Source organism: Cervus elaphus, chromosome 28 (assembly GCF_910594005.1).
Source record: "Cervus elaphus chromosome 28, mCerEla1.1, whole genome shotgun sequence".
Taxonomy (NCBI): Eukaryota; Metazoa; Chordata; class Mammalia; order Artiodactyla; family Cervidae; genus Cervus; species Cervus elaphus.
The window spans coordinates 10088422-10232600 of record NC_057842.1 but is presented as its reverse complement, the minus strand read 5'-3'; positions in this window follow the sequence as shown (position 1 = coordinate 10232600).

The window sequence follows — 144179 nt, the reverse complement described above, 5'->3', positions numbered from 1 at the left end:
GGTGCATAAGTGTAGTGTTTTTGTATTTATCTTGCTTGGTGTTCTGGGTTTCCTTCCTAAGTCTGAGTTTGTTGTCTAACATGAACTTGGGGAAAATTCTTAGTCATCACTGCTTCAAATATTTTCTCTTTCCCCTTTCACTTTGATTTCTTCTGGCATTTCAATTACATGCAAGTTACCCCACCATCCATGGGCATTCTGTTCTTTTTTTTCAATCTGTTATGTTTGCTTTTTGGTTTTCAAGGATTCTGGCTATATGTTGCATAGCTCAGATAAACTTCCCTTATTTGTGTCTAGTCTAATTAGCCCATCAAAGGAATTTTTCATTTCTGTTAGAGTGTTTTTTTTTTTTTTTAATCTCCAGCATTAGTTTTGGTTCTTTCCTAGGATTTTCATCTCTCTGCTTACATGGACCATCTGTTCTCACATGCTGTCTACTTTATCCATAATTCATATTTGTTTTAAATTCCTGGGCTGATAATTCCAAAAGCCCTGCCATATCTGGTTCTAATGCTTACACTGTCTTTTCATTTTTATTATTATTATTTTTTAAATTTAACTACAAGGCATTCCCCCAAAAGAATTTTGTCTTTTTAAAAATTCTTTTTTTGGGAATGTCTTGTTGTTTTTTCCATGATAGCCAGAAATGTTATACTGGATGAAAGAAGCTGCTATAAATAGGCCTTTAGTGGTGTCCTTCTGAGATGTAGGGGAGTTTAAGTGTTATGTGTTACAGCATTGGCCTTTTATCTAGTCTTTTCCTGTGGTTTGTAAATGTCACAAGTGTTTCTCAGTTTTTTCTCCCCTCTTCAATGGGAGAAGATGGCTAGAGTTGGCTAAAGTTGGGTATTTCCTTCCTAGGTAAGCTAGGATAATACCCCAGGAGATTAGACTCTGGTTAATTAGTTTTCCTGAGAGCAGACTTTGTAAGAACAAAGTGCTCTGGATATTTCAAAATGGTTTCTTTCCCCCCGCCTTCTAAAGGAAGTATGAGGGAATTTTTCTCTGATATTTACTGTGGGAATCCGGCTGAGCTCCTAGAGGTAAATCTCACCAATTTGTGGCTACCCTTCCACCCCCTTCCCTTTACTGGGATACCCTGGAGTTGTCTACACTCATGCTTCAGTGATTTATCAATTAAAAATCCATTTTCCTGCCCCAACACTGGTTCCACAGCAGTTTCTGCCCATGAATCTCTGCCTTGGTAAGCTATGACCTTCCGTATTTGCTCGTCTGTCTCTCCAATCTTGGGAGCAATGGTTTGCCTTGTGTGCCCCCTCTGTCTTATGAATACAAGAGGAGGGGCTGGTCTTTCAATCTGTTTGGCTTTTCATTTGTAATTAGAATGAAGTGGCAACTTCTGAACTCCATACATGTGGAGCCAGATTGTTTTTTTACTTATTTTTTTTAATTGGCACCTTAACTTTCTTGAGTTTCCCAAGCTTAAAGGAAAGTTTCAGAAAAAAATCTGTAAACTCTCCTTAGGCAACCAGTTAGAAAAGTATTTTCTATGCATTCATTGCCAAACTACTTGAATGGGCCAACTACATTCACTTCTTCATTTTCCATCATTCAGTACAATCTACTACCCCACTACTTTATGAAGACAGCATTTGTTAGTATCAGCAATAACCTACTAACTGCCAAATCAGTGGTATGTTTTCAGCATGATCTTATTTAACCTTTCCAAATCATGAGGTAATGCTGCCCCTCTCTTCTTGAAATTCTACTCTCTTCCATTTAGTGACATATTGCCTCTAATTCACACATTTTTTCTGGTTTTCATATTCAAGATATCAACTTTCCACTAGCCCTTTACCTGAAAGCCCCACAACACTTAAAACTCAACATAATCCCAAAATGACTGTATGGTGACCTGCTCCCATCCTTACTCCCCAACTTATACCTGGCTCTCCTTTATTCTTCCTGCATTTAATGATGGAGATTGTCAGCTTCTCTTGTTAGAACTGGGTGTGCTGTCTCCCAGGTGAAGATTTTCCCACATGCCCCTTTGTCAACTAGTTCTAATTAAGGCAAGGAAACTATCAATAGTCTCAGAGATGTATTCAGGAAGAGTTATACTCTCAAATCTGGGACTTAGTGGTGCAGTCATCCTTTTACCTAAGGTTTTTCTACTAAACCCTCTGGGTTATCTCATCCATAGAAGTGAGAACCTATTTCTGTCCTTCTTCCTAGGCTTTTCCAGGCTCTTTTCCCAAAACTTCTCCCACTCTATTCTTCCTTTCTCATTTCATTCTCCATGGAAACTTTCTAAATCATAAATTCTGCCACATTATTTTTTTCTTTAAATTCTTTTTCCACATAGATTATTATAGAATATTGAGTGTAGTTCTCTGTGCTATACAGGAGGCCATTGCTGGTTATCTACTTTAAATATAGCATTATTCATCTGTTTAAAAACCTTATATAATTCCCTTTAGCTTATAATCATGTATGATTAAGAAGCTTAACATTTTTAAACAGTTATAATCTTATTTTTTTAATTTTCTTTTATTTGTTTGTTTTTGGCTTTTCTGGGTCTTCCTTGCTGCCCATGGACTTTCTCTGGCTGTGGGAAGTGGAAGCTATTCTCTAGTAGTGGTGGGTGGGCTCCTCATTGCAGTGGCTTCTCTTATTGCAGAGCATGGGCTCTAGGCATGTGGGCTTCAGTAGTTGCAACTTCCAGGCTCCAGAGCACAGGCTCTGTAGTTGTGACACATGGGTTTAGTTGCTCCGCGTCATGTGGAATCTTCCCAGACCAGGGATCAAACCTGTGTTCCTTGCATTGGCAGACGGAGGCTTTACCACTGGACCATCAGGGAAACCTTATCTTAATATTTTAATAGCCATGTGGCCAAGCACTAGTGTCATTCCCTAAAACAACTCCCCAGATGCCTAATACACAGTATTCACTTTCCATATTTTATTGGTATGGGTGCTGGTAATCCCTATAGTAGGCATTTCTGGGTAAATAATAGAATTAAAAAGCTATTGTTTCCCAGTCAAAGTTTCTGATACAGTAGGTAGAGTTGGTGCATGCTCAACACTTCAATAACAGTTAAATTTGAAGCTATAGCAATTTACTGTCAGCCCTAGAAACACTCTCTCATTTAGGATCTTGCAGATCATATGATAGGACATGTCCTGGTAAATAGACATTGGGTTGGGATGTCATCAGCTCAATGGCAAGGAAGTTTAGATTGATGTGTAAGTACTGACATTTAACTTTATATAGTTAGAACATTTATATAATACATAGTATCTCCATGTCTAAACAGAGTTGACATCAGGAGGTCAGAGAACCAGGGATGAATCTGGGTCAGCCAGTGGAGGTAATATCACCCTAGCTATAGAGAGTAGAGAAGACATGGATCATGGGAAAGAGGTATAACTCACCAAGGCAATGCTGGATGTGATCCACATGTTAAAAACAGGGAGCACAGTGGAGACCTAACTAGTTGGGAAAGGCACTGTTATGACAGTACATGAGCAGAATATGCGGAGGCTCTGTGGGCTAGGGCCTCTGATTCAGCTTAACCTTTGCAAACCATTACATCTGTTGGGACAGGGAAGAAATCCGACAAAAACTGCTCTCGTCAGCTTTGTGGGAGATTAATGGCTAGAACCTAATACATAAAAATGAGCTAGTTCTAAACACTGCTTTTCCCTTGGAAGAATCCCAGCTTCTTGAAAAATAGTCAAATCTCTTCTAGTTTGTGAAATACAGTTTATAACGCTAAGGTTTTCATAGAATAAGCCTGCAATTCAAGGTGAATCCAACCATGTGCTAATGAATTTCTAAATACTATGGTATTGATGCAAACATTTCTATGTATTTAAAGCATACTCTTTATAAATCAAATTTGCAAGAGTATACTTCTCTCAGGGCTTCCCAGGTGGCACTAGTGGTGAAGAACCCACCTGTCAATTCAGAATATGGTAAGAGATGCAGGTTTGATTCCTGGGCTGGAAGATCCCCTGGAGGAGGGCATGGCAACTCACCCCAGTATTCTTGCCTGGGAAATCCCATGGGCAGAAGAGCCTGGCTACAGTCCATGGGGTTGCAAAGAGTTGGGCATGACTGAAGTGACCTGAAGTGAAAGTGAAAGCCACTCAGTTGTGTCCAAGTCTTTGCGACCCCCATGGACTATACAGTCCATGGAATTCTCCAGGCCAGAATACTGGAGTGGGTAGCCTTTCCCTTCTCCAGCGGATCTTCCTGACCCAACTTAACAAGCAGTTAAGTAACTGCATATTTCTCTTAAAACTGTAAAACTATGTCCTGGAATTTTTCATTTTACAATAATAATCTTGCTATGTGTTTTTCATTGCCAAAGAATAAAATATTGAAAGTGATCATATCTAAATAAACATGGTGAGTATTCTAGAAGAGTTAACCCAAGGGCGGCTTGAGGCAAAAGGGAAACTATTTAATTGAGAGAAATTTTATTGCACCTCTTACAAAACACTATACGTGTTATCCTTCCCAGAGACAGTTGTCAAATCTCCTTAGTATGGCTAAGAAGAGGAACTTTATCTCCTTATCACCCACTAGTGGTTCGTTACTTACAATAGCATATTCAAACTTCTTGAGGATACTCACGTGCTGAACACAACAGGGTAAAACATATTTACTAGGTTTAAAATAATATCACATAGATAAGTGAATAATGTGTTTATGGCCTCCAAATACATGTATTTATGGCCATTAAATCCACAGATTTTATTTTATTTTATTTATTTATTTATTTTTAATCCACAGATTTTAAAACTCATAGATTGAGGTATACATATGCAATATACATATGTATCATGACAAGACAGCTGTTTAATGAGAAATGTAATTTTCTCTAGATAAAAAATTTAACCCATGATCTACTACACATCCAGCATAAAAGAAAAGCAAGCTTAAAGGCAAATGTAAGTTACAAATGGACAAAAGAGTTTGACAATACAGAATACTATATTCAACATTTTCCAGATTTCCTCTGTATTATCTGAAGACTTAAAGTCCTATTGCATGAGAGAGTGGTTCAAGGTTTAAAACAAAAACATTTCTGTAGAAAGAATTGCTTCAGACCTTCTAGCAGGCTTTACAAAGGTAATATTGAATATTTTGCATCAACTAAAATAAAGCCCACATATATTTTAATAGGCCAGGTTTTTAAAAATTAATTTGATGATCATAATGTATATCAATTCATTCATTAATTAATGGTTATGAACATCAAAATACTAAAAATTACTGAAAATAAGATAACATCATGAAGACTTTTTCATAAAGTCCAGTTTTAATATACTTTATAGCTATTTGTATACAATGATTACATTGTATGATTACATGTATACATGTGATACAATGATTACATATATACAATGACTACAACTAGCTTTTTATTAATACTGCCTTATAGCACACAAAGTATTTTCATATATATTCCTTCATTTATATCTATATTCAAATTTGTAATTGAAATAAAAGCTTAGTTCAGTGCAATCTTTTCTGTTCTGGCTTTAGAAGACATCCTAAGGGAAGGACTTGTGCACACTATTAGTTTCATTTCAACATTACTCTTTAAAGAAATATAAAAAAAGAGAAAGATATAAATAATCAGAGGGAAACCAGACAAGTATGAATTATGTGACCATGAGTTCTTCACTACATATCATTGTATGTCATTCTGTCAAATGCAGGCAACCAAAGACATGGCCGAATGTAATATACCTTGATATTCAACCTACCTTGAAATCACTTAAGAATTGATGAAGGTAAGGACAAAGGATGTGCACATAATTAATGGATCATAGTGCTAAAAGTTTAAAAAATTGTTTTGGAATAATAAATGAATGCTATCCATGGGTGAAAATAACAAAAAGTGGATAACATTCATTCATTATTCCAAAACAATAGGCCTCGTTAAGCCCAGCAGTTGCATTAGTCCAGTAGGTCTCCAATAGTTCACTCCCATCACACTGTTTAGGAAATTTCAGCACTTCTTTTTCCAGACTTTAGATATGCAGTAGAAATGTGTAATCTGCTAAGATGAAAATGTACACAGATTCATACACATATCTGCTATTTAGTGTTTATATGACAGAACAATTAAAATATCTAGTTACTGGATGAGAAGGGATAACACAATACTATCTTCTGCATAACTACTGGTAACTTTGAAGGAAATAAGAATCAGTTAATAAAATAATGCAAATAGTAGCCATAGATGTAATCAGCCAGCTTCTCCTCCATGGCCTGTAAATTCTCCAACAAACCAGAAAATTCTTAAAGAGATGGGAATACCAGACACCCTTACCTGTATACAGGTTTCCTGAGAAGCCTGTATGCAGGTCACAAAGCAACAGTTAAACCAGACAATGGACTGGTTTAAAAATTGGGAAAGGAATATATCAAGCCTGTATATTGTCACCCTGCTTATTTAACCTGTATGCTGAGTACATGATGGAAAATGCCAGGCCGGGTGAATCACAAGCTGGAATCAAGATTGCTGGAAAATATCAATAACCTCAGATATATAGATGACACCACCCTAATGGCAGAAAGTGAAGAGGAATTAAAGAGCCTCTTGATGAAGTGAAAGAGCAGAGTGCAAAGCTGGCTTAAAACTCCACATTCAAAAAACTAAGATTATGGCATCTTTTCCCATCACTTCAATGCAAATAGATGAGGAAAAAGTCGAAGCTGTGACAAATTCTGTTGCCTTGGGCTCCAAAATCACTGTGGATGGTGATTGCAGCCACAAAATTAGAAGACCCTTGCTCTGTGAAAGAAAAGCCATGACAAACCTAGACAGAATATTAAAAAGCAGAGACATCACTTTGCCAACAAAGGTCCATAGAGTAAAATATATGGTTTTTCCAGTAGTCATGTACAGATGTGAGATTTAGACCATAAAGAAGGCTGAGCGCTGAAGAATTGATGATTTCCAATTGTGGTGCTGGAGAAGACTCTTGAGCTGCCCTGGACTGCAGAAGATCAAACCAGTCAATCCTAAAGGAAATCAACTCTGAATATTCATTGGAAGGACTGATGCTGAAGCTGAAGCTTCAAAACTTTGGCCACCAGATCCAAAGAGCCGAATCACTGGAAAAGACCCCGATGATGGGAAACCCTGAGGGCAAGAGGAGAAGGGGGAGACTGAGGATGAGATGGTTGGATGGCATCACTGACTCAATAGACCTGAGTCGAAGCAAACTCTGGGAGATAATGAAGAACAGGGAAGCCTGGCGTGCTGCAGTTCATGGGGTTCCAGAGTCAGATATGACTTGGCAAATGAAAAATAACCAAGTATATTAGTTTCCTGGAGCTTCTGTAACAAAGTACCACAAACTGGGTAACTTAAAAGTATAAATATTTAATCTCTTGTGGTTATGAAAGCTGGAAACATGAATGGAAGGTGTTGACAGGGCCAGGCTTGTTCTGAGGCTTTAGGGTCAGATCTTTGCATTGTCCCAGCTTCTGGTGGTTGCAGGCAATTCTTGCTCTTCCTTGACTTGTAGCTGCATCATCTAAACTCTGCCTCCTTCACATGACTGTATTTTCCCCCTCCTCATAAGAATGGGGAATACATGTAACTCCATGGCTGATTCATGTCAATGTATGACAAAACCCACTGCAATGTTGTGAAGTAATTAGTCTCCAACTAATAAAAATAAATGAAAAAAAAAAAAAAGAATGTATTGCATAACTACCCTACTCCAGTAAAAGCTTGTATTAACTGAGTCAATTACAGTTGAAATGATTTACTTTCAAATAAGGTCTAATCCTGAGGTTCTAGAAAAGACATGAAGTTTTGGCTGATAATCTTCAACCTAGTACACTGAGCAATCTATATCATCTTTTTGTAATGTTTGTCATTGGTTAAAAAAAAAGACCTTGAATTGAAGACCATGTAGTTAAATATCATGAAATGTCACTTCTACTTTTAGGTTACAGTAAGTCTATACGTTGAAAATTTATTGAAATCTTGAGAAAGTATTTTATTCAATATGGGCTGAAGAGTATATAAAATTACTGATATAAATGAACATATCCATTTATTGAAATTGCCTTTATATGTTTGATAAAAGAGAAATAAAATTTGGGCCAAAAAATGGAAGAAGTGTTAATGGGATTAATAAGTCTGTGGATGGGAATAGTAGCTGAAGAACAACAGCTGAAAGCAATAAGCCTGTATAAGAAGGTATTTGAAAAAAATCATTTTCAAGTATTTGCATAAGATATTTTTAAGAAATTCAGGTGTATCTCAAGGTAACTCTCCTTATTCAATCATTGTTTAATAAGTACTTATTAAATATAAACTGTATGTATAGCTTTACTTAGGTACTGTGAAGTACAGAGAGAAGTATAAATGTGTTTTTTGTTTCTTTTCCCAAATGTTAGAAAACTTTTACATCCTAGAATCTACAGTGATAACAACCTGAATTATGAAGGAATGAAGACGTCTCCATAGTCCTTTGACTTAAAAATCAATTTTAATAGTTGCATATAAAAATCTAAATTATGAAAAGGCAGTGGGAAGTAGTATGCTATTAAATCTCACAACTTTTAATTATGCCTGGTGTTCAAAAGCAGAACAAATTTATAGATGTCTAATAACTTCATATTGAACTAGTATAGAATTTTAAAGTGAATTGTGCTGTGTTCTACTGTCTTCCTTTTTTCCTAATGTACTTGTCAGAACACAGAACAATTTTTCATTGTCATCAAAACATACTTATTTTCCAATAGTTCTTGCTGAGGGAATTTATATTTCAGCAGAATATTTGTATGAAGTAAGTGCTCATATGATTGTTTAAGGGGTCAGGAAATTTAGTTATATTTTAGGCTACTTCCTTCAGTTAGTAAAAACTTTTTTGCAAGTTTATGGATCATTTCAAGTTCTTACTTCAATATTTTAACCTGAAAGAATTACCATTTTGAAAATGTGGTGCATTTTAGAAAAATTTAAAGAGAATTGGGTTCCAAATGATTGAAAAATATAAAGGTGAATTTGTTTTCGTCTACCTACGTGATTTGAAGAGGCATTCATGGGAATGATGTGGTGTTGAGTAACAGGATTATGTATTTTGAATATAGACTAACTGAAACAATAGCAAAATTAATTTCTTACAAGTTCATAGTCAAGAAAATATTGTCAGATCCTGCATTTTTTGTGTTACTTAATTCAAGTGAGAATAAATGAGAGAGAATATGGATTAACTTTAATGTTAATTAATTTATCTTTTAAGTCAGTCATTCAATAAGTTTGTATCGAATGTGTATTCTGAAGCAGCCATTGTTCTGCATACTTGGGATATATCAGGAAGAAAAACATTTTCTTACTCAAGGAGCTTACTTTCCAGTATCAAGGAGACAATGAAAAATAAAAATAATAAGCAAAATTATATAGTTTATAAAAGGATTATAAGTACTAAGGAAAAATTAAAAATAGATTAGGGTAAGGAGAAGAGAGTATGACATGTGGGGGTGTTTGCTTTATTTTACTAAATAGAATCATGTGGACAGACTGCACTGAGAGTTTGAAATTCGAGCACAAACTTGGAAATCTACGCAGGAGAAGAGTATTCAAGTGAAAGAGTGTAGTAATCACTCTAAGGCAGGGTGTCTGAGGTCAGCCAGGAGGCCAGCATGACTGGAAAAGCGTGGGTGAAGGATGGAAGGGTGGAGACCAGGTCAGAAAAGGGAGGGGAGAGCCGGGCTAAGCAGGGCCTGCCAGGTAGGCCATGGAGAGACACTGCATTTGCTCTGAGTTTACAGAGAATCACTCTAGTCAGATGTGACCTCAGTTTTAACTTTTTGAAAATTTTAATTGGAAGATAACTGCTTTACAATGTTGTGTTGGTTTCTGCCATACTGAATGTGTATATAATCAATGTGAATATATACACTGCCATGTGTAAAATAGATAGTGGAAAGCTGCTATACAGCATGGGAGCCCAGCCCAGGGGTCTGTGGTGACCTAGAAGTGTTGGATGGTGAAGGGAGGGAGGCTCACAAGGGAAGCGATATACATATATGCATATATATACATATGTATGTATACCTAAGGTGTGACTGGATCTTATCCATGTGCTACTGGGTAACTAGGGAAGAGCAGGGTAGAAGGGGGGAGCTATGGGTATTTAATCCCAGTGAGAGACAGTAGTGACTTGAACTCAGTTAGTAGTGGTAGTAGATATGATAATATGTGGTCAGATTCTGGGCATTCTGAAGGTAGAGATAACATGATCCCCTTACATATTGCATATTGGTGGTGAAGAGAAAAGAAGAGTTTTTGATGCTGATGAGAATTTTTGCAATCAGAGAGACAGATTTGGTATCAAGTGAGGTGGGAAAGCTGAGCATAGGACAGGCTTTGAGGGAAAGATGTTCAACTTTGGAAATACTGAAATTTTCCAAGGGAAGATAGCATGTTGATAACTGAATTTCATGACTTAAATTCAGAAGAGAAGACAAGAAAGAAGATTTTAAATCAGCAATGACATAACAACTAAACAGAAATAATTTCTGAATATGCTCCTGCTGCCACCGCTGCTGCTAAGTCGCTTCAGTTGTGTCCCACTCTCTGCGACCCCACAGACGGCAGCCCACCAGGCTCCCCCATTCTCCAGGCAAGAACACTGGAGTGGGTTGCCATTTCCTTCTCCAATGCATGAAAGTGAAACGTGAAAGTGAAGTTGCTCAGTCGTGTCCGACTCTTAGCGACCCCATGGACTGCAGCCTACCAGGCTCCTCCGTCCATGGGATTCTCCAGGCAAGAGGACTGGAGTGGGTTGCCATTGCCTTCTCCGTCTGAATATGAAGTGTATTTAAATACTTGGGAATGAGTAACACAATTCTATGAGTTTCCTGTGGCTGCGGTAGCAAAGTATCACAAACTTGATGGCTCGAAATAACAGAAAACCATTCTCACTGTTCTGGAGCCCAGAAGTCCAAAATCAGTTTCTCTGAGACAAAATCAGGGTGTCATCAGCCTGCTCGCCCTTTGGAGGCTCTGGATACTCTCTTTCTCGCTTCTTTCAGCTTCTATTTTCATGGCATGGCACCACACTGCCTCATCCTCTTCTTTCTCTGTTAAATCTCCTCCTGACTCCCTCATAGTTGGGTATATGTGAGTGCATAAGGAGCCACAAGGGAAATTCAATAGCTCTTCCCATATCATGGCACTTGAGCACATATGCAGAGACCTCTGTCCCCAAATAAATTAACAGTCCCAGGTTCCAAGGATTAGGGCCTAGTATCTTTTAAGGGTTATTCAGTTTACTATGATCACCAAGGGAAGGAATGTAGATAGATAAGGCCCAAATAATGAGCATTCATTGCCTCTTTTATTGCTTATATTTTTATGGAGGTATAATTGATAGATAACAAACCTTATTCATTGTGTATCATTTGATGAGTTTTTACATTAATGTTCAAACTAAACAATGATTTGCTTTACATCATTAGAGCTTACAGGTTCCCCTGGTAGCTCAGTTGGTAAAGACTTGCCTATAATGCAGGAGACTGCCTGCAATGCAGGAGACCTGGAATCGATCCCTGGGTCAGAAATATCTCCTGGAGAAGGAAACGGAGACCCACTTCAGTATTCGTGCCTGGGAAATCCCATTTACAGAGGAGACTGGTGGGGTATAGTCCATGGGGTCACATGAGCTGGACGCAACTAAACCACCACCACCACCATTATAGCTTACTTTGAATTTTCTAGAATTCTAAATAAATAGAATTATGAAGATCATACAAAGAGGCCATTAAAAAATAAGACTGATATTAAAAAAAGACAAAAAGACATGAACAGAGATGAGTGAATCATGAGACCTCAAGAACTGTTCTTTCCAGGTAGCAGGCTATGGCAACTGTAGGTCTCATTTTATTTGTTTCCCTTCTCTCAAGGATCGTTTTCCTATGCTGCCTGTCCAATATCTGAAAGCTGTTGCTTCATATACTTTGGCCAGTTTATTACTGTCGAAGAAATGTAAATGTAAATCTGGTTGTTTACTATATCATGGCCAGGAGTGGAAATTCAGAACATATTGATTCTGATCAGAGTTCTTACTATTTGGCTTTTACTTCATTTCCTTTGATCAAGCCCCTGACGCATCCTTCAGCTAGTTTTCACTTATATTCCCTCACGTCAGAGTTCCTAATTGGTACTCTAGATATTTCAAAGATAGGAGTACTGCTTTTGATCTTACTTATGATGCTAGACTATATTTTGTTTTTTTTTTCCCATTTCTCTAAGTAAGTCTTGCTAACTCCTTCCAGAATGCTCTGAAAACAATATGCCTTCTTAAACTTTTCTAACATATGCTGTCTTCCTGGCAACGATCCTTTTTGCATTAGCTCATGGACCTAATTATCTCAGTCTCTGAGTTTCCCTCATCTCCTCCTCCAAGCCCAAATTGTGTGAGATCTGTCTTCCGGCATAAAATCCTCTGGTCCTTGCCAAAAGTCACTCAGTTGTGTCCGACTCTTTGTGACCCCATGGACTGTCCACAGAATTCTCCAGGCCAGAATACTGGAGTGGGTAACCCTTCCCTTCTCCAGGGCATCTTCCTAACCTGGGGATTGAACTCAGGTCTCCTGCATTGCAGGCGGATTCTTTACCAGCTGAGCCACAAGGGAAACCCAATTTGCCCACAAAGATACCTATTTTCTAAGATACTTGCCATTTAGGGGATATCATATTCTCTGAATTTGGGGATTTTGGGTCTTTGTATAAATCCTGTTTGGAGATCTAGAGAGCAGTACATAATTAGGACTTGACTTTAGAACAGATGAAATATGGTGCTTGGTTTTCTGAATACTGAGAAGGTTCTTGTGCCAAAATTGTTTCCTCAAATCTTAGAACTACAAAGGGAAAATGTACATTAATTTGAAAGAAATATGCTTTAGTCTTAAAAATCATTTTACTCACACATTGCAAAGTAGAAAATGAACTCTGAAAGGGATAGGAACATAAACCTTATCAACTATCACGTTGGCAGGAATTAGTTTCTTGCTTTGTGTGGTCTTCTCAGGTGGCTCAGTGGTAAAGAATTTGCCTGCCAATGCAGGAGATAAGGATTTGATCCCTGGGTCAGGAAGATCCCATGGAGGAGGAAATGGCAACCTGCTCCAGTATTCTTGCCTGGAAAATCCCATGGATAGAGGAGCCTGGCAGGCTACAGTCCATAGGGTTGCAGAGTCAGACACGACTGAGCATGCCTGCATGCACAGTTTCTTGGTTTAATTGTTGGTAGTTACTGAAAATTATGAGTAAGATTATATAGTAAAGGAATAGAAAAATCTTCAGGAATGACTGAAGTGAATAGGGAAGCCCTGATGTGAATATGGGCTAAAGATAAATTGCCTATTTTATAATTTTGTCATAAATTGTTCCTTAATCTAAGAAAAACACCTGAAGTTTATGTGGTTTTCAGTAACTGTGTTGCTGAATGAATCCACAATGATCATCATAGGAACCACTAATAAATACCATACAAAAAACCCTTTTCCACCTAGTTAGCTACATTACTACCTGTTCTTGAGAAAGAAGGAGCAAGTTTATCTAAAAGTAAACAGATTTTAAAGATGTGTTCTGCCTGGCAGCTTTTAATTCAGTTTCTATCTCAGCTGTGGCTAGTTATTTTAACAGATGTCTTCAGTTCCTTAAAAATGCACACAATAAGGAAACTTTTGTCTAGGAAACAACCACATATCAAGATGCTTTGTTTTACATGGTCAAAGGACCTCAAGGAAGAAGTGAGACATCTGAGTAAGGAAGGTATTTTGGTCTCAACTAACTTCTTATTCTTGAAAGGTGTTGGGGAAGGAAAGGAGGCTAAAACAATAGTAGAATCCACCTACTCTGAATGGCTGTCCTATTTTAGTAGCAGACCCAGATTGCCCTGGCAGGACTACTCAGGGAAGCATATGCTTACTTGAATCGATTCACGTACAAGATACATGGATTTCTTGATGACACATGTGGCTGCTAGAGTCACAAAATTAAAATGTCTACTTTCTTTTTTGTGCAAAAAAAAAACAACTTTTTTTTTTAAAATTCAAATACAGTTGACATACAATATTATGTTATTTTCTGGTGTACAACATAAAGATTTGACAAATACATATATTGAATTTCAGAGAGAGAGGGAACCTTAAAGACACCACCAAAAACCTATTACTACCAATAAATGAATTCATTGAGGTTGTAGGATATAAAAAATAATACTTAGAAATCTGTTGCATGTCTAATCACTAATAATGAACTATCAAGAAGACAAATTAAGAAATCAATCCCATTTACAATTGTACCAAATAATTAAAAAAAAAAACTATGACTAAATCTAACCAAAGAGGTTACAAAGACTTGCACTCTGAAAACTAAGACATTGATGAAAGAAATTGAAGACAATCAAGATAAATGCGAAGCTATAATGTGTTTATGAATTGGAAGAATTAATATCATTGAAATAACCATATTCCCCAAAGCAATCTGTAGATTCAATGCAATCTCTATCAAAATAACAGAGACATTCTTCACAGAACTGAAAAAAAAAACTAAAATTTGTAGGAAATACAAAAGAGCTCCAAATATCTCAAGCAGTCTTTCTTTTTATGATTTGAACCTCTCATCTTATTTTATTCTATTTATTTTTTGGCCACACTCTGTGGTTTGTGGGGTCCCCACTTTCCCAACCAGAATCGAGCCCAGGATCGCAGCAGTGAAAGCACAGAATCGTAACCACTTGTCTTCCAGGAGGTTCCCAAGTAACCTTCAGAAAAAGGTATCATGCTTCCTGATTTCAAAATATACTATAAAGCTGCAGTAGGCAAAACCCTATGGTACTGGCATGAGACCAGACACAGAGATCAATTACATAGTTGACTAATCTTTGACAAAGGAGACAAGATTATACAATGGAGAAAAAGACAGAATCTTTAGTAAACAGTGTTGGGAGAACTGGACAGCTACACACAAGTGAATCAGACTGGAATACTGTCTCACACTATATTAAAAAACAAAAAAAAGAACACAAAATGGATTCAAGACTTAAATGTAAGACTTGAAATCGTAAAGCTCCTGGAAGAAGACAAGCCTACCCAAAGGACGGTGAAGTGGAAGCTGCTCTGTCTCACTCTGTGTGACCCCAGGACTGCGTAGTCCATGGGATTCTCCAGGCCAGACCACTGTAGTGGATGGCCATCCCCTTCTCCCGGGGTGTTCCCAACCTGGGGACTGAACCCTGCTCTCCTGAATCACAGGCAGATTCTTTACCATTTGAGCCACACGGAAGTCCTTTTTATTCACACATAAAGCCAAATTTGAAGTACTTGTATTACTTGTTGTCAAGATTTACCAAAATCTATAATAGTCAATTTAAACATGGTTTTGGTATAAGAATACCAAAATTGATCAATTGAACAGTAATCAGAGTTCAGAAATAAACCAACATATATCATAAAAATAATTAAAAATAAGGTCATGTAGTTTTTTGCATATTTTGAGATTACCTTGGCAAATGTATCGGGGTAATAAAAATTAAGGGAAATCCACTCTTGCTTTATATGAAATGTGTACTAAATACAGGTTTACTGTTTCCAACACAGACACTTCAATGTAAGTATTTAAATTTTTCCCTTTGATATTCTATCTGTAAAGATTTTTAAAAGCACAAAGATAGGCGAATTCCTATAAGATCACCATAAATAGAAAGAATCCAAATTAAATTTCCAGTTTTCTAGTTATTTCTGACAAATTGAGGGCACATAGAATAAAATTTAAGTATAGTATAGAGGAAAATTTCAGAAATTCTTTCTTACAAGAAGTATGGTGTCATGTTAGGTAAAGAAAAACAGTTCTGTCAGAATCGCATCATGGATCTTAAGAGGAACAGTTAAGTTACTATAGATGACAGAAATTATAGATGATAGAAATGATGATGATAAAGAGATGGACAGCTCTTCACTTGAACTGAATTCAATGCTACAGAAGTTGAACTGAATTTCACTGACGTGGGACAAATTCAAAATTAATAATCTTGGTTTATTAAGACCGAGTATAGACAGACAAACAGAACATAAGCTACATATTATAATTTTTAAAAGACATGGCAAAATAAGAGAACTGTAAGAAGTCTCGAAATTACAGTTGAAAATGACTCATGACATGCCAGCTAAAAATTAGTCATATTGGGGACATTTGTTTTATAATGGTAAAAATAGCATCTTATAAATCATCAGGCAGAAAAGCAATAGTTTACCATGAAGGAAGGAATGACTTTAGATTTTAGTCTGTAATATAAACATCAGAAGATAATGAGTCAAGCTGTGTTTCAATTATTTGATACCTCAAAAATCTGTCTTTTTATATCACTTCAAAGAAAGCAATCTCCAGACATGTGAGAATAAATTCTGTGGTACTAGGGGATGTTGCTGGTCATTATATTATCACATATGGGCAATATTTTACTGGCATCAACCGAGTCTACAAGATGAGAATTTAGTCTGGAGCAGCCAATTGTAAAGCAAAGATTAAAGGAGGGTTATGGGAAATTCCCAGGAAAGATGCCCAAGGGAGCCAACTCAACTGAAAAGATCACCATTTGCGCCTTTGCTTTTTTTGTCAGTCCTGCAGACTTTTCATGTGATGGCTAGAGTCTCAGTAACCATCTTGGATTATTTGGAGCTTTAGAGTAAAGGCATGCCTTGGCAATAGAACAGAGGATAATTATCTTAGTTACTGATAGCCTTGTAGAGACTTCCTTGAACTGCTTCCTTCTGGTCTCCTTTATGTAGTAGAGAGGTAAACTATAATATCTTTAACTCCTTATTTGTCCTTCCTTTTTTTTTTTTTTAACTATATGCAATCAGATCATTTCTAACTTGTAAAACTGGGTGTAATAAATAAGGAAACACGATTTTATCCAGGTATATATTTACTGACCTCAAAGGAAATTTTCACAATTTAGCTATGTGAATTTCTATGCAAATCATTGCTTATTGGAAGATCAAAGTGTCCTGTATTTTTACTGATTACAACACTAACGCTTGTCACTAGGGAACTATGTACTAAACCCCTGCGTTGTAGAACACTGATCCAAGAATCTAATTCTTTACATGAATTTTGATGTACTTTGTCTTTTCTAGGTAATAGTAATTTCTGGGTAATCAAAGCATTTAAAATTAAATGTTAAAAGCACCATCCATAAACACTGTAAGACGCTGCCAGCAAATTTACTGTGCAATTCAAAATGTTTCCTTCCAACTGTGAGGAAATGAGTCATATTAGCTGAGAGCAAGCTTTTTGACTTACAGTGGTAGGAAGGGTCTGGCCCCAAACTAGCACTGAAACAGGTTAGAAATACTACTTTCAGTCGTTCATTTAAAAAGTGTGTTTTCCTGTTTATAAATATCTTACTGAGGAGTTGTTTATGGACAAAAATTGTTGAAATATTTATTTTCATGGAAATATTTTTCAAAACTCTCTGTTATACTGGGGAAATTTGGGGGAAGCCCATTGGAAAATTGATATTTGCTAGAGTGATCTGTTAATGTCAACTACTAGTGTTTGCAATATTGATTATTCTTACAATTGCTATTACTTCTTCATAAAAATACTTAATATGGGAGAATTATGTTTGAGATGATTGGGTAAAGATATATTAAGGATAAAAACCAATTCTAGGTGTAGGAGAATAAATTAATGAATATTAAAGTCAATCCTAAAGGAAATCAGTCCTGAATATTCATTGGAAGGACTAATGCTGAAGCTGAAACTCTAATACCTTGGCCACCTGATGTGAAGAGCCGACTCATTGGAAAAGACCCTGATGCTGGGAAAGATTGAAGGCAGGAGGAGAAGGGGGTGACAGAGGATGAAATGGTTGGATGGAATCACTGACTAAATGGACGAGTCTGAGCAAGCTCCCGGGGTTGGTGCTGGTGTACTGCAGTCCATGGGGTTGCAAAAAAATCAGACACAACTGAGCAACTGAACTGAACTGAAATGAAAGTTGATAATTTGTCTCTGCTAGACCTGAATTTAATGGAAAGTTAGATATATAAAATTGGAATTTCATTCATGCAATTTATGCAAGATTTTAAGGTCTTAGAACATTAGTTTTAAAAATACAGTTGAAAGTTTGATTTTAGTTTATATAAGATCAAGATTGGAAAAGATGATGGAAATGACTCACAAGGCATTTATTTAAACCTATGGAAATATTATGCTTTAAATTAAAATCAGAAAACATTTTGAGAAAATGAAAATACTTTGAATTTTACATACATTTAGAAAAGAAGTAATTTTTCCATAAATATCAGATATATTAATATGATCTTTATATTGTTAGCATATATTATTGCATCTTCTTACATTCTAAAAACAATATAGATATGTAATATATCCCTAAAAGCATATTGCTGCTAAAGAGTCTTCTAAATTTGTTCTTTGTCAATATTTCTCTCTATTTTAAGCTCTTTGCATTTCAATAATAATCTTAGAATCAGTTATGCATTATATAACAAAAAAGCTTCCTGGTAATAGATTTGAAATTGCTTCAAACCTACACCTTAATTTGAGAAGAACTGAATGCCTCAAAATGTTGTCTTCCAGTTCATGAGTGTGGTGTATCACTCAGGTAGATCTTTTTACCTGAGTCTCTCATCAATAATATGGGGTTTTCATTGTGCTAATATTGTACTTTTTTGCTAAAATTATGTGCAATTATATTACTCTTTATGATGACTATTGAAGATGCATTCTTAAAGTTTTATTTTCAGATTGTTCATGTAATTAAACATTCTTATTGAATGCTTTCCTTGTTGTTGAGTTCTGGAAGTTCTTTGTGTATTATGGATGAAAATCCTTTAATAAATTGTTTTGCTTCTAAATTATGTCCAACTCTTTGTGACCTCATGGACTGTAGACCACCAGGCTCTGTCCATGGAATTCTCCAGGCAACAATACTAGAGTGGGTTGTCATTTCTTACTCCAGAGCCACCAGAGAAGTCCTATAATCAATTATGAATTTGCAAATAGATTCTCTCAGTGTATGACTTTTTTTTTTCATTCTCTGCAGTGTTATTCAAGAAGCAGAGTTCTTTATTCTGGTAAAATCAAACTTATCAATGTGTTCTTTTATGGCTTAGGATTTTGGTCCTTTTCAAGAAATTCTACTGAACTCAAAGTCACAAAGACATTTTCTTTTATTTTTTTTAAAAAAATATTTTTTGCCTTATTTTTCTTTTTTTAGGTTTGTGGTATATTTAAAGTTAATATTTGTGCATATTATAAGGGCTGAGTTCATTTTTCCACATTCATGGATAGCCAGTTATGTTCAATCATTTGATGACAAGACTGTCATTTTTCAATGAATTTCTTGGTTACTCATGACAGCAGTATACAAGAAAAGATGGATGTGAGCTTGTGGAGAGGACGGACAAACTGAAACTCAAAGCATGAGGTGGAGCCACTAGGATCAATTGAAACCCATATCAATTCCCTTACTATCTAATCTAGATGGTAGTTTTTATTTTTAATCTCTATTTTGGCTTATTACATGTTGGTGAATGATACATTTATCATTTACCCCATATGTTGCTTGACCATGTAAAACTATATTCACTTAGAAATTATCTCTATTTTTGCCTTAATTTTTCTGTGAACTCAAAAATGCTCTAAAAATAAAATCTATTTTTTTTTAAAGCACATTCAGAGCCTTAAAGGGATCAGAGGTATGAAAACTGGAAATGGATAAAGTTTTTACTTATAACTTTGGCTTGTGTTCCATGACTGTGTTGTTCTGTCACTAAGTCATGTCCAACTCTTTGTGATCCCATGGACTGCAGCAAACCAGGTTTCCATTTCCTAATAGGGGTGAAATACTCACAATATGATGTAATATATATAAATATATATTTTGGGGGGGGTTTGTCATTTTGGAGAAGGATGTACAGTAAGTCCCCTACATACAAATGAGTTTTGTTCTGAGAGTACATTCCTAAGCACAATTTGTAAGTCCAATAAAGTTAGCCTAGGCACCCTGTTAATACAATTGGCTATTAGGAAACGGTTAATCCAGTGAAGAAGCAAGGTAGTCTTTGGAGTATTTATATGTTGTGTCTGAGCTTTCTTCAGCCTCAGCTTTACTACCTGACAAATTTAAAAATTGAATGAGCTATACAGCTCTTCCTCTTTAGTGCTGACATTATTCTTTTATTTCTGAAATTAACCACAGACTACTAATATAACCTTTAGGCAACATAAAAATCTTTAGCAATCTGTCAATGATAATTCATCTGCACCGACTTTGACTCATGTGCAAAGTGAAGCATCCTGAAGTAAAGACACAAGCGAAAGAGGAATTATTGGAAATACAATTTCAAGTTTCCCCAAATATGCAATATGACATTTTGTGAATAGTAAGAGCTCAGTATATGTCTATTAAATGCAAGCAGAGACAGAAATGGGGGAAATGTATTCTACAGTGGAGAAAAACAGTATTAGATCACTATAACTTCTTTCAAATCATTTAAAATTATATGAGTTATGTATGAAATATTTGCTTTATCTTAAAATTTTCATTTTTTATTGAACTTAGCTGAAAAATGATTTTCAGGGCATGCATACTGTAGTCAAAACCAATAAATGACAATCTATAAGATCATGCTATCGATGGATTAAAGAGAAATTTAAAGTTCTTTATATTTGCTTTGTCTTTTACATGTCCCGAGAGGGATGGAAACATGAAAACGTGTAAATACTTTGTTTATTACAATTTTGGAAGAAAATATGTAAGTTAAATCTGTGCACTTTTATGATAACGGACCTCATTTCTTATGGTGCCTAGACACACAAAAAACACTATATAAATCACGATAACTAATGAGTTTTCTTTTCTGTTGCTAGGTTCCCTAAAAATATTAAACTTGGGAATGGGAAGGGACTTTGACAGTCTTCTTTGAAATTCATTTTAAGCCAGTACTCTTATAGCAGTTCCATTTCTCTAAGATATAGCTCAGCTGTGGTTTTGCAACATTCATTGGTATTCTTCAGAAAACTTTGGTGGTATTTAGACTACTTTGTATGAAACTCTAATGAATCTAGTCAGCTGGCTTCAATCAATCAAAATTTAGTTTTAATTTTAATTCAGTGAGAAAATAGATATAGATTTTTAGTTTATGATCAGAGTTTGTTATTAGAGACAAGTCTAATGTAATTTAGAAGTTTTATTTTTCTTGTGTATGACAGAAATGAATAGAATAAAGAAAAAGGGAAAAAATGGAAAATTATTTTTCTGGACTTATTAACTCTGTCTTGTAACAACTGTAAATTTGTTTATGTTACTTTCTACTCTCTTTAAGATGTTTTGTCTTTACCTTAAAATAAACTAGTTTTTGCTATTTAGTCACTAAGTTTTGTATGACTCTTTTGCAACCCCATGAACTGTAGCCCACCAGGCTCCTCTGTCCCTGGGATCTCTCAGGCAAGAATACTGGAATGGGTTGCCATTTCCTTCTCCAGGGGATCTTCCATACCCAGGGATTGAACCGTGTTTCCTGTATTGGCAGGCTGATTCTTTACCACTGAACCACCAGGGAAATCCAAAATAAATGCATACATGTATATAATCTAAAAACACACATATATGTCAGTATAAAGGTATATAGCGTTACACCTAGTTCTTTACCAAATCTCTATTTGTCAGCTTCTTTTACCCTTTTCATAATAATAATCCTGAGACACAGAGTCAGCAGAGATCAGAAAAAGGCATGTTAGAAATCTTAAAAATTACTCTGTGGACCCATGAACACCTCACTTTTTAAATATATAATATTGCATAAAAAACTAAGTGCAAAATTATTGGGAGAAGCCATAGCTATCAAAATATATCTTTGCCCTTTCTCTTTTCTTTCAATTCATTTATATATTTTTAATATGGACCATTTTTAAAGTTTTTATTGAATTCATTATAATATTGCTTCTGTTTTTTATTTTTATTAGTTGGAGGCTAATTACTTTACAATATTGTAGTGGTTTTTGCCCTACATTGACATGAATCAGCCATGGATTTACATGTGTTCCCCATCCCGGTCCCCCCTCCCGCCTCCCTCCCCATCCCATCCCTCTGGGTCTTCCCAGTGCACCAGCCCTGAGCACTTGGCTCATGCATCCAACCTGGGCTGGTGATCTGTTTCACCCTTGATAGTATAATTGTTTCAATGCTATTCTCTCTGAACATCCCACCCTTGCCTTCTCCCACAGAGTCCAAAATTCTGTTCTGCACATCTGTGTCTATTTTTCTGTTTCGCGTATAGGGTTATCATTACCATCTTTTTAAATTCCATATATATGCGTTAGTATATTCAATTCACTTTAAAGTTGAGTGCAGGCTTTGCAAGTATGGTAACAGTCATGATATTATTTCAAAGTTACATTATCAGCCACATACATACTCTATTTTAGCATTTACCCTTAAAATAAGTAATGCCCTTTAACATTATGATGTGCAATTTTACTCCATTGAAAATGTTAAGGAGACTCAATAAATTGTAAGAAATATAAAAAGAAGTTTAAAATCTAATTTTCATTTAAAAATATCTAAAAGCACTGCATAACTCCATTCACTTTTCACAGATAAGTAATGTCTTTTTGGGATACAAGAAAAGCTGGAGGAAGGTAAAGGAGCAATTAACAGAATGATAAAATGGTAAAAAGAAAAAAAAAGAGTTATGTAAGAGTATATTCACATTGTAATTTGAAAATATGATGGCAATTTCCTCACAGGATATTTCTCCCAGCCATAAAAATTAAAAGAAAGAACATAAAATTCAATCTGTATTAATGTAGAGTAGGAAACTCTAGGTTATAGAATTACTTTCAAGAGTAAAAAGTAGTTTTATGTGGAAAACAGAGAAGACCAGCAGACCTGCCTATTTTGCAGTTGGATTTCAGTTTTGGCTTTACATAAAACCTTTATGAACAGCTGTGTTTGGTTTTTCTGTAGACATATACCTTTATTTCTCTTAGGTAAATACCAAGGAGTAGAATGATTGAATCATGTAATAGTATATATTTAACATTTTAAGAAACTGACTTCCAAACTGTTTATAATATTGTACATCCCACCATCTTGTCAAAACATGGTGTGGCCTGTCTTAAAATTTAGCCAATCTGGTAAGTGTGTAGTGGTATCTCATGGTTGTTTTAATTTTTAGTTCTCTACTTAATGGTGTTTCTGGACATCTTTTCATTCAGCTATTTGTCATTTATAGTCTCTTTGGTGAAATGTCTCTTCAGAAATTCTGTCTGTTTAAAAAATTGGGTCATTTGATTTTTTTATTAATGACTTTGAAAGTCGTTTAAAAAAATTTTTTTAGACACAAGTCTTTTATCAGATATATGATTTTAAAATATTTTCACCTAGTCTGTGGTTTGTCAGTTCATTCTCCTAACAGTATCTTTTGAAGAATGTGCATGAGCGAGTACCCAGTCACTTCAGTCATATCCAACTCTTCGTGACCCCTTGGACTGCAGCCCGCCAGGCTCCTTTATCCATGGATGAGATTCTCCAGGCAAGAATACTGGTGTCAGTTGCCATGTCTTCTTCCAGGGGATCTCCCCAACCCAGGGAAGAAAACTATGTCTCCTGCAGGTCCTTCATTGAAGGCAGATTCTTTACCATTGAGCTGCCAGGGAAGCCCATCTTTTGAAGAAGAAAGCTTTTTAATTTGGGGGAAGTCAAATTTCTTCTTCTTCTTTTTTTTTTTTTTGTGGCATGTGACTTTTGTGTAATATCTAAATAATCTTTGCCTAATCAATTTCACAAAGATTTTCTTCCTTTTTCCTCTAAAATTTGTGTAGTTTTATGGGTTGTACAGTTAGGTCTATAAACTATTTTGAGCCAATTTTGATATGTGGTGATTTATTCATGCTTCTTGAATTTGGATATCCCATTGGTTCAGCAAAATTTGTTGAGAAGATGATCCTTTGCTCAATTGCATTTGTACCTTTGCCAAAAATAAATGAAGTGTGAAAGTGTTAGTCGCTCAGTCATGTCCGACTCTTTTTGACCCCATGTACTCTTCTCACCTGCCAGCCATAGCATTCTCTCCATGGAATTCTCCAGGCAAGACTTCTGGGAGTTGGTAACCATTTCCTTCTATAGGGGATCTTCCGTACCCAGGGATAGAACCAGGTCTCCTACATTGCAGGTGGATTCTTGACCACTGAGTCAACAGGGAAGTCCCCTTGTCAAAGATAAGTTGTCTATAAATATGGGTCTTTTCCTGGACTGTCTTTTATATTCTGCTGCTTTATTTATCAGTTTTTATGACAATACAACATTGTCTTGATTACTGTCAGCACGCTAACTTTGCTGTTATTTATCAAAGTTGTTTTGGCTATTTCAGATCCTTTCCATTTCTACATGGACATTGAAATGAACTTCTCAAGTTCAATCAATAAGTGTACTTGTATATTGATTGGGAATGCACTGAATCGACAAATCAATTTGAAAGAATTGCTGTTTTAGTGTTGAAACTTCTCATCTATAATACAGGTATGTCTCTACTTTTTAAGTCATCTTTAATATTTTCAGCAATACTTTGTAGTTCCATTGTACAGGCTCTCTAGAGTGAGCTTTGAATGTTTGTATTGTAAGAAATTTATTTATTCCAGTTATGTGGTTTAACTTGCAGGCATAGTTTTACTTACCATCCATTTGCCATATGCAAAATAGATAGTAATATCACTTCTATTTATGAAATGATAATTTGTATTTTCTCCTTTTTTGTTGTTCTGACATGGAAAGAGATTTATCAATTTTATTGTCCTTCACAAAGAACCAAATTTTAGCCTCAATACATAATTTTTTTAATATTTGTAATATTTTCCTTTTGATTGTTATTTTTCCTTTCTTTTGCTTATTTTAGGTTTAATTATCTCTTTTCCTAGAATCTTAACATAGAGACTGGTCTTTGGCTTTGATATTTGATGTTTTCCAAAAAGAATGATAAGTATTTCCCTAATACTGGTTTTCAATGATCTGTTTTTCAATATCTGATATATTGTGCTTCTAAATAAGTTCAACGTTAACTATAATTTGTAATTTTCATTTACTTTTGGCCCATGGTCATATGAAAATGTCATTTAGGTTAAAAAATATTTGTGAGTTTTTCAGATACATTTCTGTTATTGAGATTTAATTCAATTCCATTTGTTATGACTTGAATTATCTTGACCATATAAGGAATTGTTTTGTAGTTCAAAACATGGATTATGTTAGTAAAATGTTCTGCATGCACTTGACAATGGAATGTAATTGCTGTAGAAGGCAAAGTGTCCATAAGTGTCAATTAGGTTGTTCTATAGTTTTGCATAGGTCTTCCATATATTTATTTTATTTACCTTTTACTTACCATTTACTGTTTATTTATTTTTGAAGTTTTGCTTCATATATTTTGAGGCTCTTAGATGCATCCATTTAGAACTGTGATGTTATCTCGATTAATTGACAGCCTTTACTTTTTAATTGAAATATAGTTGATGTAAATATTACATTAGTTTCAGATACATTACATAATAATTTAATATTTGCATACATTATAAACTGATAGCCACAGTAAATCTAGGAACCATCTACCCCCATATAAAGTTATTAAAATATTGACTGCATTCTGTATGCTGTATATTGCATCCCTGTGACTTGTTTATTATATAACTGGAAATTTGTGGCTCTTAATCCCCTACTCTTATTTCACCCACACCTATCCGCCCATCCCTTCTGGGTACTATCCAGTTACATTCTGTAACTATAACTGTTTTTATTTTGTTTTATTAGTTTTTTGTTTTGTATTTTAATATCCACTTATCTACGAGATCATGTGATATTTGTCTTCTCTGACTTATTTCACTTAGTATAATACACTCATTACAACCATGCTGACCTCAAATGGCAAATTTTCACTTTTCTATGGCCAATACTCCATTATGTATATTTACCATATCTTCACTGTTCATTCATCAAACAATGGACACTCAGGATATTTCCATATATTGACTGTTATAAATAAGGCTCAATAAACGTTTGGGTGCATTTATCTTTTTGAATTGGTGTTTTTGTTTTCTTTGAGTAAATACCCAGAAATGAAATTGCTGGATCATATTGAAGTTTTATTTTTAATTTGCTGAGGAAACATCATACTGTTTTTCAACATGACTGCACAAATTTGCAATCCCACCAACAGTATACAAGAGTTCCCTTTTCTCCACATTTTTGCTGTAACTTGTTACTTGTTGCCTTTTTGATGACAGCCATTCTGACATGTAAGGTGGTAACTCATTATGGTTTTGATATGCATTTCTCTGATAGTTAGTGAAACTGGTTATCTTTTCCTGTACCTTCTGGCCATCTGTAAGTCTTATTTAGGTCCTCTGCTCATTTTTTAATTAGGCTGTTTGTGGAGTGCTTTTCTAAATGTTGAATTGTGTAAGCTCTTTGTATATTTTGGATATAAACACCTAACTTGATTTGTTGTTTGCAAATATGTTCTATCATTTATTTGGTTATTTTGTTGATAGTTTCCTTCATTGTGCAAAAGCTTTTTAGTTTGATATAGTCCTCTCATTTTTTAATTTTCTTTTGGTTCCCTTGCCTGAGGGTATGTTAAAAAAAAAAAACTGCTGAGAGTATCCTTCCTATTTTTACTTCTAAAAATTTTATGGTGTCAGGCCTTACATTTAATTATCTACTCCATTTTGTGTTTATTTTTATAAATGATGTGAGAAAGCTTACTTTGATTCTTTTGCATAGAGCTGTCCACTTTCAGTAAAAGTGTATTTTACTTCATTCTGTACTTTTGCCTCCTTGTCATAGAATAATTGATTATTTAAGCATGGATTTATTTCTAGGATCTTCATTCTGTTCCACTGATCTATGTGTCTGTTTTTGTACCTGTATCATGCTGTTTGATTACTGTAGCTTGATAGTATAGTTTCATATCCGGAAGTGTGATATTAATACCTCCAGCTTTGTTCTTCTTTCCTCAAGATTACTCTAGCTATTTGGGGTCTTTTGTGCTTACATATAAATTTTATAATTATTTGTTTTATTATGTGAAAAACACCTTTAATACATTTTTAGTTTTATTGGTGTATGGTTAACTTACAAAATTGTCTTAATTTCTGCTGTACAGCAAAGTGATTCAGTTATACATGCATATTCTTTCTCATATTTTCTATTGTGCTTTATCACAGGATATTGAATATTGTTCTTTGTTTTATACAGTAGGACATTGTTGTTTATCCATCCTATATATAATAGTTTGTATCTGCTAATCCCAAACTCTCAATTAGACCCTCCCCTACCCATTCTTCCTTGGCAAATCCAATTTTTTTTGTCTATGTCTGTGAGTTTCATAGATAAGTTTATTTGTGTGTATTTTAGATTCCACATATAAGTGATATCGTATGGTATTTGTCTTTCACTTTTGGACATACTATGTTTAGCGTGATAAACTCTAAGTCCATGCATGTTGTTGCAAAATGGAATTATTTCCTTCATTTTTATGGCTGAGTATTATTTCATTGTATATATGTACCACATCTTCTTTATTCATTTATCTGTCAAAATGTTCCCTTTTCTCTATGTAACCTCTAACACTTGTTATTTGTAGACTTTTAAGTGACAGCCATTTTGACTGGTATGAGATGTTACCTCACTGTAGCTTTGATTTGCTTTTCTTTAATAGTTAGTGATCTTGAGCATCTTTTCATGAGCCTCTTGTCCATCTATTTGTTTTCTTTGGAGAAATGTCTATTTATGCCTTCTGCCCAGTTTTTGATTGAGGTGTCTGTTTCTTTGTTATTTGAGTTGTATGAGCAGTTTGTATATTTTGGAAATGAAATTTTTGTTGATTGTATCATTAGCAAACATATCCCAGCCTGTAGGCTATCTTTACATTTTTTCTGGATTGCTATGCAAAAGCTTATAAGATTGGTTAGGTCCCATTTGCTTATTTTTGCTTTTATTTCTGTTGGTAGACTGACAAGAAAACTTTGATGCAATTTATATCAGAGAATGTTTTGCCTATGTTCTCTCCTAGGAGTTTGATATTAAAAGTTGAGTCTTTAAGCCATTTTAAGTTTATGTTTTGTGTGGTGTGATGATGTATTCTAACTTAATTGATTTGCATGCAGTTTTCCAAATTTTCCAACACCACTTGCTGAAGAGACTCTCTTTTCTCCTTTGTGCATTTTTGTCTCCTTTGTTAAAGATTAATTTGCCATAGGCATGTGGGTTTACATCTGAGTTCTATATTCTGTTCCACTGATCTGCATGTCTGTTTTTGTGCCAATAGCATACCATTTGATAACTGCTTTGGGTATTGTCTGAAATTTATGAGGGTTATGCCTCCTGCTTTGTTCTTTTTCCTCAGGATTTCTTTGGCAATTCTGGATCTTTTGTATAGTTTCATAACATTTTAAAAGTATTATTTGTTCTAGTTCTGTGAAAAATGTCAGGGATAACTTCATAGGGATCACATTAAATCTGTAAACTGCTCTGGGTGGTATGGCCATTTTAACAATATTAATTCCTCCAATCCAAGAGTGTGGGATATTGTTTCACTTCTTTGAATAATCTTCAGTTTCTTTTCTTTTATGTTTTGTAGTTCTCAACATATAAATCTTTCATCTCCTTGGTCAGGTTTTTTACTGAGTGCTTTTTTGGATGCCATTTAGAAAATAAATGTTTGTTTACATTCCCTTTCTGTTAGTGTCAAGAAATGCAACTGATTACTCTTTGTTAATCATGAATCCTTCTATTTTGCTGAATTTGCTTATCAGTTCTAGTAGTTTTTGTGTGGATTCTTTAGGGCTTTCTATATATATTATCATGTCATCTGCTTATAATGACAAGTTTACCACTTCCTTTCCAATTGAATATCTTTTATTTATTTTTCTTGTCTGCTTGCTGTGGCTAGGATTTCCAATAGTATGTTGAATAGAAGAGATGAGAGTGTGTCTTTGTCTTATTCCAGAATTTAACAGAAAAGATTTCAGTTTTTAAACATTAATTATTATATTGGCTGTGAGCTTGGCATAAATAGTTTTCATTATGTTGAAATATGTTCCTTACTCACTTTGGTAATAGTTTTTATCATGAATGAATGTTCAATTTTATCAACTGCTTTCCTGCATCTACTGAAATACTTATGCATTTTTTCTATTATCTTTTGTTGATGTGGTGTATCACATTGACTGATATGTGTATGTTGAACCATCCTTGTATCCTTAGGATAAACCCAATTTGGTTGTGATGCATAAAGTTTTTATGTTGGTGGATTAGGTTTGCTAATATTTTGTTGAGAACTTTTGTATCTCTATTCATCAAAGATATTAGCCTGTAATTTTATGTTCTAGTAGAACCTTTTCTGGTTTTGGTATCATGGTGATGGATGCCTCATAGGTTGTCTATTGAGATTTTTCTTGTTTCTTGATGAATGCCTTAGTGTCACTAAGAACTTTTCTCTAAGAATTTAATTTGTTGAATCCCAAAAGTTTTATATGGTTGCATTTTCATTGTCATTTGCCTCTTAAATTTTTTCTTTTACTTCAGTATTGACAAATGGTTTTTTAGTAGCATGTTTCATGTTGTTTAATCTTTTCTCTTGCTTTTTTTTCTGTGGTTGTTTTCTAGTTTTATGCCATTTTGGTTAGAAAAGATCCTTGAAATAAATGATACAATAGAACAGTTAGAATTAATTGATGTATTTCTGTAAGTTATATTCAAAAAAAAAAAAGAATACATATTCTTTTCAGGTGCACCTGGAACATGTGCTCAATCCCAGAGCATGTTCCATGTGCACCTTAAAAGAATATGTATATTTTATATATACATATATGTTTTTATGTAAGTTCATGAAATACATCAATTAAGTCTGACTGTTCTATTTTATCATTTAGGATCTCTGTTACATTAATAGTTTTCTGTCTCAAGGATCTGTCAATTAATATGAGTAAGGCATCGATTTTTCCTTTTATGTCTGTTATTATTTGTTTCATGTATCTGGGTGCTCTTACATTGGGTGCAATATATCGACGAGTATAATATCCTCTTATATAAACCCCTGGGCTTCCCAGGTGACACCAGTGGTAAAGAACTCACCTGCCAATGCAAGTAGATGTAAGAGATGTGAGTTTGATCCCTGGGTTGGGAAGATTCCTTGCAGGAGTTCCTAGAAACTCACTCCAGTATTCTTGCCTGAGAATCCCATGGACAGAGGAGCCTGGCAGGCTAAAGTCCATATGGTTGCAAAGAGTCAGACATGACTGAAGTGACTTAGCATGCACACATGCATATAAATCCTTTTATCATTACACACTCTTTCCTGATCTTTTCTTGTAACATTTCTTTTAAAGTTCATTTTGCTTGCTATGAGTATTCCAATCCCCACTTTCTTGTCCTTTCCATTTGCAGGAAATGTATTTTTCTGTCCCTTCACTCTGTATAATTTGTAAATAGAATAATATATATTATACATATTTATGATATGTGTTATATAATATATATGATCCATATACATTATCCTATTTACAAGTTTATAAGCTACAATTATAAGAAATTACTTTAGATTTAATGCAAAGAAAATGTTTGCCTATATTTAATTCAGAGACCATATAAAATATTGTCTATATTTGAACATATTGATAACATTTTTAAATCAGGAAATATACTTTTCAGAATGTATGAAAAAGACAATACAATATTTTAATGTTAAAGTGAAAGAATAGTATTTGATATAAATTTAGAAAATAAAAACATTATTCATGTCAATGTGTGGCAAAAACCACTACAATATTATAAAGTAATTAGCCTCCAACTAATAAAAATAAATGGAAACAATTTAAAAAAAAGAAAATAAAAAAATTAGTAATTTCATTACTTAAATGAAATAGAAAGAAAAAAATAAATATAGAGACAAATTAGAACTGCTTACTTGGATAAAGTTCTGTTTTATAAAAATACCATAACTATGGAATCATTTCTCAAAACAAAATCTTACTTGAAGTTCCCAATGTTAAGCAGGTAAAAATGGATCGGCTTTGATTGAAAATTTGAGGAGGAATCAGGGCTTCCTCCTTTCCACTATCCCTCTCATTCCCCAACCATGCATGCTGAATATTTCCTCATAATGTTTGGAAAAACAAAGATGAAGGCATTGACGCTTCAGGATCTCCTCTTGCTCAAAATACTCTTGTCTCCTTAAAAAACAAGTCATTGAGCCAAAGCACAACTCTACAGGTGAGGTACTAACCCAAGATAGATGAAGTCTCTAAATAATATAGATTGGAATGTTGAAAGTTTGATGAACTGGTTTGGAGTATAGCTCATAGCTCAGAAAATTTCTTTACTAAAGAGACTGCTCTGTCCTAGTGGTGTTGAGTATTAATATTAGCTGGGAGCCACAAGAGAATGGCAACAAAACTGAGATGAAGATGGAACAAAACATAACCTGTCACCATTTCAGAAAATGAAACTTCTTGAAATGAGTGTATTAATCTAGTCCAGGGATCTCCTACATTTGTGTGTCATGCATTCCTATCAGTTAATGTCTTTCAGCGGAGATGCTCTAAACATATGCATATTTGTGCATTATTTCAATGTATTATAGTATTAAAAGTTTCATGGTAGCTAAGATTATTTTAATATTAATCAGAAATCATCTTGTATAATTATTTAAACTCAAAGATATTTATATAGGATGACTGTGAATGAAAAGCAGTTTATAAATGTATGACACTAAAATCATAATCTATTTTTTTTTCATTTATTTTTATTAGTTGGAGGCTAATTACTTTACAATATTGTAGTGGGTTTTGTCATATGGCTGATTCATGTCAATGTATGCATAATGTATTTTTTGAGTGCTAAGTGATTAGGAGTTCTAAAAATTCAATATTTTTATTTATATTTGCCACGTATAATTCAGACAGAATTTTTCCAAATAAGTTGTTGCTCCTCGCTCTTATGGGTGATATTCTGTTGGAAGTAAGGGATGATTCATATCAACAGTGGACTGGAAAGTTTCTAAACTTTATTAAACAGCTCTCCCAAGTTCATTTGGTCACTGTGCCCTTGTTAACCTATTAGAGGCACTCTGTGGTAACATTGCAGGATTATAGTACGTACATGTGTGAGCAAACAGAACCACTGCAGATGGTGATTGCAGCCATGAAATTAAGATATGCTTGCTCCTTGGAAGAAAGTTATGATCAACCTAGACAGCATAATATAAAGCAGAGACATTACTTTACCAATAATGGTCTGTCTAGTCAAAGCTATGGTTTTTCCAGTAGTCATGTATGGATGTGAGATTTGGACTATGAAGAAAGTGGAGCACTGAAGAATTGATGCTTTTGAACTGTGGTGTTGGAGAAGATTCTTTTTTTTGGGGGGGTAATCAATATCTTTTATTTTATTTTATTTTCATTTATTTTTATTAGTTGGAGGCTAATTACTTTACAATATTGTAGTGGTTTTTGCCATACATTGACATGAATCAGCCATGGATTTACATGTGTTCCCCATCCCGATCCCCCCTCCCACCTCCCTCCCCATCCGATCCCTCTGGGTTTTCCCAGTGCACCAGCCCTGAGCAGTTGTCTCATGCATCCAACCTGGGCTGGTGATCTGTTTCACCCTTGATAGTATACTTGTTTCAATGCTATTCTCTCAAGCATATATATGGAATTTAAAAAGATGGTAACAACAACCCTATATGCAAAACAGAAAAAGAGACACAGATGTACAGAACAGACTTTGGGACTCTGTGGAAAAGATTCTTGAGAGTCCCTTGGACTGCAAGGAGATCCAACCAGTCAATCCTAAAGGAAATCAGTCCTGAATATTCATTGAAAGGACTGATGCTGAAGTTTAAACTCCAATACTTTGGCCACCTGATGTGAAGAGCTGACTCATTGGAAAAGACCCTGATGCTGGAAATGATTGAAGGCAGGAGGAGAAGCGGACGACAGAGGATGAGATGGTTGCATGCCATCACCGACTCAATGGACATGAGTTTGAGTAAACTCTGGGAGTTGGTGATGGACAGGGAAGCCTGGTGTGCAGCAGTCCATGGGGTCATGAAGAGTAGGACATGACTGAGAGACTGAACTGAACTGAAATGAAATGAAACAGTGTTTTGCCATATTTTTAAGGAAGAAAAAGTAAAATTTTTCACTTTTCTGTTAATGCATTTGTTATCTATCACTGTCAAAGCCGAATGTAAATTATTAGAAGTTGTTTTCCAAATAGTCAGGGTATACATGATCCTGCCTCTAAATTTGAATTGTAAACTATGTGTGAAGAAGAGAATTACACTCCCAGATTTAGGCTAAGATTTTTTTTTTCCAGAATAAAAAGGAAAGCAAACTGATAAACAATATAAAATACTTAGATTAATAGACTTGGGAAAGAAAAGGAAAATTTAATACAAATATACAGTTATTCTAGCTAAATTAATTTTTCTTTTTTATTGAAATATAATTGACATACAGCATTGTGTAAGTATAATGTGTACAATGTGATGATTTTGTGCACATACTTATAGTGAAATGTTTACCACAATAACCTAAGCACATCCTTCAACTCACATAATTGGTTGTTTTTTTATGGTGAGAATATTAAAATTCTGCTCTTGTAGCAACTTTGAAGTATGTCTGAAGTATACACTTCAGCACTGTTAACTATAGTCATTATGCTGTGCCTTAGATCCCCAGAGCTTATTCATTTTATAACAGAAAGTTCGTACCCTTTGACAAACATTTCCTATCTTCCTGACCCCTAATCCCGGGCAACCACCACTCTATCCTTGTTTCTATGAGTTTAATGATTTAGATTCCACATATAAATGAGATTGTGTAGTAAAGACACAGTTCATATTATTGTTTCACTTTATTGTCCTTCACAGATATTGCATTTTCCATGAATTGAAGGCCAGAAGCAACCCTGTGTCAAACAAGTTTATCATCAGCACCATTTTTACAAATGCATTTGCTCACTTTGTGTCACATTTTGGTAATTCTCACATTTCAAAATTTTTCCTTATATACTTATATATATATACTTACACATATATATATATATACTTATATACTTACTATAGTGATCTGAGATCAGTGATCTTTGATGTTACTTTCGCAAAGAGAATATGACTTGCTGAAGGCCTAGATGATAGTAAGCATTTTTACCAATAAAGTATTTTTTAATTAATTTACTTTTTATTGAAGGTTAATTGCTTTACAGAATTTTGCTGTTTTTTTGCCAAACCTCAACATGAATCAGTCATAGGTATACATATATCCCCTCCTTTTTAAAATTAAGACATTTACATTGTCATTTTAGACATAATGCTGTTGCATACTTAACAGTCTACAGTATAGTGGAAATATAATTTTTATGTTGACTGGGAAACCAAAAAATTAGTGTGACCCGTTCTATTGTAAAATTTGTTTTGTTATGATAGTTTGGAAGAAAACCCACAGTATCTCCCAGATATGACTGTGATTTGTCCTTTTTTGTCTGACTTATTTCACATGGCACAATACCCCAAAAGTCCATTTATAGTGTCATAAATGGAAGGATTTCCTTCTTTTGTATCAGTGAATGATATTCCACTGTATGTATAAGTTCTTTGGTATATTATTCATTTTCATAATCCTATACTTGGAAATTTATTTGGGTATGTATATTTCATGCATAAGAAAATGCGTGAGGGGATAACCAACATTTTAACCTCAAGATGATGGGTAGGATTTACTTTCTTTATACATTTATATGGTAATCAAATGTTTACAATGAGTATTTTTTACATGATGCTCATATAAAAATAATAATAAAAGTATTATTACTGTGGCAAAAAGCAGAATAAGCGACTTACATTAGTAACAAAATCTATAAGGAAACTAGGAACACAAAAGTTTAACAAGATCTTTGTTGTTGTTCAGTCATGGCGAGTTATTGGTAAATTATAGGAGAAACCATAGGACTAGGAAAAGAGCAGTGATAAGGAAGAGGCTTCCCTGGTGGCTCAGATGATAAAGTATCTGCCTACAATGCAGGAGACCCGGGATCAATCCCTGGGTGGGGAAGATCCCCTGAAGAGGAGAATGGCAACCCACTCCAGTGTTCTTGCCTGGAAAATTCCATGGACAGAGGCGCTTGGTAGGCTACAGGCCACGGGGTTGCAAAGAGTCAGACATGACTGAGTGAATTCACTTTCACTTTTCACTTTCAAGGAAGGGAAGGAAGTCAGATAAAGAAATCTTTAAAAAAATAAAACTGGCACAACTTTGAAATAAAATGCATTAGATATGGATGATAAAGTATAAAAGCTAAAATAACAGATTTCTGGATTACACTATAAACTGCACATTTTAGCAAAGGAAACCTTGAAATTAATATAATGAAACTGTTAGCTTCATGAAAGTTTAGCTCACCAGCTATCTAGTATCTATTTCAGTAATATATTTCCTAGGGCCTGGCATTACACTTGCCATATAGAATTTCTGTAAATATTTGCTCAATAAATGAATGAATAGATTATGTTAAATTTGAAGTAATTGTGACTCCAAGCAAATAGATAAATGGGATGCTAAGGAACAAGTCTTGGAATGAATGTATGGATTTGGAAGTCACTAAAATCAAAGTAGTAGTTAAAACCAAGAAAGTGAACAGAATTGCAAAGGCAAGCATGTTTGCAGAGATAAGCAGCAGATTCTGACTGATGGAACACAGGGATACAGGCATTAAGGTGGTGTGGAAAGAACAGTACATATAGTACCCTTCATTCCCTTGATTTGGACGTCACTGTATTTAGAGTTTGTAACATTATCTCTTTCCCTCCTCCCCGCAACAACCCCTCTCTCTCACTCAACTGGTACTATTATGTTTTATAATCCTTGGAAACTAGCATGCATTTAAAAGAAAATTGTTTAGAGAGAACAGCATCAAAACACGTATACTATCAAGGGTGAAACAGATCACCAACCCAGGTTGGATGCATGAGACAAGTGCTTGGGGCTGGTGCACTGGGAAGACCCAGAGGGATCGGGTGGAGAGGGAGGAGGGAGAGGGGATCTGGATGGGGAATACATGTAAATCCATGGCTGATTCATGTCAATGTATGGCAAAAACCACTACAATATTGTAAAGTAATTAGTCTCCAACTAATTAAAAAAAAAAAAGAACACAGCCACATAATCACAATCCAAATCAAGATATTAACATTGATACACTAAAATCATCTAATCCACAGATTCCATTTAGACAAAATGAATTGTTCCAATAATGTCTTTTATAGCAAATATTCCAGTCTATGAAGATATGATATGTTTATTTGTCATGTCTCTTTCAAATGTGGGAAAAATTCCTCCTTTTCCCTTGACTTTCATGATCTTGACATTCTTTAATTCTAAAATAAAATATTTATTAAAAAATCATGAAATCTCACAAGTAGACCAATTAAGTGAAAATAAGCAAATATTCCCCCTCAACTGAAGAATGTCTTTTTTAGGGAAACAACCTAAAATGTTTCCAGATGTAGTGTTTGGGTGGGGCAGAGGTGGCCCTTCAGGGTTCTTTTCACTTGTGTTTGGAAATGTCTGTGCAAGAAAATGTTAAAAGAAATGCATGTCAATTATTTTATAGAAAGGTTCTCAATTTAGTTCTGTATGTAGTATTCTAAAAGTTAGATTCGGTTGGCCAGGCAACCTAAAAAATAACAGCTGTAGAAGATATTATTTTTAAAAAAATTTAGGTAAATTCATGGCATAAAACTATACATTTTGACGGGAACGATGTCTGTCTGCTTCTTGCTCCTTCTGGGAGTCCCATAATATTGATGCATATGTTGATTCATTTGGTGGTTCCTCACAGGCCCTTTAGTTCTGTTTCCCTTCTTTTTTCCGCCCAATGGCCTGAACTTCAAGTTCACTGATTTATCTTTTCTGCTTCCTCATATCTCCTGTTGAAGTTTTCTAGTGAATTTTTAAATTTCAGTTATTGTATGTTTCAGCTCTAAGATTTCTATGTTGTACCTTTTTTTTTTTTTTTTATAATTTCTACCTTTTAGATCGATATTTTTACTGATATCCATTTTCTTCAGAAATGCTTTCCCTAACCTTCTTTAGTTCGTTGTCCTTTTTTTTTTTTTAGCTTTTAGCAAAGCCTGTATTCTTTGTCAGCCACTGAAGTCACTGTGAATCAGCCAGTGACCTGACAGGAATTTACTTAAATGTCTTGAGCTAAAAGAGAGAGAGAAAAGTACTATTTTACCTGGCCTCAGCAATTTGGCCATAGGCTGGGAATTCCTTCAATGCCAAGCCAGTCTACCAACACTGTTTTCCTCTTCGTCAGGTTTTGCAGTGTTGACCTTTAGGTCCTCTTTGCATGGAGACCACACATGCGGAGGCGGGTGTACGACCTGAGCTGTGGGCCGTCTCGGGTCTTTCGTATCTGGACCTTGAAGCGTGCGTGGTGTTCTCTTGCCCAGGGTGTGTGGAGGCCCCATGAGCTCTTGCTTCCTCAGGAGAGCCCCTGCTCTGCCTTGTTCTGACCAGACTCTCGGGACTTTGTGCCCCTTTGTGGGCTTGGAGCAGAAGGGGCAGAAAGGCAGGCCAGCCTCCATGGGATATTACTCAGACATAAAAAACAATGAAAGGATCCCATTTGCAGCAATAGCATGGCCTGTCATACTCAGTGACACAAGTCACACAGACGTATCTTTGTGGAATCTAAAAAACAGGTGCAAAGGAACTCATTTACAAAACAGAAATAGAGTCATAGATGTAGAAACATTTATGGTTACTGGGAGGGCAGAGAGGAGGGATAAATTGGGAATTTGGGACTGACATATATACACTACCAAATATAAAATGGGTAACTAATAATGACCTATGGTATAGCTCAGGGAACTCTGTGTAGTACTCTATAATGGTCTATAGAGGAAAATAATCTAAAAAAAAGAGTGGATATATGTGTACATATAACTGATTTAATTTGATGTATACCTGAAAATAATACAACATTGTAAATCAACTATATTCTAATAAAAATTTTTAAAAAATATAACAATGGTGAGCTTCTGTGCTGATTCCTGATAAAAATACACGTGGTCAGTGTGAATTTGGAACCAGTAATCTGCCCCAAGAACACTGGCTACTATACGGTATTTACCACCACTATGTTGGGGAATGGGAGATGATGGATAAGTAAAAATACCACAGCAATCTCTTACTAACAACAAGATGCTCTTTTCTTCATTAAGCAGAACTTTACTTGCCGAAAGTTTTGAATTAGTTTCCAGATTAAAAAAAAAAAAAGTGTCAGTCTTTGTGAGTTTAATTTGTTTTAGTGGAGGGGGTGTTTTTCTTAAATGTTCTACCTTGTCAGATTCCATAATGTCACTCCTATAGAAAATATTCCCATCTATACGTGTTGTTTTTTGGTGCGTGGAGGGGTAGGGGACTTCCCTGGTGGCTGGCTCAGACTGTAAAAAACCTGCTTGCAATGCCGGGGACTCGGCTTCAATCCCTGGCTCAGGCAGGTCCACTGGAGAAGGGAATGGCTACGCATTCCAGTATTCTTCCCTAGAGAATTCCATGGACAGAGGAGCCTGGAGGGCTACAGTCCATGAAGTCTGCATGAGTTGGACACAACTGAGTGACTTTCACATGTGCATTTTATTGTTTACATATTTGGCATTTACCAAGAAATATTAAGCTCTAGGATTTAATAGAAATTTAATTATGATTCTATTTCTTTTTTTTTTGCACAAATGTTTATATTTTCCATTGATGAATATATTTGCCTTTTTGACATTAAATCTCTCATATTTATGCTTTACATAGTCAATTGTTTATTTCATTCCTTTTTGTTGATATTTATGTTTAGTGTCTTGGTGTAGAGTCCTAAGTGTGAGTCACTTCCACAATGCTCTACACTGTTGAAATCAGTATATACTAATTTTAGTCACCTACAAATATTCAAGCATTGTGGAAGTGGCATTGATACAATCTTGTGACCATTTGTATTACTCCAAGAATATTCTTGTATATTTATTTTTAACATTTTAACAAAATATGCTTTGGTAGATTTAAAATTTGGACTATGAATTTCTATATAACTGATTATGAGAATGCAATGAATTAACATACCCTAAATTATTGCATATAGGATTGGAGAAATCTTATTAACATTTATTTTTACCTTAATGAAGGTTGATATTTTTCCAAACTTCCTGATACAGTAGCTTAACATAGAAAAAATGTTTTTTAACTTTAATTCTGAATGAAATTGTTCAAATTAGAAAAGAATTGCATTTAGTTAATTTAATTGACCACAACCAACCATTACCTCAACCATGTGGTAACCAATAAAATACCCTGGAGGAATTAGTTCAAGCAATGATGCTTATTATTGTCTACATGCTATTGCTCACTTTAACATACACCTGGCCTGAGTAACCATATCATATAAGGATTCAATTTAGAGACTTAGATTCTAAATTATGTGCTGAGCTAATCAGAACAGACTCCCATTTTAATGGTAATAATAAATGAAGGGAGCTATAATTTCATTACAGAAGAACAGTTTTGGATTGATTGGATTGAGATATCAGTGTTTTCACTAAATTCTTGAAATCTATTTTTTCTTTTCATTTCTGCACAATTTTTACTTTATAACTGTACCTAACTCTATGATTTTCTTAAAACTAGCTGAAATATGACAATACTTTTTTTTGGCCTGCAAGGTGGACATGCTTTATAACTCCATCCTCTGCTGTTTCTTCCTGACAGCTGCCAGATGACAGAGAGCCGGCCCATTTGGCTCCCACACCAAGACTTGCTCCTTCTGTCCTCTGCTCTGCTGCACTGAGATCTTTTATTAACATCTAACTGCAGCAGCCTTACGTCTGTGGACTGCAAACAAGAATGACTCTGGGAGAGGCCTGGAATTTGTTCCATTATACACTGGAATAAGGCCAAAGGCTGACTACTTGATTTTGAGTCTAGTGACAGATTTAGTATCTGCTTTCTCAAGAAGCCAAGAGATTTGAAATATGTCCAAAGCCTGTCCTTATACCTAAGATCTGAGATGTTATAACTTGAAATCTCACCCATTATCTTCTGAATTTAACAATTGGTGGTAGTGAATGGAATGATTATGTTAGAATTCACAATGCACCTAAAAGAGATGGGAAACAAAAGATTCTTTTTTCCTTATTTGGTTTATTCAAAAAAAAAAAAAAAGAAAAGTCTTTAACCCCTAGAAGAGGACTTTCAGAAATTATAATTGAATTTTGTTGTGGGGTCAATATTAATATTTTCAGATCTCTGTTAAAGTGGGAAAATTATAAAGATAGAAACCCAGTGTTAAAAAAAACAGACTTTCTAGAGTTTCCTGTTCAAAATATACAATCAATACCTTTGCTACAAACTAAACACTGTACTAAGAATTTTATATATGTTAGTTAGTTTATATGCTAACTTTGTAAAGTAGGTTGTTTTCTTCCACATTTTGCACAGTGGGAAACTGAAGATGATAGATATTAGGGAACTTGGCCATACAACATTCCTCATGAACAATATGCTAATCAGGGTAGAGTAAAAGGTCATTGTCTTTTTGGTGTGAGTTTTCTATATCATAGTGTCTCTCATAGTAATACAAGGTGAGATCTGCATCTTCCTTTAGAGATAATGGAGCAAAAGATGAGGGAGTTCATGGAATTCAGTCATTTCCCTATAAACCAAGCCATTCTAGCCAGAAAATTGGGGAGCATGTCCATAAACATGGAGATAACTAAAGGCTTAGTGCATTGTTTGGATGCTTGCCAAACAAAAGCCCTGGGAAATTGGAGGTAGTGGTGTTGTCAATACAGAGAAGTCACTGGTAGGTGAGGAGGGGGCCCAAAGTTAGATAGTCAGCCCATTTCAATAACGACACCCACAGTCTGCCATATGCTCTTCTCTACAAGTATAAACCATAGTCTCAGATTTTCAATATTTCATAGCATGTTATATAAGCATATTGTTATGGTTAATTTGATGTATGAACATGATTGGGCTGTGGAATATCTACATATTTATTTAAATCTTATTCTGGATGTTTCTGGATGAGATTAACTTTTAAACAAGTGGACTAAGTTTGCTCTCCTTTATGTGTGTGGGTCTCAATCAACCAGATAAAAGCTTGGATAGAAAAAGAAAGCAAACCTGGTAATCTCTGAGTAGGAGGGGATTCCTTCTACTCGGCTGCCTTTGATCTGTGCTGGTTTTTCCTGCCTTTGAACTCAAGCATTGGTGGGTCTTCAGCCTGACCACCACTGGACTAGAACTACACCACTGGCTTTTCTAATTCTCAGGCCTTCAGACTTACACTGAAACAGTACCACTGGTTCTCCTGGGTTTCCAGTTTGACAATTTACCCTGTAGATCTTGGGGTGTGTGTATGTGTATGTATGAGTGTGCATGCACACAGAATTTCTTGGTTCTGTTTCTCTGGAGAATGCTAATACATGATTGCTTACTTTTTTCTAGTTTTCATATTCAGAATTTTATCTTCATTATTACTCTGATTTGAGAGAATATTCTATATGTTTAAATAAAATTTAATTCTAGTAAGAAAATATTATGAAAATGGCAACATTCCTGAAACATACTTTTTACATTAGGCTATATTGTAAATGTGAAGTCTAGTGTAATATGCTTTTATTTTTGGTGCTTGTAATCTATATTACTGCTATCTTTCAAGTTACCAGATATAATCATTAAGTATTATGACTTTATAAATTAACACTATTAATAAATGTTTTGTTTACAAAAAGTATAAAATACCAAAATTCTTCCTGTAGAAATGAACCAATCCGTCATCCAAAAAAAAAATAAATACCATTAGGAAAATACTTTGTAAATTTCATCCTTATCTAACCATTGGCCTTGCATAATGTTAACTATAATAAATATTTAATAGCATGACTTCAGTGTGATGGGCTTCCCTGATAGCTCAGTCAGTGAAGTATCTGCCTATAATGCAGGAGACCGGGTTTGATTCCTGGGTCAGAGAGATCCCCTGGAGAAGAAAATGGCAACCCACTCCAGTATTCTTGCCTGGAGAATCTTGTGAGCAAAGGAGCCTGCAGGCTACAGTTCATGGGTTCGCAAGAGTCAGACATAAGTTAGTGACAAAACTACCACTCAGTCTGTTATTTATGTATCCATATTTCAGGCTATACAATCTTATCTCAAAACAAACCATGTTATAAATAAGCAAACAAATTATGTACAAAACCAGAACATCCTACAGTTAACAAAGGTCGTAATTCTGACTGGTTCCCTGAAATTCCCCTTTGACTTAGTTGGAACATAAAACATAAAGAAATTCCAAATGCTTTACATAGTGATTATTATTAATAATAGAAAGTATATATACTTGAGAGGAATTTTCTGCAGGTCTGCTAATAACTACTACTATTAATTATGGGCATGTTATGTGCCAAGCATTTCACCAAGAACTTTGTTATAGGAAATTAGAGGTGGCATCCCTTCCTGGATTAGATGGCACACTGATCCTTTCAATGACTATTAAAATGGATTTCAGGACATCAGAGGAGAGGCTGCTCAAAGGATTTCAACAAATATTTTATTCCATAATAAGCAATTCTTAAGTAATATGGTGATATTCCCTCAATTTCTTATAGTCTTGTGGCTGATGATGAGAGGCTTCAATTTAAGACTCCAAAATCACTATAGACGTGACTGCAGATATGAAATTAAAAGATGCTTGCTTCTTGGAAGTCAAGCTATGACAAATCTAGACAGAGTATTGAAAAAGCAGAGACATCACTTTGCCAACAAAGGTCCAGTAGTCATGTATGGATGTGAGAGTTGGACCATAAAGAAAGCTGAGCACCAAAGAATTTATGCTTTTGAACTGTGGTGTTGGAGAAGATTCTTGAGCGTCCCTTGGCCAGAAAGGAGATCAAACCACTCATTCCTAAAGGAAATCAACCCTGAATATTCATCAGAAGGATTGAAACTGAAGCTGAAGCTCCAATACTTTGGCCACCTGATGTGAAGAGCCAACTGATTGTAAAAGGCCTTGATGCTGGGAAAAATTGAAGGCAGAATAAGCAGGTGACAGAGGATGAGATGGTTGGATGGCACCATGAAATCAATGGACATGAGCCTGAGCAAGTTCCAGAAGATAGTGAAGGACAGGAACGCCTGGCATACTGCAGTCCATGGGGTCACAAAGAGTTGGGCATGATTAAGTGACTGAACAACAAGTTCAGGACTGGTGACAAAGAAAGCCCTTACATTCTGGATCATGATTCTGAGCTCTGAATGAACTATAGAATCACCTGAACAATTTTTAGAAGACACTTATGCTCAGGCCCCATTTCTGGAATTTCTATTTAAATCGTCTGGTCTTTGCGATGGCAAAATAAGTATCCCATAATAGTATAACATGCAGGCAGAGTTTAGAGGTACTGGCTTAGAAGGAAGGGCAATGTGACCTCTGTTTTATTTCTTTTCGTAAATTTATTTTCAGCAGAAAAGTTAGTGTTCAACTCTCACCTTAGGCTCCCCAGGGCTTATTTCTAGCAATATTGTTTCAGCAAAGACGTATTATTTCTCATACTGTTGATGTTAAATAACCTTCAAGGCAAGAACAGGCCTCTTCCTAAATAGGAGAGCCAGATTCAAAAGGACAAACCAGCAAAATGCTTTAACTTTAGGAGCTTTAAGCATAGAATTTGCATCTGTTATTCATTATCCCTTAAGTGTATATATAGCTCTTGTTCCAAATAAGGAATGACAGAAATTACAGGATGCATTAACATTTGTCATACTTAGTTTAGGATCAAGTGTAATACTATTCATGCTCACAAGAAGATCATTATATGACAGGTGGATAAGAGAAGATGGCTTAGAACTGTGTAAACTTTTACTAAGAATCAAAAAGAATACAGAAAGCAGGAGTAACCTGACTGGGCAGTGAAATCCCTCTCAGGGTTAATTCAGCAGAACCTGTGCCCTGGTATAAACTGCATTAGTAGCAAAGATATGGTGCCTTTTCTTAACTGGTCTACCAGGATCAGAGGGAGTGTTTCTCCTTCCTAATGAGGCAGAAAAACATAAAGCTTAAGTTTTCTTAAACTATGGAATAGTTTCCTTACCATTTACTGGTCTTGTTACTTCGGACAAAATGGTTAACATTTCTGGGCCTGTTTCTCATCTGTAAAATGGGAAGAATAATAAGTACTGATTAGGTAGTTATAAGGATTGAATGAGTTATTATATTTGAAAGTGCTTAAAACCCATCAAAGACTTAATAAAATGTAAGGGCTTGTTAAACAATTTTTTTAGGAATTATTTTATTTTATTTTATTTTTATTTTTTTATTTATTTGTATTAATTGGAGGCTAATTACTTTACAATATTGTAGTGGTGATCTGAGAAAACAGCATTGAAACATGTATATTATCAAATGTGAAACAGATCGCCAGTCCAGGTTGGATGCATGAGACAAAAATTTTTAAAAAATGAATAACTCAGACCTTCCCAAGAGGAAACTGTTGGTCTTCTTCAAAAAGAGAGTACTATATGTGCACTTAGAGATCTCCCAACAATCTCTATTAGACAGTCACACAAACTATATATGGTACTTTTTTCATAATTTGGAAAATGGAGAAACTGAATCTAGAGAAATTTAGTAATCATATACTTAATAATTTGTAGACCTGGCAATTATTATCACCGAGATTTACCTTAAAGATTGTCCTGTTACCCTCAAAATGATTTATTTTATGAATCATGTATAATGACTTAGAAAGAATGGCAAATGACATAAAATCACTAGTAAATGATTTTTACTAGTGATAAATAACAAAAATGGCTATTTATAATTACAATTACTCTCCTAACACTTCTTATATTCTTTCTATACTTTTTCTCTTCTTAGCATACACTATTGTATAACTTGTTTTCTGAATTCCTTTTAGAATGAAAACTCCATGAGGTACATATTTGGGGTCCACTTCATTCATTGTCTGAGAGTTGGCAATCAACAAATGTTGACTGAAGGGATAATGTATGAACACTTCCTCAGCAAAGATGCAATTTTTGAGGAGCCATGAAAATATTTACTATTAACTAGAGCTTAAAAGTTCTAAATGGACAGATTCTAAAAATGGCCATGACATGATACTTTCAGTGGTTCATGACTTTCTAAATCTTTGAAATATAGTGAAGTTAAATCAGTTACTATTTGAAATATTTCACAAAATTATAATGGTTGTAATAGTTGTATACTCTTATGTGCCCATGATTATTCTAAATGCTTTATATTTATTAACTCATTGATCCTCACATCAACCTTATGATGTAGACAGTATTATACTCACCATTTTACAGCTTGAGACCTGAAGCACAGAGGTGGTCATTTATTTGACCCATTTCAGACTAGTAGGAAGTGGTGGAACCAGAATTGGAGCCATGGAATCTGACTCCAGAATCCATACTCTTAATCACTATCCTGTGCTATATATTGTATTGCTGTAAGTCAAAGTCAGATGTTTAGACTATCAGACATGAAGCAAAAAGTTCTTCGTTTTCAACTTTTAGAAACCTGACATTTTATCACTCAAGAAGAAGACCAGTCCACGTTAGTAGAAATAACTTTATTTTTTAAAAAATTTAAAATTAATTTTTATTGGGGTATAGTTGCTTTGCAATGTTGTGTAAGTTTATGGTGAATAGCAATGTGTATCAGCTATTAACATATTTCCTCTTTTCTGGATTTCCGTCCCATTTAGGTCACCACGGAGCATTCAGTAGACTTCTCTGTGCTATCCATATGTACATTTTATACATAGTGTCAATAGTGTATATATGTATGTACACATGTATAGTGTATGTCAAACCCAATCTGGCAATTCCTCTCACCAACCCGTCCCCTCTTGTTATCCATACATTTGTTCTCTCTGTTTGTGTCTTTATTTCTGCCTTGCAAGTAAGTTCACTTGTATGATTTTTCTAGACTCCACATATAAGTGATATTTATTTGTTTTTCTTTCTGACTTACTTCACTCTGTATGACTGTAGTCTCTAGGTCCATTGATGTCTCTGCAAATGGCACAATTTTGTTTCTTTTTATGGCTGAGTAGTAATCCATTGTATACCACATCTTTATTAATTCATCTCGTGATGGACATTTAGATTGATTCCATGTCCTGGCTATTGTAAATAGTGCTGCAGTGAATATTGGGGTGCTTGTATCTTTTGAATTATAGTTTTCTCTGGATATACTCTTAGAAGTCAGATTGTTGGGTCATATGATAGTCCTATTTTCAATTTTTTAAGGAATCTCCATACTGCTCTTCATAGCAGATGTATAAATTTACATTTCCACCAACAGTGTAAGAGGTTGGAGTTAACATTCTCCATTATATAGAAACTTTGAATGTTATCAAGCAATTCAGAAGTACTTGAGTGAGTTCTATAATTCTTTAACAAATAGTAAGAAAAGGTTGACTGCTATGACTTTCTAATTTTTAGAGCAAGTGTTAATTTATTATTTGTCCATAGTACAAATGCAGTAGCTTGCAAGCTTGCATTCTTTTTTTAATGAAGACCTTACTTATATTTACAAGGCTCCTTTAGTACACTTTACCTGTAAAGAATCTAAATTAATCTTTGGATGGTGGTTTTGGGTCATCAACATAAATCTCAGCACATACCTTTCAGTTACACAAGTTGTAGTTTGTTAGTCCCTATAATATGAAGGCTTGTCTTGCTTTTATTGAGACTAAAGTTATATACCTACAGTTATATCATGACTGTAGCCAAAAATTGCTAACTTAGCGTGGTCTCCTGTCTTCTCAGGTACTATGCAATATTTATAATAAGAAGATGATTCTGTACTCTCTGCCCTATAATATTAAGTAAAATTGCATTGAATCTCCACTTATATCTTTTATGGAAGTTCAAATCCTTTTGATTGATTTCTGCAAAAACTCAGGTTGTGGGGTCATCAAACATCTCCCTGGGCTTGGCTCTGAACTGCATTGATCCAAGAATAAAGTTTTGTGATATCAAAACAAATAAGACCATTATTTGTATACATGTATAAGTTTCCAAGAAGTATAATAGATAGTACTAAAGAAACTGGGTTGAAGAAAAGAGGTTATACCCTACATAGCACAATAAGTAATTTGTTAAGTGTTATTGTCCTGCAAGGTCCTTTTTGCTCTTCTACCCTTTTCCTTCCTTACTTTTCTCCATTACAACATTAATTTAATTTAAAGTGAATCAAACCAAATAGAGAAGTAAAATGAAAATAAATCTGATAAAGCTTCCATTTATTATAATGTCAGGGTTACTTGTACTTGAAAAATCAAATGGCAGACCACACTAGAGAAAGGACTAAGACCTCTAACTCTCTGAAGACACTGATAAGTAAACAAAAACAGACAGAAACTGGAGTGAATTCAACTCTTGAGAGAAGTGATGATCACTAGGTGAGGTCTTACTTTAACTGGCTTTTCTTGGAGGACATTCTGCAGTCTACTGGAATGGCAGGAGTATAATCAAACACAAACAAATGAAAACTATTTTTACATCAAGCTATCAGAAGCCAGAGTACAGGGCTGTCAGAATAGCTAGACGTTAAGAGGGAAAGTATACCTACAAAAGAGCTACACAACTTGGAGAGTCCCAATGTCTGCGTATAAACTATACTCAAATCCTTTGTGGCCCACTAAACTTCACAGGAGGAAGATTCAAGGAATCCTGTGAAAAATGGGCTTCTCCAGTGGCCCAGATGGTAAATAATCTGCTTGCAATGCAGGAGGCCTGGGTTGGATCCCTGAGTCAGGAAGATTCCCTAGAGAAGGGAATGGCTACCCACTCCGGTATTCTTGCCTGGAGAATTCCATGGACAGAGGATCCTGGTGGGCTACAGTCCACAGCGTCCCAAAGTCAGACATGACTGAGAAAGTAACATTTTCACTTTCCATGAAAAACAGTAGATGGTAGGCTCAAAAACAGAGAGGAGCTTTTTTCTTCTGTGCATCATGGGAAAACACTTCAGTATTTGAGCCCAGCAATGTAAAAGAGACTTTTTAACAGAGCAATATTCCTCCTTATTAAAAGATAAATCAATATATTTGAGAGTCTAGGGTTTCTACAATGTATAATCTACAATATTCAATTCAAAATAAATGCTTCGTAGATTAAGAAGCAAAAAAATGGGACCATCATCAAGAAATAGTTAAGAGAAATAGAACTGGGGTTATATGCTAGGATGAGCAGATAACACACTATAATGCATTTGTTTAAGAATTTAAGAAGAAACATAGTTAAAAGTGTTGAACAGAGAAAGAAAAAATAGAAACTATAAAGTAGAATTAAATAGAAATATTTTAACTAAATTGAAATACAGGAAATGAAAACTTTATGGCATGGGATTAACACCAAATTGGAGTTAACCAAAAGAATCAATGAAACATGCTTCTCAAGTACAGATGGAACATTCTCAGACAAGTCTTATCAAATTAAAAAAAAGACATATCAAGCATGTTTATGATGGTATGAAATTAGAAAATAATTGCAAATGAAAACTGGAAAATTCACAAATATTTGGAGGTTAAAGGCATGCTACTGAACAACCAATGATCAAAGAAAAAAATCAAAAAAGAAATTGAAAATACCTTGAGAGAAATGAAAATGGAACCAAAAATTGCAGGATGTGGCAAAAAATAGTACTAGGTGGAAAGAAAGTGAAAGTGAAAGTCACACAGTTGTGTCCAACTCTTTGCAACCCCATGGACTGTATAGTCAATGGAATTCTCCAGGCCAGAATACTGGAGTGGATAGCTGTTCCCTTCTTCAGGGGATCTTCCCAACCCAGGGATCGAACTGAGGTCTCCTGCATTGCAGGTGGATTCTTGACCAGCTGAGCCACAAGGGAAGCCCTCATTTAAACCATCTAACTTGACACCTAAATGAACTAGAAAAATAATAAATGAAACAGAAAGTTAGCAAAAAAAAAAAAAAAAAAGAAAGAAAAAAGAAAGAAAGAAATAACAAGGATCAAAGTGAAAATAAATAAGATAGAGATTAAAAGACAGTGTCAAAGATCACTGAAAACAAGAGCTGGTTCTTTGAAAAGATAAGCAAAACTGAAGCCTTTAACTAGACTCATTAAGAAAAGAAAAGGCATAATAAAATCAGAAAAGAAAGAGGAGACGTTACAACTGATAACAGAAAAACAGAGGATCAAAGTAGACTACTGTGAACAATAATACACTAAAAATTTGGACACCCAAGATAAAATGGATAATAACATAAAACTTACCAGGACTGAATCACAAAGACATATAAAATTTTAGCAGATTGATTACTAGTAAGGTGATTGGATCAATAATAACAAAAACCTCCCAAGAAACACAGCCCAGAACCAGAAGATTTCACTGGTGAATTCCACCAAACATTTAAACAAAGTTAATACAAATTTTTGCAATCTCTTCCAAAAATAGAAAAGGAGCAAAGTTCCAAACTCACCATACAAAACAGGGATGCCACAAGAGAAACATATCTGAGATCCCAGATTTCAAATTATATTATCTAGATATAGTATAGAGATGTTGTTGTTCAGTCGCTAGAGTGTGTCCAATTCTTTGCGACTCCATGGACTACAGTATGCCAGGCTTCCCTGTCCTTCACTGTCTCCCTGAGTTTGCTCAGATTCATGTCCATTGAGTTGGTAATGCTGTCTATCCAGCTCATCCTCTGCTGCCTTCTTCTCCTTTTGCCTTCAGTCTTTTCCAGCTTCAGGGTCTTTTCCAATGAGTTGGCTCTTCGCATCAGGTGGGCAAAGTACGGGAGCTTCAGCTTCAGCGTCAGTCCTTCCAATGAATATTCAGGACTGATTTCCTTTAGGATGGACTGATTTGACCTCCTTGCAGTCCCAGGGTCTGTCAAGGTATTGATTCTTCTGCACTCAGCCTTCTTTATTGTCCAACTCTCATACCATACATGGCTACTGGAAGAACCACAGTTTTGACTATACAGACCCTAGAAATATTGCAGATTCAGTTCCAGACTACCACAATACATTGAATATTGCAATGAATTTTGGTTTCCAAGGGCATATACAAGTTATGTGTACACTATATATATTCTATTATGTGCACAATAGCATTATATCTAATAAACTATAAATATCATCATATATATATATATATATATATATATATATATATGTATATGTATATATAATTTCTTTAAGGGCCCTAGAAATTTGGAGTGGGAAATGAGCATTGACTGCAACTTAAAATCACCAGCCACATTAGTCCTTAACAACAGAATGAGCTTGTCCTTTGATGCATTGAAGCTGAGCATTGACTTCTCTCTACCTATGAAAGTCTTAGATGGCATCTTCTTTCAATAGAAGACTTCTGTCTACACCAAAAACCTGCTGTTTAGAGTAACCACTTTTATGAATTATCTTAGTTAAACCTCTGGATGACTTGCTGCAGTTTCTACATCAGCATGTGCTGCTTTGCCTTGAACTTTTATGAGTATGGCTTCTTTCCTTAAACCTTATGAATTAAACTCTGCTAGTTTTAAATTTTCCTTTTGCAGTTTTTCTCACTTCTCTCAGCCTTCAAAAACTTGAAGGAAGTCAGGCCCTTGCTCTGGATTAGGCTTTGGTTTAGGAGAAAGTTGTGACTGGTCTGATGTTCTATCTAGTCCACTAAAACTTTCTCCTTGTCAGTAGGAAAGCTATTTCACTTTCTAATCAATTTTGCTTTCACTGGAGTAGAACATTTAATTTTCTTTAAGAACTTCTCCTTTGTAGTCCAGGTTGGCTAACTCGTGCAAGATGCTTAGCTTTTGGCATACATTGGTTTTTAACATGTTTAAAAACATACATGGTTTTTAACATTTAATTTTAACTAAATTAATTAGTCATTTCTTATTTTTGATTTAAAGTGAGAGATATATAATTCTTCCTTTCACTTGAATGCTTGGAAGCCATTGAGGGTTATTAATTGGCCAAATTTCAATGTTGTTGTGTCTCAGAGACTAGGACGGCTCCAGGAGAGAGCGGGCAAAGGGGATGGTTTGTTGGCGGAACAGTCAATCAGAACACTCACTGTCTTATAAAATTCACTGTCTTATAAGGGTGCAGTTTGTGCATCCCCCAAATAATTACAATGGGAACATCAGAAATCAATGATCACAGATCATAACAAATGTAATAATAAATTAAAAAGCTTGAAATGTTGTGAGAACTACTAAAATATGACACAGACATGAAGTAAGAAAATGACATCGGAAAAAATGGTGCAGACAGACTTGATTGAAACAAGGTTGCTGGGAACCTTCAATTTGCTAAGAAAAAAACCCCACAACATCTGCAAACACAGTGAAATGGGGAGAAAGAAAACAAGGTAGACATGTAATTTGGACAGTATGATATTGTCATAAACATGTACATGTAGATCGATGGATCAGAATAGAGAGCCCAGAAATCAATTTATGTATACATGATCATTTAATATATGACAAAGCAACCAAGAACATATACTGGGAAAAGGATGGTCTCTAAAATAAAAGATGCTGGGGAAGCTGGACAGGCACATGAAAAAGGATGAAACTGGACCACTCTATCACACGATACACAACATTTAGGTCAAAATAGGCTAAAGACTTGAATATAAGATCTGAAATCATAACATTCTTAAGAAAAAAGGCAGTAAAGTTCTCGACATTGATCCTGGTGATAATATTCTTGAATTTGACACCAAAAGCAAAGTCAACAAAAGCCTAGACAAGTAGACTACATCAAACTAAAAAGCTTCTGCACTGAAAACGAAACTGTGAAATAAATGAAAAGTCAACCTAGTTAATGGGGGAAAGTATTTTCAAATCATATATCTGATAAACTGCTAATATCCAAAATATATAAAGAACTCCTACAACTCAGTAGCAAAAACAAAGTCCAATTTAAAAAAAAATGTATATTCTGATCATACATTTCCCCAAATATGATGTCCAGTAGCTGCATGAAAAGGTACTCAGTACCACTAATCATCAGGGAAATGCAAATCAAAGCCACAATGAGATATCACCTCACGGCTATTAGAATGACTATCATCATAAGCACAAGATATGACAAGTGCAGGTAAAGATGTGGAGAAAGGGGTTTCTCTTGTCCTCTCTTTGTAGGAATGTAGATTGGTGCTGCCACTATGGAAAACAGAGTGGAGTTTCTCTTAAGATTGAAAGTAGAACTACCATAAGTGCTAAGTCACTTCAGGCATGCCTGACTCTGTGTGACCCTGTGGTCTCTAGCCCACCAGATTCCTCTGTCCATGGGATTCTCCAGACAAGAATACTGCAGTGCGTGGTCATGTCTTCCTCCAGGGGGTCCTCCCAACCCAGGGATCAAACCCTCTTCTCTTGTGTCTCTTGCACTGCTGGAAGGTTCTTTACCACTAGTGCCATCATACAATTCAGCAATTTTAATTTTGGGTGTTTACCTAAAAAATGAGAAAAAAAAAAAAGACTCAAAAAGATATATGCAACCCATATTCAGTACAGTGAGGTTTACTTTAGCAAAGAAAGTAAAAAACACCTAGGTATCCATTAATAGATGAATGGATGAAGAAAATAAAGTATATGTATAATGAAATATTGTTATGATAAAGAAGGTAGTATTGCAAGTTGTGACAACAAATGGGCTTTGAGGGCATTATGCTAAGTGAAATAAGTTAGAGAAGAACAAATACCATATGAACTCACTCATATGTGGAATCTAAACAGAACAGAAACAAAAGCAAAAGTTATAGATACAAAGAAGTGACTGACACTTATGGTGGTTGCCAGAGGTAGGAGTTTGGGCATGGGCAAAATGGATAAAGAAGATCAAAGCGTAAAAACTTTTAGTTACTAAAAAAATAAGTGAGGAGAATGTAATGTGAACATGTTACTAAAGTTTATAATACTATATTGCATATTTCATATTTGCTAAAATAGTATACCTTAAAAATTCTCATGACAAGAAAAATCTTGTAATTATGTAATGATGGATGTTAACCAGACTTATTAATCATCATTTTGCAATATATACAAATATTGAACTAGTATGTTGCACATGTGAAACTAATATAATAGTATATATAATATTACCTTGATATTATATGTCAATTAAATCCTCAATTAAAATTAAGTCAGAGCTGAGAACAAAATAAATGTGAAGTGACTTTTTTCACACCAGAGTTAGGTTTAGCTTTTGATTTGTAACTATTAAAGACATTACTGATGTCTCTGTTTCATAAATAGGCAGTCATTATTTTGTCTTTATCTAGATGTGTTCCTACATCATATATGTTTCATTCTACACTTGTGTGCACTCAGTCACTAAGTCATACCTAACTCTCTTGTGGCCCCATGGACTATATCCTGCCTGGCTCCTCTGTCCATGGGATTTCCCAGTTAAGAGTACTGGAAGTACGCTGCCATTTTCTTCTTAAGGGAATATTCCCAACCTAGGGATTGAACCTGCATCACCTGCACTGGCAGACAGACTCTTTACCACTGAGTCACCTTGGAAGCCCACACACTTGTGGAGGAAAGATGAAATGATGGTTTCATGTGCTTGGAACTATTCATCTCTTCCTCCCTACTTCCACTCCAGACTTTTGTTAGTAGAGTCTAGTAGTGCATGTGTTTTCATTAGGCAAATGTTGTTTCAAAAATGTTTCACTTTTAATTTTTAGGAAATTTATGATCTGTGAGCAGTTGTCCTCCATGAATTAATAATTAGTACACATTGATTCAAGTGATTATTTTAAGTCTCTTTTATATATAATAGTTCATCTCTCTCTCTCTCTCACACACACTAACATATATATGTGTATGTATGTAAACTACTCAAAGACCTCAGCTAACTGAGAATAAGCATGGTGATATCAAAGAGTAACTTTCAAGAACTTTGAAAAAATAAGTACTATGCAAATAAAGTATAAGTATACATGATAGATTTATTTAACTTATTATGAGGGAAGCAGGGTGGTAAATTTATTCAAAAGGAGGCTTAGGAAATGAGCATTAATTTTTTTTTTTAAAGATTTGTAGGATATGTAGAATCCTAAATAAAATCCTAAAGGGAGATAAATCCATTCCCTTTGGCTATAATTTCAGCCAGACAAATTATTTGCATCTCTACCAAAGTCTATAAGGTAACATGTAACATTGAATAGTTTGGTCTCTGATCAGTAATAAAAAGCATGTAAAAAGGTTCATTACACTGAAGATTACAATAATTCTTAGTGAGACTATTAAATAATTCTCCAAAGTGACATTGAAAGCACACAAAATCATTTTTCTATCTTATTTCCAAGTTTTTCATATTTTTCATAAAGGCAGTGATACCATGATATTATGAAGATTAAATAAATAATACATGTGAAATGCTTTATACTATAGAGCCTTATAAAAATGTAAAATGATTTTCTGTAGTTTACTACTAAAATACACAATATTCCAAAGGCAAGTCTGACATAAAGGAGTCAAGTTAGAGTTAATAGTTTTCTTCTGAGATCCTAAAATAGAGACATTGTTGCCTCCAATGCAGGATGATAATGAATTTCTGTCAACTGGGACATTATAAGCACAAAAGATTAGAGGAATCACAAATCCTTTTACTACCCCAGGCAGATACATTGCAAAATAAAATTTGGCTCATTTTCTTCCCAACAGCCTGAAAATGATGCTCAGCAACAACTGAGTTTCCTGCTTTATTAATTCAACAAATAATGTGTTGAGCACTACCAAGGTGCCCCTTGTGTCCTGTTGTGGGGAGCTAAAAGGAAATAAGATTTTCACTCTCTCCATAAGGATTCAGATTTAGAGACAACACAGAAATAGCCAATGAAATAAAAGATAGAGGATTAATTTTTTTTTAAATAAGGGCAACATGGAGCTTTGATTAATTCAAGTGTTTTAAAATTATTTATAAGTCAGTGGCAGTATTTCTTGTCTTTTACTAGATAAGTTCATACTGAACTACATGTGAAACTACCTATTTCTCTCTTCTAATATTTTGTTCCTTCTTTTTTATCATATATTTAAATATAAAGTAACTAAATAAGTAGTGATTAAAAATGATGTAACTTTAAAAAATTATTTAGTAAGATGAGGTTTATTGTCTGATAAAATGTTAGCTTATTTAATTGCCTGGTAATAAAAATAAGAAAATAGACTTGTGTTGGAAGAACCACACTGAAAAAAACAAAAAAGAAAGAAATTTAAAAGGTGAAAAAAGGGAACCATAAAAAATGAAAAGAAATCCCACAGAATGGGAGAAAATATTTATAAGCAAATCTATTGAGAAGGGATTAATCTTCAGTACATACAAATAGCTCATGTAGAAGAATATTAAAAAAACACAAAAAACAACCCAATCAGAAAATGAGCAGATGATCTGAATAGACATTTCTCTATAAATGGCATACAGACTGCCAAAAAGTACACAAAAAGATGCTCAACAGCACTTATTATTAGACAAATGCAGATCAAAACTACAGTGAGATATCAGCTCACACTGGTCACAATCATTTCAGTTCCGTCACTCAGTCGTGTCTGACTCTTTGTGACCCCATGGACTGCAGCACACCAGGCTTCCCTGTGCATCACCAACTCCCAGAGCTTGCTCAGACTCATGTCCATCGAGTTGGTGATGCCATCCAGCCATCTCATTCTTTGTCATCCCCTTCCCCTCCTACCTTCAATCTTTCCCAGCATCAAGGTCTTTTCCAATGAGTCAGCTCTTCGCATCAGGTGGCCAAAGTATTGGAGTTTCAGCTTCAGCGTCAGTCCTTCAAATGAACACCCAGGACTGATCTCCTCTAGGATGGACTGGTTGGATCTCCTTGCAGTCCAAGGGACTCTCATGAGTCGTCTCCAACACCACAGTTCAAAAGCATCAATTCTTCGGTGCTCAGCGTTTTCTATAGTCCAACTGTCACATCCATATATGATTACTGGAAAAACCATAGCCTTGACTAGACGGACCTTTGTTGGCAAAATAATGCCTCTGCTTTTTAATATGCTCTTTAGGTTGGTCATAGCTTTTTTTTCCCCAAGGAGCAAGCGTGTTTTAATTTCATCAGTGCAGTCACCATCTGCAGTGATTTGGGAGCCCAGAAAAATAAAAAGTCCTCACTGCTTCCATTGTTTCCCCATCTATTTGCCATGAAGTTATGGGACCAGATGCCATGATCTTAGTTTTCTGGGTGTTGAGTTTTTATCCAATTTTTTCACTCTCCTTTTTCACTTTCATCAAGAGACTCTTTAGTTCTTCTTTGCCTTCTGCCATAAGGGTGGTGGCAAGCATCAAATCTGGTCAGAATGGCAATTATCAAAAAGCTACAAACAGTAAATGCTGGCTAGAGTGTGGAGAAAAGAGAACCCTTTTATATTGGTGATGGTAATGTAAATTGTTACAGCTACTAAGGAAGACAGTATGGGAGTTTCTTACAAAACTAAAAATAGAACTACCATATGATCCAACCCAATCAAAAAATGGGCCAAAGAACTAAACAGACATTTCTCCAAAGAAGACATACAGATGGCTAACAAACACATGAAAAGATGCTCAACATCACTCATTATCAGAGAAATACAAATCAAAACCACAATGAGGTATCATTATACGCCAGTCAGGATGGCTGCTATCCAAAAGTCTACAAGCAATAAATGCTGGAGAGGGTGTAGAGAAAAGGGAACCCTCTTACACTGTTGGTGGGAATGCAAACTAGAATAGCCACTATGGAGAACAGTGTGGAGATTTCTTAAAAAACTGGAAATAGAACTGCCATATGACCCAGCAATCCCACTTCTGGGCATACACACTGAGGAAACCAGATCTGAAAGAGACACGTGCACCCCAATGTTCATCACAGCACTGTTTATAATAGCCAGGACATGGAAGCAACCTAGATGCCCATCAGCAGATGAATGGATAAGGAAGCTGTGGTACATATACACCATGGAATATTACTCAGCTATTAAAAAGAATTCATTTGAATCAGTTCCAATGAGATGGATGAAACTGGAGCCCATTATACAGAGTGAAGTAAGCCAGAAAGATAAAGACCAATACAGTATACTAACGCATGTATATGGAATTTAAAAAGATGGTAATGATAACCCTATATGCAAAACAGAAAAAGAGACACAGATGTACAGAACAGACTTTTGGACTCTGTGGGAGAAGGCAAGGGTGGGATGTTCTGAGAGAATAGCATTGAAACAAGTATACTATCAAGGGTGAAACAGACCACCAGCCCAGGTTGGATGCATGAGACAAGTGCTTAGGCCTGGTGCACTGGGAAGACCCGGAGGGATGGAATGGAGAGGGAGGCAGTAGCGGGGATCAGGATGGGGAACACATGTAAATCCATGGCTGATTCATGTCAATGTATGGGAAAAACCACTACAATATTGTAAAGTAATTAGCGTCCAGCTAATAAAAATAAATGAAAAAAAAAAAAAAAAGCCATATTGCAATAAGATACATGCAACCCAGTGTTCATTGCAGCATTATTTATAACATCTAAGACATGGAAGCATCCTAACTGTTCACTGACAGCATAATGAATGAAAAAATAAATTGGTACATGTAGGTAATGGAATATTTTTGTTGTTTTTTAATCACTAAGTTGTGCCTGACTCTATTGTGACCCCATGGACTGAAGCATGCCAGGCCCTTCTGTCCATGGGATTTCCTAGGTAAGAATACTTGAGTGGGTTGCCATTTCCTTTCTTTAGGGGAGAAGGAATTGACCCAGGGATCAAATACACATTGGCAGGCGGACTCTTTACCACTGTACCACGAGGGAAGCTCATATTGGAATATTACTGTCATTAAAAAGAATGGCATTTGCAGTAACATAGATGTACCTAGATTGTCATACTGAGTGAAGTAAGTCAGACAGAGAAGGAGAAATATTGTATGACATACCTTTAGATTCATATGTTAAATTTAAAAATAAATGATACCAAGAAAGATATGGTACATACATGCAATGGAATATTACTCAGTCATACAAGAGAATGAAATAATGCCATTTACAGCAACATGGATGGACCTAGAGATTATCATACTGAGTGAAGTAAGTCAGACAGAGAAAGATAAATATCATATGATATCATTACACATGGAATCTAAAAACTTGATACAAATGAACTTACTGTCAAGACAGAAATAGAATCACACTTATGGTTACCAAAGGAGAAAAATATGACCAGGGATAAATTAGGAGTTTTGTATTAACATACAGACACTATTATATATAAAGAAAGTAATCAACAAGAGCCTCTCAATATAGCATAGGGAACTCTACTCAATATTCTGTAATATCGTATATGGGAAGAGAGTCTGAAAAAGAATGGATATATGTGTAACTGAATCACTTTTCTATACACTTGAAAGCAACACTGTAGCTCTAGTGGAGAGCCTGTCCCTTCTCCAGAGGATCTTCCTGACCCAGGGATTCAACCAGGACAGGGTCTCCTGCATTGCAGGTGGATTCTTTACCAGCTGAACTACCAGGGAAGCCCTAAGTCAAATATACTTCAATATAAAATAAAAATTAGATTAAACATTTTTTAAAAGTTAAGGATATCACATTATTATAAAAATATTTTATTTATAGCAACCACGTTAATAAACTAAAGTGAATGGATAAAGGCCTTAATGAGAAGGTGTTTTATCAGATAAGATAGATAAGCATGACCAAAGCATACGTTATCTATGAGGTATAAAGGCAAGTATAAGTTGAAAGCACAAGTTTGTGATAAAGATGTCAGCCTTGGCCAACCCAACACGGAGGGGACAGAGATGGGGATATTTCACTCTCTACCACCCTCCTGCTCCTCCTGTCCACCCAGTTCTGTGTCTGTGTCTGAACTTTTGCAGACCATGCAGAAGAAACTGCAGCGTTAGTTACTTGCCTATATCTTGACCAACGGCTTGTAGTCCAAAGCCAGGCCAGTGTCATGCATTGCAATAATATGTAAACATAAGAAAGCTGATTAGCTATATTATTAGCAAATAAACTAGTCTTTATGAAAAGGAAGACTATCAGATATAAAGAGAGACAATTATAATGATAAAAGAGACAGTTTATCTCAAATACAAAATCACAAAACTGTACAAAACTAGTAACAGAAAATCCTAACTAATGAAACAAAACTGGACAGAAATAGATACATTTAGAAATCTACTATAGTAGGATATTTTCAAATCTCTCCCTGAGCAATGGAGATATAAACAAGAGAATAAGCTTTACTTAATTAATGTGTATAGGCTACACTTCCCTGGTGGCTCAGATGGTAAAGCATCTGCCTACAATGTGGGAGACCTGGGTTCAACCCCTGTGTCGGGAAGATCTTCTGGAGAAGGAAATGGCAACCCACTCCAGTATTCTTGCCTGGAAAATCCCATGGACAGAGGAACCTGGTAGGCTATAGTCAGTTCGTGGGGTCGCAAAGAGTCGGACAGACATGACTGAGCGACTTCACTTTCACTTTCAGGCTACTCTAGCCAACAAAATGTGGATACAACAATAAAGTTATTGCAAATTATGTATTGATCAAACAGTGTGTATCCCAGGAAAACATAATTTATCTAGTACTTAAAAAACAAACTGAGCAAATTTACAGCACTAATAGAAATTCCAAAATCAGATTAATTATACTCTTTTCAGCCAAAGATAGAGAAGCTCTATACATTCAACAGAAACAAGACAGGAAGCAGACTGTGGCTCAGATTATAAACTCCTTATTGCCAAATTCAGACTTAAATTGAAGAAAGTGGGGGAAACCACTTGACCATTCAGGCATAATTTAAATCAAATCCCTCATGACAATACAGTGGAAGTGAGAAATAGATTTAAGGGACTAGATGTGATAGGCAGAGTCCCCGATGAACTAAGGATGTAGGCTCATGACATTGTACAGGAGGCAGGGATCAAGACCATCCCCATGGAAAAGAAATGCAAAAAGGCAAAATGGTTGTCATAGGAGGCCTTACAAATGGCTGAGAAAAGAAGAGAAGCTAAAGACAAAAGAAAACAGGAAAGGTACATCCATTTGAATGCAGAGATCCAAAGAAGAGCAAGGAGAGAGAAAAAAGTGTTCCTCAGTGATCAATGCAATGAAATAGAGGAAAACAATATAATAGGAAACACTAGAGATCACTTAAAGAATATTAGAGATACCAAGGGAATATTTCAATAAAGGACAGAAAAAGGACCTAACAGAAGCAGAAGATATTAAGAAGGAGTGGCAAGAATACACAGAAGAACTATACAAAAAGATCTTCATGACCCAGATAATCATGATGGTGTGGTTACTCACCTAGAGCCAGACATCCTGGAATGTGAAGCCAAGTGGGCCTTAAAAGCTGGAGTTACAGATAAATAGCCTGGAGACAAAGATTGAAAAGATTCAAGAACTGTTTAATAAAGACCTAGAAGAAATAAAAAAGAGTCAATTAAAAATGAATAATGCAATGAATGAGATCAAAAACACTTTGGAGGGAACCAAGAGTAGAATAACGGAGGCAGAAGATAGGATAAGTGAGGTAGAAGATAAAATGGTGGAAATAAATGAAGCAGAGAGGAAAAAAGAAAAAAGGATCAAAAGAAATGAGGACAACCTCAGGGACCTCTGGGACACTGTGAAACGCCCCAACATTCGAATCATAGGAGTTCCAGAAGAAGAAGACAAAAAGAAAGGCCATGAGAAAATATTCGAGGAGATAATAGCTGAAAACTTCCCTAAAATGGGGAAGGAAATAGCCACTCAAGTCCAAGAAACCCAGAGAGTCCCAAACAGGATAAACCCAAGGCGAAACACCCCAAGACACATATTAATCAAACTAACAAAGATCAAACACAAAGAACAAATATTAAAAGCAGCAAGGGAAAAACAACAAATAACACACAAAGGGATTCCCATAAGGATAACAGCTGACCTATCAATAGAAACCCTCCAGGCCAGAAGGGAATGGCAGGACGTCCTGAAAGTAATGAAAGAGAATAACCTACAACCTAGATTACTGTATCCAGCAAGGATCTCATTCAGATATGAAGGAGAACTCAAAAGCTTTACAGATAAGCAAAAGCTGAGAGAATTCAGCACCACCAAACCAGCTCTTCAACAAATGCTAAAGGATCTTCTCTAGACAGGAAATGCAGAAAGGTTGTATAAACGTGAACCCAAAACAACAAAGTAAATGGCAATGGGACCACACCTATCAATAATTACCTTAAATGTAAATGGGTTGAATGCCCCAACCAAAAGACAAAGATTGGCTGAATGGATACAAAAACAAGACCCCCATATATGCTGTCTACAAGAGACCCACCTCAAAACAAGAGACACATACAGACTAAAAGTGAAGGGCTGGAAAAAAATATTTCATGCAAATGGAGACCAAAAGAAAGCAGGAGTCGCAATACTCATATCAGATAAAATAGACTTTCAAATAAAAGCTGTGAAAAGAGACAAAGAAGGACACTACATAATGATCAAAGGATCAATCCAAGCAGAAGATATAACAATTATAAATATATATGCACCCAACATAGGAGCACCGCAATATGTACGGCAAACACTAACGAGTATGAAAGAGGAAATTAATAGTAACACAATAATAGTGGGAGACTTTAATACCCCACTCACAACTATGGATAGGTCAACTAAACAGAAAATTAACAAGGAAACACAAACCTTAAATGACACAATGGACCAGCTAGACCTAATTGATATCTATAGGACATTTCACCCCCAAACAATCAACTTCACCTTTTTCTCAAGTGCACACGGAACCTTCTCCAGAATAGATCACATCCTGGGCCATAAATCTGGTCTTGGAAAATTCAAAAAAATTGAAATCATTCCAGTCATCTTTTCTGACCACAGTGCAGTAAGATTAGATCTCAATTACAGGAAAAAAATTGTTAAAACTTCAAACATATGGAGGCTAAATAACACGCTTCTGAATAACCAACAAATCATAGAAGAAATCAAAAAAGAAATCAAAATATGTATAGAAATGAATGAAAATGAAAACACAACAACCCAAAACCTATGGAACACTGTAAAAGCAGTGCTAAGGGGAAGGTTCATAGCATTACAGGCTTACATCAAGAAACAAGAAAAAAACCAAATAAATAACCTAACTCTACACCTAAAGCAATTAGAGAAGGAAGAAATGAAGAACCCCAGAGTTAGCAGAAGGAAAGAAATCTTAAAAATCAGGGCAGAAATAAATGCAAAAGAAACTAAAGAGACCATAGCAAAAATCAACAAAGCTAAAAGCTGGTTTTTTGAAAAAATAAACAAAATTGACAAACCATTAGCAAGACTCATTAAGAAACAAAGAGAGAAAAACCAAATTAACAAAATTAGAAATGAAAATGGAGAGATCACAACAGACAACACTGAAATACAAAGGATCATAAGAGACTACTACCAGCAGCTCTATGCCAATAAAATGGACAACTTGGATGAAATGGACAAATTCTTAGAAAAGTATAACTTTCCAAAACTGAACCAGGAAGAAATAGAAGATCTTAACAGACCCATCACAAGCAAGGAAATCGAAACTGTCATCAAAAATCTTCCAGCAAACAAAAGCCCAGGACCAGATGGCTTCACAGCTGAATTCTACCAAAAATTTAGAGAGGAGCTAACACCTATCTTACTCAAACTCTTCCAGAAAATTGCAGATGAAGGTAAGCTTCCAAACTCATTCTATGAGGCCACCATCACCCTAATTCCAAAACCAGACAAAGATGCCACAAAAAAAGAAAACTACAGGCCAATATCACTGATGAACATAGATGCAAAAATCCTTAACAAAATTCTAGCAAACAGAATCCAACAACATATTAAAAAAATCATACACCATGACCAAGTGGGCTTTATCCCAGGAATGCAAGGATTCTTTAATATCCGCAAATCAATCAATGTAATACACCACATTAACAAATTGAAAGATAAAAACCATATGATTATCTCAATAGATGCAGAGAAAGCCTTTGACAAAATTCAACACTCATTTATGATTAAAACTCTCCAAAAAGCAGGAATAGAAGGAACATACCTCAACATAATAAAAGCTATATATGACAAACCCACAGCAAGCATCACCCTCAATGGTGAAAAATTGAAGGCATTTCCCCTGAAATCAGGAACAAGACAAGGGTGCCCACTCTCACCACTACTGTTCAACATAGTGTTGGAAGTTCTGGCCACAGCAATCAGAGCAGAAAAAGAAATAAAAGGAATCCAGATAGGAAAAGAAGAAGTAAAACTCTCACTGTTTGCAGATGACATGATCCTCTATATAGAAAACCCTAAAGACTCTACCAGAAAATTACTAGAGCTAATCAACGAATATAGTAAAGTTGCAGGATATAAAATTAACACACAGAAATCCCTTGCATTCCTATATACTAACAATGAAAAAACAGAAAGAGAAATTAAGGAAACAATACCATTCACCATTGCAACAAAAAGAATAAAATACTTAGGAGTATATCTACCTAAAGAAACAAAGGACCTATACATAGAAAACTATAAAACACTGATGAAAGAAATCAAAGAGGACACAAACAGATGGAGAAACATACTGTGTTCATGGATTGGAAGAATCAATATTGTCAAAATGGCTATTCTACCCAAAGCAGTCTATAGATTCAATGCAATCCCTATCAAGCTACCAACGGTATTTTTCACAGAACTAGACCAAAGAATTTTACAATTTGTATGGAAATACAAAAAACCTCGAATAGCCAAAATAATCTTGAGAAAGAAGAATGGAACTGGAGGAATCAACCTGCCTGACTTCAGACTCTACTACAAAGCCACAGTCATCAAGACAGTATGGTACTGGCACAAAGACAGAAATATAGACCAATGGAACAGAATAGAAAGCCCAGAGATAAATCCACGAACCTATGGACACCTTATCTTTGACAAAGGAGGCAAGGATATACAATGGAAAAAAGACAACCTCTTTAACAAGTGGTGCTGGGAAAACTGGTCAACCACTTGTAAAAGAATGAAACTAGAACACTTTCTAACACCATACACAAAAATAAACTCAAAATGGATTAAAGATCTAAATGTAAGACCAGAAACTATAAAACTCTTAGAGGAGAACATAGGCAAAACACTCTCCGACATAAATCACAGCAAGATCCTCTATGACCCACCTCCCAAAATATTGGAAATAAAAGCAAAACTAAACAAATGGGACCTAATGAAACTTAAAAGTTTTTGCACTACAAAGGAAACTATAAGCAAGGTGAAAAGACAGCCCTCAGATTGGGAGAAAATAATAGCAAATGAAGCAACAGACAAAGGATTAATCTCAAAAATATACAAGCAACTCCTGCAGCTCAATTCCAGAAAAATAAATGACCCAATCAAAAAATGGGCCAGAGAACTAAACAGACATTTCTCCAAAGAAGACATACAGATGGCTAACAAACACATGAAAAGATGCTCAACATCACTCATTATCAGAGAAATGCAAATCAAAACCACAATGAGGTACCATTACACGCCAGTCAGGATGGCTGCTATCCAAAAGTCTACAAGCAATAAATGCTGGAGAGGGTGTGGAGAAAAGGGAACCCTCTTACACTGTTGGTGGGAATGCAAACTAGTACAGCCGCTATGGAAAACAGTGTGGAGATTTCTTAAAAAACTGGAAATAGAACTGCCATATGACCCAGCAATACCACTTCTGGGCATACACACTGAGGAAACCAGATCTGAAAGAGACACGTGCACCCCAATGTTCATCGCAGCACTGTTTATAATAGCCAGGACATGGAAGCAACCTAGATGCCCATCAGCAGATGAATGGATAAGGAAGCTGTGGTACATATACACCATGGAATATTACTCAGCCATTAAAAAGAATTCATTTGAACCAGTCCTAATGAGATGGATGAAGCTGGAGCCCATTATACAGAGTGAAGTAAGCCAGAAAGATAAAGAACATTACAGCATACTAACACATATATATGGAATTTAGAAAGGTGATAACGATAACCCTATATGCAAAACAGAAAAAGAGACACAGAAATACAGAACAGACTTTTGAACTTTGTGGGAGAATGTGAGGGTGGGATATTTCAAAAGAACAGCATGTATACTATCTATGGTGAAACAGATCACCAGCCCAGGTGGGATGCATGAGACAAGTGCTCCGGCCTGGTGCACTGGGAAGACCCAGAGGAATCGGGTGGAGAGGGAGGTGGGAGGGGGGATCGGGATTGGGAATACATGTAAATCCATGGCTGATTCATATCAATGTATGACAAAACCCACTGGAAAAAAAAAAAAAAAAAAAGCATCACTATGAACAAAGCTAGTGGAGGTGACAAAATTCCAGTTGAGCTCTTTCAAGTTCTAAAAGATGATCCTGTGCAAGTGCTGCACTCAATATGCCACAAATTTGGAAAACTAAACAGTGGCCACAGGACTGGAAAATGTCAGTTTTCATTCCAATCCCAAAGAAAGGCAATCCCAAAGAATGATCAAACTTCTGAGAGTGTAGATTCCTAGGCAGATTGATAAGAGGTACAGCGTCCCCAAAGAGGAGAAAGGGTCTGGGGCTCTTAAAGTGGAGATAGGAGTCTGGAATTCTCAAGGAGGAGGAAAGGACAAACTTTTTTTTGGTCTGCATTTCTTAATCAATTACTTAATCAATCAACTCAGTTTAAACTCTGTACTAGGGATTATACAACAACAATGTATCCTGCTTGAGGACAGTTTCTCCTTTCTGAAAACCTTCTGGCTAATCCTGTTATCTTAAAATGTAAATTATGGGAGTGGGTCTAGAAAGATCTTTACAACCTCCAAACATTCTTTTGATTCATTGTAATAACTAAGTAAAAAGTATATAACTCCCTTGCTAACACTAGAGGGGGGTCATTCTCCATCCCCCTTCTGATGTCTATGTCAGAAGCATTCTCTATTTCTTTTACACTTTAATAAAACTTTATTACACCAAAGCTCTCAGCAATCAAGCCTTGTCTCTGGCCCTGGATTGAATTCTTCTCCTCCAGAGGCGAAGAATCCCGGTGTCTTTTGTGGTTCAGCAACAACCTTTCACTACCACACCATTGCACTCATCTCACATGCTAGTAAAGTAATGCTCAAAATTCTCCAAGCCAGGCTTCAGTAGTACTTGAACAATGATCTTCCAGATGTTCAAGCTGGATTTAGAAAAGGCAGAGAAACCAGAGATCAAATTGCCAATACCCGTTGGATTATCAAAAAAGCAAGAGAGTCCAGAAAAACATCTATTTCTGCTTTATTGACTATGCCAAAGTCTTTGACTGTGTGGACCACAACAAATTGTGGAAAGTTCTTAAAGAGATGGGAATACCAGACCACCTGACCTGCCTCCTGAGAAATCTGTATGCAGATCAAGAAGCAACAGTTAGAACTGAACATGAGACAGCAGACTGGTTCCAAATAGGGAAAGGATTAAATCAAGTCTGTTTATTGTCACCATGCTTATTTAACTTATATGCAGAGTACATCATGGGAAATTCTGAGCTGGATAAAGCAAAAGTTGGAATCAATAAAGTCAGGAAAAATATCAATAACCTCAGATATTCAGGTGACACCACCCTTATAGCAGAAAGCGAAGAAAAACTAAAGAGCCTCTTGATGAAAGTGAAAGAGGAGGGTGAAAAAATAGGCTTACAACTCAGCATCCAGAAAACTAAGATCATGGCATCCGGTCCCATCACTTCATGGCAAATAGATAGGGAAACAATGGAAGCAGTGAGAGACTTTATTTTTCTAGGCTCCCAAATCACTGCAGATGGTGACTGCAGTGATGAAATTAAAACACACTTGCTCCTTGGACAAAAAGCCATGATAAACCTAGAAAGCATATGAAAAAGGAGAGATATTACTTTGCCAACAAAGGTCCATCTAGTCAAAGCTATGGTTTTTCCAGTGGTCATGTATAGATGTGAGAGTTGGACTATAGATAAAGCTGAGTGCCAAAGAATTGATGCTTTTGAGCTGTGGTGTTGGAGAAGACTCTTGAGAGTCCCTTGGACTGCAAGGAGATCCAACCAGTCAATCGTAAAGGAAATCAGTACTGAATATTCATTGGAAGTACTGATGCTGAAGCTGAAATTCCAACACTTTGACCACCTGATGTAAAGAACTGACTCCTTGGGAAAGACCCTGATGCTGGGAAAGATTGAAGCTGGGAGGAGAAGGGGATGACAAAGGATGAGATGGTTGGATGGCATCATCAACTCAATAGACATGAGTTTGAGTAAACTCTGGGAGTTGGTGATGGACAGGGAAGCCTGGCATCCTGCAGACCCCAAGTCCATGGGGTCTCAAAGAGTTGGACATGACTGAATGACTGAACTGAACTTTATTTTTTTTTCATTAATTAACTTATTTAATTTGAAGCTAATTACTTTGCAGTATTTTGGAGATTTTCACCATACACTGATATAAATCAGCCATGAGTGTACATGTGTCCCTCCATCCTGAAACTCCCCTCTCACTTCCTTCCACCTCATATCCCTCTGGGTTATCCCAGTGCATTGGCTTTGAGTGCCCTGTTTCATGCATCAAACTTGTAGTGGTCATCTATTTCACATATGGTAATATACATGTTTCAATGCTACCACCTCAAATAATCCCACCCTTGCCTTCTCCCACAGAGTCCAAAAGTCTTTATATATCCATGTCTCTTTTGCAGTCTTGCACATCGGGTCATCATTACTATCTTTTAAAATTCCATATACATGTGTTAATATACTGTATGGGTGTTTTTCTTTCTGACATACTTCACTCTGTATAATAGGCTTCAGTTTTGCCCACCTGTTTGGAACTGACTCAAGTGCATTCTTTTTAATACCTGAGTAATATTCCATTGTGTATATATACCACCACTTTCTGATCCATTCGTCTGCCAGTGGATATCTAAGTTACTTCCATGTCCTAGCTATTGTAAACAGTGCTTAGGTGGACATTGGGGTACATGTGTCTCTTTCAATTCTGGCTTCCTTGGTGTGTATGCACAGCAGTGGGATTGTTGGGTGTATGGCAGTTCTAGTTCCAGTTTTTTTTTTAAGAATCTCCACACTGTTCTCCATAGTGGCTATACCGTTTTGCATTGTCATCAACAGTTAAAGCATAAGAGGGTTCTCTTTCTCCACAGCCTCTCCAGCATTGATTGTTTGTAGACTTTTAGATAGCAGACTTTAATAGACTTTTTAAGATAGCAGCCATTCTGACCAGTGTGAGATGGTACCTCATTGTGGTTTTGATTTGCGTTTCTCTGATAACGAGTGATGTTGAACATCTTTTGATATGTTTGTTAGTCATCTGTATGTCTTCTTTGGAGAAATGTCTGTTAGTTTTTTGCCCATTTTTTTATTGGGTGTGTCGTTTATTTTTCTGGTATTGAGCTGCATGAGCTGCTTGTATATTTTGGAGATTCTTTGCCAGTTGCTTCGTTTGTTATTATTTTCTCCCATTCTAAAGGCTGTCTTTTCACCTTGCTTATAGTCTAAATCGCTGTGCAAAAGCTTTTAAGTTTAATTAGGTCCCATTTGTTTATTTTTGCTTTTTTGTCCATTACTCTGGGAGGTGGGTCAAAGAGAATCTTTGACCTCTGTGATTTATGTCAGAGAGTGTTCTGTCTATGTTTTCCTCTAGGAGTTTTATAGTTTCTGGTCTTACATTTGGATCTTTAAACCATTTTGAGTTTATTTCTGTTTATGGTGTTAGAACGTGTTCTAGTTTCATTCTGTTACAGGTGGTTGACGAGTTTCCCCAGCATCACTTGTAAAGAGACTGTCCTTTTTCCATTGTATATTTTTGCCTCCTTTGCCAAAGATAAGGTGTCCATCAGTGCGTGGATTTATTGCTGGACTTTCTCTCTCTCTCTCTCTCTGTCTTTCCCCCCCCCCATTGTTCTATACTTCTGTCTTTGTGCCTGTACCATACTGTCTCGATGACAGTAGCTTTGTAGCATAGTCTGAAGTCAGGCAAGTTAATTCCTCCAGTTCCATTCTTCTTTCTCAAGATTGCTTTGGCTATTTGAGTTTTTTTTGTGTTTCCACACAAATTGTGAAATTATGTGTTCTAGTTCTGTGAAAAATACCACTTTAGCTTGACAAAGATTGAATTGAATCTATAAATTGCTTTGGGTAGTATATTAATTTTCCTGATATTGATTCTTCCTATCCATGAACATGGTATATTTCTCCATATCTTTGTGTCATCTTTGATTTCTTTCATCAGTGATTTATAGTTTTCTATATATAGGTGTTTTGTTTCTTTAGGCAATTTATTCCTAAGTATTATATTCTCCTAGTTGGAATGGTGAATGGGCTTGTCTCCTTAATTTCTCTTTCTGTCTTCTCATTGTTTGTGTACAGGAAAGCAAAGGATTTCTGTGTATTAATTTTATACCCTGAAACTTTACTATTTTCATTGATTAGCTCTAATAATTTTCTGGTGATGTCTTTAGGGTTATCTATGTAGAGCATCATGTCATCTGCAAACAGTGAGAGTTTTACTTCTTCTTTTCCAGTCTGGATTCTTTTATTTGTTTTTCTTCTCTGACTGTTGTGGTTAAAACTTCCAAAACTATGTTGAATAGTAGTGGTGAGAGTGGGCACCATTGTCTTGTTCCTGACTTTAGGGGAAATGCTTTTGATTTTTTGCCATTGAGGATAATGTTTGCTCTAGATTTAATCATATATGGCATTTATTATGTTGAGGTATGTTCCTTCTATGCCTGCTTTCTGGAGAGATTTTGCCATAGATGGGTGTGGAGTTTTGTCAAAGGCTTTCTCTGCATCTATTGAGATGATAATTTTCTTTTTGTCTTTCAAGTTGTTAATGTGGTATATTACATTGAGTGATTTGCAAATATTGAAGAATCCTTGCATCTCTCAGATAAAGCCCACTTGGACTTGATGTATGATCTTTTTAATATGTTGTTGGATTCTGTTTGCTAGAATTTTGTTGAGGATTTTTGCATCTCTTTTCATCAGTGATATTGGCCTGTAGTTTTCTTTTTTTGTGGCATCTATGTCTGATTTTGGTATTAGGGTGATGGTGGCCTCCATCGAAAGAGTTTAGGAGTTTACCTTTCTCTGCAATTTTCTGGAAGAACTTGAGTAAGATAGGTGTTAGCTCCTCTCTAAATTTTTGGTAGACTTCAACTGTGAAGCCATCTGGTCCTGGGCTTTTGTTTGTTGGAAGACTTTTTATTACCCTTTTGATTTCTGTGCTTGTGTTGGGTCTGTTAAGATTTTCTATTTCTTCCTGGTTCAGTTTTGGAAGGTTATTCTTTTCTAAGAATTCATCCATTTCTTCCAAGTTGTCCATTTTATTGACATATAGTTACTGATAGTATTCTCTTATGATCCTTTGCATTTCTGTGTTGTCTGTTGTTATCTCTCCATTTTCATTTCTAATTTTGCTGAACTGAACTTAATGATGCATGATTCAATATCCATTCAGACTAAACATCTTTTGTTTTCTGAAAAATGCTGTTAAGAACACAGAATTAATATATATATATGTGTGTGTGTGAGAGTGTGTGTATTCAGTATTTATATCTGACAAAATATTTAAATCCTAAATATATAAATAATCATTACATATCAACAGTGGACAAAACATTTAAACATACACTTCAGAATAGAAAGCATGTGTGTGGCCCACAAGCATGTTAGAAGATGCTTGATACCACTGGTTACCAGAAAATTTCAAATAAAATCACAATGAGATAAAATTGCAGATTCTATAGAATGGCTAGATTTTTAAAGACTGGCAACACCAAATATGAGTGGCAACCTAAAGCATCTGAGGATCTTTTAGATCCCTTATGGTGCAACCACAATTTGGAAATGTTTTCAAAGGTAATTATACATATATTTTTTTTAAATTTGGCTTTATTTTATTGACAATTTCTGTTATGCTCTTAGGTGAGATTAGGTTCTCATTTCTTTTGCTACCTCTCCCCCCCCCCTTTTTTACACGTATCTTTTGACACACTCTTAGATGTCATTAACCCAATTTCAGTCTTTGTTATTTACTCAAAAGGAACTCGACTAAAATAGTTTAATGACAAAATAGAGAAGCAAAAATAAAGAATATTTGTATAGAAATACTTATAAAAACTTTAACAAAACTAGCCCCTAGTTGGAGACAAGTCAAATACATATGAATTGCAGAATGGGTAACCAAATTTCAATTTATTCATACAGTGGAATTCTCTATGAAAATATAAATAATGTATGATACACTCCACATATGATTAGAGCTCATACATAGTATACTGGGAGAAAAAATATTAGAAATCAAAGAGTAAACACTGTATTGTTCCTTTTATATGAACCTCTTGTTTACTCACTATTGTCATGTCTGGACTCTTTTGCAGCACCATGGACTGTAGCCTGCCAGGCTACTCTATCCATGGGATTTCTCATGCAAAAGTACTGGAGTGGGTTGCCATTTCTTTCTCCAGGGGATCTTCCTGACCCAGGGATTGAACACACATCTCCCGCATTGGCAGACATTCTTTACCACTGAGCCTCCAGGGAAGCCCATATGAACCTCTAGGGCAAGCAAAATGAATTCACAGTGGTAGAATTCAAAATAGTGATTGGTAACCTTTGTTGAGTAAGGATTGACTGGAACAGGAAACTTTCAATAGTGATGTTTTTAATATCTTGATTGAGGTAGTGGTTACTCTGGTTTATGTATTTATCGAGACTCATGGAATTGGGCCTTTACAATCAGTGCATTTTGCTGCACATTTTACTTCTAAAATGGAAAAAAAAAAAAGCTTTAAAAGGTTAGAAAAATCAGATGAAACTACTATGGTAGAAGGCAGCAGAAAAAGTTTAATGAGACCCTAGAAAAGCAGAACACCTAAATTAAAGTATATTTGCAAATTGAGAAATGTAAATAAATAATTTTTTGCAGTTGTTAAAATAAAAAACAAATAAGAACCAGCCTTAAAATTCCTTGGAGCAATGAAACCAGTTTAGTCATACAAACACAGCTTAATTTAGCTTATTTTGCAAGAATAACTTGACCAGGTCATTTCTTGTTTATGCCTATAGAAATCATAAGTAAAACTTAAACTGCTTCCCCAAATTAATATGAAATAACCACTAACCGATTCCCTGTAATTAATTTTTTTTTCTAATACTATAACCAACAGCTGTGAAAATAAACAGTGCCTGTGTTCTCACTATATAAACTACTTTATAACAATCGTCCCTAAGCTTCATTCCTCATTTCTTCCTTCTTTCATTTTGCTTCAAGTTCTCCTGGTTTGTGAACTGTCTTTTTGGTGTGTGCACAGTAAACTTTTAATTAATTTCTATGTTGGTGATTCATTGACTTTATTTTTGTCATTTCTGAAGATTTGACACAACTGAAAATCTGACAAAAAATTTTTTTTTTGGACCTAGTATAAAATACTTAATATCAGGCAGTTGGACCTTGCAAATAGAATTCTGGAACTGGATTTCAATTCCACTGCACTCAATCATATGGTCACAAGGATCTGTTGCCAATAGCAAGCAGAGGAGTAGTGATCCATGGTGAGCTATGATATCAGTATTCCTAAGATTTACACATATGTTAAATTTGGAAGATATCCAGGATGAGAGCAATTGTTTTATAAGAATTGAGGAATTGACTGGCTCTTGCTGTCACTGAGACTTGGAATCTCCTCTGTCTTGGAGACTTTCCTGGTGGTTCGGATGATAAAGCATCTGCTTGCAATGCAGGAGACCCGAGTTCAACCCCTGGGTTGGGAAGATCCCCTGGAGAGGGAAATGGCAACCCACTCCAGTACTCTCGCCTGGAAAATCCCATGGACAGAGGAGCCTGATAGGCTACAGTCCATGGGGTAGCAAAGAGTCGGACACGACTGAGCGACTTCACTTTCTTTCTTCCTTTGCTGTCCCTGAAATGCAGAAAAGAGAAAATAACATCATCAGATCAGCCATTCATCAACTCAAGATGAAACTCCTCTATATAAGCCAATGTATCCTGTTTTTGGAGTAGAAGTTTTTGCTTTAGTCTCCCAGATCTTTCTTGAGTTTCTAAGGGCTGGCTCAAGAGTTAATGATTAGGAAATGTGAAGATGTGAAACAAAGAATAGCTATTGGGTTGGGACACTGGTAACAATTTAGAACACAAACCATTCATATAGAAGAATCACCTAACTTGGAGTACACTGAAAGATAGAGATAAAGGCCTGACACACATTCCTAAGTTGTTCTTACAGGAAGCAGACCCCACCATAAGAAATTTCTGACTGCAAACACAGGAACCCTAGACTTGTTGAAACCAGATTGATGATGTTCAAAACTTCACCTTGATGCCAACCAACACAGGACCTGTGCATGACCTGATCACACACCCTGCAGCCCCCTCCTTCCCACTGCCTTTAAAACTCCTTCCCTGAAAGCCATCAGGAAGTTTGTGTCTTTTGAGCATGGGCTGCACTTTTTCCTTGCTTGATGCCCTGTATTAAACACTGTGTTTTTCCTTCACCACACAAAAAAGGAAATTTGGATTTCTTAGATGACAGGGAATTCATCATGTGGAATTAAAACATGTGTTGCTGTTGTTCACAAGAGAAAGTGAACAATAAAATCCACCTAAGTCTTCTTTCCTCTAAATAAAATTCTTCCCCCATTAAATTATGCAGAGCATTTCATTGTCTCCATCTTGTATTCTGAAACTTGTCATATGTATTAAGATCCTCAGTAGATAAGAGAAACTTTTACTTCATAGGAATTTTCCTACTTGAAAAAAGGAAAACTTACAGTTTCACAAGAATAAAGATAGCAATTTGTCTTTTTTGTATAGAAAGTATTCCATACAAAGAGTTTATAATATTTATAGCTTCAAACTTGTTTTGCATCCTTTCATATGCACATTAAGTTGTTTAGACAATGGAAAAGATGTTAAAGGACACTTTTTAAGTTATAGGAAATGAACGCATTTACCTCCATTTCTATAGATATGGTCGTCTACTCAAGTCTTAGGACTATAAATGACATACTTACAATTTAGTTAGATTAAGTGGCATAAAATAATTGTATAAATTGAAACTATCACTTCTCTAACTTTTCAACATTAAAATGGCAGACATGAATATGAGAAAATAGTTATCTTCCCTTAGCACTCTAAGTTATCTTTACAGGCAGAGGTATTGCATTTATAGAACATGTTTTTACATCGAAATTAAGCAGAAAGCTAAGAGATTTGCATTTAGGTGTGGAGCTTTCAGACCTGTTTGGAGAGCTCAGCTGTGTTAGTACACTTTTTTCTTCCATTCTTGTCTGAAATTATGAAAAATAAACTAAGCCAAGCAAACGAAGACAAAAAGAAATCAGGGAAAATAAAAAGGAAATAAAGTACCAAAATATACATTATCCATACAAAAATAAAGACTTTACAAAAGGCCTGACAAGGTTGAACCTCTAAATAAAAGTATTAAAAATGTAAGGGATGTAAACAATCATCCCTCACAATAGAAAATCTTAAAAATTAATATTAGGTTTCTTGAGGAATATAGACTACACAGTTTTTCCTGATATGAAACTTCAAAAGTGTGTTACATAGAACCATTTGTTAAACTATTATGACTCCTCCGTTTGTCTTGTTGCAGAAGATATATACGTATACACACACACACACACACACACACACATGATAGCTTGTGGTGAACAATGTTGCATTCATGATCTCTGAAGAATATTTAGCTTCGGGTCCAGGGAACAGACTTGATCACTCATTGCTTTTGTATAGCAGAGTTTTATTGAAGTATGAAAAGGGAGAAAGCCTCTGACATAGACATCAGAAGGGAGGTGGAGCGTGCCCCTTCCCCCCTAGTCTTATCAAGGCCTTATATACATTTATCAGACCCACCCCCACAACATACATCTTAAATTAACAAATTAGAGTTAACAATAGAAAGGTCTTACTAGACTCACTCCCACCATATAAATCTTAAGTTAACAAGGTTATTCAGAAGGTTCTTGTTAAGGAGAAACGTCCTAGAGCAAGATACACTGTTATATTGACAAGACAAAGCAATGTCCTTTGTCCTTTTCTCCTCCTCAAGAGCCCTAGACCCCTTTCTCCTTGAGAGACCCAGACTCCTTATCAACATACCTAAGGATTGGCTCTCTCATATGCTTGCTTCTTTCTTTTAACCATGTGCTTTACTCAACTTTCTTAAGGGTAAGAGGGTATGAATATGTTTTAATTTGTAAATGATAACTGCTGCTGCTAAGTCGCTTCAGTCGTGTCCAACTCTGTGTGGCCCCAGAGATGGCAGCCCACCAGGCGCCCCCATCCCTAGGATTCTCCAGGCAAGAACACTGAAGTATGATGCCATTTCCCTCTCCAATGCGTGAAAGTGAAGTCGCTCAGTCCTGTCCGACTCCCAGCGATTCCATGGACTGCAGCCCACCAGGCTTCTCCGTCCATGGGATTCTCCAGGAAAAAGTACTAGAGTGGGTTGCCCTTGTCTTCTCCTAAATGATAACTACTTACATTAAATATAAATAAGTAAATGACCAACCTGATGAGCTGCACTGGAAAGTAGAGGAGTGGAGGGGAAAAGTAGAGATGAAAACACAAGAGATGGAAGTAAGTATATTTTGTCATTTTTGATATGTTTACATAGTGAAGACAGTGTGGTTGCTTTCCTTTTAAAACTACACAAGAAGTGCTATTTACAGGTAATCTTATTTGAAAAGAGTTTTGAAATATCATAAGAATTTTGGTAATGCTGTTGTTTTATGTATATATTTATTGTTTTATTATTATGAAAATAAATATTTTTCATCCTATAGGAAGAAAAGTTCACAAACAGCATGTTTTTGCATTTTGTTTCAAAATACTGGGTAGTTTTCTTTAAATATTAGATAAGATTCATAATGTAGTAAATTTAGTCTGAAAAATATAATAACATTGTCTAGACACCTTGATTCTTTTTTTTTTTTTTGACACCTTGATTCTTTAAAGTCAATTTCTCTTTCCCTGTTTCCATGACATGAATAGAATTTACCTTTTGAGTTACACGTATTCCCCATCCCGATCCCCCCTCCCACCTCCCTCTCCATCCTATTCCTCTGGGTCTTCCCAGTGCATCAGGCCCGAGCACTTGTCTCATGCATCCCACCTGGGCTGGTGATCTGTTTCACCATAGATAATATGATGGTACTTCTTTGCTGAATTAAGCACATAGAAAACATTTTAAATGCCACTGTTAGGGCAAGTTCTACATAGAAACCAAGTTGTGTACTTGGGTTATTTCCTATAACAGCACATGTGCACCTTTGCCATGTTGTTGGTGTAGTTCAGTTGCTAAGCCATGCCCGATTCTTTATAGTCCCATAATTGCAGTTTTCATTCCAATCCCAAAGAATGTGCAAACTACCACACAATTGCACTCATCTCACACGCTAGTAAAGTAATGCTCAAAATTCTCCAAGACAGGCTTCAGCAATATGTGAACCATGAACTTCCAGATGTTCAAGCTGGTTTTAGAAAAGGCAGAGGAACCAGAGATCAATTTGCCAACATTCGCTGGATCACTGAAAAAGCAAGAGAGTTCCAGAAAAACATCTATTTTTGCTTTATTGACTATGCCAAAGCCTTTGACTGTGTGGATCACAATAAACTGTGGAAAATTCTGAAAGAGATGGGAATACCAGACCACCTGACCTGCCTCCTGAGAAACCTGTATGCAGATAAGGAAGTAACAGTTAGAACTGGACATGGACCAACAGACTGGTTGCAAATAGGAAAAGGAGTACATCAAGGCTGTATATTGTCACCCTGCTTATTTAACTTCTATGCAGAGTACATTATGAGAAATCCTGGGCTGGAAGAAACACAAGCTTGAATCAAGATTGCTGGGAGAAATATAAAAAACCTCAGATATGCAGATGACACCACCCTTATGGCAGAAAGTGAAGGGGAACTACAAAGCCTCTTGGCAAAAGTGAAAGAGGAGAGTGAAGAAGTTGGCCTAAAGCGCAACATTCAGAAAACTAAGATCATGGCATCTAGTCCTATCACTTCATGGGGAATAGATGGGGAAACAGTGGAAACCGTGTCAGACTTTATGTTTTGGGGGCTCCAAAATCACTGCAGATGGTGATTGCAGCCATGAAATTAAAAGACACTTACTCCTTGGATGGAAAGTCATGACCAACCTAGGCAGCCTATTAAAAAGCAGAGACATTACTTTGTCAGCCAAGGTCCGTCTAGTCAAGGCTATCATTTTTCCAGTGGTCATGTATGGATGTGAGAGTTGGACTGTAAAGAAAGCTGAGCGCCTAAGAATTGATGCTTTTGGACTGTGGTGTTGGAGACGACTCTTGAGAGTCCCTTGGACTGCAAGGAGATCCAACCAGTCCATCTTAAAGGAGATCAGTCCTGGGTGTTCACTGGAAGAACTGATGTTGAAGCGGAAACTCCAATAATTTGGCCACCTGATGCGAGTAGCCAACTCATTTGAAAAGACCCTGATGCTGGGAAAGATTGGCGGCGGGAGGAGAAGGGGACGACAGAAGGTGAGATGGTTGGATGGCATCACTGACTCAATTGACGTGAGTTTGGGTAAACTCTGGAGTTGCTGATGGACAGGGAGGCCTGGCGTGCTGTGATTCATGGGGTCACAAAGAGTCGGACACAACCGAGTGACTGATCTGAATTGAAACTGCAGTAGGCCAGGCTTCCCCGTCCTTCACTATCTCCTGAAGTTTGCTCAGATTCACGCACATTGAGTCGGTGATGCTATCTAACCATCTCATCCTCTGAGACACTCTTCTTCTTTTGCTTTCAATCTTTCCCAGAATCAGGGTCTTTTCCAAAGAACTGGCTCTTCACATGAGGTGGTCAAAGTATCAGAGTTTCAGCTTCAATCATCAGTCCTTCAAATGAACATTCAGGGTTGATTTCCTATAGGATTTACTGGTTTGATTTCCTTGCTGTCCAAGGGACTCCGAGTTTTCTTCTGCACCAAAATTCTAAAGCATGAATTCTTTGGCACTATTTGTGCTCCAACCTTCACATCTGTACCTGACTATTGGATAAAAAGTATAAAACAAGTATAGCTTTGACTATACGGACTTTTGTTGGCAAAGCAATGTCTCTGCTTTAATATGTTGTCTTGGTTTGTTATAGTTTTCCTTCCAAGGAAGAAACGTCTTTTAATTTCAAAGCTGCAGCCATTGTCAATAGTGATTTTGGTGCTCAAGAAAATAAAATATGTTATTGCTTCCATTATTTCCCTATCTATTTTCCTTGAAGTGATAGGAACAGATGCCATGATCTTAGTTTTTTGAATGTTAAGCTTTAAGCCAGCTTTTTCACTCTCCTTGTTCACTCTCAATAAGAAGTCTTTAATTACTCTTCCCTTTCTGCCATAGAGTGGTATTATCTGCACATCTGAGGTTGTTGACATTTTTCCCAGCAATCTTGATTCCATCCTGGCATTTTGCATGACGTAATCTGCATCATATGAGTTAAGTAAGCAGGGTGACAATATACAGGCTTGTTTTACTCCTTTCCCAATTTTGAACCAATCTGTTTTGTCATATTTGGTTCTAATTGCTGCTTCTTGACCCCCAACAGGTTTCTCAGGAGACAGATAAGGTGATCTAGTATTCCCATCTCTTTAAGAATTTCCCACTTTTGTCATGAGCCACACAGTCAAAGGCTTTAGCATAGTCAGTGAAGCAGAAGTAGATATTTTCCTGGAATTCTCTTGCTTTCTCTATGATCCAAGAAGTATTGGAAATTTGATCTCTGGTTCCTCTGCTTTTTCTAAATCTAGTTTGTACATCTGAGAGTTCTCAGCTCACCTATTGCTGAAGCCTGTCTTGAAGGATTTCCAGTATAACCTTTCTAACGTGAAATGAGTGCAACTGCACAGTAGATTGAACATTCTTTAGCATTGCCCTTCATTGGAATTGGAATGAAAACTGATCTTTTCCAGTCTTATGGTTTCTGCTGAGTTTTTCCAAAATGCTGTCATACTGAGTGCAACACTTTAACAGCATCATCTTTCAGAATTTGAAATAGCTCCACTGGAATTCCACCACCTCTACTAGCTTTATTTGTTGTGATGTTTCCTAAGACTCACTTGACTTCACTTTCAGGATGTCTGGTTCTTTCTTCCCTGGTGGTTCAACAGTAAAGTTATCCACTTGCAATGTAGGAGACTCAGGTTTGATCACTGGATCAGGAAGATCCCCTGGAGAAGGGAATGGCAACCCACTCCAGTATTCTTGCCTGGAGAATCCCATGGACAGAGGAACCTGGCAGGCTACAGTCCATAGTGTCACAAAGAATCATATAGAACTGCCTGACTATACATGCATGCATGTGAGTGACCACACCATTGAGGCTATTTGGGTCATTAAGTCTTTGTGCATAGTTCTGTGTACTCTTGTCACCTCTTCTTAATTTCTTCTGCTGCTCTTCAGTCCTTACCATTTCTGTCCTTTATCCTGCCCATCCTTGCTTGCCATGTTCCCTTGATGTCTCCAATTTTCTCAAAGAGATCTCTAGTTTTTCCCATTCTTTTGTTTTCCTCTACTTTCATTGTTCATTTAAGAAAGACTTCGTGTCTCTCCTTGCTATTCTTTAGAACTCTGCTTTCAGTTGAGTATATCTTTCATTTTTTTCCCTTGCCTTTTGCTTCTATTCTTTCCTCAGTTATTTGTAAAACCTCTCAGACAACCTTTTTTGCCTTCTTACATTTCTTCTTTTTGGGGATGATTTTGGTAACTGTCTCCTGTACAATGTTATGAACATTAATCCATAGTTCCTCAAACGCTCTGTTTACCAGATATAATCCCTTGAATCTATTAATCACTTCCACTGTGTAATCATAAGGAATTTGATTTAGATTATACCTGAATGGCCTAGTGGTTTTCCATACTTTCTTCAATTTAAGCTTGAATTTTGCAGTAAGTGTTAATGATCTGAGCCACAATCAGCTCAAAGTCTTGTTTTCTGCTGACTGTGTAGAGTTTCTTCATCTTCAGCTGCAAAGGGTATAATCAATTTGACTTCAGTGTTGACCATTTTGCATTAAAAAAAGGGGATATTTGGTTAGGTGATAAAGTAGCCTATGTGTCTGTTTCCTTGGCATTAGATGTATGGGGAAACAGAAATGGCACATGCTTTAATAAGTGGTACTCAGCTGCTTGATCTCTGGGAATGAATGATTAGAAATGCAAAAACCTATTTCGTTCTGATATTGCAATTTGAAATCCACATTAATCTCATCTCTTAAAACATAACAAAGGATCACACTGGTCAGAATGCCCATTGTACAAAAGTCTACAAACAGATGATGGGGAGGGTGTGAAGAAAAGTGAACCCTCTTGCATTGTTCATGGGAATATAAATTGATACAGCTACTATAGAGGACAATATGGAGATTCCTTAAGAAAAAGAAAGCTAGGAATAAAAGTATCATATGACGCAACAATCCCAGTACTGGGCATACACCCTGAGAAAACCAAAACTGAAAAATACACATGTACCCCAGTGTTCATTGCTGCGCTATTTACAATAACTTAGATGCGGAAGCAACTTAGCTGTCCATCAGCAGATAAGCAGCTACAGAAGCTGTGGTGTATATATACGATGGAATATTACTCAGCCATCAAAAGGAAAGCGTTTGAGTCAGTTTTAATGAGGTAGATGAACATAGAGCCAATTATACAAAGTGAGGTTAATCCGAAAGAGAAAAACAAATACATGCTAATGCATATATGAGGAATCTAGAAGGATGGTGCTGATGAGCCTGTGTGTGGTGTGGCAGTGGAGGCATAGACACAGAGAACAGATTTGCAGACATTAGGTTGTAGTGGGAAAAGGAGAGGGTGGGGTGGATGGAGAGAGTAGCATGGAAACATTTACACTCCTCCATGTGAAACAGATACCTGGTGGGAATTATGTGTATATATGTATATACATATATATATATATATATATATATATACACATATACACACATACCTATGGGTGATTCCTATTGATGTATGGCAGAAACCAGCACAATACTGTGAAGCAATTATCCTTCAATTAAAAATAAATAAATTAAAATGTTAAAAAGCATAATAACAGGATCAGAGAGAAATGGGGAGCATGAATTTGTCAATCAATAATGAAAGAGCAAGCATATCAGCTGACAAAAGTACTGTAAATATAGTACTTTGAAAATGTTGAGATCACCAGAGGAGCTCTCAAATTTCTTTTTTGTTTTCCTTATTATTTAAATCATTCAGGGTGATGCATTTCACTGTTCCATTGTGCTTAATTTTTCACAAGTCATTCTATTACCACATTTGTCTAAACTTCTGTAGATTAGGGTGAATATAAAAATATAATTATTCCCTTGAATTTTAATTGTAAAATTTTCTACTAAAACCTATACAATCACAAGCACTCTGCTGGAAAGAGCTTCTTTGATTCAATGGAACTTATTTTTAAGTTATTTAATTATTTTACTTACATATTATTTCCATGTAAGTTCATATATTCATCCTAACAAAACCATTTCAACTTTCTTTCATTAGTATTTTAAATCTTTAATACTGTTACCATTTTAATATTAACCACTCTTGTCTGAAGGAATCTGGTTTTTTTTTCTTTTATAATATAGGTTGTGTAATCCAGTAACTTGATACATTTCAGTAAATTTTTTTATATAGTGCTGTCAACAAATTGCTAAAGGGAAAAACAGAAACAATTATTTGAACATATTATTTGTGAATTATGCTGATGGTCACGATTGGTCATCTGTGAACAATTGTTCTTGCCTCTTGGCCCAGTATCTGGTCTCTAGCTGCTCTCTGTCTGGAAGTCATTAAGTTGAAGAACCAACATTTCCTTTGCTGTTGTTCAGTTGCTAAGTCCTGTCAGACTCTTTGTGGCCCATGAACTACAACATGCCAGGCTTCACTGTTCTTCACTATCTTCCAGAGTTTGCTCAAACTCATATGCATTGAGACAGTGATGCCATCCAATCATCTAATATTCTGCACCCCCGTCTCCTCCTGCCCTCAATCCTTCCCAGGATCAGTGCCTTTTCCAGTGAGTCGGCTCTTTGCATCAGGTGGAGGATTGGAGCTTCAACCTCAGCATCAGTCCTTTCAATGAATATTCAGGATTGATTTCCTTTAGGATTGACTGGTTTGATTTTCTTGTAGTCCAAGGGATGTTCAAGAGTGTTCTCCAACACCACAGTTCAAAAACATAAATTCTTTACTGCTCAGGCTTCTTTATGGTCCAACACTCACATCCATACATGACTACTGGAAAAACGATAGCTTTAACTAGACAGACCTTTATTGGCAAGTAATGTCTCTGCTTTTTAATGCACTATCTAGGTTTGCCATAGCTTTTCTTCCAAGGAGCAAGGGTCTTTTAATTTCATGGCTGCAGTTGCCATCTGCAGTGATTTTGGAGACCAAGAAATATAGTCTGTTACTGTTTCCATCGTTTCCCCATCTACTTGTCATGAAGTGACAGGACCAGATGCCAAGATCTTCACTTCCTGAATATTGAGTTTTGAGCCAGCTTTTTCACTCTCCTCTTTCACCATCATCAAGAAACACTTTACTTCGTGTTCACTTTCTGCTATAAGGGTGGTGCATATCTTATGCATATATGTGAGCATATCTTATGCATATCTGAGGTTATTGATATTTCTCCCAGCAATCTTAATTCCAGCTTGTGCTTCATCTAGCCTGGCATTTTGCATGATGTACACTGCATAGAAATTAAATAAGCAGGGTGACAGTATACACCCTTGACATACCCCTTTCCCAATTTGGAACCAATCCATTGTTCCATGTGAGAGGGTAACAGGCAGGAAGGTCAGGGGTCTCCAAATGGAGGAAATAGGCTGCAAGCGCCAGACATTTTTATCTCTCTTAAGCGGCAGGAGGAAACAAACCAGCGATATTTTTGTCTTCTCTATACAAATTTAAAAGGAGGTTTCTCTTAAAATGCTGTGTTGCCATGACACCTGGTTTCACCTGAAGCTAACTACTCTCAAACCTTGAGTTAACCAATACATTTCTTTTTCTTATGGAAATGTTGTCTTAAGCTATGTTAATGTACCCCAGACTCTGTCTTCAAGTTGGTTCCGCCAAATGGCCTAACCTACTTACTCAGGTATTGTTCCCCTAATCTATGTAAATGAAACTATTTGTTGGTAATCTGACCTTCTACAAGATTCAAGTCAATCATTTTATGGCCAGGGATGAATTATCTTGTGCCATTCTAAGTTTTATGACATCCTTTCTTTTCATTAACAGATTGTGAGTGACTATATAACAATAATGTATCCTGCCTGAGGACAGCTTTGGATTAAACCCTCTGGCTAATTCTGTTATCTTAAAACATAAATTATGGGAGTAGGTCTGGTCTTTACAAGGATGTATCCTGCCTGAGGACAATCTTTGGATTAAACCTTCTGGCCAACTCTGTTATCTTAAAATGTAAATTATGGGAGTAGGTCTGGTGAGGTCTTTACAACCTCCAGACATTCTTTAGATTCATTGGAGAGTGTATAACTCCATTGCTAACACTAGCAAAGGGGTACTCTTTTGCCCCCTTCTGATGCCTATGTCAGAAGCTTTCTCTATCTCCTTTCTACTTTAATAAAACTTTATTACACAAAAGCTCTGAGCGATCCAGCCTTATCTCTGGCCCTGGATTGAATTTATCTCCCCTAGAGGCCAAGAATCCTGGCGTCTTATCGTTCAGCAACAACCTTTCACATGTCTGGTTCTAACTGTTGTTTCTTGACCAGCATACAGGTTTCTCAGGAGGCAGGTAACGTGGTCTAGTATTCTCATCTCTTTTAGAATTTTCCACAGTTTGTTGTGATCCACACAGTCAAATTTTACTTCTCTGTTTAATAATTTTTCTATCATATATGACAAGTTCAAGTTTACTTTCCATTTCCAATAGGATAAAATAATAATTTCATGGTCACAAAATTAAAATGCCAGTTCTTTCACTCCAGGGGTTTGCTACATGTCTTTATAGGGGTCAATGAGAGGAAAATGTGGTACATGTCTTTACAGGGATCAATGAGAGGAAAATGCGGTTGTATGCATTACAAAGACAGAATTCATAAGAAATCTTAGTTATGTTCTTTCTTTTCTTTACCTTGTACTTTCATTTTTTTTCTTTTCTTTTTTACTGAAGGATAATTGCTTTACAGAATGTTGTCTTTTTCTGTCAAACCTCAACATGAATTAGCCACAGGTATACATATATCTCCTCCCTTTTGAAATTCCATCCCATTTCCCTCCCCATCCTACCCCTCTAGGTGGAAACAGAGCCCCTATTTGAGTTTCCTGAGCCATAAGCAAATTCCCATTGGCTATCTATTTTGCATATGGTAATTTGTTTCCATGTTACTCTTTCCATACATCTCAGCCTCTCCTCCCCTCTCCCCACATCCGTAAGTATATTCTCTGTCTGTTTCTTGATTGCTTCCCTGTAAATAAAATTCTTCAGTACCATTCTTCTAGATTCCGTATATATGTGTTTGGACACGATATTTATCTTTCTCTTTCTGACTCACTTCACTTGGTGTAATAGGTTCTAGGTTCATCCACCTCATCAGAACTGACTCAAATGCATTCCTTTTTGTGGCCGAGTAATATTCCATTGTGTATATGTACCACAACATCTTTATCCATTCATCTGTCAGTGGACATCTAGGTTGCTTCCATGTTCTAGCTATTGTAAATAGTGCTGCAAAGAACAATGGGATACATGTGTCTTTTTCCACTTTGCTTTCCTCAGGGTATATGCCTAGGAATGGGATGGCTGGGTCATATAGTGGTTTTATTCCTAGTTTTTTTTTTAAGGAATCTCCATGCCATCTTCCATAGTGGCTGTATCAATTTGCATTCCCACAAACACTGCAAGAATGTTCTGTTTTCTCCACACTCTCTACAGCATCTCCTGTTTGTAGACTATTTGATGATGGCCATTCTGACCAGTGTGAGGTGATGCCTCATTGTGGTTTTGATTCGCATTTCTCTAATAATGAGTGATGTTGAGCATCTTTTCATGTGTTTGTTAGCCATCTGTATGTCTTTGGAGAAATGTTTGTTTAGGTCTTTCCCCACTTTTTGATTGAGCTGTTTTTTAATTTAATTTTATTTTTTGGTATTGAGTTGTATGTGTTGCTTGCTTATTTTGGAAATTAATTCTTTGTCAGTTGTTTCATTTGCTATTATTTTCACCTATTTTGAGGGTTGTCTTTTCACCTTATAACTTCCTTTGCTGTACAAATGCTTTTAAGTTTAATTCAGGTCCCACTTGTTTACTTTTGTTTTTATTTCTGTTACTCTTGGAGATGGGTCATAGAGGATCTTGTTTTGATTTATGTCATAGCATGTTCTGCCTATGTTTTCCTCTAAGAGTTGATAGTTACTGGTCTTAAATTTAGGAGTTTAATTTATTTTGAGTTGATTTTTGAGTATGGTGTTAGGAAGTGTTCTAATTCCATTCTTTTACATGTAACTGTTGAATTTCCCCATCACCATTTATTGAAGAGGCAGTCTTTGCCCCATTGTATAATCTTGCCTCCTCTGTTAAAGATAAGGTACCCATAGGTGCATGGGTTTATTTCTTGGATTTCTATCTTGTTCCACTGTTCTATATTTCTGTTTTTGTTCTAGTATCATACTGTGTTGATGATTGTAGCTTTGTAGTATAATCTGAAGTCAAGAAGGTTGATTCCTCCAGCTCCATCCTTCTTTCTCAAGACTGCTTTGGCTATTTGGGGTCTTTTGTGTTTACACATGAATTTTGAAATTTTTTCTTCTAGTTCTGTGAAAAATGCCATTGGTAATTTTTTTAGGGATTGTATTGAATCTGTAGATTGCATTTGACAGTATAGTCATTTTCACAATATTGATTTTTCCTACTCAGAAACGTGGAATATCTCTCCATCTGTTTATGTTGTCTTTGATTTCTTTCATTAGTGTCTTATAATTTTCTGTGTACAGTTCTTTTGTCTCTTTAGGCAAATTTATTCCTAGATATTTAATTCTTTTTGTTGCAATGGTGAATAAGATTGACTCTTAATTCTCTTTCTGATTTTTCATTATTAGTATATAGAAATGCAAGTGATATCTGTGTTTTGATTTTGTATCCTGCAACTTTGCTAAATTCACTGACTAGCTCTAGTGATTTTCTGATACTATCTTTAAGGTTTTCTATATACAGTATCATGTCACCTGCAAACAGTGAAAGCTTTACTTCTTCTTTTCCAATCTGGATTCCGTTTATTTCTTTTTCTTCTCTAATTTCTGTAGCTAGGACTTCCAAAACTATGTTGAATAATAGTGGTGAAAGTGGGCACTGTTGTTGTGTTCTTGATCTTGGGGGAATGCTTTCTGTTTTTCATCATTGGGAATACTGTTTGCTGTAGTCTTATCATATATGGACTTTTTAATGTTGAGCTAGGTTCCTTCTATGTCCATTTTTTGAAGAGTTTTAATCATAAATGGTTACTGAATTTTGTCAAAGGCTTTCTCTGTATCTATTGAGATTATCATATGATTTTTATATTTCAATTTGTTAATATGGTATATCACATCAATTGATTTGTGTATATTTAAGAATCCTTGCAATCTTGGAATAAGCCCAGCTTGATCATGGTGTATGAGCTTTTTGATGTGTTGCTGAATTCTGTTTGCTAAAATTGTGTTGAGGATTTTTGCATCTATGTTCATCAGTGATATTGGCCTGTAGTTTTCTCTTTCTGTGTTGTCTTTGTTTGGTTTTGGTATTAGGGTGATGGTGGCCTCATAGAATGAATTTGGAGGTGTTCCTTCCTCTGCAATTTTTGGAAAGAGTTTTGAAAGGATAGGCATTAGCTCTTCTTTAAATGTTTGATAGAATTCTCCTGTGAAGCCATCTGGTCCTGGGCTTTTGTTTTTTGGGAGATTTTTGATCACAGCTTTGATTTCAGTGCTAATAATTGGGTTGCTCATAGTTTCTATTTCTTCCTGGTTCAGTCTTGGAAGATTGAAGTTTTCTAAGAATCTGTCCATTTCTTCCAGGTTATCCATTTTATTACCATATATTTGTTCATAATAGTCTCTTATAACCTTCTTTATTACTGAATTGCCTGGTGTAGGCTCTCCTTTTACATTTCTAATTTTGTTGTTTGATTCTTCTCTCTTTTTTCTTGAGTCTGGCTAAAAGCTTGACAATTTTGTTTATCTTCTCAAAGAATCAGCTTTTAGTTTTATCTTTATTGCTGCTTTTTTCATTTTGTTTTCATTTATTTCTGTTCAGATCTTTATGATTTATTTCCTTCTACCAATTTTTAAAAAAAATTTTGTTCTTTTCTTCCAGTTGTTTTAGGTGTAAAGTTCGGTTATCAATTCGACTTTTTCCTTGTTTATGGAGGTAGGAATGTATTGCTATAAACTTCCCTCTTAGAATTGCTTCTACTGCATCTCACAGGTTTTGAGTTGTCGTGTTTTCATTGTCATTTATTTCTAGAAATTCTCTGATTTTCGTTTTGATTTCTTCAGTAACCTGTTGGTCATTTAGAAACGTGTTGTTTAATCTCCATGAGTTTGTGTTTCTCACAGTTTTTTCCTTGTAATTCGTGTCTAGTCTCATAGCACTGTGAGATGATGCTTGATAAGATTTCAATTTTCTTAAATTTACTGAGGTTTGATTTGTGACTCAAGATCTGGTTTATCCTGGAGAATGTTTCATGTGCACTTGAGAAGAAGGTGTATTTTTCTGCGTTTGGGTGAAATGTCCTAAAGATATCAATGACATCTTTCTCATCTAATGTATTTTTTAAAACTTGTGTTTCCTCTTTAATTTTCTGTTTTGATGATCTGTCCATTGGTGTGATTGGGGTGTTAAAATCTCCTACTATTATTGTGTTACTGTCAATCTCTCCTTTTACGTCTGTTAGTGTTTGTCTTGGGCTTCCCTGGTGGCTCAGAGGTTAAAGCGTCTGCCTGCAGTGAGGGAGACCTGGGTTCGATTCCTGGATTGGGAACATCCCCTAGAGAAGGAAATGGCAACCCACTCTAGTATTCTTGCCTGGAGAATCCCACGGACGGAGGAGCCTGGTAGGTCCATGGGGTTGCAAAGAGTCTGAGACGACTGAGCGACTTTACTCACTCACTCACTCACTCACTCAGTGTTTGTCTTATGTGTTGAGGTGCTACTATGTTGGATGCCTAGATATTTACAATCGTTCTGTCTTCCCCTTGGATTGATCCCTTGATCATTATGTAGTGTCCTTCCTTATCTCGTAATCTTCTTTATTTTAAGGTCTATTTTGTCTGATATGAGGATTGTTACTCCAGCTTTCTTTTGCTTCCCATTTGCAAACAATATATTTTTCCATCCTCTCACTTTCAGTCTGTAACTGTCTTTAGGTCTGAAGTGGGTTTCTTGTAGACAGCATATATATGGGTCTTGTTTTTGTAACCATTCAGCCAGTCTGCGTCTTTTGGTTGGAGCATTTAATCCATCTACATTTAAAGTAATTATTGTTATATATGTTCCTATTGTCATTCTCTTAATTGTTTGGGATTGATTTTGGAGATCTTTTTTCTTTGCTTGTATTTCTCGACTATATAAGTCCATTTACCATTTGTTGTAAAGCTGGTTTGGTGGTACTGAATTCTCCTAACTTTTGCTTGTCTGAAAAGTTTTTTATTTCTCCATCAATTTTGAATGAGATCCTGGCTGGAAATTTTATATATTGAGATTTTATCCTTTTAGTACTTTAAATATATCCTGCCATTCCCTTCTGACCTGCAAAGTTTTTGCTGAAAGATCAGCTGTTAAGCGTATGGGGTTTCCCTTGTGTGTTACTTGTTGCTTCTCCTGCTGCTTTTTGCAGCAGCTTTTAATACTCTTTCTTTGTGTTTAGTCTTTGTTAGTTTGAATAGTCTGTGTGTTGGCATGTTTCTCCTTGGGTTTATCCTCTATGGGACAATTTGTGCCTCTTGGACTTCATTGACTATTTCCTTTTCCATGTTGGGAAAATTTTCAACTTTATCGCTTCAAAAATTTTCTCATACCCTTTCTTTTTCTCTTCTTCTTCTGGGACCCCTATAATTCGAATGTTGGTGCATTTGATATTGTCCCAGAGGTCTCTGAGACTATCCTCAGTTCTTTTCATTCTTTTTGCTTCATTCTGCTCTTCAGAATTTATTTCCACCATTTTGTCTTCCAGCTCACTGGTTTGTTCTTATGCTTCAGATATTCTCTATTGATTCCTTCTAGAATATTTTTAATTTCAGTAATTGTGTTGTTTGTCTCTGTATGTTTATTCTTTAATTCTTTTAGGTCTTTGTTAATAGATTCTTGCATTTTCTCCATTTTGTTTTCAAGGTTTTGGTCATTTTTACTATCATTATTCTGAATTATTTTTCAGGTGGTTTTGCCTATTTCCTCTTTATGTATTTGGACTTCTGTGTTCCTTCATTTGCATAGTATTTCTTTGCATTTTCATTATTATTTTTATTAACTTACTTTATTTGAGGCCTCCTTTTCCCAGGCTTCAAGGTTGAATTCTTTCTCCTTTTGGTTTCTGCCCTCATGGGGTTGGCCCTGTGGTTTTTGTAATCCAAATAGGATAAAATTTGTGCCAAGTTTTTGTTTGTTTGTTTTTCCTCTGATGGGCAAGACTGAGTGAGGTAGTAATATTATCTGCTGATGAATGGGTTTGTAGTTTTGTTTTATTTGTTGTTTATATGAGACATCCCACACAGGGTGCTACAGGTTGTTGGGTGATGCTGGGTCTTGTAGTCAAGCATTTTCCTTTGTGTGAGTTCTCACTATTTGATACTCCTTAGGGTTAGTTTGCTGGTAGTCTAGGGTCTTGGAGTCAGTGCTCCCACTCCAAAGACTCAGGGATTGATATCTGGTCAGGAACAAAAATTCCCCAAGTGGTTTCTTCCGGCATGAAGTGAGATGAAAATAAATATCCAAAAATGAGAAACTAAAGATGAACCCCAGACAAAAGGTAGTTGCAAAATCAGGCAAATAATAATTAAAACAATGGAATATACACATATATGTGCATACCCATGAGCAAAGTCAAAACAGTCCAACAGAAATAAAGTACAATAGATTGACCTGGCAAACAAAGGAAATAAAAAAATTCATTTACCAGTTAAGAACAAAACTAACTAAGGTACAAACTGGAAAATAAAACCAAAGCAAGGTGGCAAGTGGGGAATAAAGCAATGAAAACAAAACTAACAGATACGTTAAGAGGAAAGGAAAGAAAAAAAAGAAAGAATAGATATGCAAAGTTAAATAGAGGTAGATGAAGAAGATTTATATTCATTAAAAATTAACTGCAAGGGTGAAAGAACAGCAGGAAAGGCAAACAAAGGAATTAATGTAGAAAAATAATAATAGGCTTAAAAATTAAAAATGAAAAAAGAGAAAGCAAAAAAGAAAACAGAAGGAAAACAACACAGAACTACAAAAGCCCAATGTTTAGACAGAGGTTTATAACAACAATAAAAAATGTTACTGAGGATAAAACAGGTCAAAAGCTTAATCAGATTTCATAGTGCCAGTAAAATCAACAACTATAACAGAGGAGGGAAAAAAAGAAAAAAAGAAAGAAAGAAATGAAAAAAAAAAATCCAAAAGAATCTACGGGAAAAGTCAAAACATAAGAAAAATAAATGTTTTTCTTGAGTCACTGCTGTTAGAGTCCTTTCCCTCGCTAGGAGTCACAGTACACCTCACCTCCTTGGATGCCCTCCAACACCATGCTGATCTCTAGACCTGCTGTGGGGGCAGCTCAGATTCTAATCTGGTCCTACTCCTGTGTGTTCTTGTCTCCAAAGTCCACAGCTATCAGAGCACTGTGTTTGCTTTTGTGGGAACTCTCAATGACCTTTTATATATTCCATGGAAACTGAGTCTGCCTAGTTGATCATGTGGATTTAATCTGCAGCTTGTACAGCTGGTGGGAAGGTTTTGGGTCTTCTTCCTTAGACACACTGCCCCTGGGTTTCAACTGTCATTTTATTTCCACTTCTGCATGTCAGTTGTTCACTGGGGTTTGCTCCTGAGTTTGCCCTGGAGGACTTGCATTTGTCCATGTGAAGGCCAGGTGTGGAGGTGGTGCAACTGCTTGGGTCGCAGGGGTTCTGACAGCACCAAGTACTCAAGGGAGTTGGCAGCTAGGGCAGCAGGAAATATAGTGTTCTAGAAGAGTATGACAACCGTATTGGCCAATACACTCCAGTATTTTTGCCTGGAGAACCCCATCCCTGACAAAGAATTTGGCAGTCCACAATCTACAGGGTCGTAGAGTCAGACACTATCGGGGTGACCCTGTGCACATAGACACAAGAATTTTTTTGCCTGTGGCAGCTCTGCCCCATTGAGATTTGAGTGTGAATGTGTCTCAGCTGCTTGGCTTGCTGGTACCCTGTCAGCTCCAATTGTGCAGGGATATGGACTGCCTCTGCTGCAGGAGTTATGGCCCTATCAGAGTTCTTTTGTAGCTTATTGTAGCTGGCGATCAGAAGGCCTCTTTGGCCAGCCTTTCCCATAGCTCCACCCATGCAGGCACTTAGAGGGCTCCTTTGCCTGGGGTTCTTCTCTGTTGTTCAGTGCATCAGGCACATAGAGGCCCCCCCCCGCCCCGCCCCACCTCCCAACTGGGGTCCTACTCTGTAGATCAGAGCATCAGGCACTTAAAGGGGCACCCTGGGTGGAGTCCTACTCTATAGCTCAGTGCCTCAGGCGTTTGATGGGCCAGCCTCTCTATTGTTCAGCTGCCGATGCTGGCGTGTGGGGGGACAGAGGCTATGGTGATGGCTCCACCCGCTAACTGTGATTCAGCAGGATCTCTTTGCTTCCGTGGTTGCCTGGCTTTCCTCCACAGGCATTTCCTACCACAATCTCCTCCCTCACATCCCCCTCGATCTGTCTCTCTGCAGTCAACAGCAGCCCTCTCCCTGGGGTTGCTCCACAATCCCTAAACTCCAGCTCCCAGCCACTGCGCCTTCCAGGGAATCTGCATCCCTGTCTGGGTTATGTATGGCTGTGGCAAGGACGGTCTGATTCTCATTCCATTTAGGCTGCCACTGATCAGCTGTTTCACTCTCAGCCGTAAATGTTTCTCCTGTCACTCAGACAACTGCCCTAATGTGGCAATTGAGCCCCTGCTTCAGTTCCCCCACAGCCTGAGGTCAGGTCCAGTCCTACTAGCACTCCTGTTTCCCCCCCTAGTTCCTTCATCCTACCAAGGTTTGCATGGTTCTATATATTCTTTTCCACTGGTCACTCTGTCCACTTTCAGCTGGTGTTCTGCATGCACTTCTGTGTCTGAAGGTGTATTCCTGATGCATCCATGGAGAGAGATGTTCTCCATGTCCACCTACTCCTCCACCATCTTATTCTCTCTGTGTTCTTGGTTTTTTAACACTGATTCATTCTAGTGACCTTGAATAAAGGATGCATTGTATGTGATTAATTTTTTAAGTTATTAAGAAAATATTTCTGCTTCAAGGAGTAAATATGAAAAATAGTAACATGTGGTGAATTCCCCTGAACTCATACTTTATAAAGATTTCATTTATTATTAATTATAGTAATAAATGAGAAGGAAAAAAATATTCCACTGGGGCTTCTAGAAATAAGAATGTTACCTGAAATCATGCCCCGCCATTCTTCAGATTTTTTAAAGGTAAAAGAACTTGCATTTCTTATACTGGTTATCCACAAAACATTTGTTGGAAAAGAAATTTATATAGGCAGATGATAATCACTAATTATTATTTATTTTTATTCAAAAAGAATGATTTTCAAGTCTGAATATAGACCCCTGTTTTTCTAATTATTTTCTTTTTGTATTTTTTGCTGTGTGAAGACTTTCTCTATTTGCAGGGAGTTCAGTTCACTTCAGTTCAATTCAGTCGCTCAGTCGTGTCCGACTCTTTGCAACCCCATGAATCGCAGCAGGCCAGGCCTCCCTGTCCATCACCAGCTCCCAGAGTTTACCCAAACTTATGTCCATTGAGTCGGTGATGCCATCCAGTCACCTCATCCTCTGTCGTCCCCTTCTCCTCCTGCCCCCAATCCCTCCCAGCATCAGGGTCTTTCCCAACAAGTCAACTCTTTACATGAGGTGGCCAAAGTATTGGAGTTTCAGCTTCAGCATCAGTCCTTCCAAGGGGGCTACTATTTTTTGCAGTGTGCAGACTTCTTATTATAACCATTTCTGTTGTTGGGAAGCATAGGCTCTAGAGCATGCAAGCTCTGTAGCTATCACTTGCAGGCTTAGTTGCCCCACTGCATGTGGGATCTTCCAAGACCAGGGATTGAATCTATCTCCTTTGCATTGGCAAGTAAATTCTTATCCATTGTGAGAATTCTACCTGTGGTTGGGCTTCTATTATAATGAACTTAAAATAACTTTAAAACCTTTAGCACCTGGGTCTTTGAACTTAATGGCACAAAGATTGTGAAGGAGAATGTTTATTCTTAGACCTTATATACAAAGGCCTAAGATCTACAGAATTTTCATCTTAATGTAATAGTATTATACTACCAAAACTACAATAAAAATTAGATTGGTTCTTCTATTATGACATCCATTTTTCATAGATTAATGACACTGGGATAAAAATACCCTTTGGCAAATCGAAATGCATGTTAGGTCAAGTTAGAAGTTATAATCAAAGGTGGAATGACTTTATGAAATTATAGAGAAAAATGCAAGCAAACTTTTTTCTTTTTAAGTAGAGCTCAATATCAACTCCCTTACATATAGTTTTAAAAAAGTGTTTCCTGTTTTGTTCATTTGTTCCTGTTTTTTTCATTGTTCATTTGTTCATAAGAGTAGTCATATGTACTAATTTTTTCAAAAATTGCTTAATACAAACAAGGCATGATTGCTATGGAGGCTGTTAAGGTAAATTTAGACATTTTCTGGGAACTATGGCACTTCATAGAAGAATCCTCCCCTATACTCACCTACATAGTCTTTGATCTAACATTTTTGTGCCAAAAATCATTGACTATCCCACATGCACAAGTTCCCACCAGTTTTTATTGTAAATTAAATAGGCACAACATTAAAGCCTGTTCTAAAATATATTTCAGGAATACTTTGCTTTCTTGCTCCATTTTTACATCTCACACTAATGTTCCCCAAATGGCATTTAATGGTCCCTCTAGAATTACTACACCAACATCTGTGTATTTCAAATTGGGAATAATGACCAGTATTTACTCTAATTTGTTTATTTAATGTGGTTTCCTAATAATTCTTCCTGTTCCTGATTAATAGACCTATTTATATTAAATATGTAAGTCTGTAAATTATGTCAATTATCCATTTAAAAAGTTAAAGAAAATCATTTCAAAATGAAAGTTGTCCATATATCTGCCAGTGTTCCACTGTGACAGTAGCCTCCCTCAGCAGTGTGGTTTTGCAGGCTCTTTCTAACAGCACATATTTAGCTGCTTTGTGGTGAACTCTTAGACCTCGACCTGCCATTTTGAATTCCGTTTTAGAGCTTATCTAGCTTAATAATATAATTCCAGTAAGTCCCCCAGGGAGGATTTCCAATGATTTCAAACTACTTCTTGTTTTTCTCTCCCAGAAAAATATAAAACACTAGGACTCCCACTACGAGCCACCAGGGATTTGCCTCAATATCATATGGATACAGCAGTTTCACTTGCTCTTTTTCTTAAATTTTCTTCTCAGCTGAATAGTTTAATAAGGATCTAAAAGAAATTCTATATCAAGAACTGCACAAATGTTTAAAAACATAGCACTTTGTGTACATTGATTCACTCTTTGTGGTATTTGTTAAAGTATTTTATTTGCATTAACATAAAATTAAAAACATTAAACATCAAATTTGCAATAATTTAAACTATGCAAAATTTTTTTTAAAAATTAAAGGCATATAGAGACATACATAATTGATAGATTGATCCATATATTTGGACTGAAGTTTAAGGATTTTAATACATCTCCTCAATGAATAGACTATGTTACCCATGTTATGACACAAGTTGAAAATACATGTGCATATTCATTATAATTTTAATGTGGCTACCTTTATTTATGGTCTATATAAACTATATATTCTTTGAGAAACAAGTATTCTCTATATTCTTAATGAAATGGACTCACCCGTTCTTAAAAATGGTTTTAAAAAATGAGAAGGACTGTAAACATTATTTACCTTAATAATTTCTGCATCCATGCGCTGTGTTCTTTCGACAATGCTGCTTCCCCTTCACCCTGCCTCATCACTGTGCTATCAGGTCTTTAATCCACAGGCAGCTGCTAGATTGTTGAAAGTCCATTGAATAGAACATGGCACTTGTTTTTTGGAAAGAGAATGGAAGGAAAATCTCTTTTAAAAAATGGAGTATAGTTTCTTTACAATGTTGTGTTAGTTTTTGATGTACAACAAGTGAACCAGCCATATGGATACACATGTCCCCTCCTACTTAGACCTCCCTCCCACCCCATGCCAACCCTCTAGGGCATCACAGAGCACTGAGCTGAGCTCCTGTGCTATGCTGGAAGAAATGGACCAATTCTTAGAAAGGTACAAACTTCCAAGACTGAACCAGGAATCAATACAGATCAATCGCAAGTAATGAAACTGAAACTGCAATAAAAAATCTTCCGACAAAGAAAAGTCCAGGAAAAACTCTTAAAAAATGAGTTTGTGGCCCCCAAGATTTAAGCTGCTATGACAGTCAGAGGGATATAGATTCACAGCATATGCTGATAAAACAGTTGTTATACAGGACCCACAAGTATACCAATGAGACATTTAAAGATGATTTTGAGGCAGAAAAATATATTTCAGCATTGACTTTTCTCTATTTGGTAGCAAATTGCCTTTAACTCAGTACACTGCAAGCACGTTGGCCTTCCTGTCACAAGAACATGCTGACTTTGTTCATGCATTTGTGCCTTGCCCTTAACTCTTCCTCATGTGGCTTGTCTCTCTGGGCCTAAAAGTCACCTCCTCTGAAAGGACTACCCACCAGCCAACTGAAATAAACTTCTAACATACTTCTCTCCATTTAACCTATTCTTGTTTAATTTTCTTCATTGCTCATCGTTGTCTGAAATTACATGGTGAATCATTTCTTAAAATCTACTGCATCCTGCTAAATGATTAGGCTCTGCAACAGTAGGTATCTTGTCTTTGTCCCCATGGTACCCAATTGTTGATAAGGAAGCCTGAAGCAACTTAACAATCAACAGTATCTTGTTAAATGAATAAATTTACTAAAGTAAAGTTATGTGGAAAAACCAATATACTACCCTAAGTATGTAATGAACAACCTGACTCACTTGGAATTTGCAGGCTGCTAAATTTCAAATTCTAAGTGAATTTCCAAGTTCTTCTAAAGTGTAAGTATTCCTTTCCAGATACTATTTTTTTTTTTTTTTCTGTTTTCCTCTGGAGCCTGAAGAGAAGGTGGAGAGAAGCATGCAGTGGGGAAACCATCATGGTGGGAACAGAATTATGAAAACATCAGCCACCTTATTGTCTCTTCTTGGCCTCTCTAGATAGACTGTATTATCCAAGTTTTAATGAGCAATTATTTATAAAGCCATATATGACTTCTGTGGGCTTCCCTGGTGAGTCAGATGGTAAAGAATCCGCCTGCAATGTGGGAGACCTGGGTTCAATCCCTGGGTTGGGAAGATCCCCTGGAGGAGGGAAAGGCTACCCACTCCAGTATTTTGGCCTGAAGAATTCCACCGACTGTATAGTTCATGGGGTCACAAAGAGTCAGACACAACTGAAGCGACTTTCATTTCACTTTACTATGGCTGCTATGGCTATAGTTCTATGTGTAGGGTCTATGCAGTGACCCTCAAATTGGAAGAATAGCTAATAAATCTTGTAAGTAGCATAGGAAGTTTCAGTGATACTTTTCCTTGGGGGCATGCAGACTGCACAGTGTTATTCACACATATATGGTCTTTTGGTATGTAGAACAATAGGTTTTTAAATCTTAATGAAGTTTACTTGTGACTCATTCCTGAACCACACTAAAATGTTCACAAAATTTAAACTATAAATATGATGGTTATACAAGTACACTTTTGTGGTAGATTTAATACAAGACCTCAAAATCATATATAGCTTTTCTTATGCTAACAAAAGTCTTCTACTTTAACACATGCACATGTCTATGTATTTACTTTTATTCATATGCAAATGCTTTTCAGATAAATGTATATTATTAATACTATGATGGAGGCGGGCAATCACATCAATACTTGGTGTTCATTTAAAAGTACTATATTTTGAGAAAAGTTATGAGAAATACTTGCATATTTCTATCACCTAACTTCACTATGTATTAGAACTGCTTTTACTTAAGGTATTAAATTAAAATAACCTTAGAAGACAAAACATACAAATATCAAATCCATCATAGTAATGTAAATGAAGAACTTTAGAAAAGTCTCAGCAAATGATACTTAGGCTACATATGCAGAGAATTTCAGGTTGGCCAAGAAAACATGTTTCTTGATGAAAGTGTTAATGAAAAAGTACATTTTCTTTCTTCTTCCCAATGCTTCATCTAGGAAAAGTATTTGCAGATATAGTCTAGACGACTTTAATCCTCAGTGTAATGTATATATTTGCCATTATTTTTATCCTGTACTGTTCTTAAAACACACTTTAATTTTGTGATCAATCTTATATTCACTAGCATCTTATTTAGCATGCTTTACCACAATGATTCATACACTGATTCTGTCTTAGAATGATGGTCTTAAAGTTCTTTTTGTTTATTTAAGCTATGCAGAGCAAGGACTTCGGCTGTAGGTGTCACTTTACAGAACCCATCACTGAAAACCTATGGTGCAGTATCTGTTTGTACTGATACTTACTCTCTCTTTCTCTGCTTAGAAACAACATGATGCAACTGATTTCAGATTTTTTTTTTCAGTTGGAAGACCATAGTATTTTGTCCTTCAACTCAGTATTATTTCTCCTACCTTTATAGTTCAGTCTTTCCATTGCCTAATATTAATAACAAACAGCTTATGTGTCTAATCTGACATTTAAATTCTTATTTCAAATGCTCTGCCAGTCATAATTTTTCTCTCTTTTCATGGATGTTTATTTCTTCAACTTTAAAAATCTTCAGTAATTCCTCTAACAAAGTGGTACCTTTTACAAAAATAACCATTGATTAAAAAATAGTATAACTAATACTAACTCTGCTAAGTTATTGACTAAGATTACCATACTAATGAGTGTACACACATCATTGCTATTCTTTAACAAAATTAGTGTTCCTTCTCAGGCAATGAAGAAGCATATTATCAAGTGTTATTAACATCATTAATAAGGTTTAATACCAACATATTTAAATGAATATATAATTCTGAGATCATAGAGCATTAGTATACCATGTTAATGTTATTACTTCTGTTTAAAAATACTTGACTTTAAGTAATTCAAATGATGTATCACCAAATCAGTGTTTCACAAGGTACATCCTATTATTATTTTAGGAAAAGTATACTAGAATAGTACAAATTCTATTTTAAAGTAGGAAATGAAAACAAAGACATAAATAATTTAAAATAGAAGCTTTAGCTTTCTCCTCAGTCTAAAACTACCAACATTACTTAAAACACTGTTATATTGATCTTCTAAAAAAGTTTTCTTTTCTTCATTGTCTCTTGCCAATATTCCATATCTGATTCTTTTCTACCCCTGGATGCTTAGGCATCTCTGTCTTTTACTGTCTTTAATACATGGTTATGTACTGTGTCAGTTTCTATTGCCTGGCCTCAAGCTTTTCCATAAAAGCCCTTTTGTACACAGCAAGTATATTTTCACTCTTGTTTTTATCTAATAGTTTTCATATTTCAAAATGCCTATGAATATTCACCTCTGCACACCACTGTAAGATTAATTTTTAAAAAAATAACCAAAGAGGAGTGATGTCAGCATAATGGACATGTGAGTCTCTTCTCTTTTCTCTCTCCTTTGATTTAGAACAATTAGACATTCATAACTGAAAAAAGTGACTCTGCTCAGCAAACCACAATACCCAAGAGTCGATCCACCTGTACACTGGTAAGTGGGCGGACTGGACCACAGAGGAGGTGAGGAGGCAGTGGAGCAAGGGAAGTGATGGCAGAGCCAGCAGCAGCTGATAGGGTGGCAACTAGTCTGAGAGCAAGCCAGCAAGGCCTTTCTGGTAGAGGAGGTAGAGGGTGAAGGCACATGGAGGTCTGCCAAGCTCACACTGCAGCTAGAGGGATAAGCTGCTCATTCTGAAAAGAGGCTGCAATAACTGGAAGAGGGAAAGTAAACAGAATTAGGCAAAGAGAACTGAGGAAAATGTCTTCCTTTCTCTGTCCCAGGAGACGTGAAGATCACTCACAAACCTCTGGGATCCCCCTACTTCTGGATTCCTCTACTGTGCCGTGGGAACATGCACAGCTCCCAGTGAACACCACACTTCCTCTGCTGCTACAACTTTCCTCAGATATGAAGGAGACATAAAGACTTTCTCTGACAAACAAACCTTGAGGGACTTCACCACAACTATATCTGTTACAAGAATTGGTTAAAAGGAGATCTATCTGAAATTGTAAGACAAAAGTATGAAAAACTCTGATTAAGTTGATATGTACTCAGAATACTGTAACTAATTTTGAAAATAGTATGTTAAACTCTTAGCATAAAGATTAAATGAAAGGAGCATTAACCATAAACACAGCTACCACAATTTGGTAACAAAATTGCAGTATAAAGAGCAATAATTGTGACATCAAAAATATAAAAGAGGAAGAGAAAAATGATAGAACTTTCATAGGCTAATGGAGATAATTGCTAACAGCAGAAAAATGACTATTTATGAGATATTTTATGTAAATCATGATGACCACAAAATGCATATTTAAAGCCCGCATCCACACGCACACAGACAAAGAGGTTGGGAGAATAAGAAAATTATCAACTTAAAAATGTAGACAGAAAGAGAGCAGAGAGAAATATTGGTGGGATAAAATAACCAGAAGACAAAAGAAGAAGAAAGACAAAAGATAAAATAGTAGTAGTAAATCCTTACATATCATGAATCACCCTAAATATTAATGAATTGAACTTAGCAATTGAAAGGCACATAATGGCTGGATGGATCATAAAACAAGACATAACTATATGCTACTTATAGGATGTTTATTTCAGCTCTAAAATCACACTTAGGCTCACAATGAAAGGTTATATTAAAGATGATATTAAACAAATGAAAACAGAAAGAAGAAAGTTAACCACACGTAGACAAAATAGACTTCAAGCCTAAAAGGATAACAAGAGACAAAGAAGATCATTATATCATTAAGATCATTATATCATTAAGATAATCAATACATCAAGAAGATGTAATAGTCATAAACATATCTGCTTCCAACACTTAAGCACAAATATATTAAACAAGTCACAACTGATATTAAGGAAGTAATAGACAAAAATACTGGAGAAGGCAATGGCACCCCAATGCAGTACTCTTGCCTGGAAAATCCCATGGATGGAGGAATCTGGCAGGCTGTAGTCCATGGGGTCGCTAAGAGTCAGAAAGGACTGAGCGACTTCACTTTCATTTTTCACGTTCATGCACTGGAGAAGGAAATGGCAATCCACTCCTGTATTCTTGCCTGGAGAATCCCAGGGACGGTGGAGCCTGGTGGGCTGCCATCTATGGGGTCGCACAGAGTCGGACATGACTGAAGTGACTAAGCAGTAGCAGCAGCAGACAAAAATACAGCAATCGCATGGGACAAGAATACTCCCCATTAACAATGGGTAGATTGCCAGACAAAAAAATCAATAAGAAATTTTGGAACTGAACCAGATTTTAAAACAATTGGACTTAATGGACATATACAGAACATTCTATCCAACATATTTTCAAGTACATATTTCATATTTTCATATGAATTCATATTTTTAAGTACACATGGAATATTCTCCAGGATTGATTATATTTGTTATGAAGCATATCTTATAACATACAAGAAGATTGAAATCATATCAGCTATCTTCTCTTGATCACAATGATATGAAAGAAGAAATCAGCAACAAGAGGAAAATAAGATCTACAAATATTTGGAAGGTAGGCAATATACTTCTAAATAACCACTGAGTCATGGAGAAGGCAATGGCACCCTACTCCAGTACTCTTACCTGGAAAATCCCATGGATGGAGGAGCCTGGTAGGCTGCAGTCCATGAGGTCGCTAAGAGTCGGACATGACTGAGCGACTTCACTTTCACTTTTTACTTTCATGAATTGGAGAAGGAAATGGCAACCCACTCCAGTGTTCTTGCCTGGAGAATCCCAGGGACGGGGGAACCTGGTGGGCTGCTGTCTATGGGGTCACACAGAGTCAGACACGACTGAAGCAACTTAGCAGCAGCAGCAGCAACCACTGAGTCAAAGAAGAAATCAAAAGGGAAATAAATGACCTCCAAACAAATGAACATGAAAATAAATTAAACATTGTGGGATGCAGCAAGAAGCAGTTCTGAGAGGGAAGTTTATAGCAATACACACATACACTATTACTAAGATCTTAAATAAACAACATAACTTTAAATCTCAAGAAACTAGTAAACAGAACATATTAACTCCAAAGTTAGCAATAAGAAGAAAATAATAAGAATCAGAACATAAATAAATGAAACAGAGACCAGAAGAAGAATAGATATAATCAACAAAACAAAGAACTGGTTTTTCAAAAAGATAAGCAAGTTGCAAAAACCTTGGCTAGATTAAATGAGAAAAAAATAGAAAATACTCAAAGTCAGATGTGAAAGTGGAGACTTAACAGAAATATACAGAATTATGAGATGATATGAACAAATATATGCTAACAAATTATATAACCCAAAAGAAATGAATACATTTCTAGAAACACACAACCTACCAGACTAAATCAGAAATAAGGAGGAAATCCAAACAGACCAATAATGGATAAAGATTAAATCAGTAATAAAGCTAAAAAACAAAACACCCAGCACAGAAACACCAAGATCAGATGATTTCTCTAGAGAATTCTTAAAAAAAAAAAAAAAAAATTACCAATTCCTGTCAAAGTCTTCCAAAATATTGAGGAGGAGGGAATATTACCAAATGCATTTTATGAGGCCAGCAATACTTTGATACCTGCAACAGATATGATTACCACAATAAAATAATAAATAGACCAATATCCTTGATGAATATACATACAAATATTCTCAACAAAGCTTTAGGAAACTGAATTCAGGCAACAGGTTCAGTCAGTCAGACAGTTAAGTCACTCAGTCGTGTCGGACTCTTTGCAACCCCATGAACTGCAGCATGCCAGGCCTCCCTGCCCATCTCCAACTGCTGGAGCCCACCCAAACCCATGTCCATCGAGTCAGTGATGTCACCCAATCATCTTATCCTCTGTCGTCCCCTTTTCCTCCTGCCCTCAATTTTTCCCAGCATCAGGGTCTTTTTAAATGAGTCAATTCTTTTCATCAGGTGGCCAAAGTATTGGAATTTCAACTTCAAGATCAGTCCTTCCAATGAACACTCAGGACTGATCTCTTTTAGAATGGACTGGTTGGATCTCCTTGCAGTACAAGGGACTCTCAAGAGTCTTCTCCAACACCACAATTCCAAGCATCAATTCTTCTGTGCTCAGCTTTCTTCACAGTCCAACTCTCACACTCATACATGACCTCTGGAAAAACCATAGCCTTAAAGGGATTCAAGTTGAATTGAAGAATATATTAATGGATGATATATCACGATGGAGGAAGTTTTATTCCTGGAATTCAAGGATGGTTCAACATACATAAATCAAAATAGCATCAATGAAATGAAACAATAAAAATCACATGATCATATAATAGGTGTAGAAAAGGATTTGACAAAATACATAAACCTTCTGTGATAGGATATTTTGTCTATCAATCACTAAGTCATGTCCAAGTCTTGTGACCCCATGGACTGCAGTATGGTAGGCTTCCCTGTCCTTCACTATTTCCCATAATTTGTGCAAACTCATGACCATTGAGTTGGTGATGCCATTGAACCATCTCATCCTCTGATATCTCCTTCTCCTCCTGCCTTCAATCTTTCCCAGCATCAGGGTGTTTTCCAATGAGTCAGCTCTTTGCATCAGATGGCCAAAGTATTGGAGCTTCAGCTTCAACATCAGCCCTTCCAATGAATATTCAGGGTTGATTTCCTTTAGGATTGCCTGGTTTGATATCTTTGCTGTCCAAGGGACTCTCAAGAGTCTTCTGCAGCACCACAATTAAAAAGCATCAATTTTTCGGTGCTCAGCTTTCTTTATGGCCCAATCTCACATCCATATATGACTACTTGAAAAATCATAGCTTTGATTGAACAGTTGTTGGCAAAGTGATGTCTCTGGTTTTAATGTGCTATCTAGGTTTGCCATAGTTTTCTTCCAAATAGCGAATGTCTTTTAACTTCATGGCTGCAGTCACCATCCACAGTGATTATAGATCCCAAGAAAATAAAATCTGTCACTGTTTCCACTTTTCCCCTCATCTATTTGCCATGAAGTGATGGGAACAGATGCGGTGACTTAGCTTTTGAATGTTGAGTTTTAAGCCAGCGTTTTTCATTCCCCTTTTTCACCGTCATCAAGAGGCTCTTTAGTTCCTCTTTGCTTTCTGCCCTTAGGGTGGTATCATCTGCATATCCGAGGTTGCTGATACATCTCCTTGCAATCTTGATTCCAGCTTGTAACTCATCCAGCCCAGCATTTTGCATGATATGTTCTGCATGTAAGTTAGACAAACAGTATGACAATACTTCTTTCCCAATTTTGAACCACTCCTTTGTCCCATGTCTGGTTCTAGTGTTTCTTTTTGACCTGCATACAAGTTTCTCAGGAGGCAAGTAAGCTGGTGTGGAATTCTCATCTTTTTAAGAATTCCCCACATTTTCTTGTGATCCACACAGTCAAGGACTTTAGTCTAGTAAGTGAAGCAGAAGTAGATGTTTTTCTGCAACCCCCTTGCTTTTTCTATGATCCAACAGATGGTGACAATTTAATCTCTGGTTCCTCCGATTTTTCTAAACCCAACTTGTACATCTGGAAGTTCTTGGTTCATGTACTGTTTGAAACCCAGCTTGAAGGATTTTGAGCATTACCTAGCTAGCTTGTGAATTGAGTGCAATTCTATGGTAGTCTGGTCATTCTTTGGCGTTGCCCATCTTTGGGACTGGAATGAAATTTGAGTTTTTTCCAGTTCTGTGGCCACTGCTGAGTTTTCCAAATTTGCCAGCATATTGAGTGTAGCACTTTAACTGCATCATCTTTTAGGATTTTAAATATCTCAGTTGAAATTTCATTGCCTCCTCTAGCTCTGTTTGTAGTAATGCTTCCTAAGGCCCATTTGACTTTATAATCCAGGATGTCTGGCTCTAGGTGAATGACCACACCACCATGGTTATCTAGGTCATAAGAACCTTTTTTTGTACAGTTCTTCTGTACAAAGGATAGAGAAGAAATAATTCATAATAATAAAGGTAATATGTGATAAACCTACAGCTAACATTATATTCAATACTGTACTCTGCATTCCCCTTCTAATGTCTATGCCAGAATCTTTCTCGTCCTTTATTCCTGTAATAAAATTTCTGCCACACAAAATTTTGAGTGTTTGGTTCTTGGTCATGAAGCTAAATCTTCTTTGGAGATCATGAATCCGACATCATTCACCGTAAGCTATCAAATGCAGGTCACTCTTGTTAAACTAGAATTTCGTGGGAATGGTTTTGAAATGAACATGTTTAACCCTTCTATAATATGTTTTTGCCCCTTGAAATTGTGTATTTTTAAAGGCATTTTTTTTCTGCAATATATCGTCAAGATACAGAAACATATTCAGTTAGGATTTAGGATCTCATTGTCTGGAAGTCTGTGGCATCTATTTTTTGGTTTCATAGTTTTTTTTTCCTGAGTTTAAACCGAATGACATTTCTGTTACATAGCTTTCTTCTTTTATAACTTATTTCTTGACTGAATTCCAATACTGTGATATTAAAATAGGACATTAATTATCATAGTTCATCAGGTTACAATAGTACCTATGAAAGCAATATAAAATAAATGCTATGAAAAGAAATTGAAGTTTTGGTATCAGAGAATCTAAATGACTTCAGGATATATTTTCCGTCTATTTCAAGGATTCAAATATTTTAGTACTGTTATTTTGCAAGATTTTGTATATTATCTCTATCAGACAGAAATAGATTTTTCAATTAAAAAAAAGTAAATTACTATTTAACATCATGTATGTAAGTTTTCTTTCCCAGAGGGGGGAAAATGGAATTAAAAATATTCTAAACATATTAATCATTTTTCTTATTTTTAAAAAGGTTTTATTTATTTATTTTTTGCTGTGCTGTCCTTGTTGCTGTGTGCAGGCTTTGTGTCTAGTTGTGGTGAGTGGGGGCTATCCTGAGTTGTGGTGCATGGGCTTCTCACTGTGGTGACTTCCTTTGTTGCTAAAGCCATTGTGGCTCTCAGGCTCTAGAGCATGGGCTCAGTCATTATGGCACTGGGCTTAACTGCTCCATTGCATGTGGAAACTTCCCAAATCAGGGATAGAATCCATGTTCTTGCATTGGCAAGCAGATTCTTAACCACTGGACCCCCAGGGAAGCCCATATTAATATTTTCTACTGAAAAGGGGCAATAAAAGTCTGCATTCATTTACTAAATAAATATAGAATGAAGTTTATTTTCCTATTATTGTAAGATTTTTATATAAAAAGATTATCTAAAGATGAAAAGACAAGACTGTTCTATATTTTACCTATTTTTTATATTTACATAGAGGAGAACATTCACTTTCTCCTTATATTTCCCTTTTGAGATTTAATTGAAAAGAAATATTAATGTATCGACTCACTGAATGCATTCCAATTTGTATGTATACTTTTTTTTTTTTGCACCCACACACTAACAGTTTAGCCAAAGGAATATTAAAAAGAGAAATCTAAAGCATAAAAATAAATGTCTTTGTAGAAAATACACAGTCAATAAATGGAGTTAATAGGTTAAGTCTAAGGACACAGACATGCAAATTGCTTTTATCCCATTAAGAAAATAATAGGTGAAGTCAGAGAAAACTATGCTTATTTTGTAGTGTATTTGAGATGCTAAAAGACTATTCAATTTAGACATACTCAAAAGCTTAATAGTTTAATAATCATCCATAATTTCTATCAGAAATGTCTAAAACACCAACTTCTGAGCAATAATGTGCATCCAAAATCGACAAAAGAGTGTATAATCATATTATACTATCAACAAAATGATTATTTTAAGAAAACACTGCAAATGAAAATGATAATAAAAAGAATTTTCAGCAGTGAAAACAATCTCATGGATATACAAGGCACTGGATATAAAGGAAAACTGTAATTTCTCAGCAATTAAGTGTCATCCAAGGATATAGATTTTATATATCCAAGGCAATTGTTTGAATAAACCAATTGACTAGGCTGAAATGCTTAGACCTCTTATGCCTATTTCCATGAGGAAAACTAAATATTATATCAGTAAAAAAAAAAAAAAAAGAATTATTGCCTTACTCACATTGGAATCTTGCTCATTTAATGTATAAAGATACTGCTCTTAAATGAATAGCATGTTAGGAGATGTAAAGCAGAAAGAGTACTGGGCTATGAGGTAGAGAACATGGCATTTAATTGAATGTTATAGGATATATAAGGATTGTTTAAGAATATCTGGATTTCCAGGATTTTGAATTAAGGAAGGGAGGAAAGATAAATTAGTTTTAAGGCAATAATCCATTTTGATGTTATTTCTATGAGGAGGAGTCTAAAAGGCCAAGGAAATAAAAATTTAAATAGATATTTTATGGCAGTGTTGGCTGAATGGTCCCTATTCTTAGCAATCCTAATGACTGCATAAAATTATATATTTGCATAAAAATAAGTTTATGACAAAGCACTTTGGTACAGTTTAATAGATAGATGTGCCTGGGAGTGTGTATGTGGTAGGACGATAAAAGTTGCATATGGAATGGAGAGCAAGGGAGTGAAAGAAATAATCGGAAATGATTCAGCTCTCTTAAAGAATTCAATTTGGTTAAAAAGAGACACATATGCAGACAACAACAACAGCAGCAACGATGATGAATAATTACAGTGCAGTTCATCATGATATCAGTGCCAAAAGCAGGTATATTCAGCTGAGTTAGACCTATTCAAGAAAAGGAGAGGTTACTTATGGCTGTATGGCCCATATTTCTTAATGGAAGTTGTTAAATCTGAGCTTGGTGTAAATGATTGCTTGGAAATTTAATATGTAAAGGAAGTAGGGAGAAAATTCCAGCTGGAAAAGTAAGGGTAAAGAGGATAAAAGTGAGAGGAGATCAAGATAGAATAGGAAGATGTGGAGCTCACTTTTCCCTATGAATACATCGAAAATAAACCTACATGTCAAATAATTCTCACTGAAAACTAACCGGGGGTTGACAGACTCCTATACAACATCAGCTATAAGGAAGATTCACAGGGGAGTCAAGTAAGGAAGGAAGGGAAGTGAAGTTGTTTGGACCTGGTCCCCTGGGAAGAGAAAGGGCAGGGATTCCCCGTGGGAGTATGTGGTCCAGGCCCGTATTGGATGTCCTATCCCTGGGACCCATCACCACGGAAGATGAATCCTCTTGGTTGCTTGGAAAGCCTGGCGAGACAAAAGGAGGGCTCTGGGAAGTCTGGACTCTGCTTGTGAGGACGGTGCACCTTCCTTGTGAGGACTCTGCTTGGGTAGAGAGGGTGGGTTGAAACTGCATGGGGTGTCGGTCTGTTTCTCACAACCAACCAACCCAGCATACCTCAGCCTGAAAGGAGTGATCACTCTGACCCCACGTGCTTCAGGATACAGCTTCGCCCTGGCACAAAGTCTGCCGTGGTTAAGCGGAGAACTCAGCTGGAGGAACACAGGTGACGCAGACCCACAGCTTTCTGAGTCTTCCAGCAGCCAGGTAAGCCTGCTGTGAGGAGCAGCTGTGTGTCACATGGGCAGGGCATCAGAAACGGTCTGGGTCACCAGCTCCAGCCAGGACAGACACAGCCCATGCCAAGTGCCTTCACCAGTCCCTGTTGCTCCTGAACCGCTCTCCTCTGGGGTAAGATTGGGCAAAGGCAGTCTACAAAGGGGTCCTCCAACATAAAGACACCACTTCAATAACACAATAGGTTTTACTTAACTTCAAAATGTCAGGGAAACTTAAGGAAAAATGGTAGAGGGACTAGTCTCAGTTGAAAGAGCAAAAGAAACCCCCTGAAAGAAAGAATAATAAAACAGAAGCAAACAATTGCCCAGATAAAGAACTCAAAGCCTTAGTAATAATAATGCTAATTGAATTAAGGGAAAGAGTAGATTAATGTAGCAAGAATTTAAGAAGTAACTAGGATATATTTTAAAAAGAAAAGGAACTGAAAGATACAGCAGCTGAAATAAAAAAAAAAGCACATTATATCAAATGAACTGCAGTGATACAGAGCACATACTGAAGTTTTCATCTATTATCTCCTCAAGTATTTTCTCATGCCATTTCTTTTTGTCCTCTTCTTTGGGACACCTATGATTCGAATGTTGGGCATTTAACATTGTCCCAGAGGTTTCTTTAGACTGTATTCATTTCTTTTAATTCTTTTTTCTTCTCCATTTCATTTATTGTCACCATTCTATCTTCCACCTCACTTATCTTCTGCCTCAGTTATTCAACTGTTGGTTCCCTCCAGAGTGCTTTTAATCTTAGTTATTGCATTGTTCATTATTAATTGACTCTTTATTTCTTCTAGGTCCTTGTTAAACATTTCTTGAATCTTCTTAATCATTGTCTCTAGTGAGAGGGTTTCCTACTATGTGGAAACTTCTCCTTAATGACTCCCTCCCCAAGATGGGTCTCCGTCCCTAAATTTTTGTCTCTGTTATCTTCTTTTATATTTTCCCCTACCTCCTTTTGAAGAGATTGGGCTGCCTTTCTGGGTGCCTGGTGTCCTTCACCAGCATTCAGAAGTTGTTTTGTGGAAGTTGCTCAACATTCAAATGATTTTTGATGAATTTGTGGGGGATAAAGTGGTCTCCTCATCACATTCCTCTGCCATCTCGGGACCTTGTGAAGACAGAATAATGAAAGTCACACACTAAGAATAGCAAAAATACTAATTTCAAAAAATGAGAACAGCTTAAGGAACCCTGAGAAAACATCAAAAGAGGTCACAGAAGGAGAATAGAAAAGGGAGTAGGAAATATATTTGATAAAATTGTGGCTGAGAACTTCCCAATCCTGAGGGAAAATAAAGTGGTATAGAAAACACAGAGGAAACCAAGAAAGATAAACCAAAATAAATAGCATCAAGACATATCATAATTAATATGGCAAAAGACAAAGCTAAAGAGAGCATTCTGAGGGCAGCAAAGAGAACAAAAAAAAATGTCATATTTAAGGTAACCCACACAAAGCTATCTGCTGATAGCTTTATTTTTATTTTTTTATTTTTCTAAGGCTAATTACTTCACAACATTTCAGTGGGCCCTGTCACACATTGATGATAGCTTTATTTTTTAATAATTTTTTTAAATATAAATTTTTTCTACAAAATTTTGCAGCCAAAAGAGAGTGATACGTTCATATTGATGAAAGGAGAAAACCTGCAACCTAGAATATTCCACTCAGCAGAATTACCCATTTAGAATGGAAGGATACAGAACTTTTCAAAAGAGAAAATCTAGAAAGGTTCATCAGTAATAAAAAAAACTTTAAAATATTTAAAATGTACTTCTCCAAGTGGAATAAAATTTCACTAACAAGAAGTAAATATCTACAGAAAACAAAACAAAACAAAACACTAGTAAAGACAACTAAATACTAAAGGCTGTGGATCAACCTTTAGACTGAGGGTCAACATAAGCTTGTAGAAAGGTTAAAAGATTGAACATAAACTTGTAGAAAGATTAAATGACAAAATATGGTAAAATCAAATATAAATACAGTAATCAGAAAATAGATGAAGATTTAAAATATGAAATAAAAAACACAAAATATGAAGGAAGAAATTTAAAAATTTAGATATTGTAGAATGTGATTGAATTTAAAAGGTTATCTGTTTAAAACAAACAGATATAGTTACAAGCAAACATAGATGAACCCCAAGAAGACCATAAATCAAATCCTACAATAGATATTTAAAAATGAGAGAGAGAAATGAATGAAGCATATAACTTAAAAATTCATTCAAATACAAGGGAAAAAATTTAGAGAAAAAGTAAACCACAGAGAACTAGAGAATAACCCAGAAACAACTAAAAACACGGCAATAAGTATATATCTATCCATATTCACTTTATTTTTTAAAATTTATTTTAATTGGAGGCTAATTACTTTACAATATTGTATTGGTTTTGCCATACATTGACATGAATCCGCCATGGGTATACTTGTGTTCCCATCCTGAAGCCCCCTCCCTCCTCCCTCCCCATCCCATCCCTCAGGGTCATCCCAGTGCACCAGCCCAGAGCACCCTGTCTCATGCATCGAAACTAAACTAGTGATCTGTTTCACATATGATAATATACATGTTTCAATGCTATTCTGTCAGATCATCCCACCCTCGCCTTCTCCCACAGAGTCCAAAAGACTGTTCTATACATCAGTGTCTCGCATACAGCGTTATCGGTACCATCTTTCTAAATTCTATTTATATGCATTAGTATACTGTATTGGTATTTTTCTTTCTGACGTACTTCACTCTGTATAATAGGATACAGTTTCATCCACCTCATTAGAACTGATTCAAATGTATTCTTTTAAATGGCTGAGTAATATTCCATCGTGTATATGCACCACAGCTTTCTTATCCATTCCTCTGCCAATGGACATCTAGGTTGCTTCCATGTCCTGGCTATTCTAAACAGTGCTGCGATGAACACTGGGGTACACGTGTCTCTTTCAATTCTGGTTTCCTTGGTGTATATGCCCAGCAGTGGGTCTGCTGGGTCATATGGCAGTTCTATTTCCAGTTTTTTAAGGAATCTCCACACTGTTCTCCATAATGGGTGTACTAGTTTGCATTCCCACCAACAGTGCAAGATGGTTCCCTTTTCTCCACACCCTCTCCAGCATTTATTGTTTGTAGATTTTTGGATAGCAGCCATTCTGACTGGCGTGTAGTGGTACCTCATTGTGGTTTGGATTTGCATTTCTCTGATAATGAGTGATGTTGAGCGTCTTTTCATATGTTTGTTAGCCATCTGTATGTCTTCTTTGGAGAAACGTCTGTTTAGTTCTTTGGCCCACTTTTTAATTGGGTCGTTTATTTTTCTGGAATTGAGCTGCAGGAGTTCCCTGTATATTTTTGAGATTAATTCTTTGTCAGTTGCTTCTTTTGCTATTATTTTCTCCCATTCTGGAGCCTGCCTTTTAATCTTGCTTATAGTTTCCTTCTTTGTGCAAAATTTTTTTAAGTTTAATTAGGTTCCAGTTGTCTATTTTTACTTTTGTTTCCATTACTCTGGGAGGTGGATCATAGGGAATCTTGCTGTGATTTATGTCAGAGAGTGTTCTGCTTATGTTTTTCTCTAGGAGTTTTATAATTTCTAGTCTTATGTTTAGATCTTTAATCCATTTTGAGTTTATTTTTGTGTGTGGTATTAGAAAGTGCTCTAGTTTCATTCTTTTACAGCTGGTTCCAGATTTCCAAGCACCACTTGTTACAGAGATTGTCTTTTCTCCATTGTAAATTCTTGCCTCCATCATCAAGGATAAGGTGTCCATAGGTGTTTGGGTTTATCTCTGGGCTTTCTATTTTGTTCCATTGATATATATTTCTGTCTTTGTGCCAGTATCATACTGTCTTGATGACTGTAGCTTTGTAGTATCTTCTGAAGTCAGGCAGGTTGATTCCTTCAGCTCCATTCTTCTTTTTCAAGATTGCTTTGGCTAGTCTTTTTTTTTTTTTGTATTTCCATACATATAGTGAAATTATGTATTCTAGTTCTCTGAAAAATACTGCTGGTAGTTTGATAGAGATTGCATTGAATTTATAGATTACTTTGGGTAGTATACTTATTTTCACTATATTGATTCTTCAGATCCATGAACATGGTATATTTCTCCATCTATTTGTGTCATCTTTGATTTCTTTCATCAGTGCTTTATTTTTCTATATATAGGTCTTTTTTTTTAGGTGAATTTATTCCTAAGTATTTATTCTTTTCGTCACATTGGTGAATGGGGTTGTTTCCTTAATTTCTCTTTCTTTTTTCTCATTGTTAGTTTATAGGAGTGCAAGGGACTTCTGTGTATTAATTTTATATCCTGCAACTTTACTATATTTATTGATTATGTCTGGTAATATTATGGTGATGTCTTTAGTGTTTTCCATGTAGAGGATCAGGTCATTTGCAAACCATGAGAGTTTTACTCTTTCTTTTCCAATCTGGATTCCTCTTATTTCTTTTTATTTTCTGACTGCTGTGGCTAGAACTTCCAAAACTATGTTGAATAGTAGTGGTGAGAGTGGGCACCATTGTCTTGTTCCTGACTTTAAGGGAAATGCTTTCAATTTTTCATCATTCAGGATGTTTGCTGTGTGTTTCTCACAGATGGCTTTTATTATGTTGAGGTATGTTCCTTCTATGCCTGCTTTCTGGAGAGTTTTTTTTTTTTTTATCATAAATGGGTGTTAGATTTTGTCACAAGCTTTCTCTGCATGTATTGAGATAACCATATGTTTTTTGTGTTTAATTTGTTAATGTGGTGTATCACATTGATTAATTTGTGAATATTGAAGAATCTGTGCATCCCTGGGATAAAGTCCACTTGGTTATGATGCATGATCTTTTTAATATGCTGTTGGATTCTGTTTGCTAGAATTTTGTTGAAGACTTTTGCATCTATATTCATTGGTGATATTGGCCTGTAGCTTTCTTTTTTGTGGCATCTTTCTCTGATTTTGATATTAGGGGAATGGTGGCCTCATACAGTGAGTTTGGGTATTTACCTTCCTCTGCAATTTTCTAGAAGAGCTTGAGTAGGATAGGTGTTAGCTGTTCTCTAAATTTTTGGTAGAATTTACCTGTGAGACCATCTGGTCCTGGGCTTTTGTTTGTTGGAACATTTTTGATTAGAGTTTCAATTCCTGTTCTTGTGGTGGGTCTATTAAGATTTTCTATTTCTTCCTGGTTCAGTTTTGGAAGGTTACACTTTTCTAAAAATTTGTTGATTTCTTCCAAGTTGTCCATTTTTTTGGCATATAGTTGCTGATAATAGTCTCTTATGATCCTTTGTATTTCTTTTTTGTCTGTTGTGATTTCTCCATTTTCATTTCTAATTTTGTTGATTTGATTCTTTTCCCTTTTTTTTTCTTGATGAGTCTGGCTAATGGTTTGTCTATCTTATTTATCTTATCAAAGAACCAGCTTTTAGTTTTGCTGATTTTTGCTATAGTTTCCTTTGTTGCTTTTTCATTGATTTCTTCTCTGATTTTTATGATTTCTTTCCCTTTACTAATGTTGGGGTTCTTCATTTCTTCTTTTCCTATTTGCTTTAGGTGTAAAGTTCTGTTATTCATTTGATGTTTCTCTTGTTTCTTGAGGTAAGCTTGTATTGCTATGAACTTTCCTCTTGGCACTGCTTTTACTAAATCCCATAGGTTTTGGGTTGTTATGTTTTCATTTGTTTCTATGAATATTTTGATTTCCTTTTTGATTTCTCCCGTGATCTATTGGTTGTTCAGAAGCATGTTATTTGGCCTCCATATGTTTGTATTTTTAATAGTCTTTTTGTTTTCTCCTGTAGTTGACGTCTGACATTACTGCTGACAGCAAATCTAACTCGTGTCCATTGAGTTTGTAATGCTATTCAACCATCTCATCCTGTCACCCCTTCTTCTGCACTCAGCGTTTCTCAGGATCAGGGTCTTTCAGGTAGCCAAATTATTGGAGCTTCACCTTCAGCGTCAATCCTTCCAGTGAATATTCAGGGTTGATTTCCTTTAGTATGGACTGATTTGATCTTCCTGCAGTCTGTGGGGCTCCCAATGGTCTTCTCCAGCATTACAATTCTAAAGTATCAATTCTTCAACACTCAGCCTTCTTTATAGTCCAATTCTCATATTTGTACATGAGTACTGAACATAGCTTTGACTATATGGACCTTTTGGCAAACTGATGTCTTTGCTTTTAAATACTCTGTCTTAGTTTGTCATATCTTTCCTTCCAAGGAGTAAATGTCTCCTTATTATATGGCTATAATCAGTAACCAGTGATTTTGGAGCCCAAGAGAATAAAATCTATCACTGTTTCCACCCTTTCCCCTTCTATTTACCTTGAAGTGATGGGAATTGAGACAATGATCTTACTTTTTTAATGTTGACTTTTAAGCCTTTTTTTTTTTCTCATTCTTTCACCCTCATCAGGGGGCTCTTTAGTTTATCTTCATTCTTTGCCATCTGCATGTCTGAGATTGTTGATATTCCTCCCAGCAATCTTGATTCCAGCTTGTGTTTCATCCAGCCTCACATTTCTCATGATGTACTCTGCATGTAAGTTAAATAAACAGGATGACAATATATACCCTTATCATACTCCTTTCCCAATGTACAACCAGTACGTTGTTCCCAGTCCAGTTCTGACTTTTGCCTCTTGACCTGCATACAGATTTCTCAGGAGACAAGTGAGGTGCTCTGTTACTACCATCTCTTTAAGAATTGTCCACAATTTGTTGTGATCCACACAGTCAAAGACTTTTGGGTAGTCAATGAAGCAGAAGTAATTTTTTTTCCCTGGAATTCCCTTGCTTTTTCTATGATCCAACTGATGTTGACAATTTGATCTCTAGTTCCTCTGTCTTTTCTATACCCAACTTGTATATTTGAAGTTTCTTGGTTCAAGTACTGCTGAAGCCTAATTTGAAGGATTTTGAGCATTACATTGCTAGATGTGAAATGAGGGCAATTTTACAATAGGGTGAACATTCTTTGACATTGCCCTTCTTTGAGGTGAAATGAAGCTTGAGATTTTCCAGTCCTGTGGCCACTGCTGAGTTTTCCAAATGTGCTAACATATTTACTGCAGCACTTTAATAGCATGATATTTTAGGATTTTAAATAGCACAACTGGAATTTCATAACCTCCACTAGTTTTGTTTGTAATAATTCATCCTAAAGCCCACTTAACTTCATACTCCAAACTATTTGGTTCCTGGTGAGTGATCACACCATTGTAGTTATCTGTGCCATTAAGACTTTTTTTTTGATATTGTTGATCTGTATTTCTTTCTACCTCTTCAGTTTCTGTTAGACCCTTAATGTTTCTGTGCTTTATCGTGCCCATCCTTGAATGAAATATCCCCTTGTACTTCCAATTTTCTTAAAGTGATCGCTAATCTTTACCATTCTATTGTTTTCCTCTATTTCCCTGCATTGTTCACTTAATAAGGCTTTCTTATGTCTTCTTGCTATTTTCTGGAAAACTGTGTTTAGTTGGGTACATTGTTTCTTTTCTCACTTGCCTTTTGCTTCTCTTATTTTCTTAGCTATTTGTAAAGCCTCCTCAGACAACCACTTGGCCTTCTTGTATTTCTTTTTCTTTGGGATGATTTTAGTCACCATCTCCTGTGCAATGTTATGAACCTCTGCCCATAGTTCTTCACACACTCTGTCTACTGGATCTAATCCCTTGAATCTATTCATCACTTCCACTGTATAATCATAAGGGATTTTATGTAGGTCATTGCTGATTGGCCTAATGGGTTTCCCTATATTCTTCAATTTAAGCCTGAATTTTTCAATAAAGAGCTCATGATATGAGCCACAGTTAGCTCCTGGTCTTGTTTTTGCTGAATGTATAGAGCTTCTCTATCTACAGCTTCAAAGGATATAGTTAGTTAGTTAGTTAGTTTGTTACTCAGTTGTGTCTATCTCTTTGCAACCCCATGGGTTTCAGCATGTCAGGCCTCCCTGTCCATCACCAACTCCCAGAGTTTGCTCAAACTCATGTCCACTGAGTTGGTGATGCCATCCAATCATCTCATTTTATGTCGTCCCCTTCTCCTCCTGCCTTCAATCTTTCCCAGTATCAGGGTCTTTTACAAGGAGTCAGTTTTTTGCATCAGGTGGCCAAAGTATTGGAATTTCAACTTCAGCATCAGTTCTTCCAATGAATATTCAGGGCTGATTTCCTTTAGGATTGACTGGTTGGATCTCCTTGCAGTCCAAGGGACTCTCAGGAGTCTTCTCCATCACCACAGTTTAAAAGCATCAGTTCTTTGGCACTCAACTTTCTTTATAGTCTAACTCTCACATCCATAATGACTGCTGGAAAAACCATAGCTTTGACTAGACAGACCTTTGCCGGCAAAGTAATGTCTCTGCTTTTTAATGTGCTGTCTAGGTTGGTCATAGGATATAATCAATCTGATTTTAATATTGACCATCTGGTAATGTCCATGTGTAGAGTTGTGTCTTATGTTGTTAGAAGAGGGTGCTTGCTATGACCAGTGTGTTCTCTTGACAAAACTCTGTTAGCCTTTTCCCTACTTCATTTTGTACTCTAAGGGCAAATTTGCCTGTTAGTACAGGTATCTCTTGACTTCCTATTTTGAATTCCAATACCCTGTGATGAAATGACATCTTTTTTGGTGTTGGTTCTAGAAGGTCTTGTAGGTCTTCATAGAACAATTCAACACAGCTTCTTCAAGATTAGTGGTTGGGGCATTTGCTTGATCACTATGATGATGAATGGTTTGCCTTGGAAATGAACCAAGGTCATTCTGTTGTTTTTGAGAATGCACACAAATAGTGCATTTAAGGCTCTTTTGTTGACCAAGAAGGCTATTTTATTTCTTTTAAGATATTATTTTCTACAGTAGTAGATGTAATGATATTCTGAATTAGATTTGGCCCTTCCCATCCATTTTAGTTTACTGATTCCTAAGATGCCAAACTTCAATCTTGCCATCTCTTTTTTGACTACTCCAATTTACCTTGATTCATGGATCTAACATTCTAGGTACCTATGCAGTATTGTTCTTTACAGTGTCAGGCTTGCTTTCATGCATCACAGCCTTGTCATGGCAAAGAGGCTTGCATAACAAAATGAAGCTATGAGTCATGTTGTGCAGATCCACCCATTGATGGGTGAGTTATAGTGAATTCTGACCAAACTTGGTCCCATAGAGGAAGGAATGGCAAACAATTCCAATATTCTTGGCTTGAGAAGTCCATAAACATCATGAAAATGCAAAAAGACATAACACTGGAAGATGAACCTCTCAGGTTGGAAGGTGTCCAATATGCTACTGGGGAATAGCACAGAAATAGCACCAGAAATAATGAAAAGGCTGGGCCAAAGCAGAAATGACATTCAGTTTTGGATGTGTCTGGTTGTGAAATAAATTCCACGACATAGGGTGGTTGATTCAATAAAAAAGCCAAAACCCATCTATATACATCATATAAGAGACTCACTTCAGAGCTAAAGATACATACACACACTGAAAGCATGGGATCAAAGACAGTTTATGCAAATGAAACAATAGTAAAATGGGTCTAGTAAAGTCATATCAAGATTTAAAACAAATTTTGTAACAAAAAGCAAAGAAAGAAGATACACAATAATAAAGGGATCAAAATAAGAAAAGGATGTAACACTCATTAACATATATGCACGTAATACAAAAGACCTAAATATATAAAGCAAATATTAACAGAGAAAAGAGTGAAACTGACATTAATACAACGTTAGTATGGATGTTTAACATCATACTTACATCAATGGCCAGATGATCCAGACAGAAATCAATAAAGAAACATTGTTTTTCAATAACACATCAGATCACTTGGACTTAATTGGCCATTCCATTCAAGAACAGCATAACACACATTCTTTTCACATGCACATGGAACATCCTCAGGATAGATCACATGTAAGGCAAAAAAAAAAAAAAAACCTTAACAAATTTAAGTATGTGGAAATGGTATCAGGCAATTTTAACAAACAAAACACTGTGAAACTGGAAAATAATTAATGAAAAAAATGGGGAAAGTAAAAACACTTGGAGACTAAATGAAATGGTATCACAAAAATCAATGGATCAAAGAAGATATCAAAGAGCAAATCAGAAAATATTTCAAGTCAAAAGAAAATGGAAATATAACTTTTAAAAAATCTATGGGATATATAAAAGTGATTGATAAAGGAACTTTTATAGTAGTAGAGGCACAGCAGGAAGCAAAAAAGTAAAATAAAATAAAATAAAATAACCCAACCTACCATGTAAAGGAAATGGAAAAGAAGAAAAATTAAGTCCAAATGCAGCAGAACAAAGGAAACAACGATGATCATAGACGAAAAAAATAAAATTGAGGCAAAAAAACCCCACAATAAAAACAGATCAATGAAATAAAGATATTTTTTAAAAACATAAACATAATAGAAAAACTTTTAGTCGGTATCATCAAGAAAGATTTCAAACCAATAAAAATAAGAAATCAAAGAGAAATAGCAACCAATATGATAGAAATAGAAGAAAATTATCAGAGATTATTGCAACAGTTATATGCCAACAAGTTGAACATTAGAGAAGAAATGGACAGATTCTTAGAAATATGAAACCTTCTAAGACTGAATCCGGAAGAAATAGTTTAAGGAGATCAATCATTAATAGTGAAGTTGAATTCAGAATTTCAGAAAACCCAAGCAAAATTTTCTTTTCCAGTACCAGACGGCTTCACAGATGAGTTGTACCAAACAAACAAAGTAGAGTTAATACTTATCATTCTCAAACTATTTTTTAAAAATGAGAATGAAACACTCGCAAATTAATTCTATGAAACCACCATTATCCTGACATCAGGACCAAATAAATATACCACAAAAAACCAGTATCTCTGATGAATATAGGTAGAAAAATACTAAAGAAAATGTTAGAAGTTGAATTTAACAATATGTTTAGATCCCCAAAATATTACACACCATGATCAAGTTGGTTTTATTACAAGGATGCAAGTAGTTTGAATATCCACAAATCAATCAATGTGACACATCATATTAACAAATGAAAAGGATTAAGTTGAAATGATCATTTTAATAAAAACAGAAAAAACACTTAAGACAATTCAAAGTTCATTCATCACAAAAAGTCTAATCAACATTTATATAAACGAAATATATCTCATCATAATAAAGGGTATTTATGATACACAGTAATATTATACATAATGGTGAAAAACCAGAAAGCCTTTCCCCTAAAACCAAGAAGACAAGGATACCCACTCTAGCTACATCTACTTAATGAAGCATTGGAAGTCCTAGCCACAGCAATAAGACAAGAGGAAGATATAATCCATTCAAATTGGAAGGAAGAGATAAAATTCACTATTCGCAAGTGGCATGGTACTCAACATAGAAAATCCAAATGTCTCCATCAAAAAGCTATTGGAAATAACAAGTGAATTCAGTAAAGTTGCAGGATATAGATTAATATACAGAAATCTCTTTCTTTTCTATGTACTAATAATAAGCTGTCAGAAATAAAAAAGCAAAACCAATCCTATTGTATCAAAAATAATCAGTTCGGTTCAGTTGCTCAGTCGTGTCTGACTCTGAGCAACTCCATGGACTGCAGGACGCCAGGACTCCCTATCACCAACTCCCGGAGTTTACTCAAACTCCTGTCCAATATGCTGTCTATGTTGGTCATAATATTCCTTCCAAGGAGTAAGCCTCTTTTAATTTCATGGCTGCAATCACCATCTGCAGTGATTTTGGAGCCCCCCAAAATAAAATCTGACATTGTTTCCACTATTTCCTCATCTATTTCCCATGAGGTGATGGGACCAGATGCCAAGCTCTTAGTTTTCTGAATGTTGAGCATTAAGTCAACTTTTTCACTCTCTTCTTTCACTTTCATCAAAAGGCTCTTTAGTTCTTTTTCACTTTCTGCCATAAGGGTGGTGTCATCTGCATATCTGAGGTTTTTTATATTTCTTGCAGCAATCTTGATTCCAGCTTGTGCTTCTTCCAGCCCAGCATTTCCCATGATGTACTCTGCATAGAAGTTAAATAAGCAGGGTGACAATATACAGCCTTGACGTACTCCTTTTCCTATTTGGAACCAGTCTGTTGTTCCATGTCCAATTCTAACTGTTGCTTCCTTATCTGCATACAGGTTTCTCAAGAGGCAGGTCAGGTGGTCTGGTATTCCCATCTCCTTCAGAATTTTCCACAGTTTATTGTGATCCACACAGTCAAAGACTTTGGCATAGTCAATATGACTTTGGCATAGTCAATAAAGCAGAAAGAGATGTTTTTTTTTCTGGAACTCTCTTGCTTTTCTGATGATTCAGCGGATGTTGGAAATTTGATCTTTGGATCCTCTGCCTTTTCTAAAACCAGCTTGAGCATCTGGAAGTTCACAGTTCACGTATTGCTGAAGCCTGGCATGGAGAATTTTGAGCATTATTTTACTAGCGAGTGAGATGAGTGCAATTATGCGGTAGTTTGAATATTGTTTGGCATTGCCTTTCTTTAGGATTGGAATGAAAACTGACCTTTTCCAATCCTGTGGCTACCGCTGAGTTTTCCAAATTGCTGACATATTGAGTGCAGCACCTTCACAGCATCATCTTTTAGGATTTGCAATAGCTCAACTGGAATTCCATCACCTCCACTAGCTTTGTTCATAGTGATACTTTCTAAGGCCCACCTGACTTCACATTCCAGAATGTCTGGCTCTAGGTGAGTGATGACACCATCGTGATTATCTGGATCGTGAAGATTTTTTTGTACAGTTCTTCTGTGTATTCTTGCCACCTCTTCTTAATATCTTCTGCTTCTGTTAGGTCCCTACCATTTCTGTCCTTTATTGAGCCCATCTTTGCATGAAATATTCCCTTGGTATCTCTCATTTTCTTGAGGAGTTCTCTACTCTTTCCCATTCTATTGTTTTCCTCTATTACTTTGCATTGATCGCTGAGGAAGGCTTTCTTCTCTGTCCTTGCTATTCTTTGGAACTCTGCATTCAAATGGGTATATCTTGCCTTTTCTCCTTTGCTTTTTGCTTCTCTTCTTTTCACAGCTATTTGTAAGGCCTCCTCAGACAGCCATTTTGCTTTTTTGCATTTCTTTTTCTTGGGGATGATTTTGATTCCTGTCTCCTGTACAATGTCATGAAACTCCATCCATAGTTCATCAGGCACTCTGTATGTCAGATCTAGTCCCTTAAATCTATTTGTCACTTCCACTGTATATTCATAAGGGATTTGATTTAGGTCATAACTGAATGGTGTAGTGGTTTTCCCTACTTTCTTCAATTTAAGTCAGAATTTGGCAATAAGGAATTCATGATCTGAGTCACAGTCACCTCCCGGTCTTGCTTTTGCTGACCGTATAGAGCTTCTCCATCTTTGGCTGCAAAGAATATTATCAATATGATTTCAGTGTTGACCATCTGGTGATGTCCATGTGTAGAGTCTTCTCTTGTGTTGGAAGAGGGTGTTTGCTATGACCGGTGCATTCTGTTTGTGGAACTGTATTAGCCATTGCCCTGCTTCATTCTGTACTCCAAGGCCAAATTTGCCTGTTACTCCAGGTGTTTCCTTACTTCCTACTTTTGCATTCCAGCCCCCTATAATGAAAGGACATCTTTTGCGGGTGATAGTTCTAGAAGATCTTGTAAGTCTTCTTAGAACCGTTCAACTTCAGCTTCTTTAGCGTTACTGGTTGGGGCATAGACTTGGATTACCATGATATTAAATGATTTGCCCTGGAAACGAACAGAGATCATTCTGTCATTTTTGAGAAATGAAAGAAATGGAAGACATTACAAATAAATGAAAAGATATACTGTCCCCATAAGATTTTAAGAATATTATTAAAATATCTATACTGCTGAAAGCAATATACAGATGCAATCTAATCCTTCTAAGAATTCCAATGGTCTTTCCCCCACACCCCCACACAGAAATAGAACAAATAACTTGAGAATTCATATGGAAGCAGAAAAGATTGAGACCAAAAATAATATTGAAGGAAAAAAACAAAACAAAACAAAACAAAGCTGGAAGTATCATGCTTTTAAATTTTAAACTATATTTCAAAGATATAGTAATCAAAATAGAATGGTCCTGGCAAGAAAAACAGATGCATATTCTGTTCAATAGAAGAGAATAGAGTCAACAAGTAAATCCACACATATACTGTCAATTTACCTACAACAAAAGAGCCAAGAATATATCAGAGAAAGATAGACCTTTTAACAAATGATGTTACAAAAACTGGACAGCAATATGGAAAAAAAAATCACAGTAGACCATTTTCTTGTCCCACATACACATGTGAAGACATACATAAACATACTCACACACACACACTTTGAAATTGATTAAATAAATAAATTTGAAACATAAAATCATACAATCTTAGAAGTAAACATAGGCAATGAGCACTTTGGCATGCATCTTAGGAATATATATATATGTATGTATGTATATGTATGTACGTATTGGATCTGTCTCTTCGGGACAAGGGCTTCCCAGATGACTCAGTAGGTAAAGAATCTGCCTACAATGCAGTCGTAGGGTTGGGAATCCCTGGGTTGGGAAGGTCCCTGGAGGAAGGCATGGCAATCCACTCTAGTATTATTGCTTAGAGAATTCTAGGGATTGAGGAGCCTGGTGAGCTTCAGTCCATAGGGTTACAAAGAGTCAGACATGACTGAAGCAACTGATCCCATGCACCCCGGGACAACAAAACTAAACATCATTATGTAGTACATAATGATGAAACTTTTTAATGATAAAATTATGAATCTTTTGCATAGCAAAGGAAACCATGAACAAAATAAAATGCATTCTACTGAGTGGGAGAAGTACATTTGTTCAATGAGGGGTTAATATCCAAAATGTAGAAGAAAAAAAAACTCATACGATTCAACATAAAAAACAAGCAAACAACAAAACAAGAACAAGAACAACACCAACAAAAACACCTAATTAAAGAGTGGGCAGAGGACATGAACAGACATATTTCCAAATGAGACATATGGATGGCCAACGGACACATGAAAATATTCTCAACATCACTAATCATCAGGTGAAAGCAAACCAAAACAGGAAGGAGATATCATCTCACATCTGTTAAAATGGCTATTATCAAAAAGATAAGAAATAATGAGTATTCTGACATGGTGAAGAAAAGGGAATCTGTTTTTGGGAGTGTCAATGGGTGCAGCCACTTTGGGAAACAATCTGGAGATTCCTTAAAATACTGTGAATAGAACTACCAAACAATTCAGCAAGTCCACTTCTGTTGTTTTTTTTTTCCCCCCAAAGAAAACAAAAACACTAAATCAATAAGATACATACACTCCTATGTTCATAGCAGCATTATTTCCAGTAACCAAGATATGGAAGTAACATAAGTGTCCAACAGATGATTAGATAAGGAATATGTAATTTATATATACAATGGAATATTTCTTAACTGTAAAGGGAATGAAATGTTGCTATTTCAGACAACATGGATGGATCTAAGAGTATTATGCTAAATGATATAAAGCAAACAGAGAAAGATAAACAATATCTTTTATACTTATATGTGAAAACTGAAAAATAAGAGCACATGAACAAACATGACAAAACATAAAAAGACTCATAGATACAGAGAAAAATAGACCATTGCAACAAGGTGGTGGCAGCTGGGTGGAGGAAATAGGTGAAGGGGATTAAGAGGTACAGATTTCCAGTTATAAAATAAATAAGTCATGGGGACATAATGTACAGCACCGGGGATATAGTAAATAATATTGTAATAACTTAGGTGGCATGGCAACTATACTGTGCTGATGATTTCATAATATAAAATATATAGAGTCATGTGGAATGTCTGATACTAATATAACATTGTATTCCCACTAAATTTAAAAACAGAACAAATAAACTCACATTTCTCCAGTTTTCAAGTCTCTATTCTTTTTTACTACACCTTATGCCTATTGGGATCTAGATTGGAAAATGAACAGGACTTTCAGAAGAAGGAACTTTTTTTTTGGGGGGGGGGTTGGAGAAGACTCTTCTTTTCTTTTAAATTTCAATTGGAGGCTAATTACTGTACAATATTGTGGTCGTTTTTGCCATACATTCACATGAATCAGCCATGGGTGTACATGTGTTCCCCATCCTGAACCTCCCTCCCACCTCCCCCCATCCCATCCCTCAGAGTCATCCCAGTGCACCAGCCCTGAGCACCCTGTCTCATGCATTGAACCTAGACTGGAGATCTATTTCACAAATGATAATATACATGTTTCAATGCTATTCTCTCAAATCATCCCACCATCACCTTCTCCCACAGAGTCCAAAAGTCTGTTCTTTACATCTATGTCTCTTTTGCTGTCTCACATATAGGGTCATCATTACCATCTTTCTAAAGTCCATACATATTAGTTAATATGCTCTATTGGTGTTTTTCTTTCTGACTTTTTTCACTCTTTATAATAGACTCCAGTTTCATACACCTCATTAGGACTGATTCAAATGCATTCTTCTTAATAGCTGAGTAGTATTCCGTTGTGTATATATACCACAGCTTTCTTATCCATTCATCTGCCGAAGGACATGTAGGTTGCTTCTATGTCCTGGCTATTCTAAACAATACTGTGATAAACATTGGGGTACACGTGTCTATTTCAATTCTGGTTTCCTCAGTGTGTATGCCCAGCAGTGGGGTTGCTGGGTCATATGGCAGTTCTCTTTCCACTTTTTAAAGGAATCTCCACACTGTTCTCCAGAGTGGCTATACTAGTTTGTATTCCCACTGACGGTGTAAGAGGGTTCCTTTCTCTCCACACACTCTCCAGCATTTATTGTTTGTAGACTTTTTGATAGCAGCCATTCTGACTGCCATGAGATAATACCTCATTGTGGTTTTGATTTGCATTTCTCTGATCATGAGTGATGTTAAGCATCTTTTCATGTTTGTTAGCTATTTGTATGCCATCTTTGGAGAAATGTCTGCTTAGTTCTTTAGCCCATTTTTTGATTAGGTCATCTATTTTTCTGGAAATGAGCTACAGGAGTTGCTTGTATATTTTTGAGATTAATTCTTTGTCATTTGCTTCATTTGCTATTATTTTCTCCCATTCTGAAGGCTATATTTTCACCTTGCTTATAGTTTCCTTCATTGTGAAAAAGCTTTTAGGTTTAATTAGGCCCCATTTGTTTATTTTTTGCTTTTATTTCCCTTACTCTGGGAGGCGGATCATAGAGGATCCTGCTAGGATTTACATTAAAGAGTGTTTTGCCTATGTTTTCTTTTAGGAGTTTTATAGTTTTTGGTCTTACAGTTAGATCTTTAATTCATTTTGAGTTTATTTTTGTGCATGGTGTTAAACTGTTTTAGTTTCATTCTTTTACAAGTGGTTGACCCGTTTTCCCAGCACCACTTGTTACAGAGATTGTCTTTTCTCCATTGTATATTCTTGCCTCCTTTGTCAAAGATAAGGTGTCCATAGATGCGTGAATTTATTTCTGGGCTTTCTATTTTGTTCCATTGATCTATATTTCTGTCTTTGGTCCAGTACCATACTGTCTTGATGACTGTAGCTTTGTAGTATAGCCTGAAGTCAGGCAGGTCGATTCCTCCAGTTCCATTCTTCTTTCTCAAGATTGCTTTGGCTATTTGAGTTTTTTCCTATTTCCATACAAATTGTAAAATTATTTGTTCTAGTTCTCTGAAAAATACTGTTGGTAGCTTGATAGGGATTGCATTGAATCTATAGATTGCTTTGCGTAGCATACTCATTTTCACGATGTTGATTCTTCAGATCCATGAACATGGTATATTTATCCATCTATTTGTGTCATCTTTGATTTTTTTCATCAGTGTTTTATAGTTTTCTAAATATAGATCTTTTGTTTCTTTAGGTAAATTTATTCCTAAGTATTTTATTCTTTTCCTTGCAATGGTGAATAGAATTGTTTCCTTAATTTCTCTTTCTGTTTTCCCATTGTTATTGTATAGGAATACAAGGGATTTCTGTGTGCTAATTTTATATCCTGCACCTTTACTATATTCATTGATTAGCTCTAGTAATTTTCTGGTGGAGTCTTTAGGGTTTTCTACGTAGAGGATCATGTCATCTGCAAACAGTGAGAGTTTTACTTCTTCTTTTCCAATCTGGATTCCTTTTATTTCTTTTTCTTCTATGATTGATGTGGCTAAAACTTCCAAAAATATGTGGAATGGTAGTGGTGAGAGTGGGCACCTTTGTCTTGTTCCTGACTTTGGGGGAAATACTTTCAATTTTTCACCATTGAGGATAATGTTTGCTGTGGGTTTATCATATATGGATTTTATTATGTTGAGATATGTTCCTAGAATAAGGAACATGATTTATAGAGGTTTAGTTACACAGATGAATGGGAGAGTAAAGAATACAATTAGGGAATAGTGAAGCAACCCAGAGATTTAGCAAAATTAGGAAGTTGCTAGCCTGTAGGCTGGGTGACACGGGGATAAAATGGCATTGCATGTGTACAGGCAAAGTCGCTTCAGTTGTATCTGACTGTTTGTGACCTTATGGATTATAGCTCACCAGAGCTCTGTCCATGGGATTCCCCAGGCAAGAATACTGGAGTGGTTTCCCATGCCCCCCTCCAAAGGATCTTCCTGACCCAGGGATCAAATCCACATCTCTTAAAGTCTCCTGCTTTGGCAGGTGGGTTCTTTACCACTAGTGCCAAAGTATAGAAGCTTGGGCTGTCAGGCAGTGGAACTCTACCCCAGGATGAACTGCCCAAGGGAGAGCTTGGGCTAGGAAGGAAGGGGACCTTGACAGACAGTACAGTAAGCAGGGAAACCTTCTTTGCTCTCAAGCCAGTCTTTGAATATTGCTTCCCATTGCTCTAACCTATTAACAGCCAAGAGAGCCTGAGAGAGCAGGGCATGGGAACAATGGGGATGAGTCTGAGTCCAGGGCAAGCATCCTCTCTCTCTACCTGAAGTGAAAAGGACTATGAAATAAAATAGTATTTATTTGGGGGCTATAAAGAATGGCAGAAATATTAAGCAAGTTTAAAGAAAGAAAAGATTAACGATGACTGCAGCACCAAAGGAGAGACTTCTCAGTAAAGGTAAAGTGATTTGTAAAGAGAGGTAGAATTTCTAAAAGTAGAGTGTAGGCATTGCTGATATAAGGAACTAGTTCAGTACTTTCCTGCAGGTAAAGAATACTGTTCATTCTTTTAAAAAGTCTTTCTACCCAGCAATATCTATAACATATATTTACAATATAAAGAGCAAGAAAAAATATATACATGCTATCCAGGCTTAGGGGATAATACATCATTAAATACAACTTTTACAAATATTTTATGGATCAAAAATGTACATGCATATATGTATATGTGTGCATATAATAAAATTTGCCATTATAATTTTGCATGTGCAATTCAGTGGCATTAAATGCATTGAAAGTGTTCTCCAACCATCACCACTGTTTGTTCCTAAAACTTTTTCATCACCCCAAACAGAAGCTCTGTAGCCATAACTCTTAATTCCTTACTTTTCATAAGTCCTAGTAATTAATTTACATTAAAATGTATCAAAATCAAGATGGATTGATAGATTAGAGGAATGTCAATAAACAGATGGACATATGATAATAAAATGTTGAGATGAATAGATATGTATCATAAGATGCTAGTAGAAGATGTGGGTGGTGGCTTAAAATAATCAATCAATAAAAAGACAAGTAAATGATAGAATATGAGTTTAGTATACGTGGCTGATGTTAACTCTTCACTATTTCTTATGTCAGAAATAGTCTTTGTAAGTGGTTTGAGAGTAAGGGCTGTGTCTTATAATTGTTCTCTGTATGCTCCAGGGAACTTATCAGCGCAAACTGCAAATGGCTGGTACTGGATTTTTTACATTCTCAGAAGGAAGAATGTAAGGAAGAACACTGGAGTTTGTCTGAGTAGTAGTCCTGACAAACTGTTCTTGCATGTATGTCAATTCTGTAGTTTCTATTTCCTAAGTATTTGCTCCTTTTCTCTAACTTTCCCATAGATTCTAAGACTGCATCCATAGCTTTCAACAAATTTCTGTTTTATGTAAGTTAATGCCAGCTCCTGCATGTTAAAAAATGTCCTGTTGTACAGAGTGAAGTAAGTCAGAAAGAGAAAAACAAATATCATATACTAATGCATATATATGGAATCTAGAAAAATGATCCTGTGAAGCTATTTGCAAGGAAGGAATGGAAATGCAGATGTATAAGACAGACCTGTGGGCACAGGGGGGCAAGGAGAGGGTGGGACAAATTGAGAAAGTAGCATTGACATATATACATTATCATGTGTGAAATGCATAGCTAGTGGGAAGCTGCTATATAACACAGGGAACCTAGTCTGACACTCTGCGATGACCTGGAGGGGTGAGATGAAGGGAGGGGAAGGGTGCTAAAGAGGGAGGGCATATATATATATATATATAAAATTGTGACTGGCTAACATTGTTACATGGCAGAAACTAACATATATTGTAAAACAATTTTCCTTCAATTAAGCAATAAGTAGAAGAATAATTTAAACAATAATTTTCTTAAAAAATACAAAAAATGTGTGACTCAATATAAGTTACATTTATGTTTATGTGAGATATTTTGTTGTCTACGAGTTCTTTCCTGAAGAATTAGATTTATCACCCCTGTAATGTTTTCTAATACAGAAAACACTTAAAAATATGCAATTTAAAAAAATAAAATGAGGTTTAGAACACTAATGGTTTATCCTTATGTAATGGAGTCTGTACAAGTGGAGGTCAAGTTGATTAAGTTAGAAAAATATTTGTTTTTCTTATGTTCTTCACACAATGTAAGTTTTCCTACCATCAATAAATTATAATTGGTTTTATCAGTTTATCAGATTCAGAGTATAGAACTTATTTTCATATCATTGAACAAAGAATTCAGTAGGCAAATTCTGTAAATAATAACAATGGTTATGCAAATAAGTCCCTTTTCTCAACAAAGAAAATCTTGCTATTTTCTAAATTATCCCTTCAGTGTACAGTAATGTTTATTTGTAAATTTCATTAATATTTGTACCCTTGAGTTATTGCTATAATATATAAAACTCATAATACATTTCCTTTCATTGATAAGAACAATATCATAAAAAACCATGTAATTAAACTTTTTCCATTAATAGCTTAAAATATATCTTTCTTGAATGTTCCTTCTTAGAAAGTAAAAAGAATGAGATTGAATATACCATTAATATTCACAGGATGGGTAGAAATAAGCTGAATGAAATGTATTGCACAAATAACATGCTAAGCTGTGTGCTGGGGATTTTGTCCATTATTTAATCCTCAGAGCAGTTCTAAGCAAAGGTAGAAAGTCTTTGGAAGACACATATTTTAGATCAGTCATTATTTGAGGCAATCATTTATAGGTAATTTCATAAAAATGTATTTTGGTTATTGTTTGTTCTAATTTCAATGTGTTCAGCATACAAGGCTAAATAATGCCATGATTTTGGATTATTTGTGGAGTTTATGCATTATAAAAAATGTATCCACTTTACTACAAATAAGCAGTACAAGCCAAACTACTCTGACAGTTGAGTTTTCCCTTAATGAATTAAGTACTTCAGATAAGAAGCATTTGACTGCAAGCAACAGTAAGCCATAATTGAGAATTGGCTTTTAGTTCAAAAGGTGGTGCTACTTTCTCATTCTTCTGCCTCAAAACAGATGACAGGATGGTTGCAACAGTTTCCAAGCAGGTCATCTGGCCATAAACAGGAAAAGGAACTATCCTTTGATATCTTTACTGGGAAGAGAGTAGTTTTCCCATAGGTTCAACAGATCTCTCCTCTGATTTCAGAGGTCCCTCATTAGTATTCATGTACTATGTTTTGATTCAACACTGCGTATCCAAAACTTTCAGATTCTTCCAGTAGATGTTACATAATTTTGTAGGCAATAGAATCATTATAACTAGCTTGAATCAAGCAAAATTTACTCAGAACTGAATAGGAATCATGCTTTCATAAATAACATGGGAAAAAGACATCTTAAACTAGTCTCTACCAGGAAAGTAGACGAGGAATGGTAATCAATAGTCTGATATATTTCGTTTCTGCATTAAAGAGTAAATAAAAATTGCACCCAAATTTTATCCAATTCATGATTATTTATGCAACACCCATCAAACCTCATTCTGGGCCTTTCTTCCTTTTAATTTCCACAAAATCATTTTTAGAAAACATTTTATAGGAGTACAGTGTAAACTAATGACTGTGAGTGGGTAGGTTGTACCTTCAACAGGTCTGTCTGAATTCTTGCTGCATTTAAGCTTTATTCATTAACAACCTTACGTAAGATGATGGATTCACCCTACTATATTCAGTAGCTCACAATAGGGTAAAAAGGAATCAAACTAATCATAATTTTAGATGAATATTGCTCTTCAGTTGCTAAGTCGTGTCCAACCTAGTGGACTGCAGCATGCCAAGCTCCCCTGTCCTTCACTGTCTCCGGGATTTTGCTCAAATTCATATCCATTGAGTCAGTGATGCTAACTAATCACTCATTCTCTGCTGCCCCCTTCTCCTGTTACCTTCAGTCTTGTCCAGCATCAGGGTATTTTCCAATGAGTCAGCTCTTCACATCAGGTGGCCAAATTATTGGAGCTTCAGCATCAGTCCTTACAATAAATAGTCAGGGTTGATTTCTTTTAGGATTGACTGTGTTGATATCCTTGTGTTCCAAGGGACTCTCGAGAGTCTTCCTCAGCACCACAGTTCTAAACCGTCAATTCTTCAATGCTCAGCCTTGTTTATGGCCCAACCCTCATGTCTGTACATGACTACTGGAAAAACCATAGCTTTGACTATATGGACTTTTGTTGGCAAATTGATGTCTCTGCTTATTAATACACCATCTAGTTTTGTCATAGCTTTCTTTCCAAGGAACAGACACTGTTTAATTTCACAGCTGCGATCACTATCCACAGTGTTTTTGGAGCCCAAGAAGACAAAACCCATCACTGCTTCCATGTTTTCCCATTTCTATTTGCCATGAAGTGGTGACACTAGATGCTGTGCTCTTAACTTTTTCAGTGTTGAGGTTTAAGCCAGCTTTTTCACTCTCCTCTTTCACCTTCACCAAGAGGTTCTTTAGTTTCTCTTTACTTACTGTCATTAGAGTGGTATCATCTACATATCTGAGGTTGTTGATATTTCTTCCAGAAATCTTGATTCCAGCTTATGATTCATCCAACGTGAAATTTCATATACAAGTTTCTGCATATGAGTTAAAAATCAGGGTGAAGCCTTGTAGTACTACTTTTCCAGTCTGAAACCAGTCTATTTTTCCATATCCTGTTGCAAATGTTACTTTTTGACCTGCATATGATTCCTTAGGAGACTGCTAAGGTGATCTGGTACTCCCATCTCCTTACTAATTTTTCACAGCTTGTTGTGATCCACACAGTCAAAGGCTTTAGCATAGTTAATGAAGCAGAAGTAGAGGTTTTCCTGGAATTCCCTTGTTTTCTTTGTGATCCAACAAATGTTGGCAATTTGATCTCTGGCTTCTCTGCCTTCCCTGAACCCAGTTTGTACATCTAGAAGTTCTCAGTTCACGTACTGCTGAGGCCTAGCTTAAAGGATTTTGACCATAAAGTTGCTAGCATGTGAAATCTGCATAATTGTTTGGTACTTTGAACATTTTTGGTATTGCCTTTCTTTAGGATCGGAATGATAATTGACCTTTTTTAGTCTTGTAGCCACTGCTAAGTTTTCCAAATTTGCTGACCTATTGAGAGTAGCACTTTGACAACACCATCTTTTAAGATTTGAAATAGCTCAGCTGGAATTCTGTCACCTCCACTAGTTTTTATTTTCTTTCTTTCTTTCTTCTTCTTCTTCTTTTTTTTTTTTTTTTTTGTAGCAATGTTTCCTAAGTTCCACTTGACTTCACATTCCAGGATGTCAGACTCTACATGAGTGACCACACCACCATGATTATTTGGGTCACTAAGACTTTTTTGTATGGTTCTTTTCTGTATTCCTGCTACCTCTTCTTAATCTCTTCTGCTTTTGTTAGGTCCTTACCATTTCTGTCCTCTATCATGCCCATCCTTGCATAAAATGTTCCATTGATATCTCCACTTTTCTTGAAGAGATTTTTAGTCTTTCTCATTTTTGTTTTCCTTTAATTCTCTTCATTATTCATTTAAGAAGGCTTCTAAACTCTCCTTGCTATTCTCTGGAACTCTGTATTCAGTTGGGTAAATCTTTCCCATTCTCCCTTGCCTTTCAATTCTTTTCTTTTCTCAGATATTTGTAAAGCCTCATCAGATAACCACTTTTCTTTCATGCATTACTTTATCTTTGGGATGGTTTTATTCACTCAAGTATTCTTGTTTAGAGAATCCCATGGACAGAGAAGTTTGGTGGGCTGCAGTCCCAAAGAGCTGGACACAACCAAAGCGTCTTGGCATGCATGCATTGGCCTAATATTCCAGGTTCCTATGCAATATTGTTTTTTTTTTTTTTATAATACCAGGCTTTACTTTCACCACCAGACACATCCATACTCGCGCATCATTTCTGCTTTGGCCTAGTCACTTCATTCTTTCTGAAGCTATTAGTAATTGCCTTCTGGTCTTCTCCCATAGCATATTGGACATCTTCTGACTCTAGGGGGCTCATCTTTTGGTGTCACATCATTTTGCTGTTATACTGTTCATGGGCTCTCATGGCAAGAATGTTGGGGTGGGTTGCCATTTCCTGCCCCAGTGGACCACGTTTTATCAGAACTCTTCACTATGATCCGTCCATCTTGGGTGGCCCTGCATGACATGGCTCATAGCTTCACTGAGTTACAAAAGTCCCTTCAACACAGCAGGGCTGTGATCCATAAAGGGGATACACAATGGTATAATCATTTATTCATTCAACTTCTGATATAAATAAGATTTAAAAATAATTTTAAAGTTATTTTGGTATAAAGAGCTTTTTATTATTTAATAATTTTAGATTTACAGAAGGATGCAAAGAGGATGAAGAGAGTTCTTCCATATTCTTCACCCGGATTCCCCTAAAGCTATTATCCTGTAAGACCAGTTTATATTTTTTTCAAAACTAAGAAAACAAAATTGGCACAATACTATTAACTAAGCTATAGTTACTCAGATTTACAAAATTTCTCACTAATATTCTTTTTATGTTCCAGAATCCCATCCAGAAAGGCATATTGCATTTAGTCATCATTCACCTTAATTTTTCTAGTCTGTGATTTTTCTGTTTTTCCTTGTTTATCAAGACCTTTGTGCTTTTGAAGGGTACTGATCAAGTACTTTGCAGAATGTACCTCAACTTCCGATTGATGTTTTCTCATAATTAGACCAGGATTATGAATTGATGAATTCCACTGGTAACTCTTTACCACTAGGTGAGGTTTCTAAACAGTGCTGATAAGAATATCAAATAAGCTACAGATCTTGAATAGAAAGTATGGAGACACATTCAGAACAGATTTTTACAGGAAGTAAACCACTTCCAAGGTGTCAGCTTCTTTTGAAAGCTAAATCAATTCTTATAGAATGTGAGAATACATTTAGCATCAGAAGCATTACTTTGCTCCCATGGCCTTAAATTATTGTTTGAGGCAATATCAAAAAGTGTTTAATTTGCTTTCAGGTAGCAGCTTGCTCAGTGGCAGAATGAATACTTTCTATTTCAAGTATATTTTGTTGCACTAGGCCAACATTTTCCAAATTATATGTTACATTCACTTGATGTATAATATGTCAGTCAGTTAAATAGAAATGTTTCCATATATTTATATATTCATTCATCTATTGATATTTTCATTTACATATTTTTGGAAAAGTATAAACGAGTACAAAAGTAAATAAAGGAAAATCTTTTTATTGATATAGTATAAATTCTTAAAAAATTCATTAAAAAATATTTTTCACTTGCTTCCCTCATTTTCATCAGATGGACCTCCCAAACATACATATACACAAATAAATTTCCTATTTCTATTAGAGATTTTGGGCCAGTGCATGCATGCATGCTAAGTCACTTCAGTGTTTTCCGATTCTTTGCAACCCTATGGACCATGGTCCATCAGGCTTTTCCATCCATGGGATTCTCTAGACCAGAATGCTGAAGTGGGTTGCCATGCTCTCCTCCAGGGGATCTTCTAGACTCAGGGATCAAACTCGAGTCTCTTAAGTGTTCAGATTGGCAGGCGGGCTCTTTGCCAGTACTGCCATCTGGGAAGCCCCTTTTGGGTCACTACTACAAATATATTTGATGTAAGATTTGAAATCATTTTCACAAATTTGAATCAATTATCCATCAATTTTTTATTGATTCTTCTTTCAAAATAAGTCTTTATTTTAGCTTTTTTTTTTAATATTATTGACTTTGCCTTAGGTTAGGCCCTCATAGATGAACCATCAGAATATAATTTTTGCTAATATTATTTCTTCATTCTCTCCTTTCCTATCATTTATTTACTACTTTTTAATCATACAATATTCACGAACTTTCTATGGAATATATGCACTTGAGCTAACATTAATGTTTTTCCTCTCTTACAAAGTAATATTTCAGATATGTTACTTCCTTCCCCCATGTACATATACAAATTATAGTAGATACTTCTGAGTTGCCTCTAACTCATTTTCTCTTCCTTCCCTGTCCTCTTTTGAGAAATGCAATTCCCTTCATTCTAAACATTCTTCATTCTAGTACAACTCCATCTTTTTCAGAGATATTGCTATGATGATTGACCTGCCTACTTACTATGGTTAGAACTTCCAGTACAATAGGGAAAAGAAAAAGAAACCATATCTTTTTTCCTGATCTTAGAAGAAAGTTACTAATTTATACACAATGAGTATAATATTAGCCATGGGCTTTTAATTTATTCGGCTGTGCTGCATCTTAGTTTTGGCATGTGGAATCTTTGATCCTTGTTGTGGCATGATGGATTTTTTTTTGGTTGCAGTATGTGGGATTCTTCAATCTTTGTTTCAGCATGTGTGATCTTTAGTTGTGACATGCAGGATCTAGTTCCCTGACCAGGGATCAATCTCAGGCCACCTGAACTGGGAGTGCAGAGTCTTAGCCACTGTACCATCAGGGAAATCCCTATTCATGAGCTTTTAATAGATGTCTTTTATCACATTGAAGAAATTCCTTTCTATTTCTGGTTTGAGTGTTTTTATCATGAAAGAATATTAGATTTTGTCAAGTTCTTTTAATGTGTGTATCTAGATGATCATGTGGTTTTTGGCCTGTTTTCTCTTAACATGGCTTATGACATTAATTCATTTTTGGATGTTAAACCAAGCTTACATTTCTGAGATAAACCCTAACTGACTATGGTGTGTAATCCTTTTAATACATTGCTATATTCAGTTTAACAGTGTTTTGTTGACAATTTTTGTATCTATATTCAGAAGAGATATCAGCCTGCAGTTTTCTTGTGATGCTTGTTCTGGCTTCCATATTATCATAACACTGCCCTCATAGAATGAGTAAAAAGTGTTCCTTCTTATATGTCCTTGGGGCACTGTATTTAAAAAAATGACATCAGTCATTCTTTAAATTTTGGATATAACTGGCCAGTGACGCCATCTGACTTTGAACCTTTTCCTCCATTTGAAATTTAAAAAAACACTAATGGAATTTCTTTACTTGTTATAAGTCTAGTCAGATATTTTGTTTCTACTTCTGTTAGTTGTGGTGTAGCTTGAATCCTGCCAGGAATTTGTCCATTTTTTTCTGTTTCTAATTTGTTTCCAAACTTTCATTTATGGTACTTCTTTTATAAGACTTTTTAATTTTGTAAGGTTAGTAGTGATGCTTCCTTAATAGTGTTTTTTTTTTCTTAATAGTGTTTTAAAATAACATTTACCTTAACAATAACATGATTGAAATGTGGGGGCATGGAGTGTAGCATTTGGAAGTATTGCATAGCCACAAAATATATATACATACATTGAACTTCGAATTGTAAGACCACTGAGCTCACTATGGATTTTTCACTGGGCTAACAAAGCATGGAAGTTTTCCTGTTACTGCTGTATAAGTTTTAAAAATAATAAATGAATGATACTTGAGAGGAGATGGGCATACATCCTGGTATTTCCATGTAAATACATGGAATGGGTTTTCAAATCAAATGATAGTGTTTTTATGATACATGGGGGTCATTTTATCTTAAAAATACTTCTTAATAAGTGTGTCTATTCTAAACAGAAGTCCTCTAACTCTACATTTTTTTCATGTTGTTGTTAGGAAATTATTGTTCACATATTTTACATATATCTAGAGAGTAAGTATTGAAATAAACACAAACACCTTTTCAAATACCACCATGCACTTGACTGTTATTTTTATTGCTACTTTCTCTTTACCTTCTTACCATCCACTCTATGTGTTGGTCCTTCTTATTCCTCCCACAACTTGACTTTAAACTGCTCTTCATGACTCTTCGCAATTTGACCACAGTTCCTTCATGAATTATATAAAACATAGATTGCATAATATTATTTATAATATTTTAATTTATCCAGAATGGTGCTATTCTTAATTCTGATGCTTACTTTGGTCTGAAAAGCAGAGTAAATATGTTTGACAATATTATTAAATAAGAAGTTATTGTTTATAACTCCTTTGGGCTGTTGATAACTTCTAATAATTTACACAACAATACTCATCTTCCTCTTATGAACTCAAGTGACTCATCTAATTTTACTGTTATTTCATAGCTAGCACTATAAGCTGGCAAATGAAAAACATTAAAGAAAAATAATCTTAAAATTTTCATTCTGAAAATTTGGTCTTAAAAGCATTGTGATTATTAAATGTCATATTTTTAAAAACATTTCATCTTATTTCTTGACTATAGATATGGTAGGATCATATTTTGTCTATTTCACATCTCCTCAGCAAAGAAATAGAAACTTTGTTAGCATAATAAATCAGGAGTTTTATGACAGGAGAGGCAACTGAAGTTAGCAAAGGATACATTTTTTGTTATATATGATTCTTTCTGAAGATTATAATGGGTCTTATGCAGTATTCAAATTAGGATGTTGATAGTCCATTTTATGGACTTGGAAAGTAAATGGAATACATAGGAACTGATGAAAAGACCAAGTTATGGTTAACCAAATGGTTATATGTAGATATGAGAAAAGAAGAGGTGTATTGGAAAAATAATAGAAAATCTCAGTACTAGTTTGAAGTGTGCTTCAAATGGCCTCATAACTGACTTTATGATTAATAATTTAGAACACCGTAATACTCTTTACCTAATGGCAAACCTCATTCTCTTTATTTTTTTTTTTTTTTTTAATTTTTTTATTAGTTGGAGGCTAATTACTTCACAACATTTCAGTGGGTTTTGTCATACATTGATATGAATCAGCCATAGATTTACACTTATTCCCCATCCCGATCCCCCCGAAACTTAAAAGCTTTTGCACTACAAAAGAAACTATAAGTAAGGTGAAAAGACAGCCATCAGATTGGGAGAAAATAATAGCAAATGAAGAAACAGACAAAGGATTAATCTCAAAAATATACAAGCAACTCCTGCAGCTCAATTCCAGAAAAATAAATGACCCAATCAAAAAATGGGCCAGAGAACTAAACAGACATTTCTCCAAAGAAGACATACAGATGGCTAACAAACACATGAAAAGGTGCTCAACATCACTCATTATTAGAGAAATGCAAATCAAAACCACAATGAGGTACCATTACACACCTCATTCTCTTTTAAGGAACCATATCCTACTGTTTCCTTAAAGGATTTCATGAAGAATGGAAACTTTAGTGTGGAAAAATTTAATGGCAGTCTTATTCTTTCCTGTATCAATATGAATTACACTTTTACTGGGAGAACACAACTGTGGTGTGAAAAATGGGCCAGAATTTCACATGAGCAGTAATAGTGGAGAGGGATGAAGTGATGACTAGTGCTGTACTAGCACCAGAGCCTCCAGGTATAAAATTGAAGCATGGACAATTCAACAAAAAATCAGAGCTATATTCTAATATTAGTTTTTTAATTTTTTTATTTATTTTTTTATACTGATCAATGCAGCAAGTGTTTTGCAATAACGATCTAATGGAGAATGATTAACATACTATAAATAACAGATTTTTGTAGGAATTTGTAACATTTCTGAAATATGAGTAAAAATGTTCAATATGACAGAGATGGTATAAGGACCCAGGCAGAGCACCACCCTGGGACTCTGGATTGAAAACCTGTGAAAAATAATAGAGAGGAAACTTTAACTTCTACTTGATGCAGAGAAATGTTAAAATGTCACGTTTTTTAAATGGAGTTGAGTGAGGAGAAGTACAAAACTTGTGCCAAGGAGGAAAATTTTGAACTCTGCATTGAACATACTCTGGAAATGACATAATGATTAATGGCTCAGATAAGATTCACAGCTTATCTTAAGTTGATTTGAGGTAGTATTTAGAGTGAAAGAAGAATGGGTATCTGCACCTGAAAGTGACTGGCTACAAGTTTTGGAAAAGACTTTAACAAAAATCTAACAAACAAGAGTACTAGAGGCTTGTGACTGTCCAAGAGAGAGAGTATTAAAAACAAACAAACAAAACTATAAATTTTTAATTATGTGTTTTCTTTTTACAATGGAAGAATTCATAAAACAGGATGAGGGGAGGGGAATGAAAATTGAGTGCAAGAAGCCAGATACAATATATATTTCATGATACAACTTTGCCAACAAAGACCTGTCTAATTAAATCTATGGTTTTTTCCAGTAGTCATGTATGGATGTGAGAGTTGGACTATAAAGAAAACTGAGCACCAAAGAATTGATGCTTTCGAACTGTGGTGTTGGAGAAGACTCTTGAGAGTCCCTTGGACAGCAAGGAGATCCAACCAGTCCATCCTAAAGGAAATCAATCCTGGGTGTTCTTTGGAAGGATTGATGCTGAAGCTGAAACTCTAATACTTTGGCCATCTGATGCGGAGAACTGACTGACTCATTGGAAAAAGGCCCTCATGCTGGGGAAGATTGAAGGCGGGAGGAGAACGGGATGACAGAGGATGAGATGGTTGGATGGCATCACTGACTCAATGGACATGAGTTTGAGTAGGCTCCGGGAGTTGGTGATGGACAGGGAAGCTTGGCATGCTGCAGCCCATGGGGGCACAAAGAGTTGGACACGACTGAGTGACTGAACTGAACTGAACTGAAAAAAATAAAGTCAATCTGGTGTTAGATATTTTCTACTCATAGGTGTAGTGACATGATGGGGACCAAAGGAGTCCTCTGTGATGCTGAAGGATATTCCATTTCTTGTTCTTGGGAATGATTACATGGATTTGTCTACTTTGCAAAAATTAATGTAGTTACGGGGTGAGACCAAGAGTAGGAAGAACCTGAACTCACCCCCTCCCGTAGGCACATCAAAATTATAACTAACTTCCTGAGCAAACTATCTATGAGGATGACATTAAGGCTAGCAGAAAAGGTTTTTCACAAGCAGAGATATAAAGAAGGAACCATAATGGGGTTGGTTGCTGTTGCTGCTAAGTCACTTCAGTAGTGTCCGACTCTGTGCAACCCCGTAGATGACAGCCCACCATGCTCCTCTGTCCATGGGATTTTCCAGGCAAGAGTACTGGAGTGGGTTGCCATTGCCTTCTCCAAATGGTGTTGGTAGGAGGGGTAAAAACATGTTACAGTTAGGATCCATACCCCAGGTTGGTTAGCTAAAAATGAGAGAAATATAACAATGTAAGAGGTCTTCCCCAAGAATAAAGGAGTCTGAATCCCACACTGGCCTTTCCAGTCTTGGGTGCTGCACCATAAATACAAGTCTTCAGAACAGCTGACTTGGAAAACCAGTGGAGCTTACATCTGGGAGAGTTGGAGAACTATAGGACTTTACTCTAAAGGAAAAACACAAAGTGACACATGCTGTGAGCCCCAGTGGAGAGGCAGTAATTTGAAGGAAACCTAGATCATATTACTTGCTGATCTTGAAGAGCCTCACAGAGAGGAGGGAGGCAAGTGGGCTTTCCCCTGGGAATAGAGACCTTTGTAGCAGCAATTTTTTAGAGCTAATTCTACTACAATGATACAGGTGCTGGTAAGTCCCATCTTGGAATCCCCCCATCTAGCTCATTAGAACTGGGAACTTATCTGCCCACCAATGGGCCAGCACCAGCTCCTCATCCCCTGAGTCACACAGTCTCTATAAAGGGACTTGGCTCCACATACCTATAGGTCAGGAGTAGTCCTGTCCCCCAAGACACAAAAGCCAATAATGAAGGAAAAATATCCCCATTTCGAGTATATAGATCTGGTATGAGAGGGGGGGTGTGATTCTGGATCCCATACAACATCTACATAAGACCACTCCACCAAGTTTAGGAAACATAAACAACCTACCTAACATGAAGAAATCAATACACAATGAAGCAAAATTATAAGACAAATAAGTGTGTTCCAAACAAAGGATTAAGACAACACACACCCACACCCACAAATAACAAAAGTGAAGATAAACAATCTACCCAATAAAGTTAGTTACTTCTATTGAGTTTCTTATTTCTCTATTTCCTAGTTGTTCTAAACAAAAGGTTAAATTGTTCATTATACTCTTCTTGCTTCCTGATTAGAGTTGTATCAGTATGAACTTTCCTCTGAGAACTGCATTTTGGTGCATCTCATAGATTTATGATCACTGCTTTTCTATTTTCTATTTTCATTTGTCTCAAAGTATATTTTTATTTCTTATTTGATTTTTTGTTTACCTACTGGTTCTTTAGTACCATGTTGCTTGACTTAATTTAGAGAATAATGGATGAATACAGTGGGGATTTCAACACAGAATATAAAGAAGAACAAGCAAAACGGAATACAGTAACTAAAATGTCAAAAACATTAAAGAGGAGGAACAAAATATGATGGGGTTTTAGGGTTGTTAGAAGTTGTTCAAAACTGAGATATTTTACACACACACACACACACACACACACACACACACACACATGTGGGTGCTAAGTCACTTCAGTTGTGTCCAATTCTATGGACCGCTGCCTAGCTTTGTTTGTAGTGATACTTCCTAAGGCCTACTTGACTTCACATTCCCAGATGCCTGGCTCTAGGTGAGTGATCACACCATTGTGGTTTTCTGGGTCGTGAAGATCTTTTTTGTACAGTTCTTCTGTGTGTTCTTGCCACCTCTTCTTAATATCTTCTGCTTCTGTAAGGTTCATACCATTTCTGTCCTTTATTATGCCCATCTTTGCTTGGAATGTTCCTTTGGTATCTCTAATATTCTTGAAGAAATCTCTAGTTTTTCCCATTCTATTGTCTTCCTCTATTTCTCTACATTGATCACTGAAGCAGGCTTTCTTATCTGTCCTTGATCTTCCACGGAATTCTGCATTCAAATGGGTATATATTTCCTTTTTCCCTTTGCCTTTCACTTCTCTTCTTTTCTCAGCTATTTGTAAGGCCTCCTCCAACAACCATCTTGCCTTTTTGCATTTCTTTTTCTTGGGGATGGTCTTGATCCCTGCCTCCTGTACAATGTCATGAACCTCCATCCATAGTTCTTCAGGCACTCTGTCTATCAGATCTAATCCCTTGAATCTATTTGTCACTTCCACGGTATAATCATAAGGAATTTGATTTAGGTCATACCTCTAGTGGTTTTCCCTATTTTCTTCAATTTAAGTCTGAATTTGGCAATAAGGAGTTCATGATCTGAGCCACAGTCTGCTCCTGGTCTTGTTTTTGCTAACTGTACAGAGCTTCTCTATCTTTCACTGCAAAGAATATAATCAGTCTGATTTCAGTACTGACCATCTGGTGATGTCCATGTGTAGAGTCTTCTATTGTCTTGTTGGAAGAGGGTATTTACTATGACCAGTGTATTCTCTTGGGAAAACTCTGTTAGCCTTTGCCCTGCTTCATTTTGTACTCCAAGGCCAAACTTACCTGTTACTCAAGGTATGATCCTCGCTTATGATCCAGCAATTTTTCTTCTGGGTTTTTATGGGAAGAAAATAAAAACAACAGTTTTCAAATATATATGCACCCCATATGCATAAGCAATGTTCATTTCAGCATTAGTTAAAATGCCCAATGTGTGGCAGTAATCCAAGTATCCATCTATAAATGAATGAATGAATGAATGAATGAAGATTTGTTATATATGCAATGAAGCATTATCAGTCATTAAAAACACAATATCCTGCCATTTGAAACAACATGGATGGATCTAGAGGTTACTATGCTACATGAAATAAGCCAAACTGAGAAGACAAATAAATTATGATCTCACTTATATATAGAAGTAAAACAGATTCATAGATTCAGAGAAGGAACAGATGGTTGCCAGAAGGGAGAGGGTTGAGCAAAATAGGTGAAGGAAATTAAGAGGTACAAAACACCTCAAAATATAAGTAAAGAAGCCACAGGGGTGTCATAGACAGGGGCTTCCCCAGTGCTCAGTGGTAAAGAATATGCAAGTAGTGCAGGAGCCACAGGAGATGAGGGTTCAGTCCCTGGGTAAGGAAGATCCCCTAAAGGAGGGCATGGCAACCGACTTCAGTATTCTTGCCTGGAGAATCCCAGGGACAGTGGAGCTTGGCGGGATACAGTCCATAGGGTTACAAAGAGTCACACATAACTTACCATGCATGCACGTGTCATATACAGCGTAAGGAATATGGTCAGGTCAGTTCAGTTCAGTTGCTCAGTCGTGTCCGATTTTTTGCGACCCCATGGACTACAGCACGTCAGGCTTTGCTGTCCATCACCAACTCCTGGAGTTTATTCAAACTCATGTCCATCGAGTCAGTCATGCCATTCAACCACCTCATCCTCTGTCGTCTCCTTCTCCTCCTGCTTTCAATCTTTACCAGCATCATGGTCTTTTCCAATGAGTCAGTTCTTCCCATCAGGTGGCCAAAGTACTGGACCTTCAGCTTCAGCATCAGTCCTTCCAATGAATATTCAGGACTCATTTCCTTTAGGATAGACTAGTTGGATCTCCTTGCAGTCCAAGGGGCTCTCAAGAGTCTTCTCCAATGCCACAGTTCGAAAGCATCAATTCTTCAGTGCTCAGCTTCTTTATAGTCCAAATTTCATATCCATAGATGATTACCGGAAAAACAATATCTTTGACTAGACAGACTTTTGTTGGCAAAGTAATGTCTCTGCTTTTGTAATATGCTCTATGGGTTGGTCATAGCTTTTCTTCCAAGGAGTAAGTGTCTTTTAGTTTCATGGCTGCAGTCACCAGCTGCAGGGATTTTGGAGCCTTAAAAAATAAAGTCTCTCACCATTTCCATTGTTTCTCATCTATTCGCCATGAAGTGATGGGTTGGATGCTATGATCTTCGTTTTTGGAATGTTGAGTATTAAGCCTGCTTTTTCACTCTCTTTCACTTTCATCAAGGGGCTCTTTAGTTCCTCTTAGCTTTTTGTCATAAGGGTGCTGTCATCTGCAAATCTGAGGTTATTGATATTCCTTGTGGCAATCTTCATTCAGGTTTGTTCTTCATCTAGCCCAGCATTTCACATGATATACTCTTCAATAAGTTAAATAAGCATATAAGATATATAGTAGATTAGAAGGATGTGTTCTCATCTTCTCCTGTGAGAACTCCAAAATTTATAACTCAGTGCTGAACCACTATGGAAAAGTCCCACCAAGATGGTAGGAGGGACGAAATCATGTTTAGAATCAAACC